The sequence below is a fragment of the Palaemon carinicauda genome, chromosome 1 (assembly GCF_036898095.1).
Source record: "Palaemon carinicauda isolate YSFRI2023 chromosome 1, ASM3689809v2, whole genome shotgun sequence".
NCBI classification, from domain to species: Eukaryota; Metazoa; Arthropoda; class Malacostraca; order Decapoda; family Palaemonidae; genus Palaemon; species Palaemon carinicauda.
Window position 1 is genome coordinate 109,432,078 of NC_090725.1, and position 138,875 is coordinate 109,570,952.

General features: G+C 43.8%; 1 protein-coding gene across 1 annotated transcript; it reads right to left on the reverse strand.

Moving 5' to 3' along the window:
- Positions 1 to 6,689: 6,689 nt before the first annotated feature.
- LOC137653733 (asparaginyl-tRNA synthetase-like) lies at positions 6,690 to 121,126 on the reverse strand. Its single transcript, XM_068387386.1, has 10 exons — positions 121,044 to 121,126; positions 119,020 to 119,141; positions 118,673 to 118,842; positions 44,143 to 44,268; positions 41,477 to 41,608; positions 21,501 to 21,611; positions 21,088 to 21,197; positions 17,376 to 17,613; positions 9,097 to 9,336; positions 6,690 to 7,034 (listed from the first exon to the last, which is right to left on the reverse strand). The coding sequence occupies exons 1-10, from the start codon at positions 121,124 to 121,126 to the stop codon at positions 6,762 to 6,764; spliced, it is 1,605 nt and encodes a 534-aa protein (XP_068243487.1). The 3' UTR covers positions 6,690 to 6,761.
- Between the last annotated feature and the right edge of the window lie 17,749 nt (positions 121,127 to 138,875).

A 138,875-nucleotide genomic window follows, 5' to 3' on the forward strand; every position in this document is an offset into this window, starting at 1 on the left:
ATGACCTTCTTGAAACTTGTCCAGATCGTTCCACCACTGAAGGTAACTTCTTATGGATTCCGTAATGGGAATGCACATCGTCTCTAAATCTTTCTCCTTGTTCCAATGATGATTGAGGTGGAATTGGAGAGGACGAAGATTCAGCTTTCCTAGGGAAACAAACTGTTCCAACAAGGAGAGGGTTCCCAAACGACTCATCCACTTCCTCACAGAATACTTCTGCTTCTTTAGAAAAGTTTGCAGTTTCAAGATGGCTTGCTCCGTCCTTAAGGGAGACGGGAAAGCCCGAAAAACTCGACTCTGAATCACCATCCCCAAATAAAGTATCTTTTGTGATAGTGTCAGAAGAGATTTGTCCCTGTTGACAAGAAGACCCAATTCTTCTGTTAGTCTCAAAGTAATCTGAAGATCCTTCAGGCAGCGATCGTAGGTATGAGCTCTGAGAAGCCAATCGTCTAGATACAGGGAGGCTCTGATGCCTCTGGAGTGCAGTATTCTTGCTAAATTGAGCATTAGTTTCGTAAATATTTGAGGGGCGGTGCTGAGACCAAAACACAGGGCTCGAAACTGAAACACTTCCTCCTTGAAAACGAACCTCAGATAATGCTTGAAGCTCGGATGAATGGGGATGTGAAAGTAAGCGTCCTGGAGGTCTAATGAGACCATCCAGTGGCCCGTCTTACTGCTGCAAGGACTGACTTTGATGTCTCCATAGAGAACTTCGTCTTCTGGACAAACGTGTTGAGTGCACTTACGCCCAGGACTGGACGCCATCCCCCCCGAGTTCTTGGGAACCAGGAACAATTGGTTGTAGAAGCCTGGTGACTGTAAGTCCCGCACCCTCTCTATGGCCCCCTTCTCCAACAAGAGAGACACTTGGAGTTGTAAAGCCTGCCTCTTTGACTCCTCTCTGTATCTGAGAGAGAGATCTAATGGAGCTAAAACTAAAGGAGGTTTCCCTATAAAAGGGATTTTGTAACCCTCCTTCAGAAGTTGTACTGACCAAAGGTCTGCTCCTCTCCTCTCCCAAGCTCGACAGAAGTTGTGTAGTCTGGCTCCTACTGCCTGAAGGCGAAAGCAGTCAGACTCTGCTTCGCCCTGTTCTGAATCCTCTCCTCTTTGCTCTCCTTCCATCGGGCCTGGAGCTACTCCTGCTGGAAGTCTTCCCTCGAAAGGGCTGAGAAAAGTTAGGGAATGGCATTTCTTCCTTTGGTTTGCGGCTAGAGAAGGAGGATGGTAAAACCTTTCCTGCCGTCTTTGAAACCAAATCTTGAGTGGCCTTCTGGGTTAACGCAGATGAAATCTCTCAAATCAATTCCTGTGGAAACAGAGAGGAAGATAGAGGTGCATATAGCAATTCTGATTTCTGAAAAGGAGTAACCCAAATAGACAGAAACAAACACATCTGAGCTCTTTTCTTAAGGATCCCTGCTGAGAAAAGCGCTGCCAACTCATTAGAACCGTCTCATAACGCTTTATACATACAGGACATGATGTGGATTAGACTAGCAGTGTCACCATCTTTAAGGGCAGAAACCTTCTTCCCCAAGGCTCCCAGAGTCCAGTCGAGGAAATTAAATACTGTACCTCGAAGGCTCTAAAGACGCCTTTGAGAAGATGATCCAATTCCAAAGTAGACCAGAGAATCTTGGTCTTCCTCATGGCCGACGGACGGGGAGCGTCTACAAGACTTGAAAAATCTCCTTGGGCAGAGGCAGGAACTCCCAAGCTGAGAACTTCTCCCATCTCATACCAGATAATAGATCTAGATGCCAGTCTAGTCGGCGGAAAAGCGAAAGCTGCCTTTCCTTCGTCCTTTTTAGACTCCATCCAGTCTCCCATCATCCTTAGAGCTCTCTTTGATGACCGTGACAGAACCATCTTGGTAAACAGAGACTTCTTCGAAGCCTTCCCAAGTGTGAATTCTGAGGGCGGCAAACGTGGAGCACCGGGCACAAAAGAATCTGGAAACTCGTCGTTAAAAACTTTCATGAGTATTTTAAGATCCACTGAAGGATGAAAAGACTTAGAATCTTCTCCTTCTGATAACTCCTCAAATAATTCCACAGGGGAAAGGTGATCATCGACATCTTCCTCTGACAAAGCCCTAACGGAAGTAACGACGTTGTGCTTATCAGGATACATATCATAAAGGTCCTGACTTCTGGCATCAAGAGACCCCAGATCATCGTGTCTGTCGCCTTGTTGATCTAACGCTTGACGCTCGATAAAACGCTCACGATCAAAACGATCGGAATTAAGGCGTTCTTGATCTCGACATCCAATTTGACTAGTCCTCACGAAGTCCGAGGCTCTCATGTTCAATGTCATTCACTTCTTGACTCCCGGCATCACGTAAAGTTGATCGACACTCGATGTCACGCTCTGTAAGACGCTCGACGTCGTGTCCTGCTTGACGCTCGACGCCGCATACCGCTTGACGCTCGACGCCGCATACCGCTTGACGCTCGACGCCGCATACCGCTTGACGCTCGACATCACGTCTGGCTATTTGCCGCTCGACGTCGCGGCCTGAAGGACACTCGACATCACGTCTTGCTGGACGCTCGACGTCACGTCTCGCTAGATGTCCGACGTCACGTCTTGGTGGACGCTCAACATCACGTCTAGCTGGAAGCTCGACATCACGCTTTGCTGCACGCTCGAGATCACGTCCTGCAGGACGCTCGGCGCCTCGCTCTGTAGGACGCTCGACGTCACATCTAGCTGGACGATCAACATCACGTTTTGCTGGACGCTCGAGATCACGTCCTGCAGGACGTTCAACGTCACGTTTAGTAGGACGCTCTGCGCCTCACTCTGTTGAACGCTCGACGTCACTTTTGGTTGCTTGACATTCGGGGTCAAGATTATGTCCGCTTTCCTTATGAGGAACAGTCTCATGACATTTAACGGGAGAGATGTAAAGGCATTCGTCGCCAAGAACCTCTCGACTAATAGCCTTACGCCGCTTGGTGTCCAGAAGAGAAGCTTCCTAACGTTCAGGATCCAGGCATGCTACTCTCTTATTGTCTGTAGATTGATACGTTTGCATGAACGAAGAGAGTCTCTGTTGCATCTCTTGTAGCATATTAAAATTCGGGTCAACTCGTTGTGATACAGGAGCAGAGTGTCCAGAGGGCGATAACCAGTCTGACGGCGGAGGAGGAGCATGAACCGAGGTCATGCCCGGTTCAGACAACTTACCACCAACTGTAAGAGCTGGACGTTTCTTGACAGAAACCGATGTCCTTGAAGGACATTTGGCAGGAGAGCTCTCTTTGGAAGAAGGAAAACGCCCCGGACTGCTCCAATGGCTACAACCACGAGCTTGTGGTGTCATAGTAGGACGCTGGTCGACTTTGTCCATCTTCCTCTTAAGAGGTCTGGAAGCTTGACGCCAGCCTCTTTTAGGTACTGCATCATGCGTGGATGATGAAATCACTGATACCTCACCTTTCCCATGATGAGGGCAAGCGTCCTGGGAAACGTCAACAGGCACGCTCAAGGGGACGTCTGCTCGGGAGCTAAAGCCTCTCGTTTCCTTTCGTCGTTCGACATTCCTTCTCCCAGGGGTTGGGGAGCTTGGAAGATGTCTAAGACTAGGAAAACGACAGGCCTAAGCAGGCGCACCCTCCACGGCACTAAATATATTCACTGCACTTTCAGCACTGTCACATTTTAACTGTTTCACATCGGACATCAATTGCATTCTGTCCGCAGCTAGCGATTCAACCCTCGCCCCCAGAGCTTGAATAGCCACCATCATATCCTTTAGCGTAGGCTCATTAGCAGTAACAGTAGTGGGATCTGAAACTACCACTACAGGGGAAGGATTAGGTTCGGTGACACGGGAAGAGGAAAAGTCTCTGGAAGAACGAGAAGAACTTCATCTCAGCCTATCTCTCTCTAGTTTACGAGTATAGCGGTCAAACTCTAGCCACTCACTCTCAGATAAAAGAATGCATTCATCACAACGATCACCCAACTCACATACTTTACCTCTGCATTTAACGCAGATCGAGTGGGGATCAATAGAGGCCTTAACCAGTCGGGTCTTACACCCACTCAAACACAATCTAAAAGTTAAAGGAGGGGTGGCCATTTTGAATATTATAAGAGAGATCAACAAGCAAGGGTCAAAATATCAAAATCCAAAAGTAATTCAAGAGTATCCAAAAGAAAATCCAAACAAGCGAGAGTCAAAACCAAATTATTGTACATCACCAAAGTAAACTGCAATAAATCAGGTAAATAGCGAGTGGAAAATATCCAACGATGTCGCTAGTTGCGGCGGCAGGGAAGATAGGAGAAATCATGGAATGGTTCCGGGTACCTCGCAGGAGGGCGCGCAGGTGGTACACCTGGCTACCCAATCGGCGATTGGAGCGAGTTTTGAAATTTCTGCCGTGACGTCAGGGACGTAAGCTATATATATAACTACCGGGTAAGTTATACGTTTCAAAAATAATTTGTTCTCTCTCTCTCCCTTATTCCTCTGTTTGGAAGGCTGGCTGGCACCTGGTCTCCCTTTACTTTCAGGGAGGGGAATTCTGAGTCTACCAATGATGCAAAAATAGCTTTACTCAGTACTGCATATAAGTCAAGTCATACGAGACCTCTATAGCTCTTTTAAATCTCTTTCAATCACAAAGAGGGAAGAGGATGGAAAATATGTGACTAACAGGTAAATATTGAAATAAAATATTTCATTATTAAAATTCTGTTTATTTGAAACTGAGAACTCTGTCTCTGTACAATGCACAGAACACAAGAGCCCTTGAAAATAAAGACAAGGGATCTCTTCCTGTTGTATAGAAGAGTAACCCCAAAGCTTGGATTACAGTAGTCATTTTTCCAGTCTGGTTATCACACTGTTTTATCCTATAAGTACAAAATATCACCTGGATAAGAGCACCTATTTAATATTCTTTTGCTGCTGGACAATGTTTCTACCCCTAAACACTATATCATTCACCCAGCCTATGGACCAGGGAGTAATAGCGGCATTAAAAAATAATTATTGATGTCGCACCTTTCACAGCAGGCAGTGAAGGGAACTGACGATGGAGAAACAACCTTATAGGAGTTATGGAAAGATTACAATATTTACAAGGACCGGCTGTCAAGAACTGATTTTGCGCGGCATGAAGTTATGTCAGTCAACATAAGTGGGGTCTGGAAGAAAGCATACCTGCTGTTGATACACAATATTGGATGGTTCAGAAAGACAGTAGAAATAAAAAGTGGTCTTTATTAACTCAGTGAACCTAAGGAAAATGCTGGAACTTGATCTTCAAGATATGTACTTTGTGGAAGTCATTGATTTGCATCACAAGTAGCTTACTAATGATGACCTCATTGAATTGGAAACTCTTAAGAAATGAGGAAGGGAAAAAAGTTATTGAAGAACCAAAGTGATTCCAGACAAAGTTATTTTCCCTGTTGGAGCTGCTGGGCTTATAGCATCCTGCTTTTCCAACTAGAGTTGTAGCTTAGCAAGTAATAATAATAATAAAATGGGTTTTCCTTAACTAGGAACCTTTGTCTAGTTTCCTTAACTAGGAACTTCTGTCTATTTTTTAACCACATAGCCCAAATGTTGAACAGTACATGAAGACCCCAGCAGACCTTCATGGTGCAATCCAGTGCTATTTACAATGAAAGAAATAACCCCTACCTAGTCAACACTGGATCAAATCTTCACTCTTTTAAGAAACCTGACAAATTCCATCTACAATTGGTGTTAGTTCAGTTTCATCATTGCCTCCCAGCTGCTCTACCTCACAACATAAAATTACTATTTACTTTTTTTTTAAACTGGTGTTAAAAATTGTTTTTACTTCTAGCTACTTTTTTTTTAAATGAGCCCTAAATACTTTCTTTGATCTTTCTTGGTAATTAGGTTAGCTTGATAACTTATGTATCAAGAATATATGACAATGCAAAAAACCCTTTATTTATGGTTGTTAAAAGCCAAAAAAACAGAAAACCAATAATTATAAATAAAGGTTTTATTTACATTTTATTATATGCATATAGCTGTAGGAATCCTTTATTCACCTTTTACATTTATAAGCTAGCTCTTTGATAGTTAACTTGATGTAGCATAATCTGTTGACTGAAAACAGGAAAAAAATTTAGTTTGTGGTCAGTAAAATACGGGGAAAATTAATGCCGTGTATAAAATAAAAATGAAGAAAGTTTTAAGAGTATGAATTCTTATATACATAGCCTAATTAGCAGTAGCTGGTGAGTTATTTGCAAGATATGAATAGTCAAACTATGTTGGAATAGCAAACTTTCCAGCACGTGAACCCACTCTTGGAATGCATCCTCTTTACATTACTATTATTATTACTAGTAAAGCTACAATCCTAGTTGGAAAAGCAGGATGCTATAAGCACAAGGCCTTCAACAAGAAAAAATAACCAAGTGAAGAAAGAAAATGAAGAAATAAATAGATTATAAGAGAATTAATGAAAAATTATAAAATATCTTAAGAACAGTAACATCAAAATAAATCTTTCATATATAAACTATATAGACTTATGTGAGCCTGTTCAACATAAACTACATTCGTTGCAACTCTGAACTTTTTTAAGTATTCTTGGGAATTACTAATGATAAGATATAAAGAATACTATCAGCATAATACTGAAAAATATTTTTTATGTATAGTAAACATCTTGGAACTTCACACTTTATTCACAATTTTTACAATAAATACAGCCATAAATATACCTTACCGAAGTTCTTCATCAACATGGACAGTGCTTGGTCCACCGGGGAAAGGGTATCACATCTTTTATGTTGTGAATCCCAAGCAAAAACAAGAGATACCTTTCAAAACCCAGGCCAAAACCCCCAGAAGGAACTCTTCCGTTGAATTTACGAAGATCTAAATACCAATCCAAGCTTTTTGTTAACTTATGTTCCCGCAATCGACTTTGTAGTGCGAAGAAATCATGTTCCCTCAAGCCTCCTCCGGCAACTTCGCCAACATTCGGAAACAGAAGATCTAATCCGTACACCTAAAAATGAATCAACAGATCAAATATGTTTCCCTTTATAAATAGCAGCAGAAACACAAAAAGATTACATGAATATTTTCTCAAGTAAAGCAAATAACTGTAGACGATCAATCAATTTACAATTAATCTTAATAAATGTAAAATAAGTAAATTGAAACAATTAAGTTCAAGAAATATAAACATCTTATTTATGCTAATACAATTACTTAAAAAAAAATTGACTTTAGTCTGTCAGTTTGGATAATGTTTCTTTCCCCTTTTGGATCTAAAAAATTAACCTTAATACTGACCCTTTCTTTATCTTCCATGTCAATGATAATATATTTCTGACTGCTCCTATTAGGGTATTTGTTGCTATTACTATCTAGATTGTTCTCCCAGTAACTATGTCTGTCTACAAAACACTTAGATGTATGGCCTCTTTATATGGACAATAAGTGTTTTTCCAAATAATTTTTGCATATTACTTTTCCTCTACTCCTTTGATGGTACATAATGGGCTATTTCAGGTTTTATACCTACCTACATTGATATTGTTTGACACCTATGCCACAAGAGGAATTTTAATAATCAATTTTACTACATTATACTCCCCTGATGTTCATAATGCTTCTACCTCAAAAGCTGGTTTTATATAGATATACAGAACGTCCTCAACATACAAACATAATTGGTCCAAGAAGCTGTCTGAAGGTTGAATTGTTTTCAAGTTGAATTTTGTTAAAGTTTGGCATAGGTTAGGCCTAACCTGACACCCATTCCTATGATTTCCAGCTACAAAAGTCAACAAATAGTCAGGTTTCATAAGAAATAGACATCAGGTTAATACAAATGTTGTTTTGCTTAGTGTATGAAATGATATAATATTGTTTTCTTACAGAATTTCTTTATCTTATCTTTGTTATTTTCAGTTGGATTTGTGTTTGTATCTCCGTATGTTTGTAGGTTGAGGATCTTCTGTATACCATAAAACTAAAAATCTTCTGTTTTCTTTCCCTTGAATAGGCTTAGGACTCTCATACAGATTTGAGATACTCTGGCAGTTAATGGCAATACCCCAGGCTTTGGTACGATGCAGCCCCTTTGACCTATGACCTATTCTCTTGACCTCACCAGCCAGTGGGGAAGAGAGTGGCCCTGTATATTTTAATGAAACTCCACTGATGACATAATGCTTTCTCTATTATAATCTTTCATGGCCAAAAAAGTATAAGTCTCCCAAGATGTATTGTCTTTCTTTCTCTAAATGCTAAAGTGGAAATAAATATTCAGATGTCTACATCCAGTTAGGTACTTTAAGGAATAATTGACGAGATCAGCTCCCTTAAATAAAAATTCTGAACCCTTGTCAAAGAAAACTATGTCCTTTTTCATGAAGTTTTTAATCATAGATGCTAGCCATATCTTAGAAGAATCTAATCTAACCCCCTGTCAAGGAACACTATGTCCTTTTTCATGAAGTTTTTAATCAGAGATGCTAACCATATCTTAGAAGAATTTACTTTAATCCCCTGTCGAAGAACACTATGCCCTTTTACATGAAGTTTTTAATCAGAGATGCTAACCATATCTTAGAAGAATCTTCTTTAATCCCCTGTCGAAGAACACTATGCCCTTTTACATGAAGTTTTTAATCAGAGATGCTAACCATATTTTAGAAGAGTGTACTCTACTACTCTACCGTCCCTTAAAGTTAGAATGCATAACATTAGTGGAATAGCTACATAGCTTAATTGCATGAAAAACCTTTCCATGGAAAACTAATAACTCCTGGACAATGGAGGTATAATTCTTGGTGTTACAGTTAATAATAAGATACAGTACTTTCAACCTATTTTTTTAATGCTAAAATTTACAGGAAAATTTCAATAAATTTTGAAAAGCAATAATTCAAATATGATGCTTTGAAACTAACTTATAGTGTGCATAATTAAGTAACTTACAGTATACAAATGAAGAAATAAAAATGTGTTGTGGGAAAAAGTTAACATAGTATGATTGCAAAATTTAACAATGCACAGAAATAATTCAAAATATTTGCTAGAAATAGTAAAATACAAACCAAATTTGGATCCTCTTCTTTTGAGCACATATAGAAAGCTTTAATCTTTTTTGGCCAATCTGTTACAAAAACAGGTATGTTACCCATATGTTTGGTCAAAAAGAGTTCATGTTCTTTTCCCAGATTTTCCCCATCCACAGGTTGTGTTTTAAAATTGTCGCTATTTGCCTTCAAAATCCGAATGGCTTCACTATAAGGGAGATGACCGAAATCCTTCTCTAGAGAAGATCGCACAAGTGTCTGAAAAAGGAAGAAATATTAGTTTTATTCTCATGAGTTGATTTTATTGAATGTCATTAAACAAATTTACAGGATAAAAGAAAAATTAAATTTTTTTCACAGAAATTAAAATCACTCAAAAAATTTTATGAATGGTATTGAATATGCTTTTAGTAAACAATAGAAAAATACATATTACAGGTGAGAAATACAGTATACAGGTACACTAATTTTCAACCGGATACTTCAACTTCTTGAAACTTTCACTATATGTGCTGCAAAAGTTCCCATTTTACAAACAACAAACAATGGTACAAGAAAAGTGGAAAACTCCAGTGTAGCTTTGAAAGATGATTACATCTTGATGGTATAGTGGTTTCTTGCAAGGTATTTTAGGACTTGTTAAGGGTGTGTCCACAGAGGCGGTGATTCAGCAGATAAAGGAAAACACACGCTGAAACTTAAATTGGAAATACACTGATTGAAATGAGACTGTTCTAGACAGTATTTTAAGCTCTTTGTGTGAAGTCTCATTGGAATAAGTGTATCCAGCCCATTCATGCCTACATCTGCCAGATCGCTGCCTTTGTGAAAGCAGCCTATGGAAAGTAATTTGATTGTCATCGCACAAAAACCTTAACCAAACCACCAACTTGAAAATCTTGACTCTTATATGGTTAGCCCTAGGTAAGGTCAGAAGTGATGGACAATATGGATGTGCCAATAGGTGTCTTTGAGATCTAAAGCACAGGGCAAAGCCCCTAGTAATTGACGAACATGTTACACGGTCATTATTTTGAAAAGGTAGCATATGATATGCTTGTTGAGGAGAGACAGGTCAAGGATGACTCTTCCCTCCAGGGAGTCTTCCTTTGATACTCTGAATAATCTGCCCTGGAACTTTAAGAACTGGAACCTTTCTATGACTTTTCTGCAACATCTTGCTCATGGAGTCCACTTTCCGGGTCCTTAGTTAATGAAGACTGGCGTGAAGGAGGTTGTGTTATTCACAACCAATCGAGACCCAGGGAGGCTATACTCTGCGCCCACTGAGATACAGTCCCCAGCATTCTTGGAGACTACACAGCACCTCCACAAAGATTAGTCTTTCCTTCATCAAAACTCCTTTCTCACCACCCAACACCATTTCTCTTTTACAATTCATAAACCAAGGTATAGGCATCATAGCGATTTTCAAGTGTTACTATTTACAGCATACCTTACGTGAGGCCATTGACACTACTTTGGCAGAGGAAGGGATGAAATTTGAAGTATTAAAATGGATACGATATTTAACAAGCAGTATCAAATATAAGTACTTCTTTGGCCGAAATGACTCAAACAGCGATGAGAAGTGTATGGAAAAGAATAAACCCTAAATTTAAAAGCTTTGAATATCCAGTCAAGGACATATCGAGGAAATTATTATCACTTAGTAACGAACTTGAGATGGAGTCGAAAGATTTTGAACAGTTGATTGGGGCTTACCGGCAACCACTGACAAACAAAGAATTGTTGGAGTTATTGGAACAACAGAAAATTGAAGAAAGTTTCCCTGATCCAGACTCCAGAACTTTCAAGCTTAAAGAAATGAAGCAGGCTTTTATCATTTATCTATGCGTTTGTCAATCTTCAAGTCCCAGTATCCTTTGCTAAAATTACTAATGGTGTTGAAGATTCATACTTGTCTTATGGGACAAATTTCTACAACAAAAGAAGGAACACTATCCAGCAAACATTAGACCAGTTCCTAGTAAGAGTGAAAAAAAGAAAGGCTACAAAACCATCACCTGATCTTGATGCCAAAGAACCACTGCCATCGACGTTAAGTTTGACAAGAAAGCCTAATGTAGTACAGTAACTGCACATGTGTTCAAAACTTTACATTAGCTATACTTTACATGAAGGCTTATTTATGTATGTATGTGGTTTCTATAAAATGATAGTAGATTGTATGTACTTTTTCAATTTTATTACCTGCATAGAAAGTGTCTTTTTAAAACTGAGAAGCAATATCTATTGAAAACCTTTTGATCACCCTCAATATACATGATTAGAAATACTGTCATAATCTTTCAAAATACCCAAATAAATAATTTTACTACAGTTAGCCTACCTATACCTATCATAAATATGTCTCCCTATTTATCTACCAAGGCACTTCCCCCAATTTTGGGGGTAGTCAACATAAAAAAAAAGAACAAAAGAGGAGTTTCCTTCTCTTCGCTCCTCCCAGCCCGACGACGGATTCAGCCAAATTTGGTTAGTACTGCTAGGGTGACACAGCCTTCCATCCCCCATCATCCACTACAAATGAAGCTTCATATGCTAAATCCCCTACCTCAACAGTCACCTAAGCGACAGGAGGAAGCAGCAGGGCCTATAAGAACTGTGCCACAATCACTCGCCATTCAGTCCTATATCTAGCAGGCTCTTTTGCCTCTCATACATCTATCCTCCTATCACCTAGAGCTTTCTTCACTCCATCCATCCACCAAAACCTTGGCCTTCCTCTTGTACTTCTCCCATCAACTCTTGCATTCATCATCATCTTCAGCAGATGGCTATTTTCCATTCTCTCTAAATGGCCAACCACTTCAACACATTCATATCCACTTTAACGCTAATTCCTTTCTTACACCCATTCTCACCCTCACTAATTTGTTCCTAACCCTTTCTAAATGAGATACACCAGCCATACTCCTCAAACTCTTCATGTCAAACACATTCAAACACATCCAATTTCTATCTCTCCGTCACTTTCATTCCCCACAACTCTGACCCATACATCATAGTTATTACATTCACTTTCTAATACAGGGCTCTTACTTTCATTCCTGACCCTCTATTCTTCATCACTCTCTTCACTGCCCCCAACAGTTTAAAACCTTCATTGACTATGATGTACATCTGTTTCCATTCCACCATTTGCAGCAACAACAGACTCCAAGCACTTAAACTGATCTACTTCCTAAAGTAACTCTCCATTCAACATGACATTCAACCTAGCACCACCTTCCCTTCTCATGCATCTCATAACCTTACTCTTACCCACATAAAGTCTAAACTTCCTTTCCTCACATACCCTTCCAAACTCTGTCACAAGTCGACCCAACTTCTTCTCTGCGTCGGCAACTAATACAGTATCATCCGCAAACAACAAATGATTCACCTCCCACTCATGATCACTCATTTATAATTCTCAATCCTTGACCATGCCGTTAAGCATTCACCTCTCTCACAACTCCATCAACAAACAAATTGAACAGTCATGAGGACATCACACATCCCCGTCTCAGTCCCAATCTCACTGGAAACTACTCACTCGTTTCATTTTCTATCCCAACACACGCTTTACTGCCTATGTAGAAACTCTTCACTGCTTACAACAACCTTCCACTAATTTCTTATAACCTCATAGTAGCATTCCTCATCGCTCCTCTATCAACTCTATCAAAAGCTATCTCCAGATCCATAAATGCAATATACACCTCCTTACCTTTTGCTAAATATTTCTTGCATATCTGCCTAACTGTAAAAATCGGATCTGCTTGGTAAGTAAATGCTTGCACTAAATCTTCCACTAGCCATAATGAGCCACTTAAATGGGTCTCTCTTTTTAGGCTCCTGCCTGATCGTTTATAAATTATAGCAACAGTTAACCTAGAAAGATCAAGTGCAACTTTAAATGGTAAAATTAAATGGGATAAGCTTTGGAATTACTAAAAAGTTACGAAACTTTTACTATAAGATTAGCAAAAGGTAAAATTTCACTAATATACCACCATTCTCCCATACATAACCTGTCTTTGGTTAGGCAAGTTTTATCTCCTGCCTTTAATAAAGGCTGTCTATTAGCTTGGTAAGATTAGGCAAAGTCCTGTCTCAAAATGATACCCTTTGAGTCGTGACTGAGAACGCAATAGCCAACTAGATCTTGTCGAAGTTGGTATCCAGAAATTGGATCATAAGCTCACTGCTTTTAGTCTTTACCAAGATCATTCTAGTTATTAAAGTATTATCCTAATCTCTTGCATTAAATATTCAGAAACTAAGATTTTCTCACAACCTTATTCCTAACCAAAGAAATACAGAAGGTCCTCAAATAGGTTCCAAGAAGCTATTTGGAAGTCTTTCAACTATTAGCTTAGGGTAGTCCTAACCTGAATCCCATGCCTATGATTTCCAACTGCAAAAGTCAACAAATAGTTGGGTTTCATATGAAATAAATATCAGGTTATTACAAATGTAGTTTTGCTTACTGTATTAAGGGATATAATATTGTTTTATTACAGTATTTCTTTATCTTATCTTTGTTATTTTCAGTTGTATGTTTGTATCTCCCAATGTTTGTAAGTCGAATGTTTGAAAGTTGGGGACCTTCTGTACTAGCAACTAGGCACCTTTATAATCAGACTTACAATTGCTAGAGTTCTAGCTTACATTAGGAGTAACACGAGTCCAACCCCAAACCATCAAAACAAAAACTTTTGCTTACCGATTCCAGAAACAAGTTTGGAATGGAACTCACAGGGTGGCTGGCCATAAAGGTTTAATATATGCTACATTATCCATTATTATACATAAATAATGATCATGTGTACTTTGCTCAGAATCAAAAGGAAATGTAAACTGACGTGTTCCTATGCCATTTTTCTATCTGTCTCAGGTATAATTTGATAATCGGGATTCAGGGAAGCCATAGCATAAACAATATAAGATGTTGAGCCAAAAAAAGAAATCAAGGTTGTGAGTTCAGTTCTCTAATGAGCTGACAAGCATCATCAATAAGATAAAGTATATTGTACTAGTAATTTAATACCTCTAAGCCCTTTGTTTGAATATGTTGGACTAGGGTCTACCGTAGCATGCGTTAGGCTGGTAGATGTCCAAGTAGCAATATCACTAACACTTAACCATACCGTATTTGAGGAAACAGGAACAGCTGATTTCATGAAATTGGATAACTGTTCCTTAAATTCTATAAATTCCCCATAGCTTACTCAGGATAACCTATGCATACTGAATATCCACACTTCAAATCAAATTGTTAGCTTCTTCATGCAATCCAAAAGTGACTGATGATCTTGACAGTTTTAAAGGTTTAAAGGCTACTCATGAATGGCAGAAGCAAGGAACAGTGACATTGCCCTACCAAGCAGGACAATGCCCTAGAGACTGACCCTATATACATATGATCATCGCTCAAGCCCCCTCTCCACCCAAGCTAGGACCAAGGAGGGCCAAGCAATGGCTACTGATGACTCAGCAGATAGACCTTATAGGCTTTCCAAAACACCCCATCCTTAGCTCACAAGGATGGTGAAACTGCAGCTACCAAAGCAACTAACGAGTTTGAGCTAGAATCGAACCCCAGTCTGGCTTTGACCAGTCAGGGACGTTACCACATCGCCCACCACAACCCTTACTCTAACATCAGCCCATTCACTGAACATTTAGTCCATAAACAAGACAAGTTGTCCTCATTTGTTGGAGTCCACAAGATATTCTGAACCTAAAGAAGACATACCTTGATAATCCTAACTACCTCCTAAATAAAACTATGAAATTAGCCTCCAATCTGTTTAGATACTGTTTGATATCCTAAATCCAGTGAAATTTCATATACCTATTTTAATATACTTTAATTTGTGGTCTGCTTATCTGACACAATCACATCTATAAATGCCTTCCACTGAGTAACACAATTCATTTTTAATTACAAAAAATAAATATACAGTAATCATAAATGCTGTTCTAGATCAAAAATATTTGTGGCCACAAGACAATCAGCATCATCAGTAAATAATCATATGTTCTGTATTATTATTATTATTATTATCATTATTATTATTATTATTATTATTATCATTACTTGCTAAGATACAACCCAAGTTGGAAAAGCAGGATGCTATAAGCCTAGGGGCTCCAACAGGGAAAATAGCTCAGTGAGGAAAGGAAACAAAGAAAAAGAAAATATTTCAAGAGCAACATCATTAAAATATCTCCTATATAAATTATAAAAACTATAGCAAACAAGAGGAAGAGAAATAAGATAGAATAATGTGCCCGAGTGTACCCTCAAGCTAGAGAACTCTAACCTAAGGGAGTAAAAGCCCTATAGTGCAGAGGCTGTGGCACTAACCAAGATTAGAGCACAAAAGTTTGATTTTGGAGTGTCCTTCTCCTAGAAGAGCTGCTTACCATAACTAAAGAGTCTCTTCTACCCTTAAAAAGAGGAAAGTGGCCACTGAACAATTACAGTGTAGTAAGAAGAATTGTTTGGTTATCTCTATCGTCAGGTGTATGAGGACAGAGGAGAATATACAAAGACTAGGCCAGACTATTTGGTGTGTAGTGTGTGTGTAGGCAAAGGGAAACTGAACCGTAACCAGAGAGAAAGATCCAATGTAACACTGTCTGGCCAGTCAAAAGACCCCATAATTCTCTAGCGGTAGTATCTCAACGGGTGGCTGGTGATACTTCTGTAGAGTACATAATTCTATGTTATCATAACCATGAGGAATAATAATTCCTAAACTTCATATTTGGAACTCAAGATCACATTGAGCTGCCATTTGTTTATGAAAACTACTGATACAAGATATACTAAAATCTACCACCTTACTCTCATAAAAGACAAACTGTTTAGAGTAACAGAAAAAATAAAGATCTTAAATAACTAGAAAATTACACTTTTTAAGCAGGCAAGACTTAAAAGCACACAAATGATTCATAAACAGGAGAAAACCAATTTGATTCTCTACCCATTGCTAAGAATACTCCTAATATGTAAACACTATAACAGTTGTCTAGAAGTAACACTAATTACATTATGTAAAACATTATCTTAATTTACCTTACATCACATATAGTACAATTTAGTAAAATGACCTGAACTTACACATCCATTATGATAAGATAAACTAGATTTAACTTAACTTATAACAAAAAATAGTTTCTCTAACTTCTACCGTGATGCAATCGTCTGCAGTATGACTCAACAAGTAGGTATTCAAAGGTATAATTCCAAATTCATTACTTACAAAAATATTTGAACCTCAGACTAATTATAAGCTTGTCCCAGATATTCCAAGTTAATCTGCTTACAGTATCATAAAAATCTACCTTTCTTTCTTGAAATTCCTCTAACCCTTAACTCTTCATTATGATAGCCTAATGGGACCCGTTTTTAAATTAACTTTTTATAAAAAAAAAAGAAGGCTAAACTTATAGTAGGAGGAATCAGGCAACAATCTTTTATCTTTAGTCAGGCAACAATCTTTTATCTTTAGTCATTTTTATACACATATGTGCTGATTACAGTAATTCTAAACATTAGATTAATAAAATAAGGAAATTTTGACTTACTCAGCTACATTACAAAATGACCATGCAGTCTATGACAGCTGAATAGTGGGTCTTCCTCTTACCCCAAGTCACTTTCTTATATTACCAACTCAACCAGTCCTATTCTGCCACATGTTTACCGAAACAATTTGGCAAAAGCCCATATTCAAAACAAGATGAAGAAACCTTTTTAATCCAGCTAAAATTCTAACAAATTACCAGCATTTTCAGATACTAAATCTAGCTGAGCTGGAGAGGCCAATTCCAACGTGGTCCGCGACAAAGATTAAATGAAGTACTGATAACAAATAGGCATAAGGTTGGTGTTCCTCCCTTGGGGACATCTATCGTCATGATTGAACGTCACAAGGTTTAAATGCCGCTCATGAATGACAGACAAGGGACAGTGACAATGCCCTAGAGACTGACCATATATACATATGATCAGCACCTAAGGCCAAATCTCCACCCAAGCCTGGCAATGGCTGCTGATGACTCAGACACTACATGGAACTCTTGAGCTTGAGCAGGACTCTGACCCTGGTCTATCAATCACTAGGCATGGAGTTTCCAATAAGTCTCCACAGAGAGGGGAACAGAAAGGGAGATACATACGGTAAACAATTCGTGTTTTAATCAGAGATATCAAAGCATGATGACTACAAGGTAAGATTCATTGAAATACTTAAAAAAAAAAAAAAAAATATTACCTCAGTGTCCTGATTCTGTTTCCAGTAGTAAAATATGTCTTCTTCTTGTCTGTCAAGGAGATATTGTGTTGTAGATTTAATAAGACTTTCAACTCTTTCTGTTAAACACTCAAAACCCTCTGATCCTTTGAGAAAAGCCTCCTCGGCTTCAACCATCCAAAACTCAGAGAGGTGCCTCCGGGACAGGGAATTCTCAGCGCGGAAAGCTGGGCTGAAGTTGTATACTTTACAAAGACCACTGAAAAATAAAATTAATTCAATAAGATTCTATATTTTACTCCATGAAATAATCTCTGATAAAGCTCTAAACATAAAACTATAATAAAATTCTAATTTGTGGAACTATTTAGAATGATTGATTTAAATGTAATACTGGAAATTCTACAATTATTTTCATGAATTCAGGAAAAATCCAACCAGGTTTTGGGAAAGTTGTATTTCTATTCCTAAAATATTAATATCTAAAATTGCTAGACATAAATCCTGGGACTCAAGTATACTCAAAGTCAATGAACATTACAAATATATTTGGGAGTGTTCCATTCGCATGATTTTACAAGATAGGGAACCAAATTCCTCCCCATTTATTTGCGTGGGGTGTCTATGACCATAGACAATCTCAGATCCTTTTTTCTTATGATGTATTATTCCTTTTGAATCAAAAGTGAATTTAGGCATCCCTCACTTATGGCAGCTGCAAGAGGGGGCTACTGATTTTAGCATCCTCTTACTCCCTTCTTGCCTTTACTGTCCTTCCTGAACTGGCCAGGTTAGGCGTGAAAGGATGGAGCATTGTCTGCCCTTTTGGAGGCAGCCAGAGCTTTCTTCATAGCTGATATGGAAGGTGTGGCAGAGTCTCGCCGCAGCTGCCTCCAAATGGCCTGGACCCTTGAAGGTAACTGGACAATGGATAAAAGAGTATTGGCTAGCCTTCTTCCACTTTTCCATCTTTGCCTCTACATCCATTTGAGGAAAGAGGGACATAGCATTCAGCACAGGGGTGATCCTCAAAGCTGACGTCGCCTCTTGCACAACTTGCCAGGGGAATCGGAAAATGGTCGCATCCCTTTTCTTCAGGACCCAGTTGGCCCATTGGTTTGCTGAATGGTGCACCATGAAGGTCGCCATCTTTGCACCGGACAGGATCAATTTTCTATACTGTACTTTGCCAATGTCTCAGGATTTGACAAATCATAAGTAATTGTGAAGTAAACAACTATACCAGACCACTGGTTGATCCAGGAAGCCTTCTGGAGGCTAGCCAGGGGAGAGGATTCCATGGCTGCGCACCCAAGAGCACAGAAGACTGTAACCTGAGCCTTGAGTCTTTCAACAGTTGAGCTTTCCATTAATGCAGATACTGAGGTATAGATGGGAAGAAGTATAGGACACACCCTCTGGCATATAGACTCTTCTCTGTCAAGAGTGCAGGAGATACTGTAAGGTCTTACTCAACCAGCTAGACAGTAGAAAATTCTCAGGCCCATAGATCTGCGAATTCACTCTGTCCAAAGCACTGTGAGAAACTCAAGGTAAGTTTTGATCCTTGAGGGGTGTCAAAATGACAATCAATGACAATCAAACACCCTTTCACCTTTCACATGAGTCACATTAGCCTATCCAAGTTTAATGCACTCACGGATGAGTACAAGAACATCAGCGAATGAACATTCAGTTTCAGGATTCTCCATCTGCGCCAGCGCAAAATGAAATCTGGAGGCGTTTGAGGTGACGAAACCCCAGGACGTCTCCTTCCTTGCAAGGGAAGAGGTATCGACTGCTTTTCAGAAGATGTATGTGTACACAAGCTGCACCAAAACGAGCCAGGAGTGTACCCTGAAAAGGTTGAAGGGAGTGCTGATTGAAGATTGGAATCCCCTTCATAAACAGATCTGCCTTTGTCCCATGCATCCCCAGAGTCTGCCAAAGTAACCTGTATTTTAGCCTCTGAGCATTGCAACAGTGAGCACAATCTCAGAAGGCACGCAAGAGTATCGTGTATCGGTCACTTGGAGGTGAAGAACCTTGCTGCCAATCCCGAGCACGCGACGGGACATCTCAATGCTAGTAAGTGTGTGGAGAGCAGTCTTTGGTAGTCAGGGTTCCTGTTCCCAATCGGGCGAGTGCAAGAAAATTTCCTGGCGAGTGGAAAGGTAACATAGGGAAGGAGCAGTGCAGGAGAGCAGCCATGGTCATGAAGAGAAAGATCACATGGTAACCAATTACCTAGGAGTGAAAGATCTCGTGGTGGACGATCATGATAGAAAAGATCACGCGATGACCAAGAATCTTCTTGACATAAGGAAATGTTTCATTGCTCGTAAGAGCAAATATATTGATTTTAGGTTACTATCACTTCACCACGAGCCAATTCTCTCCTCTCGGAACAGAAGTATCCTTACGGAGAGAAATCAAGGTGAACATCGATTGCTCTATCTCTGGGCCAACATACTCATGCTCAATCACTTTGAGAACAAGCACCTGTAGTAGTAGCATGAACACCTGTACTGTGTACAATACACTTTACCATGCTGGGTTGCTTCTCAGTAATGCACCGCCTCTCTCATGCATAGGGAAGATCGGTCGGAGTCTCAAGATACTTCTGCAGATAGGTATTCCTGGACTTCATTGACATCTTTGGGACAGATGCAGTAAAATCCAAAAGAACTGCCGAAGACAAGGAAGAGGAGGAGGAAGAACTAGAAGAGGAAGAAAGGTGCATACGTTTTTCTCCTTGCTAGTCTTCGAGGTCAAGGTCTTGAAGGCCAACAACGAAGATTCTATGGAGGAAGAAGCCACAGGGGCCTTTTTAACAGCACACAAGACCATAACAATTAGTGCCTCCACAGGGGGGAAAGAAGCAGCAAGGAAAGACTCAGTCATGGCAAAGGCAGAGGAGTATTACTTTCCCTAGGGCAAGGTGATACTCCTGCTTTTCTTAAAAAACCTCTGAAGTTCAAAACTAGGTCTTCCCCCCTGACAAATTTCTACAGAGGACCCAGCCCTAGAGGAATTATAGTGAGAAACATCAAGTTGAAATGTGACAATAGAAAAGGAGCTGTAGTTTCTTTGGTTTAAGATTTGACATTTCCACCTCTAATACAAAAGAATTTCCCTTAAACTTATTCTTCCTAATGAACTCCAATCACTGCTGAGGTGGCCACAACTGGCACTCGTCACAAGGGGATCACTACACACACATGCCCTCGGCAAAAGGCGAAAAGCATTTGGATATCAATAAAAGGTTTCAACATAAACTAGTCAGTTTTTCCAGCTTTACTCGGACCCTGTCGCATCTCACTGTACTTTTCCATCCACTGTAAAGAAACAGAAAAAGACTAATCCAGCCAAGAATGGGGAGCCAACAAAAGAATGTCTACAGCTTGTGGCTCAGGTAAAAAGTGGGTTTTAATAGAAGTCAAAAGTGGGTGTTTAGCTGAAGTCAAAAGTGGGTTTTAGCTTTAGTTAAAAGTGGGTGTTTAGCTCAAGTCAAAAGTGGGTATTTAACTGACCATCAAGAGGGTGGTGCCTACCCTCCTCCTGGCATTCCAGTTTTGCTGAAGCATGTGCCTTGTAAAGAACAATAGTTTGCATTAGAGTAGGAACCAAATAAGCAATTGATGCTTTAGCATAAATTCTTAAAACCAGAAAGTATCCTACAGTAAATGTACATAAATTTAAAACAAAATGGGACTTGAAAAATCAATCTCACCTGACCATGGTCTCCAGATGTAATTGTCCTGAGACTGTGAGATATATAGGATGATTAAAAAACATTCCATCTGAGGATGACTGGGAATTTTTCTCCTCACTTTTCAATGCCTGTAATAGCAAAGCAAATATAGTACTGTTGAAATTCCAATAAAATGAAAGCAAATATCCATTGCCAAACTCAGACAGGGACTGTTCTTGTGATACTGTATAGTCAATCAAAAAATTTTCTTATATGCAATACAGTATCTCGTAAAAAAGATACTGAATGACAAACGAATAACCTTTTGAACTTGAATAATAATTTCTAGTAATAATCTAGGATGACCTCACAAAATAAGAATGCATGGTATGTTAAAAATGGCAAACAACATGATAAAACTTCAAAAGAAACTACATCAGTTCTGGACATACCTCGACCAAAAAAACTTCTCCCGCTCCTTCACAGTCATTGCTAGTAAGTATAGGGGTGTCTATGTTTATGAATTCTTCACTGGTAAAATAATTGTGAATAGCCAACTTTGCCTGGAATAAAAATTCAAAGATCTGAGTGTATCAATTAATATTTGCATTGTAGAGCAAAACAAGAAAATAAAATGCTCAACAGTAGTAAATACATTAGGTCAATATCTTCATTTTTTGGATCAGGCCATGTCGTCCTGAAGGAAGGTTCCTATAAGTAGCTTCCAAAGGGATATTTGACTACAGTGATATTCCCAGAAAATTTACCTTTAGGTCTCCAGAATTTTAACTCCTGGCACGAATATCCTTAAAATTTTTCTTAAGGATATCGCATAAATCAGGGGACATATATCTTGATACGACACATGGCAATCTTCACCCCGAATAGCGTTTTTGCTTTGAGGGGGAAAGTGGCAAAAATAGAAGGGGAGCCATTATCAAGGTACCCTTCCTCCCGTACTACTACTGAGTATCTAGATGGCGCTGTATGTCAACCCAGCGCGCTATTCCTATAGTTGTAGCTGTCTCGCACGGTGATTTTCCCTGTTGCTCTTTCATTACGCTCTGGATTTTTTAGATTTATCATGCAATCTCCAGCCTCTTCTGCCTCTGGAAAGTTGAGTATTTGATCTTTACAGTGTATAAATTTTAGCTCCTGCCTCACAGTGAAATTAGATTAATTCTAAGAGTTGGAGCTTCGCCTTCACCGGAGGCACCATGGGCACTGTCGTTCATAACGCATGTGTTATTTAGTTAGCCTGAATGACTTTCTCGGTTTTAATAGCATGAATATTCACGAAGCTATTCAATTATAATATTCTAGTAAGTTATATATTATGCCGATTGTATTCTTTAGGGTTTTGGCGATTTAGGTAACCGAACCTTGCCCGCGCTAGGCTTCCTAGCCTACGCGCTTTAGTTTACCTTCATGCATGATATAGAACGACATTCCTAGTTATAATAGCATTTGAATATGAAGCTATTTAGGCAATTTATACTTAAAAGATATATTGATTGCATATATTTCCTCTTCCTCATCGATCGTATACGAAAGAGTTTCGGCGATTAAGGTAACCGAATCTCGCCTGGCACTAGGCTACTAGCCTAGGTGCTTAAGTATACTTTCATACATGTTCCCGGTTTACCCTCATGTATCGCTTTATAAATTCAGGCAGAGATAGATATATCCTAGAATTATTATATAAATTGATACTCGTCTCCAGTGGAGATTTAAGGGTAATCCCTACTTCCCTCTGAGTGCAGCCATAGGCTACAACCCTATCTTGGTCTTGCCATTGCGTAGACACTCCGGCTTGACTAGGCTAGTGTTTTCTGTCTCTTTCCCTGGCCGGCAGATAGCCGACTTTGGGTTTTTGACAAAACCTCAGAGTATTCAGTCTTTTGCCAGTTCTGGCAGGGTGAGTAGTCACTCCCCTGCCGGCCTCAGCCGCCGGCATAAGGAGGCTAGACCTCCCTAGGTCGCATTTGAAGTGGTTGTATGATGCCGCCACCTTCTTCCCTGCGGTCTAGAAGACTAGTCCTGTGCTGGCAGACCCTAGGCTAAAGAACAGACATTCTTCTGCCGCCTAGGATGGCGCCGGCACTGAAACGATTTTTCTCCCATGTTGAGAAGGGGCGGTAAGCCTGCCACCTCCCCTTTAACTCTATTGGCAGACCCTAGGTTGAAGAATGGATATTCTTCTGCCGCCTAGGACGGCAGAAGAGTTTCTTCGTTGTGTGGTAGGACCGGCAACCCTGCCGCCTCCTTCCACACTTCATACAGGACCCTTTTCCCTACCCCCTCTGTCCTTTAGCGATGGCCTAGCCATCGCAACCCTTTGGCTGTCGTCCTACAATCTTGCCGTTTGCCGGCGGGTTGTGGGGCTGGCCGGGGCTCCTACATAGCAGCTGTTTAGTCGCTCAGCATTCTCTTATGGACGCAAGGCTCTGGGAAAAGCTGTGCCGGCTGAGCCGGCTGCCGTTGGGAGACCCCTATTCTGTAGAGTGTTCTTCAGTCCTCTCTTGGACTGCCATCCACATACCAGCGGCCAAGATTAAGTACTTACACCCTTATTTATTGTAACAAACATTTAATAAGGTACCCTTCACTCCATGCTTTCTCTCTCTCTGTCAGCTAGTGCCACCAGGTACTAACCCAGCCGGCAGATACCGGCCGGGCCAGTGCCGCCGGGCACTCTCGCCGCTGGATCGTGCCGCCAGGTGCTAGCCTAGCTGGCAACATGTCGGCTAAAACTACAGTATATGATTATACAGTAGCCAGTATATTTGCAGTATAGATAATACTGCAGACAGAAAACTATAGCATATATTATACAGTAGTTATTTTCCAACATACCCAGTGTTTCCTTGCACAGTCTATTGTTGAGACCAGTTTTATATTGAAGGAAAAGATTTCTTTCAACAGACTGATAGATGATCAGTTACAATTTACCCACATTATTAACCCTTTTACCCCCAGGCTCTTTGGAAATTTCCAACGCTTAACCCCCAAGGTGTTATTTTTTTCCCAGCACATTTTGCAGTATAATTTTTTTAAATTGCTCTAACAGCCTTAATTTTTGTCAAAGAGAGGTCAGGTTGGTCTCATTCTCTTGGAAAATGCCTGAATTTTTTCAAAAAATTATCAAAAATATGCAAAAAAAAAATTTTTATAGCATTTTTTTGCAAGGACGTACCGGTACGTCCATGGGGGTAAAGGGATGGGTTTTGTGAAACGTACCAGTACGTCCTTTGGGGGTAAAAGGGTTAAAACCTTGGGAAAAGGAAGTGCTAAGTTACACTTATCTATCCTTAGAGGTTAGAATCCTTCCCTTGGGTTTCCTGAATAGGAAAACTCTAGGTTTTAATTTTGAGGGAGGTCGCAGCAATTGGCTGGACAGAAAACACAAGTATGTGTCTTTCCTAATTCCTTTCTAGCTTGTCCATCCTAAGCTATAATGCTAATATATTAATGATAATATTTTATATAGTTTATCAGGTGAGATAAATTACCGCATACTCATTTAATTTTCCTCTCTTTACAGGAGGACCATCCTAAGTGCCTTCAAGTCTTCTTTAACGTTAGGAGCAGGGACTTCTGTTGCCATGAGGAGTGCAGGGCTCATGCTCCCTGCGCCATTTCCAAGGGATCTCTCAGGTACTGGGACCCTCAGGACTGCAAGATTTGAAAGGCCTTGGTGACCGAGGCTTTTGATGACTCCAAGACAGTGGAGTCAAGGGATGCAGCACGAGGGAAGCTGCGCAGATAGGTTTGTGGCTTTCAGAAGAACGCCACGGGACCTTACCTTCCTAGTGAACGGATGCACTCCTTGCTGTTCCCAAAAGCGGGTGTGGAAGCTGTCATACCCGAGCCACGACCTGAGATCCCTTGCGTTCAGATTTCCGTAGATACGGAAGTCTCCGACGCAATGCAGGACATCCACCTAGACGAGAGGATGTTGGAAGTGTCTGAGGACATCGAGAAGGACCTTCTAGCAGAAGGTCTCGAAGAGGGGTCCACCTTGGCTCCTGGAGAAGAAGAGGATGATGTCGAATCGTAGTTCGTTTCGTCAGTTCTGGCCCCAGAGCCGTTACCTTCTATGTCTTCTGCTTCTCCATCAGATGACATGAGACAGGCAATGGCCAGTCTCATGGCAATGATGGAGAGTCTTCGTAAACAAAACGAAGAAAGGGACGCTGAATGGCAAAGAAGAATGGACCATCTCACAGCATCCCGTGGGTCTCATAAGAGACTCAATGTTAAAGATCTTCCACCTTGCTCTGATGTTAATCCCTGGAGGTATGCAGAATACATGCCTATTACCAGCGGCAAGATCTTCATATCAGAGAAGTTGGGGACTGTCCTTATTGAGGAAGTCGAATTCTGGCCCAGCTTTTAGTCTTACCCAGACTGCTTCGTCCGTCTGAAGACGGAACCAACATCCAAGGAGGACACAGAACAGAAGGAGGTCATAGTACTTGATCACAAGAAAGCTTAGGGTCTTTTATCAAGTAGCCTGAAGCAGAACGCGAAAGTGCCAGCCCTTAGCAAGAAACACCCAACCTTTCTTGCTCCATCTTCGTTAGCCTTTCCCTTTACATCAAAGGGTCTTAAGGCAGTCATGAAGGCAATAGAGGCAGGCAAACCTGACCCTACAGTCGATGAGTGTAGACCTTTATCTTTAGCCCTGCCCATGGAAGAAAAAGACTGGAAGGAAGACCACCTTACCTTCTCAGTTGGGAGATATTGCTGGACGTCAGTTCAGCGAAAATCTCCCTAAACTGTCTGACTTTCTCTTGCGTAGGAAGCAAGAGACAAGGAAAGAATTGCCGCATCTCTATCTCTACAGATTTGTCTAGAGACGACGGAAAGCAATAGTAGAACCCCGGATATGAACATGGTCGTGGCCAAAATGCATTTGGCTACTGTGGTCAAGGACCTGTATGGCTTTGTCAAAGCCAGACATGCATGTACGGAGTTCGTGTTTGCTTCTGCTTCAGTAAAGCATGAACCCAGGAAGCTGATAGCTTCCAATATCTGGGGAAAGGACCTCTTCCCGAGTGAAGTGGTCAAGGAAGTCGTAGACAAGGCCGCCACAGAGAATAGAAACCTTCTCTAGAAGTGGGGCATGTCAGCAAAGAGGAAGTCTTCCCCGGATGAGGGTCCCCAGCCTAATAGGAAGACTAAAAGACCCAGGTTGCCCTCTCGCCCTGCCAGACAGCAGCAGCAGCAACAACTTCCCACAGTTGCCATGACCGCAGTGCCCCAGATGGTGGCTCAACCCCCAACCAACTTATCAGATGGTACCTCAGCAGCTGGTTGCCCAGACACCAGCGTTCAACCCTGCATTCGAGAGGAAGACCACTACCTTTTGTCCCAAGGGTAGAGGGTCTAAACGGGGATCCTCTAAATACCCCCCCAAGAGGTAAAGGGGGTAAGGGAGGATGTGGTCAAGGAGGTAAATCCTCCGGAAACCAGAAGCAATGAGTTGCTTCGGGTAGGAGGAAGACTCCAACAATTTCAGGGTCGTTGGACCTTCGATCCTCGGGCCCACAGCCTAATTAAGAACGGACTCGGATGGAGCTGGAGGGAGGCTCCAGACCATTTCCTCAATTCTTCCAACACTCCACCCCCACACTGGAAGAATACACCATAGAACTTTTGAGCAAGTGGGTGATAAGGAGGGCAAAGTCCATCAAATTCCAAGGAAGGCTGTTTTGTGTTCCCAAGAAGGACTCGGACAAACTCAGAGTCATTCTGGACTTGTCGCCACTCAACAAGTTCATAGAAAACAACAAGTTCATAGAAAACAACAAGTTCAGGATGTTAACCCTTCAACACATAAGGACCCTGTTACCAAAAGGGGCGTACACAGTCTCGATAGACCTGGCAGATGCTTACTGGCATATTCCAATCAACCGCCCTCTCTCCTCCTACCTAGAATTCAGGCTACAGAAGAAGAAATACGTCTTCAGAGCCATGCCCTTTGGACTAAACATAGCTCCAAGGATTTTTACAAAGCTTGCAGATGCAGTCGTTCAACAACTACACGTAGAAGGTGTCCAGGTAGTAGCGTACCTGGACGACTGGCTGGTGTGGGCAGCATCCAGGACGGAGTGTATGCAAGCATCCAAGAAAGTGATCCATTTCTTGGAACATCTGGGATTCAAGATCAACGTCAAGAAGTCTTGATTATCTCCAGCTCAAGAGTTTCAATGGCTCGGAATGCATTGGAACTTAAAGTCACACCATCTCTCCATTCCCCCAAGGAAGAGGAAAGAAATAGCAGGATCTGTCAAGAGACTACTGAAATCCGACAGGATCTCAAGACACCAACAGGAAAGGGTACTGAGCTCTCTCCAGTTTGCATCAGTGATAGACCCAGTGCTAAGAGCACAGCTAAAAGATGCGTCAGGAGTCTGGAGAAGAAACGCATCGAACGCTCGAAGAGATCTAAGAAGACAGATACCGACCCGACTACGATCACTTCTCAAGCCATGGTCGAAGGCCAAGAACCTAAAGAGGACCATACCCTTGTAACCTCCTCTACCTTCAGTCATCATCCATACGAATGCCTCGAAGGAAGGATGGGGAGGTCACTCCCATCAATGTTAAGTCCAAGGGACTTGGTCTTCTCTATTCAAAACCTTCCACATCAACACTTTGGAGGCCATGGCAGTCTTTCTGACGCTAAAGAAACTGTCCCCTCGCAAATCAGCCCACATAAGACTGATCCTGGACAGCGAGGTGATAGTGAGATGTCTGAATCATCAAGGCTCGAGATCGCCCCAAATCAACCGAGTGATTTTGTCCATCTTCCGCCTGGCGGAAAAGAAGAGATGGCATTCATCAGCAGTTCACCCTCAAGGGTTCCGTAATGTGACGGCGGACGCTCTATCCAGGCTCATGCCGATAGAGTCAGAATGGTCCCTAGACGCAGGATCATTCTCCTTCATCTTACATCAAGTCCCAAAACTGCAGATCGACCTCTTCGCGACGAGCGACAACAAGAAGCTACCTCGTTATGTGGCCCCATACGAGAACCCTCTTGCAGAAGCAATAGACGCCATGTCCCTCGACTGGAACAGATGGAACTGGATCTACCTGTTCCCTCCAACCAATATCTTAATGAAGGTCCTCAACAAGCTGAGATCCTCTCGGGGAATGGCAGCTCTACTGGCTCCCAAGTGGCCAAAGAGCAACTGGTTCCCTCTAGTATTGGAACTGAAGCTGAGGCTGGTCCCTCTGTTGGACCCAGTACTGTCTCAACAGGTACAGAAGTCGACCGTCTTCGCTTCATCACAAAAAACCCAAAGCCTTCATCTCGTGATTTTCTCTCCTTAGCAGTAAAGAAAAGATTTGGGATCTCGAAAGGCAGTATAGACTTCTTAGAAGAATATAAGTCTAAGTCAACCAGAAGACAATATGAATCATTTTGGAAAAAGTGGGTTGCTTTCGTCAAAGCAAAAGGACCAAAAGAAATCTCAATGGACTTCTGTTTGTCCTTCTTTATCCACCTTCATAAACAAGGTCTGGCTGCCAATACGATAACCGCGTGTAAATCGCCTCTGACTAGACCTCTGCTATACGCCTTCCAAGTAGACTTGTCAAACGAAATCTTTAACAAGGTCCCTAAGGCTTGTGCTAGACTTAGGCCTGCAGCCCCTACAAAGCCTATTTCATGGACCTTGGACAAGGTCCTACTCTTTGCTTCAACAGTGAACAATGAGGATTGCTCTCTGAAAGACTTGACTCAAAAGGTAATTTTTTTGTTTGCTATAGCCTCGAGGGCCAGAGTTAGTGAAATAGTGGCCTTATCCAGAGATGAGGGCCATACAGTGGTACCTCTACATACGAATGTCCCAACATACAAATTTTCCAACATACGAAGTAAAATTCGACCAAATTTCTGCCTTGACATCCGAAGTGTTGCTCCAACATACGAAGTAAACATTACGCCATTGAGCGTCGAGTGCTCAGTTCTCTGTTCTTGTGTGTATCGTGTGGTTGTCCTCTGTTTGGTCTGTTATTAACAGTGCTTATTTTCTTCCTTTTCTCACATTTCCTTTTTGATTTTACCTATAATCATGGTGCCTAAGAAGCTAAGTTTCAGTACACGAAGAAGGCAATTCTTTCATTAGAATTCAAGCAAGAAATTATAGAAAAACATGAGAGCAGTGTGCATGTGAGTGATACTGTATGGCTAAATAATATGGCCGGAATAGGCCTATGATCTCGAGGATCATCAAGCTGAAGGCAGCCATTAAAGCAAATAACCACCGAAGGGGATCACCATTATTACACGACATCGTAGCAATACCCTGGAAGCGATAGAACGCCTTTTGTTGATAGGGATAAAGGACAAAGAGATTGTTGGCAACGATCATTTGTGAGAAGGGCCAGCGTGATGAACAGAAAGAAAGAAAAAAGTGAAGCAAAGAAAACCAAGATAGCATTAACAAGCTCTTTTAATTAAGACTTCTCTCTTTTTCTGTTTCTCTCTAAACATAGCATTAACATGTTCTTTAAATAAAATCTCTCTCTCTCTCTCTCTCTCTCTCTCTCTCTCTCTCTCTCTCTCTCTCTCTCTCTTGTTCTTCTTCGCTGTTATAGTGTTATATATGTCTATTATTTTTTTTTTTGAGAGAGAGATAGATTAAACAAAAATGTGGTTAGAGTACATATGATTTTTAACAGCGTCAATGAGTTGAAAAACAATTAAATGTAACTAAGAAAGTAATAACAGCTAATCTGAATTCCTTTATTAACTAAAACAAATATTGATACAAACACACTCGTGTGCGTATGCACAAACACACACACACAGGTGCAAGAATTGCTACGCAGTAAGAGAAACGGTCGGGGAGGAGGTAGAGATGGTGACTGCGATAACATACCGTAACTCGTCACTGAAAGTGATGAAAATAAAAAATCAAAAGAAAAAAAAATGTAAAAAATATGAAATATAAAAAAAAAAAAAAAATAATAAGCTAAGTTAGATTAAAATTTCCGTAGTGTAAGTTACGGTATGTTATCGCAGTCACCATCTCTACCTCTTCGCCGATCATGTCTCCTCGTGCGTGTGTGTGTGTTTGCGCATACGCACTCGAGTGTGTTTGTATCAATATTTGTTTTAGTTAATAAAGGAATTCAGATTCACTGATATTGTTTTTTTAGTTACATTTAACTGTCTTTCAACTCGTTAACGCTGTTAAAAATCATATGTACACAACACATTTTTGTTTAATCTCTCATTTTTGTTTAATCTCTCTCTCTCTCTCTCTCTCTCAGAAAAATTAATAGACATCTCTAACACTAACAGTGAAGAAGAACAGAGAGAGAGAGAGAGAGAGAGAGAGAGAGAGAGAGAGAGAGAGAGAGAGAGAGAGAGAGAGAGAGAGAGAGAGAGAGAGAGAGAGAGAGTATTTATTTAAAGAAAATGTTAACACCATGTCTACCTTCTCGCCGATCGTCCGTCTCCTCCTGGCATAGCAAATCCTACACCTGCGTTGGCCTGTCTCTAAGGTAAAGTGGCAATAAAAAGGGATTTTGACGAAGGAAAAGTGTATTTCTGGGCGAGAGACCTGTGCCGCCCAGTGAAATGCTCCCTAAGCACTATTTCCAAGCTATATAACTACTATATATTACCAGAGAAAAATTGCATAGGAATGCCAGGTTGAACCCAGCTCGCTCACCTATATAAGGTGTCGGTATATTACTGGGGCGAGATAAATCATAACCAGAGGCCTCGCACCAATTAGAGATTTCCTCTTCAAAATCCCTGAAACAGCGAGGTGCCGTTCAACATCTATGCTGCGTAAGCTACTACTACCAACCCAACCCACCCTAGTGAACTCACTCCCTATAGCACCCCAAGTTTGGGGCCCAAGCAGGGAGGGATTTCGAGGGTGGGTTCACTGGGCGGCACAGGTCTCTCGCCCAGAAATAGATTTTTCCTTCGTCAAAATCCCTTTTCTGGGCTCAACCTGTGCCGCCCAGTGAAATATTACAAGAGAAATGGTCCCAAACTTGGAAATAACCTGAGAGGAAAACAATTAAAGACATGGTAACATCAAATGGTTTACTCAATAAATGTATATAAGAATAGAGGTATATCCTCTCTAATATTAAAAAGTAATAAAGATAACATGAAATCACTCTCTTAAGGTGAGTGAAAACAACAAAATCAATTCGTGGCATAAGAGCAATTGATATAATAAAATGTTACACTGTACTAGTAAAGCTCAGGTAAAACAAAACCAAAAACCAAGGTAGGAACTGTAAGTAAGGCAGGTAAGAGGAAGAAGATAGCAAGACATGGTTAGTTAAGACTCAGCATGTTCAGGTGGAACCACATTCCCCTCTGCTACTGTAGCAAATTTAAGGGCTTCCAGAGGCTTTAAATAGTGTCACTTAAATACTGTTGGGGACTTCCAGCCTGTATATTTAGTAAGTTCAGTGAAATTCATGTAGAAATTCATGTAATGAAAGTAGTTAACTGAGGTAGCTACAGCTTGTATATCATGGACATGGGGGAATGAATCAGGATTAGCCTGTTTAATGAAATATAAAATTTGTTGCCTGATCCCTTTGATGGTAATGGTACCACCATGTTCTCTGATGAATAAGGGCCCTGAGGACTTATAGGAAGTTCTATTTAAGCAGGATTTCAGGGTGCTTACGGGACACAGTGATGGGTCCGGAGGAAGCGGAACACTCTTCCAGAAGGACCACCTATCCTGGGGATTCTCACCTCCGGCCAAGAAAACTTTGTCAGGAGAGAGGAGAACTTCCCCTGACGAGAGAAATTCAATATGGCCAGGGTCCCTAGTCAAGGCTGCAAGTTCTGATATTCTGGCGCCAGAAGCTAGGCTCATAAGGAATAAGGTCTTCCTTAGCAAGGGTATATAATCACATGAGTCATTGAGGGTCTCAGATGCCAACTTGAGGACACCATTAAAAAACCAGGAAACCGAGCTAGGGCGAATAGATGGTTTCAATCTGGCGCAGGCGTTTGGGATTGATGAGAATAGTGGATCTGTTAGGTGTATGTTAAACCCAATATGGAAAATCTTCTTTAGAGCAGATTTAAGCGTGGTAATAGTGTTGGCTGCCAGACCTGACTCAAAAAGGGATCTGAAGAAAGTTACAGTCAGATTCATAGTCATTAATTCGACCTTGAATCTTTCAAAAATTTTGCAAGCTTCCTAACCGCTGAATCGTATTGGCGAAGGGTGGAATCCCTTTTGTCAGACTCCAAAAATAAAGTATTTTGCGGATCGATGTCTGCACCTTTTTGGGCTGCAAATTTCATGAAGTCCATAAAGCTAGGGCACTCTGAATGTTTGAGGAAGCGAACACAGTGCAAGTTTGTACTATTTGCATCAGAATTGGGTTGGGTATCTGATGGGGATGGAGACCCAATTCCAGCATCAGAGGAAACCAATTGCTCTTGGGCCAATTGGGAGCCACGAGAGCCACTTGTCCCCTGAAAGTCCGGAGTTTGTCCAGCACCTTCATCAGCAGATTTACTGGTGGGAACAAGTAAATCTTCTCCCAAGTGTTCCAGTCTAGGGACATTGCGCTCCATAGATCTTACAGATACCTACTATCACGTTCCGGTAGCAAGGCACTTCAGTCCATTCCTAGGATTCAAACTAGGCAACCAGGCCTACACATTCAAAGTAATGCCATTCGGGCTCAATATTGCTCCCAGAATTTTCACAAAGTTGGCAGAAACAGTAATCCAGGTGTTACAAATCCAAGGAATTCAGGTAGCTGCATACCTAGACGACTGGCTCATTTGGTCTGACAACGTCGAAGACTAAGGAGAGGAATCTTAGCCCGAGACCCACCTGCCTTACCTACCTCCCTACCTGGTTCTGGCTCATCAAGAGCCATAGGTTCCACGTCCCGGTTCATAGCGGCGACGTCGTCAGTGATAGGGTCGTTGGAAGGTCCTAAATCTGTAGGGAGGCCGATCATTGCGTTAATGTCGGCGATGATGGGGGCCGCAACATCCCTGGAAACTGCTGCCGATGGTTTAGCATTCGGGTATACTAGGTTGCAATACTCCTCCGATAGTACATAAGGCTACTTTGCCTTTACGTTTCGAGCAAAGCCACCTACCCAGACTTTCAGGGTTGCCCGGGCTGAAGTCTTAGCAGACTGAGAGATCCGGAGGAGTAAGGATATAGTTATTATCAAGGAATGAATCGACCAAAATTGTAAGAAAACAGACATGGAAATAAAGGTTAAACCATGCATAAGATTGCATCGAAACCGAGAGAAACTCACCGAATCCGAGGAGAGGGTGGAGATCAACGCATAGCATATGAAGCAGTTGTCCGGGTGCCAAACCACCATGCCGTCCATCTGGACACCACAGTCGGCATGGGACCTACACACTTCGTGGCCGCAGGGTTGCTAGAGAACGGCCGCGCAGGCTGTCATTTGGCAACGGGCCATCTGTAATAGGAATGATCCATGAGTACCCCATAATAGATATCTTACAAAGGAACCCGGGGGGTCCAGGTATTAAAATTAAATCAGCATGCACTTCGGCATATAGGATCATGGTATGTAAGCTTAAGATATCTCAGAGGGACCCGGTGGGACCGGGTAAGATAAGTCAGGGTACACTTGAATATAAGCTATGAGAATATTTTTAACAGTTAAGATATCTCAGAGAGGTCCCGGGGGGGCCGGATATTAAACTTAAGTCAGGATGCACTTAAATGTAGAATAAGGATATGTAACAGTAATCCTAGAAAATAAACCTCTGAGAAAAAAATTTTTAGTTCCGTATTATGATCATTTCAAAGTGAATTGTCCATGGCAAAAGATAGTTTCCCGTCCATAATGTAAAAGAGTAGAGTCGTAATATCAAAATCAGTCCCGTCAGACCCGGGAAGCAGTTGCGGGGGGGGTCGGAGGCCTAGCAATCTGTCGTAAGACACTCTCATTAAATTCAAACTTTCATAGCAAGATTCCCCAGTAACGGGAGAAAACAGGACAGTTCCGTGACACACGGGACGGACGGGAAAACTGGTAGCACAAAGCACTAAATGTAAAACTGGTAAGAATTAATCATAAAGGAAGTTCCGTAGGTTGCGGAACATACTTGTATCCTAACAAACACAATAACTCTCCATATCCAGGGTGTAATTTAAAATACTGTAATACGGATTCCGTCGAGTACGGAAATAATAAAATTGCAACCCGGCCGAGCCTAGTTCTCTCTCCCCGCCGCTGATGGCCAATCAGGGCGGCGGGGAAGAAAACGGGAACGACCAGGTACATGTGTACTGGATGAAAACCCCGGGGGAAAGACTTGCCACCCACTAGTGAGTCGTAATAAATCCCCGTACGGATGAGGGGGAGGGGAAGGTGGTGGGAGAACTGAGGTACGAGAAGACTCGGCCGTAGAGTTAAACCACACACACAATGAACAGTAGGAGAGGGACCCCTGGGTTGGGGTGAGATAGTGGGGAAGCGAGAACAAGTCCATGAGGGGGAACAAGGAGATCACGTGATAATATGAGACAGGAATACCAACCTGTCCGATATAACTAAGTACTGTACATAAAAGCCTGGTTTGTAATCGGATACGGAACAAACGGAGATCATAACAGAACAGTAATAATGATCAACTAAATATCAAGTAATGTAAGCATTGAACTGGAATAAGCATGCGTAAAACAAATCAGTAAGAGAGGGACGCAGGAGATGGCAGGGGGGGGGGTATGACGGGGAGCCTGTAGAGAGGGTGAGACGCTCTGATCAGGGGTACCAACTGAATCTACTGCGGATAGATGTCGACAGTAAGATGCTAATAACTGCCTCTCGTAATAAAATATCCGTGTCTCGAGAGTCCCACTCGAACTAAATAATGATACTAGATGGTAATCGTAGCGTAAACAATGATGAATATTGAAACTGACAATAAATAAGGCATCAGCGAAACCAACTAGACTAAGCCCGAAGGCAGGCATGCCAACCGAGAACAAGCTATGATGAATAGATGATCTAAAAATTAAACTGGATCTAATAGACTCACAATAAAAATAGGTGTAATGGTGAAATAACTCCAAATAATGTTCGAAACGGATAACGATCAGTAATGAAACTCATTGTGAAACGTGACGAGCAAGGGAGGGGAGCACGCCAAAAGAACTCGGACGGTCGGAACATCGAGACAATAACACTCGAATAATTAACAATAAAAGGCAATGCTACCTCCCAAAGCTCAAAACTCATAGATCTGGTACTTAACACTGATGGGGAGACCTGAGAGTCCGACATCAGAGCGAAAAGCAGAGAAAACACCAAAGAAACACCAGACAAAAAAACGTGAGACATATCCAGTACGGGTGCTATAATAGAAGTGAGTTCACTAGCGTGGGTTGGGTTGGTAGTAGTAGCTTACGCAGCATAGATGTTGAACGGCACCTCGCTGTTTCAGGGATTTTCAAGAGGAAATCTCTAATTGGTGCTGAGGAACGAATTAAATGAATTACCATGTATTCTTAAGGGAAAATTCGTTTCTACATCCGAACATTTTCTACATCCGAAGTCGGTTGTGGAACGAATTAAATTCGTATGTAGAGGTACCACTGTATTCAGTTTACAGAAGTGGGAGAACCGAATCTTTTTCCTAATCCAACATTTCTTGCTAAGAATGAGCTGCCCACCAAAAGATGGGGTCCCTGGAGAATCTGCCCTCTGAAGGAAGATGTCTCGCTGTGTCCAGTGGAGTGTCTAAAGGTCTATCTTCGAAGAACTTCAGACTTCAGGGGAGGACAGCTCTTTAAAGGAGAAACCTCAGGATCAAACCTATCCCTAAAACAACTATGGGCAAAAATCACCTATTTCATTCGCAGAGCGGATCCTGACAGTACACCCGCAGGTCATGATCCAAGAAAAATCGCTTCATCACTGAACTTTTTTTCAGTATATGGATTTTGAGCGTCTGCGCTCATGCACCGGATGGAAGTCATCCAGAGTGTTCTACAAGCATTATGCGAAGCAAGTGCATGAACTCAAGCGATACGTGGTGGCGGCAGGTAGTGCACTAAAACTTGTCGTCTAGTGCTGCGATGAACAGTGAATTGATTGGGACCATCAATAAAACGGGTGAACGTGTTGACACCTCTCAGTGCAATACTTGAAATAAATGTCACCAAGGTGACATTAAGGACTGTTTTATTTAGTTGAGGTGAAGAAACATATAGATAACAATTGTGCCGTGTGTACTAACAGTGTGAAATAGACATTCAATATCACAGAAATGCATACTAGAAAATTAAGCAAATTTTCAGATTTACAGTGGCATATCTTTTCCCTTTCAGGTGAAAAAAAATATTTTCTGTGCTTTGATTGTTGGATATGTTTTTTATTGCATTCATTAACATTTAAGTTATACATGTTACTTCATGTTGGTCAATTATTACCAATAAATTATCAGTGTGTATTTGCGTCTTATTTCGCCCTACAATTGATTTTCAATAAAAATATATCAGAGTTTTATTACCCTTTAATACATACATACATATACCAAAGGAACTTCCCCAAAATTTGGGGGGTAGCCGACATCAACAAATGAAACAAAACAAAAAAGGGGACCTCTACTCTCTATGTTCCTCCAGCCTAACCAGGGACTCAACAGAGTTCAGCTGGTTCTGCTAGGGTGCCACAGCCCAACCTCCCACATTATCCACCACAGATGAAGCTTCATAATGCTGAATCCCCTACTGCTGCTACCTCCACGGTCATCTAAGGAGCCCAGAGGAAGCAGCAGGGCCTACCGGAACTGCGTCACAATCACTCGCCATTCATTCCTATTTCTAGCACGCTCTCTTGTCTCTCTCACATCTATCCTCCTATCACCCAGAGCTTTCTTCACTCCATCCATCCACCCAAACCTTGGCCTTCCTCTTGTGCTTCTCCCATCAACTCTTGCATTCATCACCTTCTTTAGCAGACAGCCATCTTCCATTCTCTCAACATGGCCAAACCACCTCAACACATTCATATCCCCTCTAGCCGCTAACTCATTTCTTACACCCGTTCTCTCCCTCACCACTTCGTTCCTAACCCTATCTACTCGAGATACACCAGCCATACTCCTTAGACACTTCATCTCAAACACATTCAATTTCTGTCTCTCCGTCACTTTCATTCCCCACAACTCCGATCCATACATCACAGTTGGTACAATCACTTTTTCATATAGAACTCTCTTTACATTCATGCCCAACCCTCTATTTTTTACTACTCCCTTAACTGCCCCTAACACTTTGCAACCTTCATTCACACTCTGACGTACATCTGCTTCCACTCCACCATTTGCTGCAACAACAGACCCCAAGTACTTAAACTGATCCACCTCCTCAAGTAACTCTCCATTCAACATGACATTCAACCTTGCACCACCTTCCCTTCTCGTACATCTCATAAGCTTACTCTTACCCACATTAACTCTCAACTAACTTCTCTCACACACCCTTCCAAATTCTGTCACTAGTCGGTCAAGTTTCTCTTCTGTGTCTGCTACCAGTACAGTATCATCCGCAAACAACAACTGATTTACCTCCCATTCATGGTCATTCTCACCTACCAGTTTTAATCCTCGTCCAAGCACTCAAGCATTCACCTCTCTCACCACTCCATCAACATACAAGTTAAACAACCACGGCGACATCACACATCCCTGTCTCAGCCCCACTCTCACCGGAAACCAATCTATCACTTCATTTCCTATTCTAACACATGCTTTACTACCTTTGTAGAAACTTTTCACTGCTTGCAACAACCTTCCACCAACTCCATATAACCTGATCATATTCCACATTGCTTCCCTATCAACTCTATCATATGCTTTCTCCAGATCCATAAACGCAACATACACCTCCTTACCTTTTGCTAAATATTTCTCGCATATCTGCCTAACTGTAAAAATCTGATTCATACAACCCCTACCTCTTCTAAAAACCACCCTGTACTTCCAAGATTGCATTCTCTGTTTTATCCTTAATCCTATTAATCATTACTCTACCATACACTTTTCCAACTACACTCAACAAACTAATACCTCTTGAATTACAACACTCGTGCACATCTCCCTTACCCTTATATAGTGGTACAATACATGCACAAACCCAATCTACTGGTACCATTGACAACACAAAACACATATTAAACAATCTCACCAACCATTCAAGTACAGTCACACCCCCTTCCTTCAACATCTCAGCTTTCACACCATCCATACCAGATGCTTTTCCTACTCTTGTTTCATCTAGTGCTCTCCTCATTTCCTCTATTGTAATCTCTCTCTCATTCTCATCTCCCATCACTGGCACCACAATACCTGGAACAGCAATTATATCTGCCTCCCTATTATCCTCAACATTCAGCAAACTTTCAAAATATTCCGCCCACCTTCTTGCCTCCTCTCCTTTTAACAACCTTCCATTTCCATCTTTCACTGTCTCTTCAATTATTGCACCAGCCTTCCTTACTCTCTTCACTTCTTTCCAAAACTTTTTATTCTCTTCATATGACTGACCCAATCCCTGACCCCACCTCAGGTCAGCTGCCCTCTTTGCCTCACGTACCTTGCGCTTTACTTCCACATTTTTCTCTCTATATTTTTCATACTTCTCTATACTGTTACTCTGCAGCCATTCTTCAAAAGCCCTCTTTTTCTCTTCCACTTTTACCTTCACTCCTTCATTCCAACATTCACTGCCCTTCCTCATGCTGCCTCCAACAACCTTCTTGCCACATACATCACTTGCAATCCCAACAAAATTTTCTTTTACTAACTTCCACTCCTTCTCTAAATTACCAGTTTCTCTTACTCTCACCTCGTCATATGCCATTTTCAACCTTTCCTGATATTTACTTTTTACCCCCGGTTTTATTAGCTCTTCAACCCTCACGAGCTCCCTTTTACATCCACCTACTCTATTCCCCCACTCTTTTACTACAACTAATTTTCCTTCCACCAAAAAATGATCAGACATACCGTTAGCCATACCCCTAAACACGTGCACGTCTTTCAATCTTCCAAACATTCTTTTAGTTATCAACACATAATCCATTAATGCCCTTTCTACTACTCTTCCATTTGCCACTCTTACCCATGTATACTTATTTTTATCTTTCTTTTTAAAAAAGCTAGCACTTATTACCATCTCTTGTTCAACGCACACATCTACCAGTCTCTCACCACTCTCATTTTCACCTGGTACGCCATACTTCCCAATGACACCTTCTACCTCTCCAGCGCCCACTCTAGCATTTAAGTCACCCATGACAACTACATAATTCCTTCTACCCAGTCCTTCTACACACCTAGTTAATTCATTCCAGAACTCATTCCGCTCTTCTTCACTTTTCTCACTACCTGGCCCATACGCACTGACAAACGCCCAACATTCCCTACTCAACCTAACCCTTACCCACATTAACCTAGATGATATCTCCTTCCATTCCACTACTTTACCTGTCATCCATTCACTCAGCAATAAAGCCACACCCTCTCTCGCTCTTCCCCTTTCAATCCCAGACACTCTACCAGACATTTCACCAAACATCACTTCACCCTTTCCTTTCATCTTTGTCTCACACAAGGCCAATACATCCATCCTTCTACTTCTAAACATACTTCCAATCTCACATCTTTTACTCTCTATCGTACTACATCCACGCACATTCAGACACCCCAAAACTAGAGTGCGGGGAGCTGTCACTTTCCCCCCAGCTCCATCTCTTTGTTGATGCCTCGTAGGATTTTTATACAGGAGAGGGGGTTCCCAGCCCCCTCGTCCCGTCCCTTTTAGTCGCCTCTTACGACACGCAGGAATAACGTTGGCGCTATTCTAATTGCTTTTATGCCCCCGCGGCCATAAACTGCATATATTTTCTTATGAACAATATGTATAGCTAATACCTTTTGTTCTCATACGGATACAAACATTTTCTGGCAATGCTCGTTCCATGCGTTATACATACAGCGAGAACTGTATGTAGTTAATGCTATGTTTGTTTATATGTTATATGCAAACATTGAGACTCCTTTCCTACGTCTAGTATGACTCTTCCCTGCAGGGGGGCAGGAAGCACTAACATGGTTTATGTTTAGCAGTAATGACGTATAACAGTAACGTCATGTCTCAATGATCTGGATGACCAAAGGGAAAAAACTGTCCCAAGGTTAAGGGATTTTAAAAATCCACAGATACAGTACTTTCTAGTAATTCTCTGGTAAACTTCCATCAGGACAACATGGCCTGAGCCCAAAAAATGGATTTTGAGCAACGCGAAAAATCTATTTTTGGGTGAGATAGCCATGTCGTCCTGATGGACCCGCCCTCCTTATCTACACGAAAAGGCCTTGGAAGGATCCCTCCCAAAATTACTATATCTGTAGCACCATGCTCAACACTACAAGGAATAGCGCGCTAGGTTGACATACAGCGCCATCTAGATACTCAGTAGTAGTACGGGAGGAAGGGTACCTTGATAACGGCTCCCCTTCTATTTTTGCCCCTTTCCCCCTCGAAGCAAAAACGCTATTCGGGGTGAAGATTGCTATGTGTCGTATCAAGATATACGTCCAATGATTTATGCGATATCCTTAAGAAAAATTTTAAGGATATTCGCGCCAGGAGTTAGAATTCTGGAGACCTAAAGGTAAATTCTCTGGGAATATCACTGTAGTCAAATATCCGTTTTATAATACCCCATTTTCTTCCTTAGCCATGTTAAGTCTGCTTGGTATCCCTTTCTTATTTTATGTATACCTTGATATTGCTGTCGGATTCGTCCGGATATTTACAGACCTTTGAATTAACAAAATTAATATCTACTTTGGCTTAACATAATTAATAGTTACTTTTACGAAGGACAAAAGTGCAACCTTTTGGAAAAAATTATCTTTTCACAAAATGGCCTTATCTAAAGAACGTAAAAGTGCATGATCATTTAGACTAAAGGAGCTATTACTTTGTTCCTTTAATTTCTATTGTAATCTACTTCTCAGCTGAAAACTTCCAACAATAAGCTATACCACAAAAGATTTTCACCAAAATCAATCTAAATCTACGGTTCTACAATCATATGGAACCATGATACCACCTGTATTTTTATTTCTTTACCAATACTCACATTGGAAAATATCTACTCTTGCAAATACTGTAGGATCTAAAGAATATTAGAACTAATTATAAGACAAAATTAATTGGGTAATCATACATATTTTTCTCATCTAAATATGCCATAACTTTTCCCCAAGAAAAACCAAACACGCTGGCCACCATACATATTTTTCTCATCCAAATACTTCATTACCTTTTTACACAATAAAACAAAGCAAATGGTAACACCTTTTTTAATAACCATAGAATTAAAAGCAAAGTACCTGTGACCTGACCCGAAGTAATGAACTGAAGTTTGTGCGTCCTCTAAGATGGAGGAATTGGCGAACGTAGTCTGGGGTTGACTTGGTTCTTGCTTTGAATGGGTAATTTTCTAGATTATTTTCTCCTATGACCTGAAAGAAAATGATATTTAAACCATATGCAAAAATTATATTTTAACTATATATATGCAAAAATCATATTTTATATTCCTAGCATTCCATGCATTTTTTCTCTGGTATATTTAGCAGTATTTATACCTTTGAAATGGTGCTTTAAGGAGCAATTCACGGAGCGACACAGGTTCCTCACCCAGAAATAGATTTTTCCTTCGTCAAAATCCCTTTTTAACTATACAAAAAAATTATATTTTAGCTATTTGCAAGCAAGATGGAAACTACTGTATATTTTGAGTATTGGGCTGCATGTATCAACATCAACTGCAAAACTAGTTAAAATAAAAATTTAATAATCAAATATCCTATTTCTATATTCTTCTGATGTTTATGTTGCTTCTTCTGTTAAACTTTAAAATTCAAATATTTTCCTTTTTGCTTTCCCTTAAACACATGCTCTTAGTAAAGGAAAGAACATTGTAGCTGTAAGTGATAACTGACACGCCAGTCTCTTTGTCTCTTCAGTTTTTGAACTAGAAATTATCCCTACCCTCTTGATACCAAAAGGCACTGGGGAGGATGGTCAGTATAGAAATACGACCTCTTATTTCTGAGCCTCGCTTGATGCTCATATTGCTGACTTTCACACTCTACTGGAGGTGGGATACCAGTGAGGGAAAGAAATAGAATAAATCTAATTGGAAGAAATATACCATAGTTAAGATTTACTGTACTAACCTTGTCTAGATTACTTTTAAAAAACCACATCAAAATACAGCACTCCAGATTGCTTTATAAAGTTATTCAAAATACTGGACTATGGCTCGTCTCTAAATGGTATATCTTGATGTACCTAATAATTTTGATTGTCACCAAATCAATTACAGTGATACCTCTTGATATGAATGTATTTGCATATGAATTTTAAATGATGCGAAACGAGATGCAAAGATTTTTTCGCCTCATATTGCGAAAATTTTTTCTTGATTCTGGTAGATCCTGAGTAGTTTCAATAGACCTCACTTTACCATTTTAGGAGTTAGGTTAGGGTTTGAAATAGGGTAGGAACACTATGTAATTAAGACCACTAGACCCAATTATGGAACTTAGGCTAGTGTAAGGAACTCGGCAGGCAAGTCAAGACTTCCCCATTAAAATTCTCCCATGACTGCAGATACTACCGCTAGAGAGTTATTGGGTCCTTTGACTGCCCAGACAGTACTACAGTGGATCCCTCTTTCTGGTTACAGCTCATTTTGCCTTTGCCAACACATACACATATTCTTTACACATTTTCCTCTTTCCTTATACACTTGACAACACGGAAATTTCCAAACAATTTTTCTTCTCTCAATAGGTTAACTACTGCACTATAATTGTTCAAGGGCTACTTTCCTCTTGGTAAGGGTGGAAGAGACTCTTTAGCTATGGTAAGGAGCTTGTATAGGAGAAGGGCATTCCAAAATCAAACTATTGTCCTCTAGTCTTGGGTAGTGCCATTGCCTCTGTACCATGTTCTTTCACTGTCTTGGTTTAGAGACCTCTCGCTTGAAGGTACACTCAGCACACTATTCTATCTTGTTTCTCTTCCTCTTGTTATTTTGAAGATTTTATCCTCTTGTTACCTTCAAGTTTTTAAAGTTTATACATGAAAGATTTATTTTTATGTTATTATTGTTCTTAAAGTTCTCTTGTAGTTTTTCCTTATTTCCTTTCCTCACTGGGATATTTTCCTTGTTGGAGCCCTTGAGCTTATAGCATCCTGGTTTCCCAACTAGGGTTGTAGCTTAGCAAGTAAAAATAATAATAATAATAATAATAATAATAATAATAATAATAATAATAATAAAAATAATGATAATAATAATAATAATAATAATAATAATAATAATAATAATAGTGAGGAGTGGTTTCAAGGTTTACCAGTAAAATACCACCCTAATGGTCATTAAGGGTTAACAGAGGCATATTACCTTCCAACAACACTGAATAAGTCTTCTCAACCCCTTCTGCAAGAGTTAAACATGCAAGGGAAATAAACACTCCTGGTTCCTTCTAAAGGAACAAAAGGATTAATCTTCAAGTGACAATAAAATGACAATTTGCAAAAGCACTCAATACAAATACTGCAAAAAAAAAAAAAGCATCACTGGAGATGTTTTTATCAAAAAAAGTTGAATAAAAATGAGATATACTGACAAATGAGTGAGTGGGTACTCTCCCTCATTCCGACTTTAGTCTACTATACCTTATCAACTAATTATAAAAACAAAACCCCAATGTGCCAGAAATTACTCCAATTTAAAAGGTTTCTATATTTTTAAGTGAATTTTCCCTTCTGTAAGCGTTGCAATATTGTAGCGTCTTTGAAGTAGGTGCATGTAGTATTGTAGCCAGTAATTTTAGCGTTCTGGAAACGTATACGTTGAAGAGACTATGCAGTTAGTACATGGGTATTGTAGCCAGTGATTTTAGCCTTCTGGAAGTGTTATAGACAAAACAAATAACAAATTGTACATCTAAATTCATAACATTATTTAAAAATAACATACCTGAATTTCATCAGCAAGAAATTCTATATCTTGTCCCTTGTGGGAACAAGTACGTAAAACACCTGACGAGAAAAGTGACGAGTGATAACTGAGGGAATCTGGTTTCTTTTCTGCGGGGACGACAACCTGAAAAATGATATTTTAATTATAAAATAAATTTTTGAATATACTTACCCGGTGAATATATAATAGCTGCAACTCTGTTGCTCGACAGACAAATACATAAAAAACTCGCAAGCGATCGCTATGCAGGTTGCGGGTGTGCCCACCAGCGCCAACTGTCGGCCAGATACCACTCTCGGATGTAAACAAAACCTTCAATTTCTTCTCATCCCACTGCGTCTCTATTGGGGAGGAAGGGAGGGTCATTTAATTTATATATTCACCGGGTAAGTATATTCAAAAATTTATTTTATAATTAAAATATCATTTTTAAATATTTAACTTAGCCGGTGAATATATAATAGCTGATTCACACCCAAGGAGGTGGGTAGAGACCAGAGTTAATTATGTTTACAGCGTATAAGCTAAGAGTTTTTTCATTTTGGCAGTTATCAATATAACAAAACCAAAATAAATAGGTACCTGGAGAGGAAGTTGACTTAGACGATTACTCTGCCTTGTAAGTCTGTCTTCCTCACGGAGCCCAGCGATCCTCTTAGGATGCTGACAGACTCCCAGGAGCTGAAGTATCAAGGGCTGCAACCCATACAACAGGACCTCATCAAACCCCTAATCTGGGCGCTCCCAAGAAATGACTTTGACCACCCGCCAAATCAATCAGGATGCGAAAGTCTTCTTAGCCTTCTGAACAACCCATAAAACAATATTAAAAACATTTCAAGAGACAGATTAAAAGGATATTGGAATTAGGGAAGTGTAGTGGTAGAACCCTCACCCACTACTGCACTCGCTGCAACGAATGGACCCAGTGTGTAGCAGTCCTCGTAAAGAGTCTGGACATCTTTTAAGTAAAATGACGCGAACACTGACTTGTTTCTCCAAGAAGTCGCGTCCATAATACTTTGCAGATTTATTTTGCTTGAAGGCCACGGAGGTTGCTATATCTCTAACTTCGTGCGTCTTAACCTTGAGCAAACATCGGTCTTTCTCACTCAAGTGAGAATGAGCTTCTCGTATTAAAAAAATCTGATAAAATATGACAAAGAATTCTTTGACATAGGCAATGAAGGTTTCTTAACTGAGCACCATAATGCCTCAGATTTCCCTCGTAATGACTTAGTACGAGCTAAATCGAACTTAAGAGCTCTAACAGGACATAATACTCTTTCCAGTTCGTTGCCTACGATCTCTGATAAGCAAGGAATATCAAAAGATTTAGGCCAAGGACGAGAAGGCAGTTCATTTTTGGCCAGGAAACCAAGTTGAAGTGAACAAGTGGCTTTTTTTTTTTTTTTTTTTTTTTGTAGAAAAGCCGATGTTCTTACTGAAGGCATGAAGTTCACTGACCCTTTTAGCCGAAGCCAAGCACACTAGGAAAAGTGTCTTGAGGGTGAGATCCTTCAGGGAGGCTGAATGTAATGGCTCAAACCTGTCTGACATGAGGAACCTTAGGACCACGTCTAAGTTCCATCCAGGAGTTGCCAAACGACATTCCTTAGAGGTCTCGAAAGACTTAAGGAGGTCCTGTAGATCTTTATTGTTGGAAAGATCTAAGCCTCTATGTCGAAAGACCGAAGCCAACATGCTCCTGTAGCCCTTAATCGTGGGAGCTGAAAGGGAGCGAACCTTTCTCAGATGTAAAAGAAAATCTGCGATTTGGGCTACAGAGGTACTGGACGAGGACACAGATGCTGACTTGCACCAGTCTCGAAAGACTTCCCACTTCGACTGGTATACTCTAATGGTAGAAGCTCTCCTAGCTCTTGCAATCGCACTGACTGCCTCCTTTGAAAAACCTCTAGCTCTTGAGAGTCTTTCGATAGTGTGAAGGAAGTCAGACGAAGAGCGGGGAGGCTTTGATGGACATTCTTTACGTGGGGCTGACGTAACAGATCTACCCTTAGAGGAAGACTTCTTGGAAAGTCTACCAGCCATTGAAGTACCTCGGTGAACCACTCTCTCGCGGGCCAGAGGGTAGCAACCAACGTCAACCTTGTCCCTCCGTGAGAGGCGAACTTCTGCAGTACCTTGTTGACTATCTTGAATGGTGGGAATGCATATAAGTCCATAAAAGACCAATCCAGTAGAAACGCGTCTATGTAGATTGCTTCTGTATCTAGGACTGGAGAGCAAAAGATTGGTAACCTTTTGGTCAACGAGGAGGCAAAGAGGTCTATGGTTGGTTGACCCCAAGAAGCCCAAAGACTCTTGCCCACGTCCTTGTGGAGGGTCCATTCCGTGGGTATCACCTGACCCCTCCGACTGAGACAGTCTGCCAAGACGTTCAAGTCCCCCTGGATGAATCTCGTCAACAGGGAGATGCCTCGAATTCTAGACCATAAGAGAAGGTCCCTTGCGATCTCGAGCAGCGGGAAGGAGTGTGTGCCTCCTTGCTTGGAGATGTACGCCAAAGTTGTGGTGTTGTCTGAGTTGACCTCTACCACTTAGTTTCGAGGACGCTTCCTAATATCATCAAGGCCAAGTGGACTGCTAATAGCTCCTTGCCATTGATGTGCATGCTCTTCTGACTTAAGGTCCACAGACCAGCGCATTCCCGACCGTCCAGGGTCGCACCCAACCCAAACCCGACGCGTCTGAGGACAACACGTGGTTGGGTTCTTGACTGCTAGGGATAGTCCCTCTCTCAGACTGATATTGCTGTCCCACCATTTCAGGCATGCCTTTATTGGTTCGGAGACTGGGAATGATACCGTCTCTAATGTCTTGTCCTAGTTCCAGTGAGAGGCTAGATGGAACCGGAGAGGCAGAAGGGGTAGTCTCCCTAGTGAGACAAACTGCTCCAGGGATGAGAGAGTCCCTACGAGACTGTTCCAACTCCTGACTGAATAAACGTTTTCTTTTCAGCATTAGTTGGACTTCGAGCAGGGCTTGACTGCGAATCTCCATCCCCAAAAATAGAATAATCTGGGATGGGATCAGTTGGGACTTTTAGGTTGACCACAAGTCCCAACTCCCTGGCCAGACTCAACGTCCAATGTAGATCCTGCAGACAGTGAAGGCTGGACGATGCTCTGAGAAGCCAGTCGTCCAAGTACAGGGAGGCTCGGATCCCCGATAGCTCGAAACTGGTACCCCACATTCCTGTAAACAACCCTCAGAAACGGTTGGGAATCCGGGTGTATAGGAATGTGGAAGTATGCCTCCTGAAGGTCGAGAGAGACCATCCAGTCGCCTTCCATAAATGCTGTCAAGACAGCCTGGAAGACTTCATCGTGAAGTTTGTCTTGACAATGAACACATTGAGCGCACTTGCCTCTTACGTACTCCTGCAGTGAACATGGCTGCCCAATCATGGAGCCATCCCTGAGGGACTTGTTCCTGCAGAGAACGTGGCTGTCAGATCATTGGAGCCATCCCTGAAAGCCTTGTTTATGCATGACATAATTGTACAGCAAAACTTCAAAGGCTCGAAAACAGCTGTGAAGTTGACCTGTAAAATCTTGGAGCGTCTCATGGCCAGGCGCCAGGGAGAGTCTATGAGGTTTGAGAAGTCTATCTGGGCAGAGGCAGGAACTCCCAAGCCGAGAACTTCTCTTGTGTCATATCAGACTCTCGCTCTATAAGCCAGTTTAAAAGAAGGGAAAGCAAAGGCTGTATCCCCCAAACTCCTCCTGGTGATAAACCAGTCGCCTAGCAAACGTAAAGCTCTCTAGGAGAGCGAGAGAGCACTAGCTTATAAAACAACGGCTTCGAAGTAGCTAGGCCTAGTGTAAGTTCTGACGTTTAGGCGAACGAGGAGCAGCAGTTACAAAAAGATCCGGACAAAGATCCTTAAAAATCAGCATGATTTATTTAAAGTCCATAGAGGGCTAAGCAGCTTTAGGCTCCTCTCCGTCTGACAGAGTCCTCAAGGGAATATCAGTAGGAGGGGGAACAGCAACTTCCTCATCTGAAGGAACCTTGTCCGATAATAGCTGAGTCTCAAGCAAGGGAGAGACCTACCGTGGTGGCAATGCTTTACAAGCAGAGTCCACACGCATTGGTGCATTAGTAGCGGACCAGGACGCAACGTCATGTAACTGCTTGACAGTCTGTGAACTGTCAACAACAACAGGTGCGAGAGACCAGGACGCAACGTCATGTAACTGCTTGACAGTCTGTGAACTGTCAACAACAACAGGTGCGTGAGGACGCACAGCGTCCACTCGAGACTGCTTTGACCGCCTAGACTGAGCAGTCAAAACAACTCTAGAATGCGGAGGTTGACGCTCAGCGTCAAAACAAGTCAACTCCGATTGTTAGCGAACGTCCTGAACGTCAACAGGAGCATCAGCAAGTGGCCTAACGTCCAAATGTGGCTGAAAATCCACACGAGACCGCATCGAGTGTGGTTCTAAACAACCTGACTGACGTGACTTAGCTACGCCAACGTCAACAGGACGCACAAAGGAACGTTAGGGTGGCTGAAAGCCAGGATCTCGATGAGATAAACGGCTAGGCTCAACGGACTTATCGGCAGAATAGTCTTCCATAAGGGAGGCAAGCTTATTCTGCATGTCTTGCCGTACAACCCATTTAGGATCAACGGAAATGGTTGCGGTAAGAGACGAGGGTAACGTCTGTGACCGCAAAACCTTGCCAACAAAAAGACTCTCGGAGTCTGTGTTACGCTTTTGTTAGGCGGCGAGCAGTCTTCCGATGACTGCATAGGGTCAGAGCTGTCCTAATGGCTACAACCAGGACGCTGGACCTGTCCTGAAAGGACTGACTTTCGCTTAAGGGCCTCGAAACCTTGTTTCAGGTTTCTTATGCGAAAAGCCTTCGGATGACGAGGAGAAAATCGTCTCTCTCGCCTTATGGTAGGGGTGATCTTGGTAAGATACACCCGATACCATAGAGGGAACATCTGTTCGCTGATCAAGGCCTCTCGAACCCATAAGTCGTACGACATTACTTCTCCCCTGGGCTTGGGAGCTTGCAAGAGGTCCCGGACTAGGCGAACGACAGGCACGAACAGACGAACCCTCGGTCGCAACACTGATAACACTTTGCGCAATATCACTTTATCACTATGATTTTCTGTTTTGCACTTATTTCACTGAAATCGAAACTTTTACTGATTTCTACCTGAAGCACGCAATTCTACCCTCATCAAAAGGTAGTAATTGCGAAATCAGTCGTATAATGCAAGCACATTAATACCAGCAAAAAACAGTAAACATATTTTAAGATAAAAAATTCAGTGGTTGGGGAAGAGACTAAACACTAGTTCATTCAAAACTACGTTTTCAATCTCTCACCGTACATTGCCTGGGGACGAGAATAAAAAACTAAAAACGTTTTATCCTTTCTCCCCGTACAGAGACTAGGGACGAGAGTAACTCGAGAACAACGTTACCCGCTTGAACGGAACGTTTTCTCTCCTCTCTCTCCCTCCGTCTCTATCTTTCTCTCTCTCTCTCTCTTGATTTCGCACCTAAGAGAAGAGCCCACTTACGTTTCGTCAAAAAAACATGTTATTTGACCAAAGGAAAAAAATGAAAGGTTTTTCAATTAAAAAGTTCCTTTAAAATAGAATTTAAAACATTTAAGCTTTGAAAGAAGAATGAACAAAACGTCAGAATCGATTTACTCTTTCTGCAAAGTGAAACCGTGATACTCTCTCTCTCTATCGTAACGATAGAGCGCAAACTGCGTAGCATAAATAAACTAAACGTTAGTTCATCTTTGAAACATGATATTTTAATTATAAAATAAATTTTTGAATATACTTACCCGGTGAATATATAGCTGCAACTCTGTTGCTCGACAGACAAAAAACTGTACAAAAAAACTCGCTAGCGATCGCTATACAGGTTGCGGGTGTGCTCATCAGCGCCAACTGTCGGCCAGATACCAAACTCTATGTAAACAAAGACTCAATTTTCTCCTCATCCCACTGCGTCTCTATTGGGGAGGAAGGGAGGGCCGTTTAATTTATATTCACCGGGTAAGTATATTCAAAAATTTATTTTATAATTAAAAAGGGATTTTGACGTAGGAAAAATCTATTTCTGGGCGAGGGACCTGTGCCGCCCAGTGAATAAGCTCCATTTAGCACTTATTCTTAGGTAATTTACTGCTAAATATACCAGAGAAAAAATGTAAAGGAGTGCTAGGTTAACTAGCTCGCTCACCTATTGGTGTCGGTATAAAATTGGGCGTATAATCCAGAGGTCCCGCACTATTTAGATTCATCCACGACAAAGATCCCAATAGAGGAGAGCCGTTCAACCTCACTCGGCACCACCAACTCTGCATCCGCTCAGAACCCAACTCCTTAGCACCCAAAGTTTGGGGACTCCAAGGGAGAGGAGCTGGGAGGGTTCACTGGGCGGCACAGGTCCCTCGCCCAGAAATAGATTTTTCCTACGTCAAAATCCCTTTTCTGGGCTCGAACCTGTGCCGCCCAGTGAATCTATACAAGAGAAATGTCACCAAACTTGCAAAATAAAGGAAAAAACATAAGCGTGAGGGAAATACAGGATGCTTTAATCAGAGATGAGTGCCACAAAACAATTATAAGGGTATCTTAAAAGGAACATAATCCACTTGGTGGAACAACTGACAAATAAGGTAAGGTATAATAATGCCGTGAGTGATGATATATACAGATACTCAGGAGTCAAAAATTAACAAATATAATAATAGTAATCAGGTGCGAAACCAACGAATACAAATAGGGTATAAATGAGGCAGGTATGGGGGAGAGATAAAATAACAAGGAATTAACATATGAGTTACCTGGGGGTAACTACGCTCCCTGCAGCTACTGTAGGAAATTTAAGGGCTTCCAAATGTTTAAGGTAGTGTTTCTTGAACACTGAGGGTGACTTCCACCCTGTATACCTGGAAAGATCCGTAAAATTCATGTGGTGAAAAAAGTTCACCGAAGTAGCAACCGCTCTGATATCATGTGCAAGAGGAAAAGAGTCAGGGCTAGCTTGTTTAATAAAATACAAAATTTGTTGCCTGATCCCTTTAATGGTAATGGTACCGCCTTGTTCTCTAACGAATAGAGGCCCCGAGGAGTTAGAGGAGGTCCGGGATAAATAAGACCTAAGAGTAGTAACAGGGCACAGAGACGGATCTTGCGTGAGGGGAACAATTTTCCAGGAGGACCATCTGTTCTGAGGGTCTTCGTTCTTAGCTAAAAAGAATTTGTTAGGTGAAAGAAGGACCTCTCCCGAAGGAAGGAACTCAATATGACCCGGGTCTCTTGACAAAGCTGCCAGTTCAGAAATTCTTGCCCCGGAAGCCAAACTCACCAGGAAAAGTGTTTTCCTGAGAAGGGGAATGTAATCACAAGAACTGTTAATGGTATCAGAAGCCAATTTGAGTACATCATTAAGGAACCAGGTAACCGGGGTAGGACGAGTAACCGGTTTCAGTCTGGCACAGGCTTTCAGAATAGAAGCTAACACCGAGTCGGTTAAGTCTATGTTAAAACCCACTAGGAATATCTTTTTCAAGGCAGATTTAATAGTGGTGATAGTATTGGCTGCCAGACCTGATTCTAATAAAGTTCTAAAGAAAGTGACTGTAAGGTTCAAGTTCATACAGTGTACGTCTGAGTCTATCAAAAATTTAGCCAACTTTTTAACCGCAGAATCATATTGGCGGATGGTGGAATCCCGTTTATCTGATTCTAGGAACGGTGTTTTGAGGATCGATATTGGCCCCATGCATGGCCGCAAACTTCATGAAGTCCATAAAGTTAGGGCGCTCTGAATGTTTGAGAAAGCGTACACAACGCGTGTTTGTACTATCTGAGACAGAACCGGATTGGGTATCGGGTGAGGATGTAGTCTCAACTCTCGCAGGAGAGGATACCAATTGCTCTTGGGCCAGTTGGGTGCGACCAAGGCTACTCGACCCTTGAAGGATCTCAGCTTGTCTAGGACTTTCAGTAAAAGATTCACCGGGGGAAAGAGATAAATCCTTTCCCAGATGTCCCAATTCTGTGACATAGCGTCTGTGGCGTAGGCCTGAGGGTCTAGATTGAGAGCCACATATACTCTCAACTTGTGGTTGGACTCCGTGGCGAAGAGATCCACTTGGAGACCCGTAACCCGAGAGAGAATCCACCGGAATTACTTTAGATCGAGTGACCATTCCGATTCTACAGGGGAGGTCCGGGACAGGGCGTCCGCCACTACGTTCCGGACTCCCGCCAGGTGGACGGCTGAAAGATGCCAACGGTTCGAGGCTGCTAGGGAGAATATGGCTACTAGAACATGGTTCAGAGGCCCTGATTTTGATCCGCCTCTGTTGAGGCAGCGGACCACCACTTCGCTGTCGAGAACCAGGCGAAGGTGTTGTCTCTTGGGTGGAGAGAGACGTTTCAGGGTTAGAAGAACTGCCATGGCCTCCAGCACATTGATGTGAAGTTGGCGGAATAAGGGAGACCAAAGACCTTGAACTTTCCTGAGCTGAGAATAGCCTCCCCAACCTGATAGGGATGCGTCCGTGTGAATGATTAACTTCGGAGGCGGAAATCGAAGGGGAACTGACTTTGACAGATTGTTGGCCCTTGTCCAAGGTAGAAGTCTTTCCCGGAGAATGGGAGGAAGGCGGACTTTCCTGTCCCGGAGCTTCCGGTTCGCCCTCGAACGCCAGACACGATTGATATCTTTCAATTTTGCCTTCAGAAGTAGATCCGTCACTGAAGCAAATTGAAGGGACCCTAGGATCCTCTCTTGGAGTCGTCTGGAACTTACTTTGTCTTTGAGAAAGCGTTTGGTGTTTATTGCAATCTCTAACCTCTTGGGTTTGGGAAGACACAGAGTATGAGATATAAGATCCCATTGCAGGCCGAGCCATTGGAACTTTGATTTCGGAAGAAGACGGGACTTCTTGAAGTTGATCTGGAAGCCTAGAGATTGAAGGTACTGGATGACTCTGTGAGTGGGTTTTAGGCAATTTTGGGAGGTGTCTGACCAAATGAGCCGCTCACTAAACAAGACTGAGGCACAGTCCGCTGATAGCTTGCCAGAGGTAAAAGTGGTATGGACGTTGTCCCAACACTCAATGCCAGAAGGAAGAAGGAGGGAGATCGGATCCACCTCTCGGAAGGAGGGAGATCGGATCCACCTCTCGGATGGGAGGCAAGGGCTTCTCCTCCAGAGCATATTGGAAAGCAAGCTCTGCTACCTTATTGACACATGGAGTCACGGTGTTTTTATCCATTAAAAACATTGTGAAGGAACTCTTATACGGCGTTAACATGGTGTTGGTGCAACCGATGTCGTTCAAGAACCTAGCCCAAACAGATTGGGCTTGCTCTTTTGGGAAGATGACGGTCTCTTTGGGGACCTTATCTAGCCGAACCAGAGCTTCCTCGGTAAGCCTGGCATAACCATGAAATGGAAATGCCAGACCAGGAGGAAAGAATTCAAAGTCCTCTAGAGGACGAGTGCCAAGACCTTCCAAAGTTAACATTCCGTCTGAGAACGGAGAATGAAGAGCCATGCGCCAAGGATTATTCTTGGTAAACGGCGGGAGCTTAGAGGCATCCGGGATGAGAGAGCTTTGGACTCGCTCCGGAGCCCCTTGCTCTAATGCTCCAAGTCTCTGACCGATGTTAGAGAACATCGTGTCCATCTTGGCCTGCATTTACGACACCAACTTAGCTTGCATCTCCGACACAATACGAAGCATGGCTGATTCGGAAAGGCCCGGGCTAGGAGCAGGAGTGGCGGATTGTACTCCTGGGTCGTGAGACTTAGAGGAGGAGCCGGAAGCCTTAGATGACGGGTTTGTATTCAGCTTAGAACTATGGGAAGCCTTGTGAGGCTTACGAGCTTTAGGTAAGGTTCTAGATGTAGACTTATCCTTGGGGGGAACCGGGTGTGATCGTTGAGACGAATCACGGTCCCCAGAAAAACCATGAAAGGAAGAGCGATCAGAAGAAGAAGAAAGAGCGGGGCTGAGGATAGGAATCTCAGCGCCGGTAACACCTGCCTCACTTACCACCCTACCTGCGTCCGGATCATCCAATAACATGGGTTCGACGTCCAGGTTCATGGAAGCCACATTGTCTTCCAGATCTCCGGGGGCATCCGACGGATCTTGATCTTGATCAATAAACCCCGTTATGGTGGCATCAATGTGGGCAATGATGGGAGCTGCAACATGCCTAGCCACAGCGGCTGAAGACTTGGCGTTAGGATAGACCATGGCACAATAGTCTTCGGATAGGACGTAAGGCTGCTTGGATTTCACGTTCCGGGCAAAACCACCAACCCACACTTTCAGTGTGGCCCGAGCCGCAGACTTTTGCTCCGGGGATGCCTAAAATAATAGTGGGAATTATAAAAAGGCAGACTCATAGTGGTCCTTCAAGACCATAGAAATCTTACTAAATAGTGTATGTATACCAAAAAAGGTAAGATAAATAAAAAGACAACATAGCCAACAGGACTCACCGAGTCAGATCCAAGGGTGGTGATGAGGTCAAAACAGACCATGCAGTTGTCAGGGTGCCAGACCACGATGTCCTCCAGCTGAACCCCGCAGAGGGCGTGAGACCGACATACGGTGTGCCCACAAGGCTGATGCAGAACAGCCGCACAGGCCGTCGTCTGACAATGCACCATCTATAAAAAGAATAGTATATGAGAAACTGTAATTCTCTTAAGTAGGGGCGCGGGCCTAACATAAGTCTAACTTAAGACTAGAGCTTAATTGTAATACTCTTAAGTAGGGGCGGGTCCGGAGGACCCGGGCCTAACATAAGTCTAACTGAAGACTAGAGCTTAATTGTAATACTCTTAAGTAGGGGCAGGTCCGGAGGACCCGGGCCTAAACATAAGTCTAACTTAAGACTAGAGTATAGCTATCCATTCCGGTCGAGCCGGGAGTATAAAATGCAACAAAGAATTAAGACACATAGTGTCTGATTTCCCGGAGCGAGGTTAAGCCCCGGGCCGGGAAATAAAAGTATATCCATAAACCAATTCATATAGGAACTCCGAGATAGTAATCTGTCATATATAATCATATATAATCATAGGAACTGTTATAAATTAATAGGGGGGCGGAACTGTAGATAAGAACCGCCAACCGAACCCGGAGGGTTTCGTATAACATAATAAAAGTGTGATAAGTGAATATAAAACAGGGTGCACCGGGATCCAACTCTGTTGACCGGTGGCCAACCCGTCTAGACAGAGACGAACCCGCCGGGACACCCGGAGGACAAAGTCCATACACACTGAACTACCCCCTCTAAAGGAGGGAAGGCCACGGTCCCCTAGGGGAGGGGGGAGAGAAGCCTAGCCGCCCACCTAGCGAGAGGGGGAGCTTGGGGGAGGATCACGTGATACGGAGCAGCAGGGCTACCAACTGACGATCCCCAACCAGACAGATCAAACGGAGTAATAGCACAAATATTCATTATAATAGTAATAGCGTTGAAAACTTATATAAATATACACATAAAAATTTTAGGGCAAGGCATGCAACATAATAAATATATCACAAAGGACACACCTGATGACTTATAAAATAAATTTGCCGCCTAGTAACGAAGGTCGGCAAGCCATAACGATACGTAACTGATATCGGCCCTAAAAATGAACCACGAGGGTTCTAAACGCTAAATAATGAATATTCACAAAAACAAATAACATTTAATTAATAATAAAAATAATACACATAGTAACACCGCGAGTGAAACTAAAAGCTCTCAAAACAGGAGTACCAACTGTAAGCGGAATCAAGCAAGATCGAAATGAACGAAGAGAATAAACTCCTATAATTTAAATATTAAACGATCTAGATTGCTCAAAACACAGCAAAACATAGCTTGGTACTTAACTTAGACGGTGTCTCCTGGGAAACCGACGAAGAAGCCATAATCCAGTGGAAAATAAGCGAAATACGAGAGCACAACAAAAAAGCGGGTTACAACACAGGCGTGCTAAAAGGAGTTTGGGTTCTGAGCGGATGCAGAGTTGGTGGTGCCGAGTGAGGTTGAACGGCTCTCCTCTATTGGGATCTTTGTTGTGGATGAATCTAAATAGTGCGGGACCTCTGGATTATACGCCCAATTTTATACCGACACCAATAGGTGAGCGAGCTAGTTAACCTAGCACTCCTTTACATTTTTTCTCTGGTATATTTAGCAGTAAATTACCTAAGAATAAGTGCTAAATGGAGCTTATTCACTGGGCGGCACAGGTTCGAGCCCAGATATATCATTTTTAAATATTTAACTTAGCCGGTGAATATATAGCTGATTCACACCCAGGGTGGTGGGTAGAGACCAGTTAAAAATGTTTACATCTTATGAGCTAAGAGTTTTTATTTCATTTTAGAAGTTATCAAAATAACAAAAACAAAATAAATAGATACCTGGTAAGGAAGTCGACTTGAACAATTACTCTGCCTTTTAAGTACGTCTTCCTTACAGAGCCTCGCGATCCTCTTAGGATGCTGACAGACCCCTAGGAGCTGAAGTATCAAGGGCTGCAACCCATACAACAGGACCTCCTCAAACCCCTAATCTGGGCGCTCTCAAGAAATGACTTTGACCACCCGCCAAATCAACCAGGATGCGAAAGGCTTCTTAGCCTTCCGGACAACCCATAAAAAAACAACATTTCAAGAGACAGATTAAAAGGATATGGAATTAGGGAATTGTAGTGGTTGAGCCCTCACCCACTACTGCACTCGCTGCTACGAATGGTCCCAGTGTGTAGCAGTTCTCGTAAAGAGACTGGACATCTTTCAAGTAAAATGACGCGAACACTGACTTGCTTCTCCAATAGGTTGCATCCATTATACTTTGCAGAGATATATTTTGCTTAAAGGCCACGGAAGTTGTTACAGCTCTAACTTCGTGCGTCTTCACCTTAAGCAAAGTTCGGTCTTCCTCACTCAGATGTGAATGAGCTTCTCTTATTAACAATCTGATAAAGTCTGACCAAGCATTCTTTGACATAGGCAAGGATGGTTTCTTAACTGAACACCATAAAGCTTCAGATTGGCCTCGTAAAGGTTTAGTACGCTTTAAATAGAACTTAAGAGCTCTAACAGGGCATAAGACTCTTTCTAGTTCATTGCCTACGATCTCCGATAAGCTGGGAATATCGAAAGATTTAGGCCAAGGCCGAGAAGGCAGCTCATTTTTGGCTAGAAAACCAAGTTGCAGCGAACAAGTGGCTTTTTCCGACGAAAATCCGATGTTCTTGCTGAAGGCATGAATCTCACTGACTCTTTTAGCCGAGGCTAAGCATACCAGGAAAAGAGTCTTACGAGTGAGATCTTTCAGGGAGGCTGATTGTAACGGCTCCAACCTGTCTGACATGAGGAATCTTAGTACCACATCTAAATTCCATCCAGGGGTAGCCAAACGACGCTCCTTGGTGGTCTCAAAAGACTTAAGGAGGTCTTGCAGATCTTTATGTTGGAAAGATCTAAGCCTCTATGCCGGAAGACCGATGCCAACATGCTTCTGTAGCCCTTGATAGTGGGAGCTGAAAGGGATCGTCCTTTTCTCAGGTATAAGAGAAAAACAGCTATTTGAGCTACAGAGGTACTGGTCGAGGATACAGAAACTGACTTGCACCAGTCTCGGAAGACTTCCCACTTCGATTGGTAGACTCTAATGGAAGACGCTCTCCTTGCTCTAGCAATCGCACTGGCTGCCTCCTTCGAAAAGCCTCTAGCTCTCGAGAGTCTTTCGATAGTCTGAAGGCAGTCAGACGAAGAGCGTGGAGGCTTTGGAGTACCTTCTTTACGTGTGGCTGACGTAGAAGGTCTACCCTTAGAGGAAGACTTCTGGGAACGTCTACTAACCATCGAAGTATCTCGGTGAACCATTCTCTCGCGGGCCAGAGGGAAGCAACTAACGTCAACCTTGTCCCTTCGTGAGAGGCGAACTTCTGCAGTACCTTGTTGACAATCTTGAACGGTGGGAATGCGTAGAGATCCAGATGTGACCAATCTAGGAGGAAAGCATCTATATGTATTGCTGCTGGGTCCGGGACTGGAGAGCAATAGATTGGAAGCCTCTTGGTCAGCGAGGTTGCAAAGAGATCTATGGATGGTTTACCCCAAGTGGCCCAAAGTCTCTTGCACACATCCTTGTGGAGGGTCCATTCGGTTGGAATTACTTGCCCTTTCCGACTGAGACAATCTGCTATGACGTTCAAGTCGCCTTGGATGAACCTCGTTACTAGGGAGATGTCTTGACCTTTTGACCAGATGAGCAGGTCCCTTGCGATCTCGTACAACGTCAGTGAGTGGGTACCTCCTTGTTTGGAGATGTACGCCAAGGCCGTGGTGTTGTCCGAGTTTACTTCCACCACTTTGCCTCGAAGGAGATACTCGAAGCTTTTCAAGGCCAGATGAACTGCCAACAGCTCCTTGCAGTTGATATGCATGCTCCTCTGACTCGAGTTCCACAGACCTGAGCATTCCCGACCGTCCAGTGACGCGCCCCAGCCCAAGTCCGATGCGTCCGAGAAGAGAACGTGGTGGGGAGTCTGAACAGCCAGGGGAAGACCCTCTCTTAGGTTGATATTGTCCTTCCACCAAGTCAGACAAGACTTTATCTTTCCGGAAATCGGGATCGAGACCGCTTCTAGCGTCTTGTCCTTTTTCCAGTGAAAAGCCAGATGGTATTGAAGAGGACGGAGGTGTAGTCTTCCTAGTGATACAAACTGTTCCAAGGATGACAGCGTCCCCACCAGACTCATCCACAGCCTGACTGAGCTGCGTTCCTTCTTCAGCATCTTCTGGATGGATAGCAGGGCTTGATCTATTCTGGGGGCTGATCGTCTTGTTGATCAGCAACGTCCTCATCAGATAGTTCCTCATCCGAAAACTGATGGGGAAACGGCAACGGAGTGGGTAACGTCTGGCTCGCTGAGTCCGGTCGCACTGGTGCATGCGTGACGGAGCCGGACGCAACGTCATGGAATTGCTGCACAGTCTGTGAACTGTCAACAACCATGGGTGCGCGAGGAAGCACAGCGTCCACCCGAGACTGTCTAGACCGTCTGGGTTGTGCAGTCAACACCATACCGGGTTGCTGAGGTTGACGCACCGCGTCAAAACAAGTCACCTCCGATGGTTGTTGAACGTCCTGAACGTCAACAACCACCTCCGAGCGTCGCTTAACGTCAACGTGCGGCTGGCAACCCACACTGGGTCGCATCGGTGGAGGAACCACCTCAACTGGTAGACGCGAGAAGGTTACCTCAGCGTCAACAGGACGCACAACCGACCGGTTGGAAGGTTGTTGGCCAGAAGGTTCAGCAGAAACCTTCTCCGCATTAAAGTCCTCTATCAAGGACGCAAGCTTGGACTGCATGTATTGCAGCAAAGCCCATTTAGGGTCTACGGGAGCAGGTGCGGCAACAGACGGGGTTAGCGACTGAGGCGGTACCGCTTTCCATCCCTGAAAGCCTTGTTTATGCATGACATAATTGTACAGCAAAACTTCAAAGGCTCGAAAACAGCTGTGAAGTTGACCTGTAAAAAACTTGGAGCGTCTCATGGCCAGGCGCCAGGGAGAGTCTACGAGATTTGAGAAGTCTATCTGGGCAGAGGCAGGAACTCCCAAGCCGAGAACTTCTCTCGTGTCATATCAGACTCTCGCTCTATAAACCAGTTTAAAAGAAGGGAAAGCAAAGGCTGTATCCCTAAAACTCCTCCTGGTGATAAACCAGTCGCCTAGCAGACGTAAAGCGCTCTAGGAGAGCGAGAGAGCACTAGCTTATAAACAACGGCTTCGAAGTAGCTAGGCCTAGTGTAAGTTCTGACGTTTAGGCGAACGAGGAGCAGCAGTTACAAAAAGATCCGGACAAAGATCCTTAAAAATCAGCATGATTTAATTAAAGTCCATAGAGGGCTAAGCAGCTTTAGGCTCCTCTCCGTCTGACAGAGTCCTCAAGGGAATATCAGTAGGAGGGGGAACAGCAACTTCCTCATCTAAAGGAACCTTGTCCGATAAAAGCTGAGTCTCAAGCAAGGGAGAGACCTACCGTGGTGGCAATGCTTTACAAGCAGAGTCCACACACACTGGTGCATTAGTAGCGGACCAGGACGCAACGTCATGTAACTGCTTGACAGTCTGTGAACTGTCAACAACTGAACTGTCAACGACAACAACAGGTGCGTGAGGACGCACAGCGTCCACTCGAGACTGCTTTGACTGTCTAGACTGAGCAGTCAAAACAACTCTAGAATGCGGAGGTTGACGCACAGCGTCAAAACAAGTCAACTCCGATTGTTAGCGAACGTCCTGAACGTCAGCAGGAGCATCAGCAAGTGGCCTAACGTCCAAATGTGGCTGAAAATCCACACGAGACCGCATCGAGTGTGGTTCTAAACAACCTGACTGACGTGACTTAGCTACGCCAACGTCAACAGGATGCACAAAGGAACGTTAGGTTGGCTGAAAGCCAGGATATCGATGAGATAAACGGCTAGACTCAACGGACTAATAGGCAGAATAGTCTTCCATAAGGGAGGCAAGCATATTCTGCATGTCTTGCCGTACAACCCATTAAGGATCCACGGAAATGGTTGCGGTAAGAGACGAGGGTAACGTCTGTGACCGCAACACTTTGCCAACAAAAAAGACTCTCGGAGTCTGTGTTACGCTTTTGTTAGGCGGCGAGCAGTTTTCCGATGACTGCATAGGGTCAGAGCTGTCCTAATGGCTGCAACCAGGACGCTGGACCTGTCCTGAAAGGACTGACTTTCGCTTAAGGGTCTCGAAACCTTGTTACAGGTTTCTTATGCGAAAAGCCTTCGGATGACGAGGAGAAAAACGTCTCTCTCGCCTTATGGTAGGGGAGATCTTGGTAAGATACACCCGATACCATAGAGGGAAACGTCTGTTCGTTGATCAAGGCCTCTCGAACCCATAAGTCGTATGACATTACTTCTCCCCTGGGCTTGGGAGCTTGCAAGAGGTCCCGGACTAGGTGAACGACAGGCACGAACAGACGAACCCTCGGACGCAACACTGTAACACTTTGCGCAATATCACTTTATCACTACGATTTTCTGTTTTGCACTTTTTACACTGAAATCGAACCTTTTACTGATTTCTACCTGAAGCACGCAATTCTACCCTCATCAAAAGGTAGTAAATGCGAAAACAGGCGTATAATGCAAGCATATTACTACCAGCACAAAAAACAGTAAACATCTTTTAAGATAAAAAAAATCAGTGGTTGGGGAAGAGAATAAACACTAGTTCATTCAAAACTATGTTTTCAATCTCTCACCGTACATTGCCTGGGGACGAGAATAAAACTAAAAACGTTTTATCCTTTCTCCCCGTACAGAGACTAGGAACGAGAGTAACTCGAGAACAACGTTACCCGCTTGAACGGAACGTTTTCTCTCCTCTCTCTCCCTCCGTCTCTATATCTCTCTCTCTCTCTCTCTTGATTTCGCACCTAAGAGAAGAGCCCAATTACGTTTCGTCAAAAAAACATGTTATTTGACCAAAGGAAAAAACTGAAAGGTTTTTCAATTAAAGTTCCTTTAAAATAGAATTTAAAACATTTAAGCTTTGAAAGAATGAACAAAACGTCAGAATCGATTTACTCTTTCTGCAAAGTGAAACCATGATACACTCTCTCTCTATCGTAACGATAGAGCGCAAACTGCGTAGCATAAATAAACTAAACGTTAGTTCATCTTTGAAAACAGTACGAAGACTATTCAAAGAAATTCTTTCATAAAATATTTCATTTAAAAAGTTTTAAATCCTTAGCTCTTTAAAAGCTATTTACGATTTAAAGGGCTCAACGTTGATTAACTTCGGTTTCCAAGTTAGGACCGCCTACTCTCAGGAAAGGTCGCATATAAACAAAACATTAAAATTTATTCTTTATGTTTATTATAAATGGAAAGTTAATCGAAGAGGAAAATCTATAATTAATTTATAACGTGATAAGATAATTACTAAAAGCCTAAACACACTTCCGTCTAAGGGAAGGGTCGGCCATTTAAAAGTCAAAGAAAGTCCATACTCTCTTTGTCACCAAAAATTAAATCTATCCAAAACGAGTTCAAGATTTAAGATGAAGATAAAACACCTGCACTGCGAAAGCTCAAACCAGAATATAGTACTTCACCAAAGATGATGGGAAAAACTCCAGGTTTCAACAGCGAGTAAAGTACGTCTTGTCGACACGTCGACAGAGAGAAAATTGAGTCTTTGTTTACATAGAGTTTGGTATCTGGCCGACAGTTGGCGCTGATGAGCACACCCCCAACCTGTATAGCGATCGCTAGCGAGTTTTTTTGTACAGTTTTTTGTCTGTCGAGCAACAGAGTTGCAGCTATATATTCACCGGCAAAGTTAAATATTTTAAAAGTACGAAGACTATTCAAAGAAAATCTTTCATAAAATATCTATTAAAAAATATTCATTTAAAAAGTTTTAAATCATTAGCTCTTTAAAAGCTATTTACGATTGAAAGGGCTCAACGTTGTTTAACTTCGGTTTCCAAGTTAGGACCGCCTACTCTCAGGAAAGGTCGCATATAAACAAATCATTAAAATTTATTTTTATGTTTATTATAAATGGAAAGTTAATCGAAGAGGCCTAATAAAGGCGGTGAGATATAAAATATATAGAGGAAAATCTATAATTAATTTATAACGTGATAATTGCTAAAAGCCTAAACACACTTCCGTCTAAGGTAAGGGTCGGCCATTTAAAAGTCAAAGAAAGTCCATACTCTCTTTGTCATCAAAAATTAAATCTATCCAAAAACGAGTTCAAGGATTTATTTGAAGAAAAACACCTGTACTGCGAAAGCTCAAACCAAATTAAAGTACTTCACCAAATATGATGGGAAAAACTCCAGGTTCAACAGCGAGTAAAAGTACGTCTTGTCGACACGTCGACAGAGAAGAAATTGAAGGTTTTGTTTACATCCGAGAGTGGTATCTGGCCGACAGTTGGCGCTGGTGGGCACACCCGCAACCTGCATAGCGATCGCTCGCGAGTTTTTTATGTATGTGTCTGTCGAGCAACAGAGTTGCAGCTATTATATATTCACCGGCTAAGTTAAATATTTAAAATAAGATAATAGTTAAGGAAAAAAAGGAAGTTCTTAATTTCATGCCAACCTAGCAATAACCTCACAAACAAAAAATAAGACGGGAATGGCATAAAACACAGTAAATCATCACTGAATCAATTTTCACTCTTATGTATCTTTAGCTAATAATGGGATGCAAAGATATAAACACTCATACATAAACTTTAGCTCAAACCATTCAAGTGGGAGGGAGAGGCAGAAGTAGGTAGAGAATCAGATGTTGAGATAAGGTGATGTTTGATCTGGAGAGAAGAGGTTTAGTGGAAGAGGATGCCATTGATAGAAGGCATTGGAGAGGGTGCATCAGGCAACCAACCCCTTAATGTAGGGAAAACAGTGGGAAAGAAGATTCAAGTGGTAGCTAATTCAACTGAATTGAATATGAATTCCAGTGGCAGCTAATTCAACTAAATTGGATATGTATTCTTGTGGCAGCTCATTTAAGTGAAGCCAATAACCAATCTGGTGTAACCTTGTCCAAGTTAATTCAATAATCATAAATAATCCTCATACTTTGACCTCATACAGGGTTTCATTGGTATCTTATTTATAATAGGTAGTAGGTTGGCACCCACCACCCGTCGAGATACTACCGCTAGAGTGTTATTGGGTCCTTTGACTAGCCAGAAAGTACTACATTGGATCCTTCTCTCTGGTTACATCTCATTTTCCTTTTGCCTACACATACACCAAATAGTCTGGCCTATTCTTTACATATTCTCCTCTGTCCTCGTACACCTGACAACACTAAGATTACCAAACAATTCTCCTTCACCCAAGAGGTTAACTACTGCAATGTAATTGTACAGTGGCTACTTTCCTCTTGGTGAGGGTAAAAGAGACTCTTTCGCTATAGTAAGCAGCTCTTCTAGGAGAACACCACTCCAAAATCAAACCATTGTTCTCTAGTCTTGACAAGTGCCATAGCCTCTGTACTGTAGTTTTCCACTGTCTTGGGTTAGAGTTCTCTTGCTTGAGGGTACACTTGGGCACACTATTCTATCTAATTTCTCTTCCTCTTGTTTTGTTAAAATTTTTATAGTTTATATAGGAATTATTTATTTCAATGTTGTTACTGTTCTTAAAATATTTTTTTCCTTGTTTCCTTTCCTCATTGAGCTATTTTCCCTGTTGGGGCCCCTGGCCTTATAGCATCCTCCTTTTCCAACTGGGGTTGTAGCTTAGCAAGTAATAATAATAATAATAATAATAATAATAATAATATTATGAATACCAAACTTTCTATTTTTCAGTCAGTAATTAAATTCTAAGAGTCAGACCATTTACATTTTGGATTATCTCCTGTTTTAGAAAATGGAACAAACAAGTCTTCCTGTATTAATTTCTCTTTGATTCTATCATAGGTATCATGTAGAAAGTTTCCTTCTATAATGCTAAAACCCCACATTTCTTGTGATAACAGATATCTGCCAGTCCGCCACATATCCCATGCTTGCCTGAGGCTAAAACCCCACATGTTTCTTGTGATATCTGTCAGTCCTCCACATATCTTAGTCTACCTGTGTGTCACTTTCTCACCTTAAAAATGGGTGACCCCTACAGAAACAAGACATAAAACAGCCTTATCATTTTTACATGTTGAAATCTATTAATCTTATTCTAAAATCGATAAATAGTTTTCATCTTGCATGACGGTACGCTCGGACATGCTATTCTTTTTTGTTTCTCTTTCCCTGGTTTTTTAAGCTTTTATATTTTATATATAAAAGATCCAATTTAATCTTGTTGCTGTTCTTAAAATATTTCATTTTGATTGTTCATTACTGCTCTTGTTATCTATTTCCTTGTTTCCTTTCCTCACTGGGCTATTTTTCCATTTGGAGCCCTTGGGCTTATAGCATCCTGCTTTTCCAACTAGGCTCATAGCTTAGCAAGTACTGTAATATGTTATTTTTATAATAAAATAAATTTTTTAATATACTTACCCGGTGATTATATAAGCTGCAACTCTGTTGCTCGACAGAAAACTCTACGTTAAAAATCCGCCAGCGATCGCAATGCAGGTAGGGGGTGTACTTCAACAGCGCCATCTGTCGTGCAGGTACTCAGTACTCAATGTAAACACAGAACTCAATTTTCTCCTCGGTCCACTGGGTCTCTATTGGGGAGGAAGGGAGGGTCCTTTAATATATAATCACCGGGTAAGTATATTCAAAAATTTATTTTATTATAAAAATAACATTTTTCAATATTAAACTTAGCCGGTGATTATATAAGCTGATTCACACCCAGGGGGGTGGGTAGAGACCAGCAATAATTGTTTACATTATTATGAGCTAAGGATTTTTTATTTCATTTTAGCAGTTATTCAAAATAACAAACATAAAAATGTTATTTTCATTAGTAAAATAAATTTTTGAATATACTTACCCGGTGATCATATAGCTGTCAGCTCTGCTGCCCGACAGAAAAACCTAAGGACAAAATACGCCAGCGATCGCTATACAGGTGGGGGTGTACATCAACAGCGCCATCTGTCGAGCAGGTACTCAAGTACTCCGTGTCAACACAGAACCAATTTTCTCCTCTGCCCACTTGGTCTCTATTGGGGAGGAAGGGAGGGTCCTTTAATTTATGATCACCGGGTAAGTATATTCAAAAATTTATATTACTAATGAAAATAACATTTTTCAATATTAAACTTAGCCGGTGATCATATAGCTGATTCACACCCAGGGGGGTGGGTAGAGACCAGCATTATGTGTTACATTAAGAGCTAAGTATTTTGTATTTCATTTTAGCAGTTATTCAAAATAACAAACATAAAATCAATAAGTACCTGGTAAGGAAGTCGACTTGAACAATTACTCTGCCTTTTTAAGTACGTCTTCCTTACTGAGCCTCGCGATCCTCATAGGATGCTGAGCGACTCCTAGGAGCTGAAGTATGAAGGGTTGCAACCCATACTAAAGGACCTCATCAAAACCTCTAATCTAGGCGCTTCTCAAGAAATGACTTTGACCACCCGCCAAATCAAGTAGGATGCGAAAGGCTTCTTAGCCTTCCGGACAACCCAAAAACAATAATAAAACATTTCAAGAGAAAGATTAAAAAGGTTATGGAATTAGGGAATTGTAGTGGTTGAGCCCTCACCCACTACTGCACTCGTTGCTACGAATGGTCCCAGAGTGTAGCAGTTCTCGTAAAGAGACTGGACATTCTTAAGATAAAAAGACGCGAACACTGATTTGCTTTTCCAATAGGTTGCGTCGATTATACTTTGCAGAGATCTATTTTGTTTAAAGGCCACGGAAGTTGCGACAGCTCTACTTCGTGTGTCCTTACCTTCAGCAAAGCTTGGTCTTCCTCATTCAGATGGGAATGAGCTTCTCGTAATAACAGTCTGATAAAATAGGATAAAGCATTCTTTGACATAGGCAAAGATGGATTCTTAACTGAACACCATAAAGCTTCAGACGGGCCTCGTAAAGGTTTTTAAATAGAACTCAAGAGCTCTTACAGGACATAAGACTCTTTCTAGTTCATTTCCAACCATGCGATAAGTTTGGAATATCGAACGATATTGGTCAAGACCGAGAAGGCAGCTCGTGTTTGGCTAGAAAACCAAGTTGTAGAACATGTAGCCGCTTCGGATGAGAATCCGATGTTCCTGCTGAAGGCATGAATCTCACTGACTCTTTTAGCTGTGGCTAAGCATATCAGGAAAAGAGTCTTTAAGGTGAGATCTTTCAGGGAGGCTGATTGTTGCGGTTCGAACCTGTCTGACATAAGGAATCTTAGTACCACGTCTAAATTCCAACCAGGTGTAACCAAACGACGCTCCTTCGTGGTCTCAAAAGACTTAAGGAGGTCCTGTAGATCTTTATTGTTGGAAAGATCTAAGCCTCTGTGACGGAAGACTGATGCCAACATGCTTCTGTAACCCTTGATAGTGGGAGCTGAAAGAGATCGTTCTTTCCTCAGATATAAGAGAAAGTCAGCTATTTGAGTTACAGAGGTACTGGTCGAGGATACGGATACTGACTTGCACCAGTTTCGGAAGATTTCCCACTTCGATTGGTAGACTCTAAGGGTGGATGTTCTCCTTGCTCTAGCAATCGCTCTGGCTGCCTCCTTCGAAAAGTCTTTAGCTCTCGAGAGTCTTTCGATAGTCTGAAGGCAGTCAGACGAAGAGCGTGGAGGCCTTGGTGTACCTTCTTCACGCGTGGCTGACGTAGAAGGTCCACCCTTAGGGGAAGAGTTCTGGGAACGTCTACTAGCCATCGAAGTACCTCGGTGAGCCATTCTCTCGCGGGCCAGAGGGAAGCAACTAGCGTCAACCTTGTCCCTTCGTGAGAGGCGAACTTCTGCAGTACCTTGTTGACAATCTTGAACGGAGGGAATGCATATAGATCTAGATGTGACCAATCTAGTAGAAAGGCATCTATATGAACTGCTGCTGGGTCCGGGATTGCTGAGCAAAATATTGGGAGCCTCTTGGTCATCGAGGTTGCGAAGAGATCTATGGTTGGCTGGCCCCAGGTGGCCCAAAGTCTCTTGCATACATCCTTGTGGAGGGTCCTTTCTGTTGGAATTATTTGTCCCTTCCGACTGAGACAATCTGCCATGACATTCAAGTTGCCTTGGATGAACCTCGTTACTATTGAAATGTCTAGACCTTTTGACCAGGTGAGGAGGTCCCTTGCGATCTCGTACAATGTCAGAGAGTAGGTCCCTCCTTGCTTGGAGATGTACGCCAAAGCCGTGGTGTTGTCCGAGTTCACCTCCACCACTTTGCCTTGAAGGAGAGACCTGAAGCTTTTCCAGGTCAGACGTACTGCCAGTAGCTCCTTGCAGTTGAAATGCATTGTCCTTTGACTCGAGTTCCATAATCCCGAGCATTCCCTATCGTCTAATGTCGCACCCCAGCCTACGTCCGATGCGTCCGAGAAGAGAACGTGGTTGGTAGTCTGAACAGTCAGGGGAAGACCCTCTCTAAGGTTAATATAGTCCTTTCACCAAGTCAGACAAGACTTTAACTTTCCGGAAACCGGGATCGAGACCGCTTCTAGCGTCTTGTTCTTTTTCCAGTGAAAAGCTAGATGGTATAGAAGAGGACGGAGGTGTAGTCTTCCTAGTGACACAAATTGATCCACGGATGACAGTGTCCCTACCAGACTCATCCACAGCCTGACTGGGCAGCGTTCCTTCTCCAGCATCTTCTGGATGGATAGCAGGGCTGGGGGCTGATCGTCTTGTTCAGCAACGTCCTCATCAGAGGGTTCCTCATCCGAAACTGATGAGGAAACGGCAACGGAGTGGGCAACGTCTGACTCGCTGAATCCGGTCGCACTGGTGGATGCGTGACGGAGCCGGACACAATATCATGGCACTGCTGCACAGTCTGTGAACTGTCAACAACCATGGGTGCGCGAGGAAGTACAGCGTCAACCCGAAACTGTCTAGACTGCTGGGTTGTGCAGTCAACACCCTACCGGGTTGCTGAGGTTGACGCACTGCGTCACAACAAGTCACCTCTGCTGGTTGTTGAACGTCTTCCTAGTGACACACTGAAAGTCAACAACCACCTCCGAGCGTCGCTTAACGTCAACGTGCGACTGGCAACCCACACTGGGTCGCATCGGTGGAGGAACCACCTCAACTGGCAGACGCGAGTAGGATACCTCAGCGCAACAGGGCGCACAACCAACCGGTTGGAAGGTTGTTGGCCAGAAGGTTCTTCTCCGCATTTAAGTCCTCTATCAAGGACACAAGCTTGGACTGCATGTCTTGCAGCAAAGCCCATTAAGGGTCTACGGGAGCAGGTGTGGCAACAGATGGGGTTAGCGACTGAGGCGGAACCATTTACCATCCCTGGAAGCCTTGTTATGTGTGACATAATAGTACTGCAAAACTTCAAAGGCTCGACAAAAGTTGAGAAGTTGACCTGTAAACAACTTGGAGCGTCTCCTGGCTAGGCGCCAGGGCGAGTCTACCAGAATTGAGAAGTCTATTTGGGCAGAGGCATGAACTTCCAAGCCGAGAACTTCTCTCGTGTCCTATCAGACTCTCGCTCTATAAGCCAGTTTAAAAGAAGGGAAATCAAAGGCTGTATCCCTAAAACTCCTCCTGGTGCAAAAACCAGTCGCCTAGCCAACGTAACGCTCTCTAGGAGAGCGAGAGAGCACTAGCTTAACAACAACGGCTTCGAAGTAGCTAGGCCTAGTGTAAGTTCTGACGTTTAGGCGAACGAGGAGCAGCAGTTACAAGATCCGGACGAAGATCCTTAAAAAATCATCATGATTTAATTAAAGTCCATAGGAGGCTAAGCAGCTTAAGGCTCCTCTCCAAATGACAGAGTCCTCAAAGGAATATCAGTAGGAGGGAGAACAGCACTTTCTCATCTACAGGAACCTTGTCCGATAAAAGCTAGGTTATCTCAGTGAGTCTCTCACTGGTGCATTAGTAGCAGACCAGAAGGCAACGTCATGTAACTGCTTGACAGTCTGTGAACTGTCAACAACTGAACTGTCAACCACAACAGGTGCGTGAGGACATACAGCACTGGTGCATTAGTAGCAGACCAGAAGGCAACGTCATGTAACTGCTTGATAGACTGTGAACTGTCAACAACTGAACTGTCAACCACAACAGGTGCGTGAGGACATAGAGTGTTCACTCGAGACTGCTTTGACTGTCTATACTGAGCAGTCAAAACAACTCTAGACTGCGGAGGTTGACGCACAGCGTCAAAACAAAGCAACTTAACTCCACCCTCCTGTTGTGGTAACTCGCGAACGTCAACGGAGGGTAGCGTGCGTCTGTGAACGTCAACGTGCGGCTGGCAGGGTACACTGCGCATGGGTGGTGGAACTCTCACAGGCGGAGTGCGGGAGCAGGTAGCGTCAGCGTCTACTGTACGCACAACCTTGGTTGGTTGTAGGCTAACGGGTGCAGCGTCAACCTTCTCCGCACGATACTCCTGCATAAAAGATGCTAACTGTGTCTGCATAGACTGTAGCAAAGACCACTTAGGGTCTACAGTAGCAGGTGCAGCAACAGACGGTGTTACTGCCTGTTGCGGTACCGCTTTGCCTCTCTTAGGAGGTGAGCAGTCGTCGGAAGACTGCAGCGAGTCCGAACTGATACAGTGGCTACAACTGGGCCGTTGGACTTGCGCGGAAGGGACCGACTTGCGCTTAATAAGCTGCGAGACCTTGGTCCATGGTTTCTTACGAGAAACCTCTTCCGCAGACGAGAAGTAAATGGGCTCTCTCGTCTTAGTGTGGGTGGGGCGATCTTGGGTAGATACGCCCGAAACCACGGAGGGAAACGTCTGTTCGTTGATCAAGGCCTGACGAACCCATAAGTCGTTCGACATTACTTCTCCCCTGGGCTTGGGAGCTTGCAAGAGGTCCCGGACTAGGTGAACGACAGGCACGAACAGACGAACCCTCGGACGCAACACTGTAACACTTTGCGCATATCACTTTATCACTTCGATTTTCTGTTTTGCACTTATTTCACTGAAATCGAAACTTTTACTGATTTCTACCTGAAACACGCAATTCTACCCTAATTTAAAAGGTAGTAATTGCGAAAACAGTCGTATAATGCAGCTCATTAATACTAGCAAAAACAGAAAACATATAAAGATAAAGAATTCAGTGGCTGGGAAAGAGACTAAACACTAGTTCAAATAAACTACGTTTACAATCTCTCACCGCACATAGCCTGGGGACAAGAATAAAACCCTAGAAACGTTTTACCTTCTTCCCCGTACAGCGACTAGGGAGGAGAGTAACACGAGAACAACGTTACCCGCTTGAACGGAACGTTTTTTCTCCTCTCTCTCCCTCCGTCTCTATCTCTCTCTCTCTTTCTCTCTTGATTTCGCACCTGAGAGAAGAGCCCAATTATATATCGTCAAAAAAAAATGTTATTTGGCTAAAGGAAAAAACTGAATGGTTTTCCAAATAAAAAGTTCCTTTAATTTAGAATTTAAACCATTTAAGTTAAGAAAGAATGAACGAAACGTCAGAATCGATTTACTCTTACTGCAAAGTGAAACCGTGATACTCTCTCTCTATCGTAACGATAGAGCGCATGTTGAACGTCCTGAACGTCAACAACTGCGTAGTCTAAAAAAAAAAACTAAACGTTAGTTCATCTTTGAAAACAGTACGAAGACTATCAAAGAAATTCTTTCATAAAACATTAAAATTAAAAAGTTTTAAATTCTTTAAAGGCTAAATACGATATAACGGGCTCAACGTTGATTAACTTCGGTTCCAAGTTATTACCGCCTACTATCAGGAAAGGTCGAATATAAACAAATCATAAAAAATTATTTTTATATGTTTATAATAAATGGAAAGTTAATCGAAGAGGCCTAATAAAGGCGGAGAGATATAAAATATATAGATCTATAACGTGTTAAGCAAAATTACTAAAAACCTAAACACACTTCCGTCTAAGGGAAGGGTCGGCCATTTAAAAGTGAAAGAGAGTCCATACTCTCTTTGTCACCATAATTAAATCTATCCAAAACGAGTTCAAGTTTTGAGATGAAGATAAAACCCCTGCATAGCGAAAGCTCAAAACTAGAATAGTGTACTTCACCAAATAGTTGTGAAAACAAATCCAGTTAGTAACAGCGTATTTAGTAGGTCTTGCCAGTGGCACGACAAGAGAGAAAATTGGTTCTGTGTTGACATGGAGTACTTGAGTACCTGCTCGACAGATGGCGCTGTTGATGTACACCCCCACCTGTATAGCGATCGCTGGCGTATTTTGTCCTTAGGTTTTTCTGTCGGGCAGCAGAGCTGACAGCTATATGATCACCGGCTAAGTTTAATATTGAAAATAAATAAGTACCTGGTAAGGAAGTCGACTTGAACAATTACTCTGCCTTTTTAAGTACGTCTTCCTTACGGAGCCTCGCGATCCTCTTAGGATGCTGAGCGACCCCTAGGATCTGAAGTATCAAGGGTTGCAACCCATACAAAAGGACCTCATCAAAACCTCTAATCTAGGCGCTTCTCAAGAAATGACTTTGACCACCCGCCAAATTAAGTAGGATGCGAAAAGCTTCTTAGCCTTCCGGACAACCCAAAAACAATAATAAAACATTTCAAGAGAAAGATTAAAAAGGTTATGGAATTAGGGAATTGTAGTGGTTGAGCCCTCACCCACTACTGCACTCGTTGCTACGAATGGTCCCAGAGTGTAGCAGTTCTCGTAAAGAGACTGGACATTCTTAAGATAAAAAGACGCGAACACTGACTTGCTTTTCCAATAGGTTGCGTCGATTATACTTTGCAGAGATCTATTTTGTTTAAAGGCCACGGAAGTTGCGACAGCTCTACTTCGTGTGTCCTTACCTTCAGCAAAGCTTGGTCTTCCTCATTCAGATGGGAATGAGCTTCTCGTATTAACAGTCTGATAAAATAGGATAAAGCATTCTTTGACATAGGCAAAGATGGTTTCTTAACTGAACACCATAAAGCTTCAGACGGGCCTCGTAAAGGTTTAGTTCGTTTTAAATAGAACTTAAGAGCTCTTACAGGACATAAGACTCTTTCTAGTTCATTTCCAACCATACGATAAGTTTGGAATATCGAACGATATTGGCCAAGGCCGAGAAGGCAGCTCGTTTTTGGCTAGAAAACCAAGTTGTAGAACATGTAGCCGTTTCTGATGAGAATCCGATGTTCTTGCTGAAGGCATGAATCTCACTGACTCTTTTAGCTGTGGCTAAGCATACCAGGAAAAGAGTCTTTAAGGTGAGATCTTTCAGGGAGGCTGATTGTAGCGGTTCGAACCTGTCTGACATAAGGAATCTTAGTACCACGTCTAAATTCCAACCAGGTGTAACCAAACGACGCTCCTTCGTGGTCTCAAAAGACTTAAGGAGGTCCTGTAGATCTTTATTGTTGGAAAGATCTAAGTCTCTGTGACGGAAGACTGATGCCAACATGCTTCTGTAACCCTTGATAGTGGGAGCTGAAAGAGATCGTTCTTTCCTCAGATATAAGAGGAAGTGAGCTATTTGAGTTACAGGGGTACTGGTCGAGGATACGGATACTGACTTGCACCAGTTTCGGAAGATTTCCCACTTCGATTGGTAGACTCTAAGGGTGGATGTTCTCCTTGCTCTAGCAATCGCTCTGGCTGCCTCCTTCGAAAAGCCTCTAGCTCTTGAGAGTCTTTCGATAGTCTGAAGGCAGTCAGACGAAGAGCGTGGAGGCCTTGGTGTACCTTCTTCACGCGTGGCTGACGTAGAAGGTCCACCCTTAGGGGAAGTGTTCTGGGAACGTCTACTAGCCATCGAAGTACCTCGGTGAACCATTCTCTCGCGGGCCAGAGGGAAGCAACTAGCGTCAACCTTGTCCCTTCGTGAGAGGCGAACTTTTGCAGTACCTTGTTGACAATCTTGAACGGAGGGAATGCATATAGATCTAGATGTGACCAATCTAGTAGAAAGGCATCTATATGAACTGCTGCTGGGTCCGGGATTGCTGAGCAAAATATTGGGAGCCTCTTGGTCATCGAGGTTGCGAAGAGATCTATGGTTGGCTGGCCCCAGGTGGCCCAAAGTCTCTTGCATACATCCTTGTGGAGGGTCCATTCTGTTGGAATTATTTGTCCCTTCCGACTGAGACAATCTGCCATGACATTCAAGTTGCCTTGGATGAACCTCGTTACTAGTGATATGTCTAGACCTTTTGACCAGGTGAGGAGGTCCCTTGCGATCTCGTACAACGTCAGAGAGTAGGTCCCTCCTTGCTTGGAGATGTACGCCAAAGCCGTGGTGTTGTCCGAGATCACCTCCACCACTTTGCCTTGAAGGAGAGACCTGAAGCTTTTCCAGGTCAGACTTACTGCCAGTAGCTCCTTGCAGTTGAAATGCATTGTCCTTTGACTCGAGTTCCATAATCCCGAGCATTCCCGACCGTCTAATGTCGCACCCCAGCCTACGTCCGATGCGTCCGAGAAGAGAACGTGGTTGGGAGTCTGAACAGTCAGGGGAAGACCCTCTCTAAGGTTGATATAGTCCTTTCACCAAGTCAGACAAGACTTTATCTTTCCGGAAACCGGGATCGAGACCGCTTCTAGCGTCTTGTCCTTTATCCAGTGAAAAGCTAGATGGTATAGAAGAGGACGGAGGTGTAGTCTTCCTAGTGACACAAATTGATCCACGGATGACAATGTCCCTACCAGACTCATCCACAGCCTGACTGAGCAGCGTTCCTTCTTCAGCATCTTCTGGATGGATAGCAGGGCTGGGGGCTGATCGTCTTGTTCAGCAACGTCCTCATCAGAGGGTTCCTCATCCGAAACTGATGAGGAAACGGCAACGGAGTGGGCAACGTCTGACTCGCTGAATCCGGTCGCACTGGTGGATGCGTGACGGAGCCGGACGCAATATCATGGAACTGCTGCACAGTCTGTGAACTGTCAACAACCACGGGTGCGCGAGGAAGTACAGCGTCAACCCGAAACTGTCTAGACCGTCTGGGTTGTGCAGTCAACACCCTACCGGGTTGCTGAGGTTGACGCACTGCGTCACAACAAGTCACCTCTGCTGGTTGTTGAACGTCCTGAACGTCAACAACCACCTCCGAGCGTCGCTTAACGTCAACGTGCGACTGGCAACCAACACTGGGTCGCATCGGTGGAGGAACCACCTCAACTGGCAGACGCGAGTAGGTTACCTCAGCGTCAACAGGGCGCACAACCGACCGGTTGGAAGGTTGTTGGCCAGAAGGAGGAACCACCTCAACTGGCAGACGCGAGTAGGTTACCTCAGCGTCAATAGGGCGCACAACCGACCGGTTGGAAGGTTGTTGGCCAGAAGGAGGAACCACCTCAACTGGCAGACGCGAGTAGGTTACCTCAGCGTCAACAGGGCGCACAACCGACTGGTTGGAAGGTTGTTGGCCAGAAGGTTCTTCTCCGCATTTAAGTCCTCTATCAAGGACGCAAGCTTGGACTGCATGGCTTGCAGCAAAGCCCATTTAGGGTCTACGGGAGCAGGTGTGGCAACAGACGGGGTTAGCGACTGAGGCGGAACCGTTTACCATCCCTGAAAGCCTTGTTATGTGTGACATAATAGTACAGCAAAACTTCAAAGGCTTGACAAAAGCTGAGAAGTTGACCTGTAAACAACTTGGAGCGTCTCCTGGCTAGGCGCCAGGGCGAGTCTACCAGAATTGAGAAGTCTATCTGGGCAGAGGCATGAACTCCCAAGCCGAGAACTTCTCTCGTGTCATATCAGACGCTCGCTCTATAAGCCAGTTTAAAAGAAGGGAAATCAAAGGCTGTATCCCTAAAAACTCCTCCTGGTGCAAAAACCAGTCGCCTAGCCAACGTAACGCTCTCTAGGAGAGCGAGAGAGCACTAGCTTAAAAACAACGGCTTTGAAGTAGCTAGGCCTAGTGTAAGTTCTGACGTTTAGGCGAACGAGGAGCAGCAGTTACAAGATCCGGACGAAGATCCTTAAAAAAAAATCATCATGATTTAATTAAAGTCCATAGGAGGCTAAGCAGCTTAAGGCTCCTCTCCATCTGACAGAGTCCTCAAGGGAATATCAGTAGGAGGGAGAACAGCAACTTCCTCATCTACAGGAACCTTGTCCGATAAAAGCTAGGTTACCTCAGTGAGTCTCTCACTGGAGCATTAGTAGCAGACCAGAAGGTAACGTCATGTAACTGCTTGACAGTCTGTGAACTGTCAACAACTGAACTGTCAACCACAACAGGTGTGTGAGGACGTACAGTGTCCACTCGAGACTGCTTTGACTGTCTAGACTGAGCAGTCAAAACAACTCTAGAATGCGGAGGTTGACGCACCGCGTCAAAACAAAACAATTTAGACTGTTGTTGTACCTCGCGAACGTCAACGGAAGGTTCCGTGCGTCGCTGAACGTCAACATGCGGCTGGCAGGGTACACTGGAACGCATGGGTGGCGGGACTCTCTCAGCTGGAGTGCGGCAGAAGGTCGCCTCAGCGTCCACAGGACGCACAACCGTGGTTGGTTGTAGGCTAGAGGTTGGTGTCAACCTTCTCCGCACGAAAGTCCTGCATCAATGACGTTAACTGAGACTGCATGGTCTGCAGCAAAGACCACTTAGGGTCTACAAGAGCAGGTGCGGCAACAGACGGTGTGACTGCCTGATGCGGTACCGCTTTGCCTCTCTTAGGAGGTGAGCAGTCGTCGGAAGACTGCAGCGAGTCCGAACTGACCTAGTGGCTACAACTGGGCCGTTGGACTTGCGCGGAAGGGACCGACTTGCGCTTAATAAGCCGCGAGACCTTGGTCCATGGTTTCTTACGAGAAACCTCTTCCGCAGACGAGAAATAAATGGGCTCTCTCGTCTTTGTGTGGGTGGGGCGATCTTGGGTAGATACGCCCGAAACCACGGAGGGAAAAAACGTCTGTTCGTTGATCAAGGCCTCTCGAACCCATAAGTCGTTCGACATTACTTCTCCCCTGGGCTTGGGAGCTTGCAAGAGGTCCCGGACTAGGTGAACGACAGGCACGAACAGACGAACCCTCGGACGCAACACTGTAACACTTTGCGCATATCACTTTATCGATTTTCTGTTTTGCACTTATTTCACTGAAATCGAAACTTTTACTGATTTCTACCTGAAACACGCAATTCTACCCTTCATCAAAAGGTAGTAATTGCGAAATCAGTCGTATAATGCAGCTCATTAATACTAGCAAAAAACAGAAAACATATATAAAGATAAAAAATTCAGTGGCTGGGAAAGAGACTAAACACTAGTTCAAATAAACTACGTTTACAATCTCTCACCGCACATAGCCTGGGGACAAGAATAAAACCCTAGAAACGTTTTACCTTCCTCCCCGTACAGAGACTAGGGACGAGAGCAACACGAGAACAACGTTACCCGCTTGAACGGAACGTTTTCTCTCCTCTCTCTCCCTCCTTCTCTATCTCTCTCTCTCTTTCTCTCTTGATTTCGCACCTAAGAGAAGAGCCCAATTATATATCGTCAAAAAAACATGTTATTTGACTAAAGGAAAAAACTGAAAGGTTTTCCAAATAAAAAGTTCCTTTAATTTAGAATTTAAAACATTTAAGCTAAGAAAGAATGAACAAAACGTCAGAATCGATTTACTCTTACTTTTCTCTCCTCTTGCAAAGTGAAACCGTGATACACTCTCTCTCTATCGTAACGATAGAGCGCATGTTGAACGTCCTGAACGTCAACAACTGCGTAGTCTAAAAAACGGATTTTGAGCGAAGCGAAAAATCTATTTTTGGGTGAGATAGCCATGGCGTCCTGATGGAAGGTTCCTTTTTGGTAGCTTCCTTGGGTAAATAACTACTAAGATATTCCCAGAGAATTTAACCACAGGTTATCACAGAATTCTAACTTCTGGAGCGAGTATCCTAAAGGTTTCCCTTTTAAGACATCGTATATCAACAGGGGACGCATGTATTAACGCGCCACATAGCTATCTACACCCCGAACAGAGTTAATGCTTCGGTGTGTAAGGGCTGAGAATAGCTGGGAGCCGTTCCATAGCTAATCTCATTCGTGGCTACTTCTGGTACTCGAGACGTAAACAAACGGGCGCCATTGCTTAAATGACGTCACGACCGTCTTCATCCTGAAGCCAGTTGCTTGCCTATCACCATGATACAGCAGAGCAGGGTGGGACCTAAAAACTGGACGAAGTAGCAGGGAGGGTCCATCAGGACGCCATGGCTATCTCACCCAAAAATAGATTTTTCGCTTCGCTCAAAATCCGTTTTTTGGGCTCAAGCCATGGCGTCCTGATGGAAGCATACCAGAGAATCAATGTATCGTGGTAGATTTTCCCCTATTAGTAAGTGCCAAGGGCATTGACAAAATAGCATAGTAATCTTAGTAAAGAACCGTAGGGAAGAATCTTCCTGCCCCCCTTGGCAGTGAAGTTCCCACGGGCCATGCCGACGTCAAAGTGGTATTGAAGGGCTATTCACCCTGATAGAAGAACTTGAAGAACTTGGAGACGAAGCTGAATGTTTGGCATTCGTATAGGAACATTCTGAAAAGCAGACCAGTGGTGGTTGGACACTGTGTGCTGAGAAAGTTGGATTCATCTCCAGGGTATGAAGAGTAAGTATTCGTATTGGAACATTACATAATCAGAGTGAATATAAATTAAGAGTTAGTATCTTAATTTCTCCAAGAACCATAAGGAAAAGGGGATAATAAAACTATGACAGGCATGTATTTCATAGTAAGTAGGAGCTGATTGAGACGCACAGGTAATAAAATAGAAATTTTATTTCACAAATGCAGAAATTAAATGAATTGCAACAATAAGTAAAGTTCATTTACAGTAATTATAATGTACATAGTAATAAAGACTTGCTCTTGAATCTGAAGAGGAATTTCAAATTTATTAGTAGGCACTCGTTCTCGAGGAACGTTAGTCTTTGATTAAAACACATCATGTTCAGGACATGCGGCACTTGTGTGACAACTATGACATTTCACCTGGGATAAGAACAGTTATAAAAGCACTAAGTGTTTTCGACATCACTATGTATCGCTCGAGGGTCAACATAGGCACCCGAAGAGTTAGAGTCCCAAATAACTCACTGTTCTATGCAGAGTTAGGTGCAGGTTTCATAACACTACCTGCGGCTACCACAAAATGTTTGACTTCGTGCACTTGTTTCGCATAATGTTTAAAGAAAACGCGCGAGGACTTCCAGCCTGTGAAGCTTTTAAGGCTTTCGAAGTCCATACTCTGAAAGAAATTCAGAGATGATGCAACTTTCCTAGGATCATGACCGGCGGGTGTACTGTCAGGATCCGCTCTGCGAATGAAGTAGGTGATTTTCGCTCTTAATTGTTTCAGTGACAGGTCGCTGCCCGATGTTTCTCCTTTGAAGAGTTGGCCTCCACCAAAGTTCGAAGTTCTGCGAAGATACACCTTGAGGCTCTCTACTGGGCATAAAGAGACATCTTCCTTCAGGGGGCATATTCTCCAGGGGCCCCATCTTTTGGTGGGTAATTCATTTTTGGCGAGAAACGTCGGATCAGGGGAGAGGGTAATGTCTCCTGTATCAGTAAACAGGATGTGACCCTCTTCTCTTGATAATGCCACTATTTCTCTGACTCGGGCTCCCGAAGCAAGAGCAAAGAGAAATATAACTTTCTGAGTCAGATCCTTGAGAGGGCATGAATCATTATCCAAGTTGGAGGCGAAATGGAGCACCTTGTCTAATGACCAGGAGATCGGTTTCGGTGGGGGTGCTGGGCGTAGACGAGCACATGCTTTCGGTAGTTTATTGAAGATGTCGCTGGACAGATCAATTTGGAAGGCATACAGAATTGGTCTGGTCAAGGCCGATTTGCAGGTTGAAATCGTATTGGCTGCTAATCCTTGTCCATGAAGGTGAATGAAGAAGGACATGCAGAAATCAATTGTGATTTCTTTAGGATTTTTTGTCTTGACGAAAGAGACCCATTTTCTCCAGGATGATTCGTATTGCCGTCTTGTGGATTCGGTCTTGTATTCCTCTAGGAAGTCTAGACTTTTCTTCGAGATCCCAAACCTCTTCTTTGCGGCTAGGGAGAGAAAATCATGAGATGAAGGTCCTTGATTTTCGATAATGAAGCGAAGACAGTCAACTTCTGTACTTGTTGGGAGAGAACTGGGCCCGGGAGAGGGATCAGCTTGGGCTGCAGCTCCAGGACCAGGGGGTACCAGTTGCTCCGGGGCCACTTGGGAGCCACTAGGGCCGCTGTCCCTTTGAAGGTTCTCAGTTTAGAGAGGACTTTCAGCAGAAGGTTGGTGGGAGGGAACAGGTAGATCTTGGACCATCTGTTCCAGTCCAGTGACATGGCATCCACTGCTTCTGCCTTGGGGTCCTCGTACGGGGCCACATACCGAGGAAGTTGATTGTTGTCGCTCGTTGCGAAGAGATCTATCTGAAGTTCTGGGACTTGGTGAGAGATGAAGGAGAATGATCTTGCGTCTAGAGACCATTCCGACTCTATCGGGTTTGTTCGAGATAGAGCATCCGCTGTCACGTTGCGGAATCCTTGTAGGTGAACTGCAGACAGGTGCCACTTCTTATTCTCAGCCAGACGGAAGATTGAGAGAAGCACCTGATTTATCTGGGGCGATCTTGAGCCTTGGCGATTGAGACATCGAACTACCACCGAGTTGTCTAGGGTTAGACGAATGTGGATCGAGGGAGGCGGGGATAGTTTCTTCAGAGTTAGAAGGACCGCCATGGCCTCCAAGATGTTGATGTGGAACGTCTTGAACAGGGGAGACCAGGTGCCTTGAGCCTGTTTTTGGTGGGAGTGACCTCCCCAACCCTCCAGCGAAGCGTCCGTGTGGATGTTGAGTGATGGAGGTGGGTGTTGAAGAGGGATGGACCTTTTCAGGGCCTTTGCTTCCGACCACGGCTTGAGGAGAAGTCGAAGTCTGTTTGGGAGCCGTCTCTTGAGGTCTCTTCGAGCGATGGATGCAGAACGTCTCCAGACTCCCGCGGCATCCTTTAGCTGTGCACGAAGCACTGGGTTTGTTACTGAGGCGAACTGTAGAGAGCCTAGAACTCGTTCCTGCTGGCGTCTTGAAATCCGTTTGGATTTCAGTAGTCGCTTGACAGACCCTGCTATTTCCTTCCTTTTCTTCTGGGGGATGGAAAGGCGGTGTGACTGAAGGTTCCATTGGATTCCTAACCACTGGAACTTCTGAGCTGGAGAGAGGCGAGATTTCTTCTCGTTTATCTTGAATCCCAGGTGTTCTAGGTACTGGGTGACTTTGTTGCAGGATTTTACACAATCCTCGGGCGATGGAGCCCAAACTAGCCAGTCGTCAAGGTAGGCCATCACCTGGACGTTTCGGAGGCGGAGCTGTTGTACTATGGCGTCCGCCAGCTTTGTGAAGATCCGAGGGGCCACATTGAGGCCGAAGGGCATGGCCCTGAAGGCGTAGCTTTTCCTTTGGAGTCGAAATCCTAGGTAGGAGGAAGCGTGATGGTTCATTGGAACGTGCCAGTAGGCATCCGCCAGGTCTATGGAGACAGTGTAGGAACCTCGAGGCAGAAGGGTCCTTATTTGTTGAAGAGTCAGCATCTTGAACTTGTCGTTCGCTATGAACTTGTTGAGGGGGGATAAGTCCAGAATGACTCTGAGTTTGTCGGAGTCTTTCTTGGGGACACAAAACAGTCTTCCTTGGAACCTGGTGGACTTTACCTTCCTTATCACCTTCTTGTTCAAGAGATCTAGGACATATTCTTCCAGAAGGGGGGTTGATTGTTGGAAGAACTGCTGGAATGTTGGGGGTGGTTGAGTCCAACTCCAGCCTAGACCCTTCTTGACGATGCTGTGTGCCCAGGGATCGAAGGTCCAACGATCCTGGAATTGGCGGAGTCTTCCTCCCACCGGAAGCACTTCATTGCTTCTGGTGTCCCGAGGGCTTGCTGCCTCGGCCGCTAGCTCCCTTTCCTCCTCTGCCTCTGGAGGGACGGCGAGACGCGTCTCTGCCTGCACCTCTGTTTGAGCCTCTACCTTTGGGACGAAAGGTAGTCGTCTGTTGCTCGAAAGCAGGGGTGAAGACCGGTGACTGTGACAACACCGGTTGGGTGACCAGTTGAAAGGTCTGTTGTGGCTGAGCTGCCACTTGGGAGGTAGCGGGTCCCAGAAACTGACGTCTTGGTTGACGTTGCTGGGGTTTCTGTTTCGAAGATTTCCTCTTAGGTTGAGGTCCGTCGTCCTGAGAGGGTTTCCTCTTCTTTGACATGCCCCACTTGTGGAGAAGGTTCCTATTCTCCGTGGCGGCTTTGTCAGTGATCTCCTTCACAAGGTCAGAAGGAAAGAGGTGTTTGCCCCAGATGTTGGAGGAAATCAGCCTCCGGGGTTCGTGTTTCACAGTGGCACCTGCAAACACGAATTCACGACAGGCTCTCCGAGCCTTCATGAAGTGGAACATGTCCTTCACCAGGGTTGCCATGTGGGATTTGGCAAGTACCATGTAGTGGTCTGGTACTCTGGTGTCACAGGCCATGTCAAGTTGGACCTGGTGGGACATAGATGCTGCGAGCCTCTCCTTCGTATCTTTTTCCCGACGAAGGAGGTGATCGTTAAGTTTCGGGAGGTCTTCATTAAACTGACGTCCGGCGACGTCAGGATCTAGCTTTCCCACGACGAAAGTATGCTGGATGTCCTTCCAGTGTCGAGCGTCAGGGGGAGTAACTATGGAGAAGGGTCTGCACTCCTCCAGTGCAGGGCAGGCTTTCCCCTCTTCCACAGCTTTAAGGCACGCAGCGAAGGCCTTTTCCATGAATGGAAGTACCGCATTTTCAGGTGCGACGTAGGTAGGGTGCTTCTTGCTCAGGGCCGGAAGCTTAGAGCAGGTAAAACCCCTACTCTTGAACGTGTTGGCTAGCATAGCCTGGGCCTTCGCGAGATCGAACACTATCTCTTCTTTCGGTTCGGTCTCTTCTTTAGAGGCAGGTTCGGAGCGAAGTCGGACGTAACAGTCCGGGTAGGCCTCGAAGTTTGGGAAGAACTCCACGTCTTCCAGGGGGACCGTGCCGATCTTGTCGCTGACGAAGATCCTGCCGGTCGCGATAACCATATGCTCAGCATACCTCCATGGGTTGGCATGTGAGCAAGCGGGGAGATCCTTAACCGAGATCTTCTTCGGTTCTTTGGATCCCATCATGGACCTGATGAACTCCTGATTCTCCTTTAACCTGTTGTCCATGACGGCTCTAATCAACCGGATCATTTCCTGAGTGGAAGATGAGGGTTCCGGGGTCGTGGAGGTAGACGGGATAGACACTTCCGTCGGTGTAGGAGTAGGGGCGGAGATGGAAGGAGGAGCGACCTCTTGCTCCGACTCGGCGTATTCCACCTGGTCTTCGTCATCTTCAGCTCCTTGGGCCATGAGGGTCTTCTCCGTACCCTCCGAGACATCCGACATGTGTTCGTCATCATCGGAATCTAGGCGGCAATCGTGCATGGACTGGGCCATGACTACATCAGGTTCCACCGTAATTTGGACAGTGGGGATCAAATCCTTGGGCACCACAGAATCAGGGGAGGCCTTTGGGAACAGAAGTGACCTCAATTCTTCAGTGGCCAGGTACGGTCCGGTGGCATTCTTCTGGAAGCCACGCACCCATTTGCGTAGCTTCTCTCGAGCAATGTCCCTGATCTCCGCTGAGGGAGAGTTATGGAAGCCATCAGCTATGTGAGCCTGGCAGACCGTACAGTTCAGCGGGTCCCAGAATTTCAAATCCCCTTTCTTGTTAGCACAAGGGGCGTGAGTCCTGCAAGCCGTATGCCCGTAGAAGTGCGGGCGTTTCACAGCGCAGAAGTCGAAGTCACACTTCATCTGCTCCTCCTGTGGAAGAAAGAGAAAATGAGTATGGGGGGAGTCATAAGAATGGCTCTTAATCTAAGTTAATATTAATCAATAATTTTAACTTAATGAAGGGTGTGATGCATAGAGATTGAAGTAGTAAAGAAAACATACTCCATGCATCCCGCCCGGCTGGCTACCGCAAGCTTTATCCTTGGATAATCCGAGATGGCCGAAGGCACAGGATAGCATTTCTTAGAAGTCCATAGGGCAATGGAATTCCATGGAAAATGCCAAGGATAAGTTTGGGACCGAGGCTACTCAGTCCCAAATTAGGGGGCTAACAGGTCCCTTAGGGTAACTGCTTCCGGCAACCAGCCGCGCTAAGATACACGCAGCATGCTGGAATTTTGAAGAATGCAAAGGGACAGCATGATTACTAATAGAACAGTACCAAGGCACTGATCTAATAGCGTAAACAGGCCATCTGTTTGCAGTGTAGGGCTATCAGTATTCATATGATAGCTAGTAGAAGGGGGTGCAAGTAGTCTTGACGCCTCCGGGGGGTTCCGGCAGACCTCCGGCACGCCGGAGGCCGCTCCAGCAGAGTTTCTGGCATTAGAACAGACAATATATAAGTCAAGAGTAATACCAGGGTGGCGGCCGCCGGCACAACGGCGGCACGCCGGCAGAGGAGCGGCGGCTCCGGCAGTCGGAGGATGCCGGATTGGTGACTGGGACAAGGATGGTTATAGCGGAACCAGGTTGCCGGCAATGGATGCCGGCACTCCGGTGGCCGACCAGCAGGCAGACGGCGAAGCTAGGAGGAGGAGGAGAGCCATCGGCGGTCGGCAGTCCCCCGCCACGCGGGGGGCTGGCGGCATGAGGGTAAGGGGAGAGTCACCAAGGTAGGAGGCGGGTATCGCCGACAGTGGAGGCGGCAAGGGACCGGCACCCGGATAGTGAGAGAGACAGGGGGAGGGATGTAAGAAGTCCAGTCATGGACTCCCAGACATCCCCCCCTGAGAGGGTGTACCCATGATAGAGGCTGGCTCTATCCCCCAGAAGCAGGGGTCTCAGAGGACCGGGAGCTAGGGTAGCCCAAGGGAGGGCTAGGGGACACCCAAGAGGGGGAGACCTCTACATACAGAACACATCCAGTGGCTAACCCCATAGGACACTATGAAGGGTATATGTACCAGAGCGGACTGCACATAGAAGCTCAAGGTAGCCCTATCACTCCACCCTAAGGAGGAGTTGTAGGACAGGGGACAGATGGGTATAGACTAACCTAAGTGTAGGCTAGGCTATACAAGAGATAGGTGGGGAGGGGAGAAGAGAAGAGTCTTCCATGGAAGGGGTTCTGTACCAGAGCAGCCACTAGGGAAAGAGAGGACACTCCCTAACCTAAGATAAGGCAGCCTGGCTGAAACGGTGCATGGGTACAGTTTCAGCAGGGGACAGAAAGAACCTTTCCAAAACCTAACCTAGAGCAGGGCTAAAAGCCCTGAACTAGGAAAGATAGAAGACATATCGCTATCGCAGGACAGTCATAGACTAGTCCTAGCCATAGAGGAAGGGCTAGCCGTTCCTCACTCTCGGACGCAACCTTAAGGGGGGTTCATTCCCTTAGGGAGGACTGAGAGGCGATAATATACTCCGTTAGGCGCTTGATCCCTTTACTTAGTAAGGGAATCAAGGCTAAACAGAGGGAATGCCAAGGGCAGGGGGATGAATGAAGCATATAGGGGTCCTACAAGTAGGTTAGGTTAGGAAGGGACACTAACTAACCTATCCCCTATATGGTCCCTGAAGGCGAAAAACACTTGCATCACAGTCGAAAGTATTGTAAAATAATGCCACTATCTTCATAACTTAGCCTAGGATCACTAATAAAATCATGCATGAACGCTGATATATAGGCGCTCTGGCCTGGGGGCTATAGTAGCCTACTGGTAAGAGGTCAATCGATGACCGATAAAAAGCGTCAAAACATGATATAAAAGTTCCTAGCTATGAAGACTAAATAACGGATTTTGAGCGAAGCGAAAAATCTATTTTTGGGTAAGATGGCCATGTCGTCCTGATGGAAGTTCCTTAAAGGTAGCTTCCTAGGGTATATTACAACTACGGCGATATTCCCAGAGAATTTACCTTAAGGTACCCAGAATTCTAACTCCTGGAGCGAGTATCCCTAAAAAAGACCTTAGGGATATCGTAAATATCAGTGGACGTATTCTTGACACGCCTCATAGCAATCTATACCCCGAATAGAGTTAACACTTCGTAGGGGTCAAATGGCAAGAAAACGAAAACGAGAAAGAAAAAGGGGGAGAGCCGTTCGTAAGGCCCTCTCTTCTCCCGTTTCGTAAGCGTGCCCTGCGCCGATTCTGGCGCCATCTGCATTCCTTGTAGCGAAACACGAGGTGCTACAGATGCTGTATGTAGGGAGGGATCCTACGGCCCTTTCATTGAAAGGGAAGGGCGGGTCCATCAGGACGACATGGCCATCTTACCCAAAATAGATTTTTCGCTTCGCTCAAAATCCGTTTTTTGGGCTCAAGCCATGTCGTCCTGATGGAAGTATACCAGAGCATTACTGTATCTGTGGATTCTCAAAATGTGCCGTACTCCTCAGAAATATTTCCCCCAGTCGACGCGACCTAGAGACCTAAGATGTTACCGTCATACATCTTTTCAACTAATCATAAACCATGATAGAGCTTCCTGCCCCCAACAGGGAAGAGTCTTACTAGACTCTGGGAAAGTCTCGAAGAATACATATATGTAAGTATGAACCCCAGGCAAGCGAGTATAGTGGTCTCACCCCATACTGGGTAAAGCGAAGTTCGAAAAGAATCACTGTGTCAATATGAAATATCGACCAGTCCTCCACTCAAAACACGTATTGGACAAAGGTTCATATCCGCTTAGGAGGAAACTCGTAAATCCGCCACCATCCCTTTATGGGATGGAGTCCTCCAGCTAAGGGGAAGCATAAACCAATGCAATATTAGCTTGCATAAGGGAACATTCTATTAGAATTATCCCCGGGTAAATATACATAGAATGAATGCTCACAGGTGAAGGAGACGCAAGGTTCTCAAGAACCAGTTTATTGACAGACAATAAACAAACAGGTTAACCACACTCATATATATATATATATATATATATATATATATATATATATATCTATATATAAGAGGAGGATAACTAAAACTTTAAGCATAAGTATGATAGTAAACAGCAACTTGTTTATCTGAAAGTAAAACATTGGAGCCACTTTTAAGATACCAAAGTATCAAAGTCAAAAGTCTGTTTTACTAATCAGTCACATTAGCGTTAGAAACGCTCGGCACGCATGTTTGCACTTATGCTGGGTTCACCTTTGAAAGTGGAACAGTCAACGTGGGTCACCCAGTACCCTCACATAGTATGTAGTACAACATGTGACTACATACTCACCCTGGAATTAATTGTCCCAATTATGTTACTGTTCCTCGCAGAGTTAAACAGCAGGGTTAACGACGCAACCCACTGCCACCACAGAACCTCTTAGTTGCTGCACTTGCTTCGCATAGTGACGAAAGAACACTCTGGAAGACTTCCAGCCAGTGTACGAACTAAGATGTCCAAAATCCCTACAACTAAAGAAGTTTAAGGATGAAGCAACTTTCCTCGGATCGTGACCTGTGGGTGAACAGTCAGGATCCGCTCTGCGAATAAGATATGTGATTTTCGCCCTGAGTTATTTCAGTAATAAATTTTGAGCCTGACGTTTCTCCCCTGGCCAGATGGCCATCCTTGAAGTCTGAAGTTCTACGAAAATAGACCTTTAGGCATTCTACTGGACATAGAGATGCATCTTCTTTCAGAGGGCAGATTCTTCAGGGACCCCACCTGATGGTGGGTAACTCGTTCTTGGTGAGAAACGTAGGATCCGGAAATAGGTTCAGTTCGCCCATCCAGGGACTGAACACGACCTTCCTCTCTCGAGAGGGGTATGATCTCACTAACCCTGGCCCCGGACGCGAGTGCAAAAAGGAGGATAACTTATGGGTCAAATCCTTTAACACACACTCCTTATTGTTCAACAGTGAAGCAACATGAAGAACTTTTCTAAAGACCATGAATTGGGCTTTGGAGGTGCTAAAGGTCTGAGCCTAGCTCAGGCTTTCGGAACTTTATAAAAGATCTCGTTAGCGAGGTCGACCTGGAAGGCATATAGAATGGGTCTTGTCAAAGTAGGCCTACATGATAAAATCGTGTTAGTTACCGATCCATAACCATGGAGATGGATGAAGAAAGACAAGCAGAAGTCCGTCGTGATCTCCTGCGGAATCTTCGTCTGACAAGGGCTACCCATTCTCTCCAAGATGACTCATATTGCCTTATAAAAGGTTTGCACTTATAATCCTCTAGGAAGTCCGTGCTGGCTTTCGAAATCCCGAAACACTTTCTCACCTGATTAAGGAAAGAAATCATGAGCTGCTGGGTCCGGATTTTCTGTGATGAAGCGCAGACAATTGATTTCTGGACTCACTGGGTCAGAACTGGATCTGGAGGCGGACAAAACTCCAATCGTAGTTCCAATGCCAGAGGGAACCCCACACTGTTCGGTCATTTGTGGGCCACTACTGCCGCTACTCCCTTAAATGATCTCAGTATGTTGAGGACCCTCAACAGAAGATTGTAAGGAGGGAACAGATAAATCCTGAACCATCTGTTCCAGTCGAGGGACATCGCGTCCACTGCTTCCGCCAAGGGGTCCTCGTACGGGGACACATACAGGGGCAACTTCTTGTTGTCTTTCATCGCAAAGAGGTCTAGCCGCAGTTCTGGGACTTGACTCAGAATGAAGGAGAATGGTCCTGCGTCTAGGGACCATTCCGACTCTATCGGTGTGAACCTGGATAGAGCGTCCGCTGTCACATTGCGGACTCCTTAAAGGTGAACTGCTGACAGGTACCATTTCTTCTTCCCCCAAATCGGAAGATGGCCAACATCACCTGGTTGAAAGGTGGCGACCTTGATCCTTGTCGATTCAAGTATCTCACAACTCCCCCGCTGTCCAGCACCAACTTAGTGTGGATCGAGCGATGCGGGGAGACTTTCTTGAAGGAAAGAAGGACTGTCATAGTCTCTCGAAAATGACTGTGAGAGGTCTTGAATAGACTGGACCAAGACCCTTGGGCCTATTTCTGATGAGAGTGAACTCCCCCTCCCTCCTTCGAGGCGTCTGGGTGACTCGTCACCGACGGGGGAGGTGGATGAAGAAGAACCGACTTCCTAAGGAGTCTGGCTTGGGACCAAGGCCTGAGAAGAGTATTTCGATGAAGCGGAACTGGTCTTCTCAGATCTCTTCGCGCATCTGATGCATAACTACTCCAATCTCCGGTTGCATCCTTTAGCTGTGCTCTTAGCACCGGGTCTGTCACCGAAGTAAACTGGAGAGACCCCAGTACACTCTCCAGTTCGCATCTGATATCCATACGGAATCTAGAAGTCTCTTGACAGAACCAGCTATCTCCTTTCTTTTCTCCGCCATGACGGAGAAAACGGTGTGACATTAGGTCCCAGTGGATTCACACCCACCGGAACTTAGAGATGGAGGAAGTTGAGACTTTTCCTGTTGATCTTGAAGCCTAGATAATCTAGGAAATGGATCACATACAGGGAAGCTTGCAAGCATTCTGTCCTGGGTGCTGCCCACCCCAGCCAAAAATCCAGGTAGGTTACTACCTGAATTCCCTTTAGGCGTAATTGACTGAGAACTACGTTCGCAAGCATCGTGAAAATCCTTGGGGTTATTTTAAGCCCGAGAGGCATGGCTTTGAAGACGCATAGTCTTCGTTGTAGCCTTAACCTTAGGTAGGAGGGGAATCGACAATAGATTGGAACGTGCCGATAGGCGTCTGACAAAACTATGGAGGCGGTAAATGCCCTCTTGGGCAGTAAGGTCCTTATGTGTTGTATTGTTAGCATCTTGAACCTGTAGTTCGCTATGAACCTGTTAAGTGGCGACAAGTCCAGAATGACTCCGAGATTTTCGAGTCTTTCTTGGGAACACAAAACAGCCTCCCTTGGAATTAGATGGACTTTACCCTTCGGATCACTTTTCCTCTAACAGTTCATGAATGAACTCCTCCAGAACGGGGGTGGAGTATCGGAAAAACGCCGAGGGTATGGGGATGGAGTGCTGTACCAGCTCCAGCCCAGTCCCTTCTTGAGTAGGCTGTGGACCCAGGGATCGAAGGTCCACCGATCCCAAAACCGTTGGAGACTCCCTTCTACCAATATCATCTCGTTCAGACTGTTGTCCTGAGGTCTTGCCTCTCTGACCTCGACCACCCATGAAACCCCTTCTCCTTGAGGGGCGCCTAGACGAAATTCTGGCTGCTCCTCTAGGCCTGTTCGACAGGCAGTTGACTGACCTTCGAACGATGGGTTGAATGCCGGAGACTGTGTCGACACGAATTGGGGAACCCACTGAAGTGTGGTCGGGGATTTTTGCCACCATCTGGGGCACTGAGGGCATCAGCAAATGCCGTTGCTGCTGATGTCTACTTGACTTAGCTGGCCGAGAAAGTATCCTAATCCTTTTAGTCTTCCTCCAAGGTTGGGGACCCCCTCCGGGGAAGAATTTCTCTTGGTACACAGGCCCCACTCCCGGAGAAGATTTCTATCGTACGTGGCGGCCCTATCAACCTTTTTGACCGACTCACTAGGGAAAAGGTCTTTGTCCCAACTATTGGAGGAGATTAGTTTCCTTGGCTCGTGCCTCATCGTAGCCCGGGCGAACACGAATTCCCTACAGGTTCTCTTCGCCCTGACGGAGCTGTAGAGATCCTTCGTCACAGTGGCCAGATGAGTCTTGATCACAACCATGAACGTTTCATGGACCTTGGGATCACTTGTCATCATCTCAACGTGGACTGAAGAGACAAAGAGGCAGCCAGTCTTTCTTTTGTCTAGAGTTCTCTCCGCAAAAGAAAACCAGACAGGTTAGAGAGGATCTCGCCGAACCGGCATCCGGCAAAATCCGCCTCCCACATCTGGACTGAGAAGGTAAGATGGACGTCCTTCCAGTCCTTGTTTTGCTTACTAAATCTTCCTTTCTAAAGGCCAGCAACAAGGGTTTACACTCCACCAGGGAGGGGAAAGGCTTGCCAGCCTCGACTGTTTTCAAAACCGCCGCAAACCCTTTCAGCGAAAAAAGGGGGAGGGCTGTGGCAGGAGAGGACACAAAGGAAGGGAGCCTCTTACTCAAATACAGCTACCTTTGAGTTCATGAAGCCCCTCTCTTTCATCGAAGAAGAAAGCAAGGCATGAGCCTAGCATGGTCTATCACTACGACCTCCTTCGGCTCTGTCTCTTCCTTTGAAGCTGGTACCTCTTTCCACCGGACCTCGCAGTCCGGATGTGCCCCTGCAGTTACGATGCAGCTGCCTTCCCATTCTTCTCCCTCTGCCTTTGTTGGATCAAGCCAACAATGGAGGGAGGGCCTGCTCTACTGCGAGAGCAGATGATGTTGAGGGAGCAGGTTCAAGGGCCTGAACCGGAGCAGCCGACCTCTCTCGGCCTCTTCCGCTACCTTGTCCGGAGCTCGAACTTCATCCTGGCCTTCTGCCAGGAGGTCTTCCTTCAGACGTTCGGACACGTCTGGCATCCTGTCGTCCAACTGGATGCTAAGCAAGGCGACCGTGACTTCAGCATCCACGGGATCTGAATTAAGGGGACCTCCTCTTGGGGTTGGGGAATCACTGTAACAGTTGATGCCCTAGGAAAAGAAAGCCCTCATCTTCTCATTTGGAAGATAAGGTCCAGAGGTAATTTTCTGAAAGCCCCTCACCCAGGTACGAAGCTTCTCCCTAGCTATATCCCTTGAATCCACCGTTGTAGGGGAGACGAAAACGGATTTTGAGCGAAGCGAAAAGAAAAAACCTCAATAGATAGGTTAGTGCATATGAAACATACCTGGGGAACCCAATACCGGAGAACATCCGTGGAGACAGCGCATGCCACCGCCTCCTTCAGAACCATGTCCGCAGAAGCCCTACTGCGGACGTTGCAGAAATACATCCGCACTACGGATGGTCCTCCTGTAAAGAGAAGAAATTTCCATGAGTATCAAGTGAACTACGTATCACTGGATATGCACAGTAACATAACAAAACGGAAAGACACATCCTGGTATTTCCCGCACACCCAATTGTTGTAGCCTTCCAATTCATAAAATCGTATAGTTAATCTATGCCAGATTAACCAATGGAAAATTTCCAAAGGAAGAAGGTGTAGCCCCCCCTAAGGAATGATTTTAAAATACCGGATAGTAGACAAGAAAGAACTCACTTTCTTATCTGTAAGGCCAACAACAACGGGTCGTGCAAGACCACAAAGAATAAGGAAAAGACACATACTTGTGAATCCCCCACAATCACCTGTGGAAGCCCACCAGCCATTAAAATCAAATGTTTAGTCTTTGCTAGAATAACCAAAGATCATATTTCCCGAGGGAAATTAGGTGTAGCTCACACCTAAGGTAAGATTTTACCATTCTGGCTAAAGATGAAAAGAGTTCTCTTTTCATCCCTGTAAGGCAACACCAAGTGACTGCACAAGGCAACACAAGTAAGTTAGAAAAGACAGTGTTGTAACCTACTATATCATGTTCTCCCCTGGTAGAAGACACTAAACAGGGAAGAACTGATACAGTACATGAGGGTGGTGTGCCGGCCGGCTCTTGCCAGTCAGCACCCCCACCCCCTTTTCCAAAGGTAGGTCTCAAGTATGCAACTTAGGATCACCCAGACGGGGGAGAACTCCAGTTCCTATGCCTGAACCGGTCGGTAGTGGTTGCCGGTCCATAGCTACCCGGTTGGCACCCAGCTGCCGGCCATCACTCTTAGTGGCCGGCCAACCGAGTGAAGTAGCAGGCCGGCCCGGCAGCGGTGAGTAAACCCTGCCGGCTGGCATCCACTCCAGGTAGCGTCCGGCTGCCGGCCGCCACTCAAAACGGCCGGCAGGTGAGCAAGGAGACCGGCCAGCAAAGGCATAAGACCACCGCCGACCGACAGCAAGAGAACTAGCGAACACCCCCCTACCGACGGCCGGCCACTAGGACGGCAGACGGCAAGGACAACACAAGAGAAGACAACAGAATGGGTGCCGGGCCAAGAGGCTATGTACCTCCGCGCCCGACACCCGAAAGAGTGCCGAGAGGAAGGGGAGACACTAAGTCAAGCTTCCTAACCACTGCTTACTGAAACACAGACGGCAGCGGTTGAGGGACCAAGGAAGGACCGGGCAGCACTCAAAGGATAGGGCCTCTGCCGGTCGGCACTCTCTGCCGGCCGACAGGGGACCACGTCAGCTCCCCATCCCAACCTATGCTAGGTACGGATGTGAGACGACTGACACAAAGGAAACGGAAAATAGAAGGGAAGGACAGAGGGTCCTGTCCAACCTTGCCTTGGTTAAGGATCATTCCAAACTAAGAAAGCTCATCTCAGCCAGAGAGATCCAGGGAGGGAGGCCGGCACTACTGGCTGCCTCCCTAAAACCAAGGCAAGGAAGGAATTGCTATTCCGGAAAGGGAACATATCCCGAACCCGGAACAGCAAAGAGGACAAGTCTGAGGGGTCACCGAGCGAAGGAATCATAATTACCGAAACCTTCCAAGGTGAATCAAGGAGGATAAACCTCCTATGCCTGTGTCAGGCAGCAAGGGAGCCTCTGCCCCACGCTAGACCAACACGGACTCAGACTAATACACTGCTGTACTGTCCCCCTCTGAACCAATTCAGTTGGAGCAGGAAGGTACAGTACTACTCCAGCATAGTTATATTTGAAAATTAATTCAAACAAACCACTAGAGTTAAGCCTAAGGCTTAAACAGAGGGAAAGGGTTTGCCCCTTCCCCGAAGAGAAGGGAGCAAACGGGGAAAAGATAATATTATCAAGACCTAAGACAACCTAGCCTAGGCACTAAGAGAATCGATTACCTAAATCACCGAAACTCACTCCAATACTATCTTGGAAATTACTCGAAAAGGGCTGTATGTATAACGTTGCCTAACGCTTTAAGCAATATAAAATCACACTTGGAAGACTAAATATCATGCAGGAAGTACAAGGACCAATAACTAGGCTACGAAGACTAGTGTTGGTCAGCCTAGGCAAAGCTTTCGCCAGGCGCACTACTAACGCATCATAACAGAATTCCTAATTAGGCTAAGCAGCTAATTATTAAAGCGCAGGGGGCTGGGAACGTCGCTCTTGCTAACAAATAAATCCTATTCTAGCGAGCGACAGCGTCCATGACGCCTCCAGCAGGCAACAGCTCTTGTATCAAAGATAACTCTTATAAATACTTTAATTTTAAACAAGAGCCTACATTTATACATAAAAGAAATAGTACTCAACTTATCCGAAGCAGAAGAAGTTGGAGAAAGCATAATATGAGAGTAAATCCAAGATTTTGGTAGAAACACAGGAAAACACACCGAGTTGTAAAGCTACGCAAAAAGGAATGCAGATGGCGCCAGAATCGGCGCAGGGCACGCTTACGTAACGGGAGAAGAGAGGGCCTTACGAACGGCTCTCCCCCTTTTTCTTTCTCGTTTTCGTTTTCTTGCCATTTGACCCCTACGAAGTGTTAACTCTATTCGGGGTATAGATTGCTATGAGGCGTGTCAAGAATACGTCCACTGATATTTACGATATCCCTAAGGTCTTTTTTAGGGATACTCGCTCCAGGAGTTAGAATTCTGGGTACCTTAAGGTAAATTCTCTGGGAATATCGCCGTAGTTGTAATATACCCTAGGAAGCTGCCTTTAAGGAACTTCCATCAGGACGACATGGCTTGAGCCCAAAAAAACTAATGTTATCGATTAGTAAATAAGGCCGGAAGCGTTGTTGTGGCTAACTAAATAAGGCATGCATAACAACAACGACGCCATAAAATGGCGGGTCCGGTAGAGGCACAGCTCTGCCACAAAACAACAATTATCTCGGAAAGTAATATTTACTTTACGGTCAGAGCTTAACTAAACAATACTGGAACCTTGTACTCAACTTTCCAGAAGAAGGCGAGGCCGAAGGTAGCGACATAACGTAGATGCAAAGCGATAAGTAAGGCACAGGGAAAATCCGTCTAAGTAGGGCAAGCTACTGAACAAAGGATGAAGACGGTCGTGACGTCATTTAAGCAATGGCGCCCGTTTGTTTACGTCTCGAGTACCAGAAGTAGCCACGAATGAGATTAGCTATGGAACGGCTCCCAGCTATTCTCAGCCCTTACACACCGAAGCATTAACTCTGTTCGGGGTGTAGATAGCTATGTGGCGCGTTAATACATGCATCCCCTGTTGATATACGATGTCTTAAAAGGGAAACCTTTAGGATACTCGCTCCAGAAGTTAGAATTCTGTGATAACCTGTGGTTAATTTCTCTGGGAATATCTTAGTAGTTATTTACCCAAGGAAGCTACCAAAAAGGAACCTTCCATCAGGACGCCATGGCTTGAGCCCAAAAAACTAAACGTTAGTTCATCTTTGAAAACAGTACGAAGACTATCAAAGAAATTCTTTCATAAAACATTAAATCTAAAAAGTTTTAAATTCTTTAAAGGCTAAATACGAAATAACGGGCTCAACGTTGATTAACTTCGGTTCCAAGTTAGGACCGCCTACTATCAGGAAAGGTCGCATATAAACAAAACATAAAAATTTATTTTTATATGTTTATAATAAAAGGAAAGTTAATCGAAGAGGCCTAATAAAGGCGGAGAGATATAAAATATATAGATCTATAACGTGTTAAGCAAAATTACTAAAAACCTAAACACACTTCCGTAAGGGAAGGGTCGGCCATTTAAAAGTGAAAGAGAGTCCATACTCTCTTTGTCACCATAATTAAATCTATCCAAAACGAGTTCAAGTTTTGAGATGAAGATAAAACACCTGCATAGCGAAAGCTCAAAACTAGAATAGTGTACTTCACCAAATAGTTGTGAAAACAAATCCAGTTAGTAACAGCGAATTAGTAGGTCTTGCCGGTAGCCCGACAGAGAGAAAATTGAGTTCTGTGTTTACATTGAGTACTGAGTACCTGCACGACAGATGGCGCTGTTGAAGTACACCCCCTACCTGCATTGCGATCGCTGGCGGATTTTTAACGTAGAGTTTTCTGTCGAGCAACAGAGTTGCAGCTTATATAATCACCGGCTAAGTTTAATATTGAAAAACTAATATTAATGATAATATTCATCATCATCAACATTAAGTCTTCTGAAAATCTAACAATACCAATTTAACTCTGTTGATACTTTTTCAGCTAAAAATTCAGTACTTAAACCAACTACTGTGGATGATAGCAACTGCTTAGTTGCCTACTGGCTTTAAATAGTTAACCTAGAATGTTTCATAGCCTGAATGTTCATCAGCATCTGGCTTTCATCATGTTTACTAGAATTTAATCTTTCTATAGAAATAACTTTCAATGTTCATGTTGTTGAGTTTATCTACCCAATAAAATGGAAGAGATGATAAAATCTCATTTAGCTTAAGAAAGGTGGCAATTTAAAGTACTGTATTCTTAATAAAGTAGTATTGAAGAAAACTGATACCATAATTGCTGATAACAAAGTACAGAAAACTGGTGAGGTGATCTATTTTGTGCTTGGTTTCTGTGTTTACCAGTGTGGATAAAAGATACCAGAATGTTTTATGAAATTTACTGTATTGTAAAAGGTTGGATGAAGGGGATTTCACAGGCATAGTCCACTAGGCTAGCAACTCCACTGATATTTCTGTGACTAATTACCACACCTCCCAAAATGCCTGTGTCTTATTCAAGAAATTTTATACACCATATTAGTGTTCAAGAACTATTTTAAATGACGCTTAATAACACTTACTGAAGACTACCTTCTTCTTCTTCTTCTTCTTTGTCTACATCTTTTCCCACTTCTATGTGGGGTCGATGTTTCTGGTCAGCTTTCTCCATCTACCTCTGTCCCACACCTCATCACCGGTTAATCCCTTTGATCGAAGGTCATCCTTGATACAGTACACCCACCTTCGCTTTGGTCTCCCTCTCCTTCTCGTTCCCTGTACCTCCATTTCCATCACTCTCCTCTCAATATACTGTTCATCTCTTCTCACGACATGACCATACCACCTCAGTCTACTTTTTTGGATCTTACCTGATAGTTTTCTAACTCCTGTGGTACCCCTAATTATCTCATTCAGAATGAAACTGAAGACCACCTATAACTACAATATCGAAATATACCTAGGCACTTCCTTTCTACCACATCCTTTACATATTCTAAAGAAAGATTTTATTTTACAAATAAAACCCACTGATTTAAAAAGCCCTGTGCTTTAGTTTGACAGCTTGTCTACATTTACTTAAGGAAAAAATCTTCAATTCACTAGATCGTAAGGCTCCAGTTTTAAGGTTATATAGTCTTTTGTGATTGGCAACAGTCTTGCTGCAGCACCTTCAAAGAGCCTGGAACCTTGAGGGTAACCGCACAACGGATGAGGAGTTATGGATATCCATTCTCCTCTCCACCGTTGCTTCTACATCCTTCAAAGGAAAGAGACATAAGCTCCAGCATATGTTCCCTTGTCCAACTTGTCCGAAGAATCAGAAAACACTCGTATCCTTCCTCTTCAGAACTCGGCTAGCACAGTGGTTAGCCGAGTCTGCAAAATCACAAATTTTTCATAGTATTTAGTACATACATACATATACCAAGGCACTTCCCCAATTTTGGAGGGTATCCAACATCAAAACAAATGAAAAAAAGGAGACCTTCTCTCTCTACGTTCCTCCCAGCCTGACGAGGGACTCAACCGAGTTCGGCTGGTACTGCTAAGGTGCCAACGCCCACCCTCCCACGTTATCCACCACAGATGAAGCTTCATAATGCTGAATTTAGTATTTTTCCTAATAATAAAAGCCTGAGCTCTTTAATAAGAGTATGATTTCAGCAAAGCTGGCATAGCCATTAAACTATTAACAAGGTAACCATAGCTGCCTGTTGGATGATGGGTACGTCCCACCCATCGGACAGGTGGTATAACCCTCACTTTGACCTTTAACCTATGACTTGTACGGTGGTTGAGGCATGAAGTTTAACTTAAAAGACTCATGTTTGTACACAGTAGTTAGGAATTATGACAAATTTGAAAACAATTTGTATTTTTCCTAACTATACAAACCTTGAGCTCTTTACTATGGATATATATTTCTGCAAAAGCTGAAACTTGCCATGAAACGTTTTGGTGAGGATAATAACCTGTCCCTAATTAGTGGGGAATAGAGGGGGAGGGTAGACTAGCCACCCCACTCACACTCACAAACCGAGCAGAGTTTTTCCTCCCTGAGATATAACAAGAACTCCGCTATCACTGGGATATTAGCATCGAGAGGAGCGATACTACTTCCACGACACCCTTCACAAAAGACTGATCACTTTGCCTGGTAGACAGTGGAAGAAAACTCCCAGAGGTATGCAGACATCCTTTTCGTCACTATCTGCAAAAAGACTACCTTTGTGCTGGATAATCTCCAGGTGTGAAGACGGAGCAAAGCCACAAAACTGTGGTAAATCTGTGAGTGTAGTCCTATGAGTAGATTTGGAAGTAAAGGGAGATCCCTCAGCACCTCTTTGAGCAGATGTAGGTGGTCTGAAAACCATTCTGCATGTTGCCACATCGGAGCTATGAGGGTAATCGACAGATCTTGTGATGCTCTTACTTTGTTCAGAAGCCTCAATACTAGGCAGAAGGGAAGGAACACAAAGACATCTAGATTGTCCCAAATACTGTTACAAAAGTCATAGTAGCCTTTCCATGGTCACTGCACTCCCAAATGTGTGTAAGAACATTGACAAAGGGAAACTCAGTCTTGGAATTTACCTCCAGTGGTGTCAAACCGAAGTCAGGCCTCATTTGGGTGTTGATAATCCGAGACGCCTCCCTCGCAAGGCAGATCTCAACAATCCCATTAGATGACAGTTCTTTCCTTAAAGGCCAAGCAGGATCTTGACAAAGAGAAGAACCAGGAGCCGGTTTTAAAGATTTGAAAATTTCAAGGCTTCAAGTTTTATTTATTTCTTTTAATTTTTCCCCAGGCCATTCTGGCCAAAAAATGGATCTTGTATAAAAAGCACCTTTAAGATGGGCCCGTGTCGGAAATCTGTTCCCCCTTCAGTAACAAAACTGCCTTCAGCACTAACACCCCTAGAGACTGACGAAACAGCGTACATTAGTTTCTGTGATGCCTGTTGGTAAGCATGAGATTGGACGAAGTGCAGGCATGTCTCATTCACACTGGTCACCATGTAGTTAAGAACCTTACTGCAAATCATGCGTACATGATGATACATTTTTCTACTAGTAAGAGCACCAAAAAATGTCCTGGGTGGTCAGCTTGGGACAGTTTACAAATACCAAGAAATCAAAAATAGAATGATAACAGTGACCAATTATGTTACCAATAAAGCACTGATGGATCCTGAGGAGACTAAGAATTGCAATTCGAATAATGCTTACATCAGGGAGTGTAAATGTGGATGAAGGGTTGACCCCTTCATCCTAACCGACAGTGCGCATGCTCTGTCCGTAAAGCAATTGTAAAAACGGATTTTGAGCGAAGCGAAAAATCTATTTTTGGGTGAGGTAGCCATGTCGTCCTGATGGAAGTTCCTTCATTAGTAGCTTCCTAGGTATATTTGACTACAGTGATATATCCCAGAGAATTTACCAAAGGTATCCAGAATTCTAACTCCTGGAGCGAATATCCCTTAAAATTTAAAAAGGGATATCGCGTAATATCAGAGGACGTATTCTTGACACGTCTCATAGCTATCTACACCCCTAATAGCGCTTTCGCTTCGAGGGGAAAAAGTGGCAAGAATATAGGAGAGTCGTTAAAAAGGCGACGCTCCTACCGTACTGTAAATAGTGCGCCAAATCGCCACCGCGCGGCGCCACCAAGCCATTCTTTGTAGCTTTGTAGGTGTTGCAGATACAATACCATAGGGAGGGATTCATTATCCTTTTGTCAAAAAGAGGGTGGGTCCATCAGGACGACATGGCTACCTCACCCAAAAATAGATTTTTCGCTAAGGTATATAACTGCTATATATTACCAGAGAAAAAATTGCATAGGGATGCCAGGTTGAACCCAGCTCGCTCACCTATATAAGGTGTCGATATAATACTGGGGCGTGATAAATCACAACCAGAGGCCTCGCACCATTTAGATATCTCCTGTCAAAATCCCCGAACAGCGAGGTGCCGTTCAACATCCCACCACTACTAGCAATCCCACGACAGTGACGTCACTCCTTATTTAGCACGCAATTTGATAGCCGTATTTTACCTTGTGTGTGAATTTCACTGGTTTTTTTCTGGATTTACCTCAAGATGTCTGACTCCACTGTCCCTCCATCTAAGTTAAGTACCAGATCTATGAGTTTTGAGATTTTGGAGGGGGCCTTGCCCCTTTTTGTTTATATTATTCAGCTTTATTATTCACGACCTTGCGTGGGTTTTTATGATAACAGTTATTACATATACGTGTGCGTATTTTTGGTAGGTTGGCATGCCTGATCGCCTTCGGCGTTCTATTTCACATATTATTACTTGGATTATTTACGTTCGCACGCCACAGACTTGCTTATCATTTTAACGTCATTCCTTTGCTTGCATTAGCTCGAGGGGCTTTCATGAGTTAGATATTACATATTAGTTTTCATTTTGTTAGCACTTCACTGACCCTATGTTATGTTGGTAGCCCTGCCTACTCCCAGCAGCCCTATGTTATGTTGGTAGCCCTGCCTACTCCCAGCGCCGTCAGGCTTGATTTCTCTTGTCTCGTGTTCGCTCCCTCGTTTGTTTTACGATTGATGTATAACTATGTTATTATTATTATCATCCAGCATGCCGTCCTATCTTATTTTACCCTACGTTATGTTTATTATAGTGTTATTAGTCCTTCCGAGTGATCATATCAATCGTGGGTCTGGCAGGTTGGTATACCTGCTATCGCCCCACTCCTAGCCTCCTCCCGCCGTTACCCCACCCCAGGGTTCCCTCCCTCTCTCTCTCCCAATCGAGTTTGAGTCACTTTATAGCGCTATGTACCCCTCCCGGGGGCATCCGCTTTGCACGGGCGGTTCCCGTTGATCTGTGAGGCATACTATTATTATACATTCACGTACATTACTTACTCTTTCTACTACTCTACCGGGTCGTAGTCGTTTTCTTTCTGTCGCTCGTTTGGCCAACGATCGGCGGGAAGTTTTCGGCTCGTTCCTTGGTACCTTGTTATGTTATATTATTTATTAAGTTTTGTACGCGCTACTCCCCCAGTCCCGCACGTCACGGACCCGTTAAAGATCCCTTTCCCCCTCTAGTGTCACGCACCTCACAGACCTTATATAGATATATATATATATATTTAAGATTTCATTACTGGATCCCCGGAAGTAGCTTTTATACATTACCATCCAGTCGAGTTGTTTAGTTGCGACTCTGGAGCCAACGTTACTCTTTCTTACTTGGATTAACTTTATATTAGTCACATATATATTTTATATATACGATCCTTGTTCTCGACCTTCCCTTCCCTCTTTTGATATGATCACGGTTGCGGTCTGACTTGATTTCAATTCCTTTTACAATCAAATAGTTATTTTGGTATTGATATTTAAGCAATCCGGACACCCCGGGTCCCGATTTGCTTACATTCAATATACTTTATGGCTATATATAAAAGATTTATATCATTATTTTGGTATTGATATTTAAGCAATCCGGACCCCCCGGGTCCCGATTTTCTTACATTCAATATACTTTATGGCTATATATAAAAGATTTATATCATTATTTTGATATTGATATTTAAGCAATCCGGACCCCCCGGGTCCCGATTTTCTTACATTCAATATACTTTATGGCTATATATAAAAGATTTATATCATTATTTTGATATTGATATTTAAGCAATCCGGACCCCCCGGGTCCCGATTTGCTTACATTCAATATACTTTATGGCTATATATAAAAGATTTATATCATTATTTTGGTATTGATATTTAAGCAATCCGGACGCCCCGGGTCCCGATTTGCTTACATTCAATATACTTTATGGCTATATATAAAAGATTTATATCATTATTTTGGTATTGATATTTAAGCAATCCGGACGCCCCGGGTCCCGATTTGCTTACATTCAATATACTTTATGGCTATATATAAAAGATTTATATCATTATTTTGGTATTGATATTTAAGCAATCCGGACCCCCCGGGTCCCGATTTGCTTACATTCAATATACTTTATGGCTATATATAAAAGATTTATATCATTATTTTGATATTGATATTTAAGCAATCCGGACCCCCCGGGTCCCGATTTGCTTACATTCAATATACTTTATGGCTATATATAAAAGATTTATATCATTATTTTGGTATTGATATTTAAGCAATCCGGACGCCCCGGGTCCCGATTTGCTTACATTCAATATACTTTATGGCTATATATAAAAGATTTATATCATTATTTTGGTATTGATATTTAAGCAATCCGGACCCCCCGGGACCCGATTTGCTTACATTCAATATACTTTATGGCTATATATAAAAGATTTATATCATGATATTGACATATATATACGTAGATATTTAAATCCCTAATTGGCTTTCATTTAAGATACTCATGTATCTTTTGTCTTACAGACTGTACGTATATAATACATTGTTATCATGATATTGATATATAAATCTTCTATCAGATATTGATATCACTTAAGCACCCGGGGCCCCCGAGCCCCTATTTGCTTTCCTTCAGGATTCCTAATGTATATATAGAAAACATTTTTATCATGATATTGATAGATAAATCTTTTATCATGATCTTGATATCATTCAAGCACCCGGGGCCCCCGAGCCCCTGTTTGCTTTCATTCAGGACTCCTGATGTATATATATACAAAACATTTTTATCATCAGGATTCCTGATGAATATATATAAAACATTTTTCCCTTTCATTCAGGACTCCTGATTTATATACAGTATATATATATAAAACATTTTTATCAGGATATTGATATGTAAATTTTTTAGCATGATATTGGTATAATTTAAGAATCCGGGGCCCCCGAGCCCCTATTTGCTTTCATTCAGGATTCCTGATGAATATATATAAAACATTTTTATCATGATAGAGATATATATATATATATATATATTCTAAGCACCGGGGCCTCCAGGCCCCTAATTTGCTTTCCTTTAAGATACTCATGTATCTTTTATTTTACAGACTGTATGCTGTGCATTGACGGCATGTGCCGCTGTCATCTATCAACCCTGCGGCCATGACATGTGTCATTCACACGCCCACTGTTCTGTCCGAGTGGATGACTTAGCTGTATGGCATCCAGACGCTTGTGTAGTCTGCTACACAATGACCTCCACTCTAATATCTGACTCGGTGAGTACATTTTCATTGATACAGACTTGTAGGGAGTTACCATTAATTTTAAACATTAATTTTAAGGCCACTAGTCCTCTGGACTTCCCGCATGCCTTTCACGTAGTGTCTACGAAGTCCTTGGACTTCTTCACTTTTCTTTGGCAAATATCCCTCGCTAAAAGTCTGTTCTCTTTCAGTGTCCCAACTTGAGAAAGATACAGCTCAGGCTACCCTCAAGATCTGGATTGACGGGTTCGCCCGCAACGTGAAGGCCACACAGCCTTATATCCTCTCTGAGGAATGGTGTTCCCGTCTCTACCCCCATGCTAAAACTTCAACTGCGGTCCCCAAAGAATTGGCGGATCCTTTCATCGAGAGGTTCGAATCCCTTCTTCCAGCCCTGGACCAAGAAGAGACGGGCGGCACCCTAACTGAAGACGTCTCTACCCTCAACCTCGATGTGGAATCCATGGCTCTTGACGATCCTGACACAGGTAGGGACGTAGGTGATTCAGGTGGTTCCCGGGCTAAGATTCCTATCCCTAGCCCGGCTTTCTCTTCTCCTTCAGAACACTCTTCTTTTCGAGGTTTTCCGGGGACAACCGGGACTGGTCTCAATCCCCGGCCTGTTATCCCCAAGGTGAAGGCTCATCGTAAGAATTTATATACGACCCACAAGTCTTCCAAGGACCACAGGTCTTCGAAATCATCAGCTTCGAAGGCTAAATCTTCCTCCACCAGAGTCTCTCAAGACCCATTTGCTGTGCCTTCAACCTCTCACGGAGTAGTCTCCGTTCCGGCACCTGTTTCCCCCCCGGCTGAATCATCTGGCCTGGTGGATTTTTCCGAGATGTTTGCTCGTTTTGAGTCGATACTATCGTCTCATACGCGACAATCACAAGAGAGAATAGCTTCTATGGAGAGCCTAGTTAAGGGACTCATGCGCTCGGGGCTGCCACCGCCACAGCAGCAATACCCCACCCCGATGCCTCCAAGCTTCCTCCTTTCAATAAGAATAACCCTTGGAGGTTGGCATTGCATGCCCCCTTCTCGGAGGGTATGTTGTCAATCGGAGATTTCGGTACCCGGCCTTTTGCGGATTATGAATTCTACCCGCAGGGTCTTGAATTCCCCTTCCCGGGCTACGCTCGCCTCAAGGAAGAGGCTCTGATTTGATTGGATAAGGGCCCAAAGGAAACTGTTAATTTTCCTAAAGAACAGGCACAGTCTGTCTTGGTCCGCGTGTTCAATGAGTGGGATTGCTTGAACACTATGATTACGGCCTACAAAAGTTCATATACTATGTTTGTGGCCGACGACCAGACCCCTACCCCATGTGCGACCAAGATCATAGAGACGGTCTTTCAGGCTATCAAGGAAGAGAAGCCTTTACCTCACCTCAGGGAGACCGACTTACCCTCCCTTCTCTTTCCGGGAGACGGTGAATGTTGGCGGAACGCCCCAGCTACCTTCTCGGTAGGTAAGTTGAGCCCGGACTGTGCCTCGACGCAGTTCAGCGAACGGCTTCCCAACTTCCCGGAGTCTCTCATTAAATTGGAATATGAATCGAGGTGTAGATTCAGCAGATCCCTTAATTCAGTTGCCCTTTTGGAATTGACTGTCGCCACTTACAACGAGGAGGACCTCCTTAAGGTCCTCACTAAGTCACTTTTGCAAAACTTTATGGCTGACGCTTATGATTTTGCAAATGCCAGGACCCATTGTCGACAACACGTTCTATCCGAAGCCACGATTAGGCACGAACCTAATAGGCTCATCAAAGCTCCAGTCTGGGGCCAGGATCTTTTCCCAGGGGACTTAGTTAACTCGGTCCTTAGCGAGGCAGCTAGAGCCAACCAAAACCTCAAGGTTAGGTGGGGCCTGATTTCAAAGAGGAGATATGAGCCTACTAGTACCCCAATTCAAGGTAGGATGAGATTGAGGCCCTTCCAATCTTCCCAATTCAGGCAACCTCTGCAAGTGGTTCAACCGGTCTCAGTCCACGGAAGAACTACGTTCCTTCACAAAAGATCTGCTACTAAAGAATGCAATCCAAAGTATACGTCGCTTAAGATTTCACGGACGCTTGTTCAGCGTGCCAAAGAAAGGCTCAGACAAACGGAGAGTAATCCGGGACCTGTCTCGTCTAAATTCCTTCATTCGTTGCGACAAATTCCATATGCTTACAGTCTCGCAGGTGTGGACCTTACTTCCCCGTGGGGCCGTCACCACCTCCATCGATCTTACAGATGCCTACTATCACGTTCCAATAGCAAGGCATTTTCGTCCTTTTCTGGGCTTCAAGCTAGGCAAACAAGCCTATGCATTCAAAGTGATGCTATTGGGGCTCAACATACCACCCAGAATCTTCACCAAATTAGCAGAGACAGTAATTCAAGAGCTTCGGACTCAGGGGATACAGGTAGTGGCCTATCTAGACGGTTGGCTAATCTGGTCAGACAATGCCCAGATTTCCCGCGTAGCAACGAACAAAGTCCTCACCTTCCTTCGGCAACTGGGATTCCAAGTCAACCTCGGGAAATCCCGCCTGGTCCCGGAGACCAAGTTTCAATGGCTGGGACTACAAGGGGACCTGTGCTCCCATACGCTGTGCCTCCCCAAAGCCAAAAGGAAGGTGATAGCGAGGAATACAAAACAATTTCTCAGGGGAAAGTTGACCTTCCGAAGGAGCCGAGAGTGGATCCTAGGTTCTTTACACTTCGCCTCCGTGACAGACATCGTCCTGAGGTCCAAACTCAGGGACATAAACAGAGTGTGGCGCTCCAGAGCAACCGCAATACGCCGAGAGAGACGTGCTCGCCTTTCCCCAACCCTGAGAAAAAGTCTGCAGACTTGGACGAAGATCAAGAATCTTTCCAAGTCGGTTCCTTTACAACACAAGAAAGTCCAAGGGTTATGGTCACCGGTCTTCCAACAAATGCACGTCAACGTCCTAGAGGCCATGGCAGTCTTCCTCACTTTAAAATGTCTCAATCCAGCCAGGAATCTCCATATCAGACTGGTTCTCGACAGTGCAGTCATAGTACACTGCCTCAACAGAGAGGGCTCCTGATCAGCCCAAATAAACCACATTATGTTGAAGTTTTTCCCCATGGCGGCAATGCACAAGTGGCACCTGTCACCTGGACCCTCAGGCTTATGCCACGGACTCTATGCTTCTAGATTGGAATACCTGGAAGACGATTTATCTGTTTCCTCCGGTGAATCTCCTGCTGAAAGTTCTGCACAAACTCAGATCCGTCAAAGGTCAAGTGGCTCTCGTAGCCCCCAACTGGCCCAAGAGCAATTGGTTCCCCTTGTTGCTAGAACTAGGTCTCCACCCCCAGCGGATTCCCAATCCGGTGTTAACAAATACAGTGCAAACTCGCAATGTGTTCGCTTCCTCAAGGATTCTGAACGCCTTAACTTTATGGACTTCTTGAAGTTCGCAGCCCAACGTGGTGCAAACATCGATACTTTGAATACTATTTTCCTGGAATCTGACAAAAGGGACTCTACTCTCCGTCAATATGACTCAGCTGTCAAGAAATTAGCTAAGTTCTTGAAAGATTCCCAAGTTGAGACAATGACGATGAACCTAACTGTGACATTCTTCAGGACTCTCTTCGAATCTGGCCTGGCAGCCAATACCATTACTACAATCAAGTCAGACTTGAAAAAGATCTTCCATATTGGTTTTGACATTGATCTAACGGATTCATATTTCTCATCCATTCCGAGAGCTTGTGCCAGGCTAAAACCTTCAACTCGCCCTAGCGCAGTTTCCTGGTTTTTGAACGATGTTCTTAAGCTAGCCTCTGACACCCCAAATGAATCCTGTGACTATATGGCATTATTAAGAAAGACACTTTTTCTTTTGAGCCTTGCCTCGGGCTTCAGAATCTCAGAATTGTCAGCCTTATCTAGAGACCCTGGTCATATAGAATTTCTCTCTTCGGGTGAGGTTCTTCTCTCTCCTAACAAAGTTCTCCTGGCTAAAAATGAAGACCCCCAAAACAGGTGGTCTCCCAGGAAGATTGTTCCACTTCCTCGGGATCCATCCCTGTTTCCAGTTACCACCCTGAAAGCCTCCTTAGGTAGAACTTCCACTACAACCACAGGGCCCTTATTTATTAGAGAACACGGAGGAACTATTACCCTTAAGGGAATCAGACAACAAATTCTTTATTTTATTTAACAAGCTAATCCTGCATCATTCCCACATGTCCATGATATTAGAGCTGTGGCTACCTCAATCATTTTTTTTTTCCACCATATGAAATTTGATGAGCTCTCAAAATATACGGGTTGGAAGTCCCCTAAAGTTTTCAAGCGCCACTACCTAAAACCTTTAGAAGCTCTTAGATTTGCCACAGTAGCTGCAGGGAATATAGTTCCTCCTGAAGGTACCGAGTCCTAATCACAACGTCTTGCTCTGTCCTCTTTCCCTCCTGCCTGGCTTACCTGTTGTTCCTACCTGTTTTGTTACTATACACCCTTATGGTGTATTATTTTATTATTCAATTGTTCAATTTCACGAAGTTTTCATTTCACTTGTTCTTAATCCCCGAGCTGATTTTATTTTGCATTTTTGATTACCAAGCTGGATTTCCACTATTCATATCTGTTGCATTCTACCTACGGGTTTCATTATTGATTATTTCCCATGTCTTTTTATCACTGTCATATACATGTTGATCTATTTTTACGGGTTTCCACATCCCTCTTTTTTTATATTAAACTCATCAGCTCTGTTATTTTGTGTTATTCCCTATTCAGGTAGTTAGCCATATTGGGTCCCCATTCTCTGGTACGATTTCACTGGGCGACACAGGTCGAAGCCCAGAAAAGGGATTTTGACGAAGGAAAAATCTATTTCTGGGCGAGAGACCCGTGTCGCCCAGTGAACCCACCCGTCCCTCCCTAATTGGGCCCCAATCTGGGGTGCTATAAGGAGTGACGTCACTGGCGTGGGATTGCTAGTAGTGGTGGGATGTTGAACGGCACCTCGCTGTTCGGGGATTTTGACAGGAGATATCTAAATGGTGCGAGGCCTCTGGTTGTGATTTATCACGCCCCAGTATTATATCGACACCTTATATAGGTGAGCGAGCTGGGTTCAACCTGGCATCCCTATGCAATTTTTTCTCTGGTAATATATAGCAGTTATATACCTTAGAAATGGTGCTAAAGGAGCATTTCACTGAGCGACACGGGTCTCTCGCCCAGAAATAGATTTTTCCTTCGTCAAAATCCCTTTTTTCGCTTCGCTCAAAATCTGTTTTTTGGGCTTAGGCCTTATCGTCCTGATGGAAGTTTACCAGAGCATTAATGTATCTGTGGATTTTCAATAGTGCTGTTTATCTCGAGATAAATTTTTCCTTTTTTGGTCTTCTGGACCTAGAGACACTTGATGTTACCGTTATACATCAATCAACTGATCATAAAATATGTCAGTGCTTCCTGCCCCCTGCAGGAAAGAGTCTGGGTAGACTCTAGGAAAAAACCCGAGGATTGTGAGTTCAAGGAAAAATCTAGCAAACAGTTTGTATATTAGTGTCATCATATACGTAAAGCATTGTTTGTACTTAGATGATAATAATCTGTGTGGTTTACTGATACCTCCCAAGTCTGGTTGTTAAAGAGACAGACAGGTTTATTTACATGTAGGAAACCTTAAATCAGTAAGATGAACAGTTTAGTACAATCAGTTCTTACCTATTTGCTTGGAACAGTAGTAACCTTAGTTCCCAATATTTTCTTAAATATCAATAGAATCAAGGACGCTCTGACTTTATTCTTAATCTAGAATATTTGAGGCGAAAGAGACGCAAAGATTCCTTCTGTTGTTTATTACAATAAAAATAGAAATCATAGTTGTATTCAATTACATATTACGCTGAACAATTCTGCATAAAAGCATAAACAGTAATAACAGAAATAAAATAAGTTTCACCTGAAAAGGAAAACACCAGCCACTCTAAGGGAAATGTAAAAATTTCACTATGTATTCTGTTGTTACAAGGAACACTGTGCATATAAGTATGCCTGGCACTTGTGTTAGTCTATTATGCTTAATGTCACCTGTGTAGATAGAACAGTCTACAGTGTCATCACTAAACACAATACTCAACATGATATGCCTTGAGAGTCTATCATGCACACCCTTCACTAAAAGTCCCAAATAGTGCACTGTTCTTCGCAGTAATCAAGTGACAGGTTTTATTACACTGCCTGCTGCCACCACACGAAATTTTATTTCCTGTAATTGCTTCTCGTAGTGTTTGAAGAATACTCTGGATGACTTCCATCCAGTATAAGCACGAAGGCTTTCAAACGACATCGTCTGAAAGAAATTCAGAGACGAGGAAACTTTTCTCGGATCATGACCTGCGGGTGTACTGTCTGGATCCACTCTGTGTATAAAATAGGGGATTTTTGCCATTATCTGTTTCAAGGATAACGTTGAACCAGAAGTCTCTCCCCTGAAAAGCTGACCTCCCTTAAAATCTGAAGTTCTACGAAGGCATTCCACTGGGCAGAGGGATGCTTCTTCCTTCAGAGGGCAGATTCTCCAGGGACCCCATCTCTTAGTGGGCAGCTCGTTCTTGGCGAGAAACGTCGGGTCTGGAAAGAGGTGCAGTTCTCCGCAGTCTGTGAACTGAATGTGGCCATCATCCCTCGAGAGGGCCGCTATTTCGCTAACTCTGGCTCCTGAGGCTAGTGCAAATAAGAATATCACCTTTTGAGTCAAGTCTTTCAGCGAGCAATCTTCATTGTTCAGAGTTGATGCTAAGTGAAGAACTTTATCCAAAGACCATGAAATGGGATTTGGAGGAGCTGCAGGCTGAAGTTTAGCGTAGGCTTTAGGAATCTTGTTGAAGATTTCATTAGAAAAGTCTACCTGGAAGGCGTAAAGCATTGGTCTGGCTAGGGCAGATTTACATGTAGTAATCGTATTGGCTGCTAAACCTTTGTCATGTAGATGGATGAAGAAGGACAAACAGAAATCCGTAGAAATCTCCTTAGGTTTCTTCGCCTTGACAAAGGCCACCCATTTCTTCCAGGAAGACTCATATTGTCTTCTTGTTGACTTTGACTTGTATTCTTCTAAGAAGTTAATACTGTCCCTAGAAATCCCGAACCGTTTCTTGACCGCTAAGGCGAGAAAATCATGAGATGAAGGTTCTGGGTTTTTCTGATGAAGCTGAGACAGTCAATTTCTGCACTTGTTGAGTCAGAACTGGGTCCGGCAACGGGATCAGGTTTAGGCGTAGTTCCATTACCAGAGGGAACCAAACACTGTTGGGCCACTTGTGGGCCACTATTGCTGCTGTCCCTTGAAAGGATCTGTTTGTCAAGGACTTTCAGCAGAAGGTTAGTTGGAGGGAATAGGTAGATCTTGGACCATCTGTTCCAATCTATGGACATTGCATCCATCGCTTCCGCTAGAGGATTCTCGTACGGGGCAACGTACCGGTGTAGCTTCTTGTTGTCGCTCGTTGCGAAGAGGTCTATCTGCAGTCCTGGGACTTTGCGTAATATGAAAGAGAATGATCTTGCGTCTAGGGACCATTCTGACTCTATCGGGTTAAACCTGGATAGAGCGTCCGCTGTCACATTGCGGAACCCTTGAAGGTGGACTGCTGACAAGTGCCATCTCTTTTTCTCCGCTAGTCGGAGGATGGCCAGTATCACTTGATTTATGTGAGGCGATCTCGAGCCTTGTCAGTTTAGGCATCTTATTATTACGATTTTGCTGTCTAGAACCAGACAGATGTGGATTGAGCAGCGAAGTTTCAGTTTCTTCAGAGAGAAAAACTGCCATGGCTTTCAGAAAATTGATGTGGAAGGTTTTGAAGAGGGGAGACCAGGTTCCTTGGACTTTCCGATGATGAGAGTGACCTCCCCACCCCTCTTTTGAGGCATCCATGTGAACGGTGACTGACGGTGGAGGTGGTTGCAAAGGTACCTTGCTCTTTAGGTTCTTGGCCTCCGACCATGGCTTGAGTAGTGATCGTAGACGATTTGGTATCGGTCTTTGTAGATCCCTTCGAGCGTTTGATGCGTATTTTCTCCAAACTCCTGATGCATCTTTTAATTGTGCTCTCAATACTGGATCTGTCACTGAGGCAAACTGGAGGGACCCCAACACTCTCTCCCGTTGCCTTCTTGATATCCTGGCGGATTGAAGGAGTCTTTTGACAGATCCTGTTATCTCTTTCCTCTTCTTTGATGGAATGGAAAGGCAGTGTGACTGCAAGTCCATGGACGCCCAGCCACTGGAACTTTTGAGCTGGAGATAGTCGAGATTTTTTCAAGTTGATCTTGAATCCTAAGTGTTCCAGGAACTGGATCACTTCCTTGGAGGCTTGCATGCACTCTTCCTTGGATGCTGCCCACACCAGCCAGTCGTCCATGTAGGCTACCACCTGAATTCTCTTTAGGCGTAGTTGATGAATGACTGCATTTGCAAGCTTGGTGAATACCCTTGGAGCTATGTTTAGACCGAAGGGCATGGCTCTGAAAACGTACTTTCTTTTCTGTAGTTTGATTCCTAGGTAGGGGGAAACTTGACGGCTGATTTGAACGTGCCAGTACACATCCGTCAGGTCTATGGAGACTGTGTATGCCCGTTTGGGCAAAAGGGTCCTTATGTGTTGAAGCGTCACCATTTTGAACTTGTAGTTCACTATGAACTTGTTGAGTGGTGATAAGTCCAGAATGACTCTGAGCTTTTCCGAGTCCTTCTTCGGAACACAAAATAGCCTTCTTTGGAATCTGATGGACTTCGCCTTCCTTATAACTCTTTTTTTCAGGAGTTCCTGAATATATTCTTCCAGTATGGGGGTTGAGTGTTGGAAGAATTGAGGGAAGTTTGGTGGAGTTGAGCTCCAACTCCACCCTAGTCCGTTCTTGATTAGGCTGCGGGCCCAGGGATCGAAGGTCCAACGATCCCGGAAGAGGAGAAGTCTCCCTCCTACCGGTAGCATCTCACTTAGAGTGCTGGTTGGAGGATTTACCTCCTTGGCCACGTCCACCTTTGTTGCCCCTACCTCTGAAGGAGCGTCTAGAGGATCCTCAAAAGGATCCTCAAGACTTTGGCCTAAAGGTTGTTGACTGCCTTTCGAAGACTGGGGTGAACACAAGCAATTGGGTCGCCAGTGTTTGGGGCACCAGTTGGAAGGTGGTGGTTGGTTGTGCCACCGTCTGGGGCACTGTGGCCATGGGAAGCTGTTGCTGTTGTTTTGGCCAAGAGGGTGCTCTTGGTCGTTTCAATTTATTCTTTGGCTGGGGACCCTTATCAGCTGAAGATTTTCTTTTAGAGGACAAGCCCCACATGGAGAGGAGATTCCTGTTCTCCGTTGCGGCTTTGTCCACGACCTCTTTGACAACTTCGCTTAGGAAGAGGTCTTTTCCCCAGATATTGGAGGCTATCAGCATCCTTGGTTCGTGCCTCACCGCAGCCGAGGTGAACACGAACTCTCTACAAGCCCTTCGGGCTTTAATAAAATTGTACAGGTCCTTGGTGACTGTCGCCAAATGAGATTTGGCGAAGACCATGTACATATCTGGGGTGTCCGGGATGCTTGCCATAGTCTCTAGGCCAGTCTGCAGAGACATGGAAGCAACAAGACGTTCTTTTGTCTCCTGTTCCCTGCACAGGAGAAAGTCTGACAACTTCGGGAGGTCTTCGCCGAACTGTCGGCTGGCAATATCTGCCTCCAGCTTCCCGACTGTGAAGGTGTTGTGGACATCCTTCCAGTATGCATTGTTTGATGGAAGGGCGAGGGAAAAGGGTCTACACTCTTCCAGTGTAGGGCAAGGTTTCCCTGCCTCGACTGCCTTAAACCCTTTGTCCATAAAGAGGAAGGCACGTTTGGAGTCAGCAATAAAGGAGGGGTGCTTTTTGCTGAGAGCAGGCACCTTGGAGCTAGTAAAGGCCCTCTCCTTCAAGGTGGTTGTATATAAGGCCTGGGCCTTAGAGAGTTCGAGGACAATGGTCTCCTTTGGCTCTGTCTCCTCTTTGGATGCAGGTTCCGTCCTAAGACGGACATAGCAATCTGGATAGGCCCCCTTGCTGGGCCAAAACTCAATTTCCTCCACTGGGACAGTGCCCAGTTTCTCCGAGAGGAAGATCTCCCCCCCCCCCCGGACATTGGCATATGCTCTGCATATCTCCAGGGGTTGACGTCAGAGAAAGCAAGGAGATCCTTGACGTTCAGCTTCTTCGGGGCTAAACGTGTTGCAACCAGCTGATGCATTTCCGTCCGAAAAGAAGCCTCTTTCTTGGACGATTTCTTCTGAATGTCCTGCACCATAGAAAGCAGCAAGTGCAACGTACTCGTGATGGAATCTAACTGGGGTGCAGTGGAAGAAGTCGAAGGCACCGGCTCAGTCACCGCGGCTGATGATACCGAAATCGTTTCGGTTTTTTCGACTTCAGCCTCAGGAGGTACGTCATCCTCCTGATCCAGTTCCTCCACTAGGAGATTGTTCTCAGTCTCCTCCGAGACAACTGACATGTTGTCCTCCAATTGGATGCCCTGCAAGGCGTCCGATACGTCAGGTTCTACCGGAATCTGAACTAGGGGAATCTCAGGTTGAGCCTGGGGAATGATTGCATCCAAAGATGCCCTAGGGAAAAGACAAGCCCTCAGCCTGTCATTAGGAAGGTATGGGCCAGAGGTGTTCTTCTGAAAACCCCTGACCCATTTTTGCAGCGTCTCCCTTGCTGCATCCCTTGACTCAGTAGACTTTTGGTCATCAAAAGCCTCTTTCACCAGTTTATCAAAAACGGTACATACCTGTGGGTCCCAGTACTTGAGAGACCCCTTGGTGACTGCGCAGCGAGCATGGGCCCTGCACATGTCATGGCCGTAGAAGTTCTTACTACGGACCCTACAAAAGTTGTTCCCGCACTCGGGATGCTCCTCCTGTAAAGAAAGAAAAGCATATAAGTATTCGGTGAAATTTTCAGATTTCAGCATACATATTTTAAATAATATTAGCTTGGATAGAGTAAGCTAGAAAATAGGAAAGACACCTACTTGTGTTTCCTGTCCAGCCCATTGCTATGACCTCCTCCGATATTGAACACTAAATTCTTAACGAATTTTAGGGGAAGATGATATCCTCTGATATAAAGTGTCTTCTTAACACAATCTTCTAGGTTCAATATTGGGGATTAAAATAATGGTTGACAACCATTAAATGGTAGAGAGAATCGCTCTCTTATATGTGATGGTCTCACAATAGGCTGCCCATGAAGCACCTTGTAGGTTGGAAAAAACTTTTGGGCTACAGCACTGACTGTCGGCGGAATGCCACCAGTCCTGCCGGGCCTGCCGGAACATGTCGGGCCTGCCGACATATGCCGGCCTATTCTGGGCTATTGAAGGCAGTTACTGTCTTCAGAGTAATGGGCGGCAGGTCGCCAGCAGCGGCTTTGCCGGCCGGCAGCCGAAGGATCCCTCTATCAAGTAGGACCCGGCGGCAGCCAGCGGCAAATGTTTAGACTTTGGGTGGCCGGCTGCCGGCCGACAACTTAGTTGCCGGCAGCCGGTCATAGTATGTCTACTGTCGTTGGGTCGTCGATCAGCGACACCCATGGCAAGTGGCGGCAGAGCAACTGCCGGCCGACAGACAACGAACATGGCCGCTGGCAGTTACTAGCTGCCGGCGGCCGGCCAAGAAAAGGCAGAGAAAAAGAGAGGATGGAGGAAGAGCCTTTCCTTGCCGGCCTACATCCAGAATGAGGGTTCAAGTAGAAGGGGGAATTATATTCGGGCTTCCACCCAACCATATCTCATCCATATGGGCTATGGAAGGCAGTCCAAGAGAGGACTGAAGAACAGTCTAAAGAATATGAGGGTACCTGTCGGCAGCCGGCTCAGCCAGCGGCAGACAGGGAACCTCAGGCCAGTTCTTCAGATTACCCATATGGTCAAATGTAGAAAGACGGCCAGGGAGGGTGATGGCTCATCCAACACAAAAGAGACAGAGGGGAGGGGGTAAGTGTCCTATAAGTAAGGTAACACCCGAAGGCACTACCTAACTTGAAAGATTCTGATCTCATAAAGTAACCTCAAGTAGGGGAAATCATTTCCCCAGGTTGGGTTAGTCAAGTGAGAAAGCGGCACACAGGACACAATCTCACAAGAGAACAGAATCTCGTACCAGAGATCTTAGGCAAGGAAGAAATCATTTCTTTGGTCTAAGATCTACCAGCACAGGACTGTCTGCTAGACCAAGGAAGGAGGAATTGTCATACAAAAACCTCCACGTATGGTCTAGGGAGGTCTAGCCTCCTGTAAAGACAACTTAACCTGACTTGGGAAATCATTTCACCAAGACAGTAAGATGCCTAACACAAACTTATTACTCTGATGTCCCGTTCTAAGCTCAAAAACCGACTCGGTGGTTAAGAGAAAGAAACGAAACACCCCAGTAAAACTTTGCCAGAACTCAGTTCACAGCAAAGCTAACTGAGGATAGCCTAGGCTAATCAGAGGGAAGGGGGATTGCTCTTAAATCTCGCCAGGAGATTAGTATCGACTTAAAAGGTATAGGAGGTGTCAGTCTACCCTTAAAAGACAATACAAGAGCAATGGGGACATGTATGAAAGTATACTAAAGCCCCTAGGCTAGCAGCCTAGGAGCATTGAGAATCGTTCACCGAGACTCTCTTGTATACTATCTTGGAAGAGGAAAATTTTATGCAGTAATATCTTAATTGTATAAAATATTGCCTGAGCTTCAATAAAACTTTACCAGGAAGGTTAAATCATGCATGAAGTGTGTAGGTCCCTAGGCTAGGAAGCCTAGCACTCGTGAGGCTCGATCATAAATAGCCAAATCCATGACAACAATGACGTAATATAAAAATCCCTAGCTAAATTTCTAAATAGCTAAAGTTATTAAAGCAAATAATGCGGGGAAGTCGTTCTGGCTAACTAAATGTACAAGAAAGAACGACTGCGTCCATGACGCCATCCGGCTGGCAACAGCTCTTGTTCCGTTAATTACGATCTCAAACGAAGAGCAAAACTGGCAAGAGCTTACATTTACACAATTCAAAGATATTACTTAACTTTCCAGAAGCAGATGAGGCTGGTGAAGACATCATAGCGACAAATAAACTCCAAAATAGCCAAAGATAACACGGGATAACACCGGTCAAAAAAGTTACGGCAGAAAGAAATGGCTTGGTGGCGCCGCGCGGTGGCGATTTGGTGCACTATTTACAGTACGGTAGGAGCGTCTCCTTTTTAACGACTCTCCTATATTCTTGCCACTTTTTCCCCTCGAAGCGAAAGCGCTATTAGGGGTGTAGATAGCTATGAGACGTGTCAAGAATACGTCCTCTGATATTACGCGATATCCCTTTTTAAATTTTAAGGGATATTCGCTCCAGGAGTTAGAATTCTGGATACCTATGGTAAATTCTCTGGGATATATCACTGTAGTCAAATATACCTAGGAAGCTACTAATGAAGGAACTTCCATCAGGAAAACATGGCCTAAGCCCAAAAATGATATTTTCATAATAAAATAAATTTTTGAAAATACTTACCCGCTTGTTATATAAGAATGGCTATAGTCCCTGGACGCTCCGGCAGAAATTCAAAACTCGTGGCAATCGCAGATATGCCAGGTGTACACTAGCGCCCTGGCAGTAGACAGGCCGAACCATTCCAACCAATTCAGACCTTCCATGCCCCTTGGTCTCTAAAGGGGAGGAGGGTGGGATTATAACTTATATAACCAGCAGGTAAGTATGTTCAAAAATTTATTTTATTATGAAAATATCATTTTTAGACATAAAACTTACCCGCTGGTTATATAAGAATGGCTGATTGACACCCTTGGTGGTGGGTCAAAGACAGCAACATAATTGGAAATTCACTTAAGAGTTAAATATAACAACTTAAGAGGCTCGTACATGCTAAGAAGCTGACTTCAATGGTTCTCTGTCTCATTCTGCCTGCTATCCTTACGAGATCCAGCGGTCCACCCAGGGGGCTGAAGATCTCTAGGAGCTGTCAAACGGTGCAATAACCTATAACTTGACAGGACCTCAACTAATACCCTTGTTCCGGGCGCTCTTAAGGAACAAAATGACCACCTGACTAAATCAAAGATTGCGGAAGATTGTCGACCAATCTTCACGTACAATCATAAAAACATATATAAAAGTTCCAAGAGGAGAACAGGGGTACTAGGGATTTAGGGAAATGTAGTGGTGGATGTTTCACCTACTACTGCACTCGTTGCTACGAATGATCCCAAAGTGTAGCAGTCCTCACAAAGAGTCTGCCTACTGTATAAGTAATGCAAGGTGAATACAGGATTACTCCTTCAAAAGGCTGTATGCACGATGCTTTGCAGAGAACATTTTTGTTTAAAAGCTACAGAAGTTGCCACAGCTCTAACTTCATGAGTCTTTACTCTTTAGACAGCTTAAGGTCTGCCTCACCACAGTGTGAGTGAGCCTTTCTAATTAAGGTCTATAAGAAAAGAAAGGGCGTTTTAGACATAAGGTAGCGCAGGCTTCTTGACTGCGCACCAAAGAGCCTCTGAATAGTCTCTTAACTCCTTTAGTCCTGTCCTGATAAAACTTCATCGCTTTAACCGGACAAAAACTCTCTTCAACTCTTCACAAACCAAATCCGAGAGAATAGTGATTTCGAAAGATTTAGGCCATGGATGAGAAGAACGTTTGTTTATGACCAAGAATCCAAGTTGCAAGGAGCATATGGCTTATCCGTTTCTGAAGCCCATGTTCTTGCTAAAAGAGTGAACTTCAAAGACTCTCAGCTGTTGCCAAACTTACTAAGAAAAAGTCTTCAAAGTCAGATCTTAAAAGAGAAGCCGAGTGTAAAGGCTCGAATCCGTCACTGCGCGGAATTTTAAAACAACCTCTAAATTCCAGGCTGCGAATCTTGCTGACGCTTCTTAGTCATCTCAAACGATCTGAGAAGATCTAGAAGGGCTTTATTTGATAGATCCAATTTCCTGCGTCTGAAGACAGCTGCCAGCACACTCCTGTACCCCTTGATGGTCGAGGAGGAAAAATTGTGCTTTCTTATAAGGTCAAAAATAAACAAAACTCTTCCAACGCTGATAAGAAAAATAATAGTAAATCCAGCACTCACACTATTGCCTCTTGCTGCAGTCAAATAAAAAAAGCATTCGCTCCGAAACAATTACCATTCTCCTAACCTAGCTAAAAGTAAACAAACAACCTCATTTATACCAAGTCTTTCTCACAACAAACAATCGATACACTAACTACACACACACACACACACACACACACACACACACACACACTCACTCTCTCTCTCTCTCTCTCTCTCTCTCTCTCTCTCTCTCTCTCTCTCTCTGGCAAACAAAATATAAATAAAAATAAAACAAAAATTAATCCTCCACATTCCTCCCTCCCTTACTTTGCCAAATCCTTCTCACACAACACTTACTTTATTTTTTTCATTACCCAGTCGCAGTCAGGAACGGGACCTCTACTCCGAGTAACTGGGCCTCCATATACTCTCTCATTCCCTTCTTCCTTATCACAGTCATTCGCTACATTAAAACTATTCCTATCTAAATCCCTATCATCTAATATATCATGTACAATCATATCTACCTTGCTCTCATCTGGCCCTAAAATTACACTCATTTCTGTAATCAGTTCATCCATTTCAACAAAAACATTCTCAACTTTAGCAAAAGATTCATTCATGCTACTTATCATTCTCCTATCTCTCATTCTTGCATTCGTCATCCTTTCTTTTACATCATCTAACGAAAAGCCACACACACTATAAGTATCACTCATACTCAGCCACGTTTCATCAGTATTAATACATTTATCTTCCACACTCACTTGTACATTTACACCCTTGTCATGCCTATTCTGGTTCCTACCTATGCCTATAACTTTCCCTTGCACTTTATCCTCACTGAAAATTTTTCAAAAGCTTCTTTTTCCTATATTCAACTAAGACTAATTGCTTATTTGCTAATCCTAACTTCTCATGCATACTAGGTTCATACTTACTCATTTCCAACCAATTATTCATCCCATTCTCACGAAAATTGATCCTATTCCTTCTACATACACAGGAGGACTCACCCAGGTGAACCCTCCTACACTCTAGTTTCCCGAACATCCTAGCTGACTTAATCCCTTCTTCCTACATACTCTAGCTACATGCCCATCTGCACCACATTCAGCACACTTACCCCGCGGCTCCTTGCACATTCTAGCATAATGACCATCCTTACCACAATTACCACAAATCATATTCATACGATTACTACGACATCCACTCGCTATGTGCCCAGTCATACCACACCGATAACATTTTACCCCTTTCTCTTTCTTGCACTCGCTAATTCTATGCCCTACCTCACCACATCCAAAACAAGCACTTAGAGCCCATCTACATTTATTCTTCTTATGTCCTACTTTCCCACATCTATAACACTTCTCTTCATGGATACAACTACCTGACCTACCTTGCTTCGCACTAGCACTCCTATCCCTCCAAACCTGATTCCCTTGCCTAAACCCTTCATTTGTCCTTACAGGTATTCCCACATTACTCGCCCTAACACTCCTATCTACTACACTATCAGCTACCCTCATCGGTCCTCTCATAACAGCATCTCTAAAACTAACAAATTCTGGCACACTTTCCTTCATTCCAGTTCTTACACTCACAGATTTGCTTTCTTTCATACACCTATCCAACTCGTAATCCTCAACTATCTCTAAAATATCATCCCATTTCAGTCTTTCTTTCGTCCACCTCATTTTCCCCTTCCATTTCAAATTAATAAACTCAGCAACATTCTCAGCTACAGTAGCCAAAAACTTCTTCATTAACTCCTTATTCTCATTTATGCCTTCATCCCCATACTTCTTCCTAGCTAACGTTTCCAACCTACATACATACATCGATATCGCTTCTCCTACATTCATCCATGCCTCATCAAAATCATTCTTACGCTTATACCTAACACTCCCTTTCATACGTTTTACCTGCTCAATTATTCTCTTTTTCACACTTTCATAATCAACGTCACCTACACTCATTATCACACCATACATCGTCAACAAATACCCAGTCAAATATTCTCCTAACTCCCTAGCCCAAACTCTCTTACTTTCACCATACTTATCCTGACAATACCTCTCATACTCCTTGAAAAATTCATATACATCCCTACTACTATGCTCATTGAACCTTTCACACCTCAGTACCTCTCTCATAAACACTGTCTTACAAACTTCAACTTCATTCTCACTATCTTCACTGCCTACTCCCTTGTTACCTTCTTCCTCATTTGAATATAATGAATCCACTTCAACACTTAAATTCCTATCCTTAACCATTCCCTTCTTACCCTTTTTCTTACTTACTACTTTCACCCATTCACGATCATCCTTGCTATCATCCTGACACTTTTTCTTCTCTTTCTTCATATCACTTTTACATTTCTTCTCATTCTTCCTATCACATTTCTGTTCATCCTTACTATGCTTAATTCCCTTATCTTCAATCTCACTATCACTATTACTATTACTATCACTACCACTTCCTTTCCTATTATCTCCTACCTTAACCTTCTCTTCCACTAGCAACCCTTTACCCGTAGCAGAGGCCACTCCTCCGACTGCTCCTTCACCCATGAAAGTTTTCATCATTCCCATTACTTGCCCCATCATAGCTTCCATTCGTTTCTCCATTCGTTCTTCATTCTCTCGCATCCTCATCTCAACACCCTCTTCCACTCTCTCTACAGTTCCTTGAATTTCCCTCAGTTTCCTATGCATCTCTTCATTCTCGCCCCTTAACCACTTATTCTCTTGCAACAATTTCTCCTCACACTCCTTACTCAAATGCAATTCCTCCGTTAATACCTTTAATTGCTCTTCCATTTTTCATCAACCTTAATCCTAATTCCGTCCTTCGTCCAACAATCCAGCTTCCTATCCCACCTCAGCAGTCCCTGTTCGGGCGCCAAAATAATGTTGCGGGATGTTGCAATAACAACCCCCACACCCTTGATCACACTAACTGACAATTGTCTCTACAAAACAAACTTTCCCCTTACGTTATCATAAACTGGACTCTTAGACAAAAGGACAAAAAAACAAAACATGACCTTAATACTATATTACTTACAAACTAAAACAATTAAAAAAATTTTTCAAATAACCAAAAAATGTCAATCACGAAACCTTAATACTAAAAGAAAGACAAACAAATCCCCAAACCTAAATCTTCAAAAACAAAATACAGTAAATACATGTTAGAGCACAGACACCGTCGCCAATACTCAAAAATACCCTCACAAACCCGACATGACACAGTTCGTAAACAGTACAAAAAAAAACACAAACTAAAATAATAATCACAGCCAAGTTTGCAATATTTATACAGTATGTATAATTGTGTGTGGACACCGTTGTCCATACAAGGCCCAAGAGACCTTCACAGCCCACTGCCACAACTTATTGGCAAACGATAGTACCCCGAGTCAAACTACCACACTCACTTTCTATATCGGGACTAATTAATCATAGTCATCATCATCATCACAATCTTTATCAGTGATCCAAACGGAAAATCCTTCAAACGGGCTGGGTCATTATGGCATCAATATCAATAAAATCGTTAGGAGCAATCAAATCATAATCATAATCGTAGTCCAGGTCGTCAACAAGTAAATAAATCTGAGCAGTCGTATCAAGTTCTGTTACAGGCCAAGTCGTCAACAATCAAGTAAACATTCAAGGGAACTCTCTCCAAAGGAGGAATTACAGCCTGCAAAAAAAAAAGAAAAACACTTACGAACACTCCTAACTAACTAATCTATCGCACTATAATCAAGATAAATAATAAATTGTTCCTATCATTCACAATCACGACAAGCAAAGATAAACAAAACTGTACTTACTCAAAAATAAACAAAACTCTTCCAACGCTGGTAAGGAAAATAATAGTAAATCCAGCACTCACACTATTGCCTCTTGCTGCAGTCAAATAAAAAAAGCATTCGCTCCTAAACAATTACCATTCTCCTAACCTAGCTAAAAGTAAACAAACAACCTCATTTATACCAACAGTCTTTCTCACAACAAACAATCGATACACTAACTACTCTCTCTCTCTCTCTCTCTCTCTCTCTCTCTCTCTCTCTCTCTCTCTCTCTCTCTCTCTCTCTCTCTGGATTTGGCAAACAAAAAATAAATAAAAATAAAACAAAAATTAATCCTCCACAAAGCTAGGCTTGTTGATAAGTAGCATCAACAAAGCGTACCTCATGCTGTGAGGTTAAGACCTGATCGCGTGTAACCAGCGAGTGTTCAACATACTTTATGCCAATGGCTTGACGCGAGGGAGCGTTAGCTGCGCGGCCAGAGTCGCGAAGGAGAGACAACAATCTGTCTATACTGCTGTAAGAAAAAGACTTGACTGTATGGGGCTAGCATGCGACCAGATTGCCGCATGCGTTTGCATTGCCGTATGGTGTCAGCGTGCTGTTTGTGTTCACCTTGCCGTGAGGTTACAGCGCGCTGTCTGCGTCCCGCCTGTTGCAAATCTACAGCGTGCCGCGAGCAGGCGACAGAATCGCGTCTGGTCAGTGGCGCAAATAAGCAACTGATTGTCTATCATGACGCGGGGAAAAAACCTGACTGACCTTATCCAGCATATGTCTAGGCTGACACATGCGTCTAGGTTGCAGTGGGATTTCAGATTGATCAGTTTGCCGAGAGCTGTCCGCGTGTAGCATGCGTCCGCATAAGCGATAGTCGCGTGTCCCGCAGAATGCGAAGGTGAGACAACTTGTTGAAAGGATCAACTTTGACTGTTAGAGTCTAGCATACGACCAGACTGGCGTCTGTGTCTGCGTGAGGGAGAGACCAGACTGGCGTCTGCGTCTGCCGTGAGGGAGAGACCAGACTGCAACATGCGTCTGCCGTGAGGGAGAGACCAGACTGCAACATGCGTCCGCTCTAACGCTTGCCGTAACGCGAGCTGATCACTGCGAGGAAGCGTTGCTGAGTATCGGAGAACTACGCTGTTTGATACTATCGGAAGACCGTTTTCTTGGTCTATAGCTGTCCTTAGATTCTTTTAGGTGAAATTTTTCTGCTCGAGAATCGTAAGCGCCAAAAAGAGATGAAATTGACCTCTTTAGCTTAGACATAACATACACTCGCGGGGCACCGTGTGCGCTAACTCAGGCGTGAGCGATCGCTGTGAGAGATCATCAACCGTAGTCCCGTGAGCGACATGGGAAAGTCATTATGACATTTCCAGCGCGCCTTGTGCGCGACCTGAACGTACCTAATGCTGCGAGATATCGTCAACAGTAGTCGGATGGCCCCCAGAGGACAGTACTAGACATTCCCCCAATCTGGGGGAGGAGAAGAAGCGTGAACAGAAGTAAACTGAGCACCTTTTCCCCCTACGCAATTTTTGGTGCTGACACGTCGCCGCCTTCCGAAAAGAAAACCTCCGGCGAACATCAGTTACTGCAGGATAGATTATTCGGAGACATACGACTCATGAAAGGTCTTGAACGTATTGGTTGGTGTCAACCAAGTCTAGGTTTTGCGTCCTTCGACGAGGACGAACGCTTTCTTCCTGGAAAGTGCATAAGATTCCAGAGGAAGAGTTAGGTTTGTATGCGACTTGTCTGACTTCCGCCTCTCTCGTCGAAGAAAACACGCTCGATTGCTTCCAGCTTAAGCATCGCGACACGCCTGCTGCGAGGGTAAGTCCTGTTCGCGTGCGTTTATGACGAGTAACTTCCTAGTCTAGCAGAAAGGGAAAACGTAAAACGCCATCCTCGTCAGGGAACTGCGTCCTATTATGCAGAAAAATGTCACAAGATCCGTAATGCCATAGCGATGATGAACTGATCGCTTCAAGACCATCAAATTTCGCTCTGCTTAAGAGATTACGTCACATGGTTGTGACATCATAGTTCGTCAATCGAAGGCGAAGAAAACACCTATACTTCGTCATTCCAAAGCCGAGAGCGAACGTCTTGGAATGCATCGACAGGATCGCTCGGTGGAACATACGTTTAGCGCACAAGGTCCGCGATATACCTTACCCTTCCAACATTCCTTCTCCCAGGGGTTGGGAAGTAAGAGGTGTCGGGCTAGGAGTAAGTCGGACACGAACGAATACATCCTCCAGTGCACTGTGTTATGTTTACGAGCCAATGAACATTTGCGTTTTTAACTACTGTATATTACATTAAATCATAAAAGATCTGCCCATTGTGGGAGATATACTCTTACGCTATATTTTCATAAAGGCCTTAATGCACTTTCTGCTGTTGCAGCTGCAGGCGCTGCTGCATCAACCTCTACAGTTAGGTTCGTTATGCTGCATTGAGGACGCGTTATTGCACTGACCTATCAGCACTGTCTCTTTGCACTGTTACTCTTCTGAGAACGATTTAATGTTAATTTATTTATTTTCTTATTTCCTCACTGAGCCATCTTTCCCTACTGGAGCCCTTTGGCTTAAAGCATCTTGCTTACTCAACTAGGGTTGTAGCCTGGCTAGTAATAATAATAAAATAAACAGAGACACCTTCGACGCACCTAGCGAAAAACTCTCAAGTCGGAACGAGGAGCAGCAGGTACAAAATAAAAGGGAAGCTCTTCAGAAAAAACTCATGAGTTTCTGAAAGTCACTCCCTTCCTCCTACAAGTCTCTATCCTAGGTAGAGAAGTCTTTATTCCTAGGAGTCAACTCCTTAGGATTCTGAATTCTGACCTCAATGCTTAGAGGTTTTAATTCTAGCTCTCCCAACCAAGAATTAGCCCAGCAGGCCTTGGTCCGAGAACATATCTTTCTAGTTAAGATTTATTTCTTAATATAGCGCCTGGCGCAACAATGATCCAACGCTAGACGTTCATGGTCATGTAGACATCAAAGTCTATTGTCATGGGTAGCATAGTGTCTGACTGACGCTGCCGCTACCGCTTCGCCCCGTTACCGCTCCGCCCTGCTACCACGTCTGACTGAGACTGACGCTGCCGCTCCGCCCCACTACCACGTCTGACTGAGACTGACGCTGCCGCTCCGCCCCACTACCGCGTCTGACTGACGTTGCTGTCTGTCATGCCGCTTGGTGGCATGCTCTGCTGCCTGGCGATCGTCGGAGCGCCTGGATAGACTGACACTCGGCGCTATGAGTGGTCAGTTGACGTTGAGAAGCAGGTACTCGAAGCGATGCATCCACCTTCTCCCGCCGTTGAACATTGCGGCTGGTAGGCCTTGTGCGACAACGAGTCATCACCGGAATAGGCAGGTCGCCTGTGCGACAACGCGTCAAAACCGGAATCGTGACACCCAACCGCATTGTCAACAGCAGACTGATAAGACTGCATAAACGAAGATAGTTGCTGTTTCATTTCTAACAGCAAAGACCAATTAGGATCAATCTTTGGCGACACGCGTGCAGCATTTTCAAACACGAACCCGCCTTCTTCGTCGTTTCCATAGCGCTCCCCACTTTCGGGAGACGAACACCCTTCTGGTGGAAGTGGCGGCACCACGTCCGCGCTGCATGAATTGTAACACACGAAGAATGATTCTAATTTTGTTTTCAGCTTCGCGCCTGATGCGCGTCATCGCTTTATGTTAGAAAACACTTTTACCTCGCTTTACCTATAGCGAGGGTGAGCGTTCTGGGGATCGACAGAAAACGCTCGAGGGGACTTCTGTCCGGGTCTTACAAGACGGTAAACGCCAGGCTACGCCTCTCGATTCTTTTCGCCACACGACGCAACTTCTCCCCTGGGTCCGGGAGCTTGAAAGAGGTCTAAGGCTAGGATAACGACAGGTCCGAACAGAAGCACCCTCCACTAAATTGAATAAAATTCACTGCACTAATTTAGTACTAAAAATTTGCATTTTACTTTGGTAAAAATTATATTTTCATAATTGTTTAAAAACCAAAGAATACACGCTCTCAAACAAAATGACCCCCGTAGAGAGAGACTTACTATTCTGTTAATTGTTTGAATAGGAATGCAAAAGTCACTGAATCCCATATAAATGCAACAAAATATTAAACATAAAATATTAACATATACCTTAATAGATATAAGAAAAGAATATATCTATAAATCAAAATTAACCCTTATATTAAGGGGTTCCAATAAAAGGCGAATTATCACCTGTAACAATTGGAACATCTACAATTATTATACGAACAATTTTAGTATTACAAAAACCAACAAGTAAACAATGATACACAGAATCGTGAGCTACATTGATTGTCAAGAATACTACGTCGTATATACATTAACTGAACCATAACTTCCTTTAATCTTTGACTAAAGAAAAATACTAAAAGGACCAATTAACTGCAAAATAACATGTTCCTTTTATCTACTACAACTTAAAAACTTGAGTTTGTAAGAAGAATGCACTATTCATAAAAATCGATACAAAGAGAAATCGTAATATCGTAACGATAAGATTGAAAACTGCGTAGCATAAATAAACTGAACACTAGTTACTCTTTGAAAACAGATCGAAGATTATCCAAAGAAAACCTATTAAAAGGACAAAAATTTCCTTAAAATAACAAAATCCTTTAAATTACAACTTAATATTTCGTAAGAAAGTACAGTACAGTGAGCCCTCGCTACTTCGCGGTTCGACCATCGCGGATTCACCACTTCACAGGTTTTTTTCATAACCCATATATATATACATATCGCGGATTTTCCGGAAATTTTGAAAATACCGCGATATCTGAAGACCCCAAATACGATATTTCGTTATCTGTAATTCCATTAATACTGTAATTAGTAATATCTGCTCTTACTGATTGTTCATTGCATTACATATGACATATAATTCAGCACAGAAAGAAATAAAACACGAAAAGAGAATGTGATCATACGATAATTCAGTACAGTACTGTATACAGTACGTAGTAAAATTAAATCGAACATAAAACGCAAATCAGATGCAGTCATACCATATTAGAATGGTGTAAGGCTGCTGATGGCTACTACTGTACTACAAATGTAATGGATGTGCTTCTTTTCCATGAATCTTTTGTATGTATACGTACGTAGTACTGCATCCAATAATATTCTTTGTTGTAAAAATCACATCTCGAATAAGCGTACGAGAGTACGAGAGAGAGAGAGAGAGAGAGAGAGAGAGAGAGAGAGAGAGAGATAGAGAGAGAGAGAGAGAGAGAGAGAGAGAGAGAGTGAGACACATCCTACAACAAAACAAGCGTAAAATAGCGTACGTAAAGCTGTATTATTATCATTATTATTATTATTATTGTTGTTGTTGTTATTAAAATTATTATTGTTATTATTATTATTATTATTATTATTATTATTATCTATTATTATTATTATCATTATTATTATTATTATTATTATTACTGTATACGTAGGGTACCTTGTACTTTGAATTGGTAACCTACGTAGCATATAAGACGGATTGTGATTGGTTCAAGCGCTGATAGATGACGAATCAGAACCCAAGTTTTGTAATCTAGCCTGTGATTGGTGTTTTGACCGCTTCTCCAACCCGCAGCATCTTTTCGCGGTCACTTTCTCTCCCGCCGTATCGCTGTGTAGACGTTGTTAAGTTATTGTGAACTTTAATCTGTGCTGTGCGTGACTGTTTTAAGTTGAACTTTTTGTTAAACTTTCTGTTAAACCCTACTGTACAATGGCTCCCAAGCGTTCTGCTTCTACTAAGGCTGGTAGTGAGCCTAAACACCACCGAAAGATGATGATGATTGCTGAGAAGGTGACGCTCTTCAATATGTTGAAAGAAGGCAGAAGTTACGCGGCCGCAGACCTTGAAGACCTGACGAAATCGGCCAGTGAAGAAGACAGTGAAACACAGGAAGAGATCCAAGAAATTGTCGAAGAAACGGGCTTAACATTAGAACGGCTTGCCAAGCTCTGCAACCTTGCGAAGGAGGTGAAAGAAATGTTGCAAGAGTGGGACGAGGATATGGTTCGGTCTATGCAATTCTGCAACAAAATCGATGAACACATGACTCCCTACAGGATGCTCTTCAAGCGAAAAAAGAAGCAGCGGCAGCAACTTCCGATCACAATGTTTTTCCAGCCTCGCAAAAAAGAGCCAGTTCCTCCTGCTACTATGCCCTCGGAAGAAATTGAAGAAGTGTCCCAGGAAGAAGTTGAAGAGGTGTCCCAGGAAAAGACACCTCCGTCTGAAGAGACGTAAAATACTATCATTGGTTGCACAGTAGAAGACATCATCAGCTTCATCATCATCATTTCTACTGTGCAGCAAATTCATCGCCATCATCATTCAAGTTTTTCTTGAACTTCTTTCGTGGTGAGTAAAGTAACAATCTTTATCTTTTACTTTAATATTCTAACATTTTAATATTTGTGCCTGTTTTAGTTTAGTACTGTATGCATTAAGTTAAAGGGAAGGTTTTAAAAGTCTGAAGAGTATACATGTTGTAACCTATCATATTTTTTTTGTTTAAAATTTACATTTATGTACGTAAAACAATCTCTCTCTCTCTCTCTCTCTCTCTCTCTCTCTCTCTCTCTCTCTCTCTCTCTCTCTCTCTCTCTCTCTCTCTCTCTCTCTCTCTCTCTCTCGTAAATTGTTTTCCTGCTTTGCTACGTACAGTATGTACTGTATGATTTTATATAGATACGGTAAATAATATTTGTAATAACATATTTTCTAAAAGCTTTTACTGTAAATATCATTTTTGGGCTCAAACCATGTCGTCCTGATGGAAGTTCCTCTAAGGTAGCTTCCTAGGGTATATTACAACTACGGCGATATTCCCAGAGAATTTACCTTAAGGTACCCAGAATTCTAACTCCTGGAGCGAATATCCCTAATAAAAGAGCCAGGGATATCGTATAAATCAGAGGACGTATTCTTGACACGCCACATGGCAATCTGTACCCCGAACAGAGTTAACACTTCGTAGGGGTCAAATGGCAAGAAAACGAAAACGAGAAAGAAAAGGGGAGAGCCGTTCGTAAGGCCCTCTCTTCTCCCGTTTCGTAAGCGTGCCCTGCGCCGATTCTGGCGCCATCTCCATTCCTTTTTGCGTAGCTTTACAACTCGGTGTTTTTTCCTGTGTTTCTACCAAAATCTTGGATTTTCTCTCATATTATGCTTTCTCCAACTTCTTCTGCTTCGGATAAGTTGAGTACTATTTCTTTTATGTATAAATGTAGGCTCTTGTTTAAAATTAAAGTAATCAAAAGAGTTATCTTTGATACAAGAGCTGTTGGCTGCTGGAGGCGTCATGGACGCTGTCGCTCGCTAGAATAGGATTTATTTGTTAGCAAGAGCGACGTTCCCAGCCCCCTGCGCTTTAATAATTAGCTGCTTAGCTTAATTAGGAATTCTGTTATGATGCGATAGTAGTGCGCCTGGCGAAAGATTTGCCTAGGCTGACCAACACTAGTCTTCGTAGCCTAGTTGTTGGTCCTTGTACTTCCTGCATGATAATTAGTCTTCCAAGGGTGATTTTATATTGCTTAAAGCGTTAGGCAACGTTATACATATAAGCCCTTTTCGAGTAATTTCCAAGATAGTATTGGAGTGAGTTTCGGTGATTTAGGTAATCGATTCTCTTAGTGCCTAGGCTAGGTTGTCTTAGGTCTTTATAATATTATCTGTTTCCCCGTTTGCTCCCTTCTCTTCGGGGAAGGGGCAAACCCTTTCCCTCTGTTTAAGCCTTAGGCTTAACTCTAGTGGTTTGTTTGAATTAATTTTCAAATATAACTATGCTGGAGTAGTACTGTACCTTCCTGCTCCAACTGAATTGGTTCAGAGGGGGACAGTACAGCAGTGTATTAGTCTGAGTCCGTGTTGGTCTAGCGTGGGGCAGAGTCTCCCTTGCTGCCTGACACGGGCATAGGAGGTTTATCCTCCTTGAATCACCTTGGAAGGTTACGGTAATTATGATCCCTTCGCTCGGTGACCCCTTAGACTTGTCCTCTTTGCTGTTCCGGGTTCGGGATATGTTCCCTTTCCGGAATAGCAATTCCTTCCTTGCCTTGGTTTTAGGGAGGCAGCCAGTAGTGCCGGCCTCCCTCCCTGGATCTCTCTGGCTGAGATGAGCTTTCTTAGTTTGGAATGATCCTTAACCAAGGCAAGGTTGGACAGGACCCTCTGTCCTTCCCTTCTATTTTTCCGTTTCCTTTGTGTCAGTCGTCTCACATCCGTACCTAGCATAGGTTGGGATGGGGAGCTGACGTGGTCCCCTGTCGGCCGGCAGAGTGTGCCGACCGGCAGAGGCCCTATCCTTTGAGTGCTGCCCGGTCCTTCCTTGGTCCCTCAACCGCTGCCGTCTGTAGTTTCAGTAAGCAGTGGTTAGGAAGCCTGACTTAGTGTCTCCCCTTCCTCTCGGCACTCTTTCGGGTGTCGGGCGCGGAGGTACATAGCCTCTTGGCCCGGCACCCATTCTGTTGTCTTCTCTTGTGTTGTCCTTGCCGTCTGCCGGCCTAGTGGCCGGCCGTCGGTAGGGGGGTGTTCGCTAGTTCTCTTGCTGTCGGTCGGCGGTGGTTTTATGCCTTTGCTGGCCGGTCTCCTTGCTCACCTGCCGGCCGCTATGAGTGGCGGCCGGCAGCCGGGCGCTACCTGGTGTGGATGCCAGCCGGCAGGGTTTACTCACCGCTGCCGGGCCGGCCTGCTACATCACTCGGTTGGCCGGCCACTATGAGTGATGGCCGGCAGCTGGGTGCCAACCGGGTAGCTACGGACCGGCAACCACTACCGGCCGGTTCAGGCATAGGAACTGGAGTTCTCCCCCGTCTGGGTGATCCTAAGTTGCATACTTGAGACCTACCTTTGGAAAAGGGGGGGGGGGGTACTGACCGGCAAGAGCCGGCCGGCACACCACCCTCATGTACTGTATCAGTTCTTCCCTGTATAGTGTTTTCTATCAGGGGAGACCATGATATAGTAGGTTACAACACTGTCTTTTCTAACTTACTTGTGTTGCCTTGTGCAATCACTTGGTGTTGCCTTACAGGGATGAAAAGAGAATTCTTTTCATCTTTAGCCAGAATGGTAAAATCTTACCTTAGGTGTGAGCTACACCTAATTTCCCTCGGGAAATATGATCTTTGGTTATTCTAGCAAAGACTAACCATTTGATTTTAATGGCTGGTGGGCTTCCACAGGTGATTGTGGGGGATTCACAAGTATGTGTCTTTTACTTATTCTTTGTGGTCTTGCACGACCCGTTGCTGTTGGCCTTACAGATAAGAAAGTGAGTTCTTTCTTGTCTACTATCCGGTATTTTAAAATCATTCCTTAGGCGGGGGCTACACCTATTTCCTTTGGAAATTTTCCATTGGTTAATCTGGCATAGATTAACTATACGATTTTATTATCTGGAAGGCTACAACAATTGGGTGTGCGGGAAATACAAGGATGTGTCTTTCCTTTCCTTTCCGTTTTGTTATGCTACTGTGCATATCCAGTGATACGTAGTTCACTTGATACTCATGGAAATTTCTTCTCTTTACAGGAGGACCATCCGTAGTGCGGATGTATTTTCTGCAACGTCCGCAGTAGGACTTCTGCGGACATGGTTCTCAAGGAGGCGTGTGGCATGCGCTGTCTCCACGGATGTTCTCCGGTATTGGGTCCCCCAGGTATGTTTCATATGCACTAACCTATCTATTGAGGCTTTTTCTTTTCGCTTCGCTCAAAATCCGTTTTTGTCTCCCCTACAACGGTGGATTCAAGGGATATAGCTAGGGAGAGGCTTCGTACCTGGGTGAGGGGCTTTCAGAAGATCACCTCTGGACCTTATCTTCCAAATGAGAAGATGAGGGCTTTCCTTTTCCCTAGGGCATCAACTGTTACAGTGATTCCCCAACCTCAAGAGGAGGTCCCCTTAAGTCAGATCCCGTGGATGCTGAAGTCGCGGTCGCCTTGCTTAGCATCCAGTTGGACGACAGGATGCCAGACGTGTCCGAACGTCTGGAGGAAGACCTCCTGGCAGAAGGCCAGGATGAAGTTCGAGCTCCGGACAAGGTAGCGGAAGAGGCCGAGAGAGGTCGGCTGCTCCGGTTCATGTCCTTGAACCTGCTCCCTCAACATCGTCTGCTCTCGCAGTAGAGCAGGCCCTCCCTCCATTGTTGGCTTGATCCAACAAAGGCAGAGGGAGAAGAATGGGAAGGCAGCTGCATGGTAACTGCAGGGGCATATCCGGACTGCTATGTCCGGTTGAAGGAGGTACCAGCTTCAAAGGAAGAGACAGAGCCGGAGGAGGTCGTAGTGATAGACCATGCTAGGCTCATGGCTTGCTTTCATCTTCGATGAAAGAGAGGGGCTTCATGAACTCAAAGGTAGCTGTATTTGAGTAAGAGGCTCCCTTCCTTTGTGTCCTCTCCTGCCACAGCCTTCCCCCTTTTCGCTGAAAGGGTTTGCGGCGGTTTTGAAAACAGTCGAGGCTGGCAAGCCTTTCCCCTCCCTGGTGGAGTGTAAACCCTTGTTGCTGGCCTTTAGAAAGGAAGATTTAATAAGCAAAACAAGGACTGGAAGGACGTCCATCCTACCTTCTCAGTCCAGATGTGGGAGGCGGATTTTGCCGGATGCCGGTTCGGCGAGATCCTCTCTAAGCTGTCTGGCTTTCTTTTGCGGAGAGAACTCGAGACAAAAGAAAAACAGGCTGCCTCTTTGTCTCTTCAGTCCACTTTTGAGACGATGACAAGTGATCCCAAGGTCCATGAAACGTTCATGGTTGTGATCAAGACTTATCTGGCCACTGTGACGAAGGATCTCTACAGCTCCGTCAGGGCGAAGAGAATCTGTAGGGAATTCGTGTTCGCCCGGGCTACGATGAGGCACGAGCCAAGGAAACTAATCTCCTCCAACAGTTGGGACAAAGACTTTTCCCTAGTGAATCGGTCAAAAAGGTTGATAGGGCCGCCACGGACGATAGAAATCTTCTCCAGGAGTGGGGCCTGTCTACCAAGAGAAATTCTTCCCCGGATGGGGTCCCCAACCTTGGAGGAAGACTAAAAGGATTAGGATACTTTCTCGGCCAGCTAAGTCAAGTAGACAACAGCAGCAACGGCATTTGCTGATGCCCTCAGTGCCCCAGATGGTGGCAAAAACCCCGACCACACTTCAGTGGGTTCCCCAATTCGTGTCGACACAGTCTCCGGCATTCAACCCATCGTTCGAAGGTCAGTCAACTGCCTGTCGAACAAGCCTAGAGGAGCAGCCAGAAGTTCGTCTAGGCGCCCCTCAAGGAGAAGGGGTTTCATGGGTGGTCGCGGTCAGAGAGGCAAGACCTCAGGACAACAGTCCGAGCGAGATGATATTGGTAGAAGGGAGTCTCCAACGCTTTTGGGATCGGTGGACCTTCGATCCCTGGGTCCACAGCCTACTCAAGAAGGGACTGGGCTGGAGCTGGTACAGCACTCCATCCCCATACCCTCGGCGTTTTTCCGATACTCCACCCCCGTTCTGGAGGAGTTCATTCAAGAACTGTTAGAGGAAAAGTAATCCGAAGGGTAAAGTCCATCTAATTCCAAGGGAGGCTGTTTTTGTGTTCCCAAGAAAGACTCGGAAAACTCGGAGTCATTCTGGACTTGTCGCCACTTAACAAGTTCATAGCGAACTACAGGTTCAAGATGCTAACAATGCAACACATAAGGACCTTACTGCCCAAGAGGGCATTTACCGCCTCCATAGTTTTGTCAGACGCCTATCGGCACGTTCCAATCTATTGTCGATTCTCCTCCTACCTAAGGTTAAGGCTACAACGAAGACTATACGTCTTCAAAGCCATGCCTCTCGGGCTTAAAATAGCCCCAAGGATTTTCACGATGCTTGCGAACGTAGTTCTCAGTCAATTACGCCTAAAGGGAATTCAGTTAGTAGCCTACCTGGATTTTTGGCTGGTGTGGGCAGCACCCAGGACAGAATGCTTGCAAGCTTCCCTGTATGTGATCCATTTCCTAGATTATCAAGGCTTCAAGATCAACAGGAAAAGTCTCAACTTCCTCCATCTCTAAGTTCCGGTGGGTGTGAATCCACTGGGACCTAATGTCACACCGTTTTCTCCGTCATGGCGGAGAAAAGAAAGGAGATAGCTGGTTCTGTCAAGAGACTTCTAAATTCCGTATGGATATCAGATGCGAACTGGAGAGTGTACTGGGGTCTCTCCAGTTTACTTCGGTGACAGACCCGGTGCTAAGAGCACAGCTAAATGATGCAACCGGAGATTGGAGTAGTTATGCATCAGATGCGCGAAGAGATCTGAGAAGACCAGTTCCGCTTCGTCGAAATACTCTTCTCAGGCCTTAGTCCCAAGCCAGACTCCTTAGGAAGTCGGTTCTTCTTCATCCACCTCCCCCGTCGGTGACGAGTCACTCAGACGCCTCGAAGGAGGGATGGGGATTTCACTCTCATCAGAAAAAGGCCCAAGGGTCTTGGTCCAGTCTATTCAAGACCTCTCACAGTCATTTTCAAGAGACTATGACAGTCCTTCTTTCCTTAAAGAAAGTCTCCCCGCATCGCTCGATCCACATTAGGTTGGTGCTGGACAGCGGGGGAGTTGTGAGATGCTTGAATCGACAAGGATCAAGGTCACCACCTCTCAACCAGGTGATGTTGGCCATCTTCCGATTTGGGGGAAGAAGAAATGGTACCTGTCAGCAGTTCACCTTCAAGGAGTCCGCAATGTGACAGCGGACGCTCTATCCAGGTTCACACCGATAGAGTCGGAATGGTCCCTAGACGCAGGACCATTCTCCTTCATTCTGAGTCAAGTCCCAGAACTGCGGCTAGACCTCTTTGCGACGAAAGACAACAAGAAGTTGCCCCTGTATGTGTCCCCGTACGAGGACCCCTTGGCGGAAGCAGTGGAAGCGATGTCCCTCGACTGGAACAGATGGTTCAGGATTTATCTGTTCCCTCCTTACAACCTTCTGTTGAGGGTCCTCAACAAACTGAGATCATTTAAGGGAGTAGCAGCAGTAGTGGCCCACAAGTGGCCGAACAGTGTGGGGTTCCCTCTGGCATGGGAACTACGATTGGAGTTTCGACCGCTACCAGATCCAGTTCTGACCCAGTGAGTCCAGAAGTCAATTGTCTGCGCTTCATTACAGAAAACCCGGACCCAGCAGCTCATGATTTTCTTTCCTTAACAGGTGAGAAAGTGTTTCGGGATTTCGAAAGCCAGCATGGACTTCCTAGAGGATTATAAGTGCAAACCTTTTAAAAGGCAATATGAGTCATCTTGGAGAGAATGGGTAGCCCTTGTCAGACGAAGATTCCGCAGGAGATCACGACGGACTTCTGCTTATCTTTCTTCATCCATCTCCATGGTTATGGATCGGTAACTAACACGATTTTAACATGTAGGTCTGCTTTGACAAGACCCATTCTATATGCCTTCCAGGTCGACCTCGCTAACGAGATCTTTTATAAAAGTTCCGAAAGCCTGCGCTAGGCTCAGACCTTTAGCACCTCCAAAGCCCAATTCATGGTCTTTAGAAAAGTTCTTCATTTTGCTTCGCTGTTGAACAATAAGGAGTGTGCGTTAAAGGATTTGACCCATAAGTTATCCTCCTTTTTGCACTAGCGTCCGGGACCAGGGTTAGTGAGATCATACCCCTCTCGAGAGAGGAAGGTCGTGTTCAGTTCCTGGATGGGTGAACTGAACCTATTTCCGGATCCTACGTTTCTCACCAAGAACGAGTTACCCACCATCAGGTGGGGTCCCTGAAGAATCTGCCCTCTGAAAGAAGATGCATCTCTATGTCCAGTAGAATGCCTAAAGGTCTATCTTCGTAGAACTTCAGACTTCAAGGGTGGCCATCTGGCCAGGGGAGAAACGTCAGGCTCAAAATTTATTACTGAAACAACTCAGGGCGAAAATCACATATCTTATTCGCAGAGCGGATCCTGACTGTTCACCCACAGGTCAAGATCCGAGGAAAGTTGCTTCATCCTTAAACTTCTTTAGTTGTAGGGATTTTGGACATCTTCGTTCGTACACTGGCTGGAAGTCTTCCAGAGTGTTCTTTCGTCACTATGCGAAGCAAGTGCAGCAACTAAGAGGTTCTGTGGTAGCAGTGGGTTGCGTCGTTAACCCTGCTGTTTAACTCTGCGAGGAACAGTAGCTTAATTGGGACAATTAATTCCAGGGTGAGTATGTAGTCACATGTTGTACTACAAACTATGTGAGGGTACTGGGTGACCCACGTTGACTGTTCCACTTTCAAAGGTAAACCCAGCATAAGTGCAAACATGCGTGCCGAGCGTTTCTAACGCTAATGTGACTGATTAGTAAAACAGACTTTTGACTTTGATACTTTGGTATCTTAAAAGTGGCTCCAATGTTTTTTCTTTCAGACAAACAAGTTTCTGTTTACTATCATACTTATGCTTAAAGTTTTAGTTATCCTCCTCTTATATATAGATATATATATATATATATATATAGATATATATATATATATAGATATATATATATATATATATATATATATATATATATATATATATATATATATATATATATATATATATATATATATATATATATATATATATATATATATATATATATGAGTGTGGTTAACCTGTTTGTTGTCTGTCAATAAACTGGTTCTTGAGAACCTTGCGTCTCCTTCACCTGTGAGCATTCATTCTATGTATATTTACCCGGGGATAATTCTAATAGAATGTTCCCTTATGCAAGCTAATATTGCATTGGTTTATGCTTTCCCTTAGCTGGAGGACTCCATCCCATAAAGGGATGGTGGCGGATTTACGAGTTTCCTCCTAAGCGGATATAAACCTTTGTCCAATACGTGTTTTGAGCGGAGGACTGGTCGATATTTCATATTGACACAGTGATTCTTTTCGAACTTCGCTTTACCCAGTATGGGGTGAGACCACTATACTCGCTTGCCTGGGGTTCATACTTAGATATATGTACTCTTCGAGACTTTCCCAGAGTCTAGTAAGACTCTTCCCTGTTGGGGGCAGGAAGCTCTATCATGGTTTATGATTAGTTGAAAAGATGTATGACGGTAACATCTTAGGTCTCTAGGTCGCGTCGACTGGGGGAAATACTTCTGAGGAGTACGGCACATTTTGAGAATCCACAGATACAGTAATGCTCTGGTATACTTCCATCAGGACGACATGGCTTGAGCCCAAAAAACGGATTTTGAGCGAAGCGAAAAATCTATTTTTGGGTAAGATGGCCATGTCGTCCTGATGGACCCGCCCTTCCCTTTCAATGAAAGGGCCGTAGGACCCCTCCCTACATACAGTATCTGTAGCACCTCGTGTTTCGCTACAAGGAATGCAGATGGCGCCAGAATCGGCGCAGGGCACGCTTACGAAACGGGAGAAGAGAGGGCCTTACGAACGGCTCTCCCCTTTTCTTTCTCGTTTTCGTTTTCTTGCCATTTGACCCCTACGAAGTGTTAACTCTGTTCGGGGTACAGATTGCCATGTGGCGTGTCAAGAATACGTCCTCTGATTTATACGATATCCCTGGCTCTTTTATTAAGGATATTCGCTCCAGGAGTTAGAATTCTGGGTACCTTAAGGTAACTTCTCTGGGAATATCGACGTAGTTGTAATATACCCTAGGAAGCTACCTTAGAGGAACTTCCATCAGGACGACATGGCCATCTTACCCAAAAATAGATTTTTCGCTTCGCTCAAAATCCGTTTATTTATCACTTTCATCATGCGCGTTAAATGCCTTCTTTGTTTACTGAGCGTGGTTGTTTACTGAGCGTACTTTATGACGCCGTCGTTTCAGGCGGCGTCATAAAGAAAAACATTTCATTTGGAAGTCCTAAGAAAAATTAAGTAAAACATTGGTAATAACAAAATCAACATACTGTATAATCAATATAATCGATGCAAAAACTAACCTATACACAGATGTGTACACTAAATGCGTTTGTATCTTCATTATGATCAGAGAAACGTAAACAAAACATTGGTTGCCATTTTTTATCGTGTTTTTTGGCGTGTTTAGGAAATGCATGATATAAAATCGCCTTTAATATTTGTGACTGTTTTAGTTTATGGGGTACTGTAGTACATGCATTAAGTGTTCTGTACATTGAAGGGTAGTTTGTTAACAGTACTACGTACAAGGGAAGGTTTTAAAAGTCTGAATATACATGTTAAATGGATAGGTAAATATGGTGTCACCTACTTCGCGGATTTTCACCTTCGCGGTCGGGTCTGGAACCTATCTACCGCGATAACGAGGGTTCACTGTATTCACTTATCATTCTTTATAAAAGGCAAGTCAGACTTTCAGCTTACGTCATAAGGCTGTGACGTCATCAATGGGCGAGATGTTTACATATCGCCATCATGCTTTCGTTAGCTATTAAAATAGGTTGAAAAATTTCTAATCCTAACCTTTTAAGGTGATGGAACACGTGATCACAGATCAAACAAACAAATAAAACCGAATGCCAGAACCCGAAAATAGGAAGTTACATCACCAAAATACTGCTAAAATCCAGGTTAATCACGAGTGAGTGTCCCAATAGTTGTGCTCGCCTGAGAAGAGCGGCAGAGAAGGTCTGAATTGGTTGGAATAGTTCGGCCTGTCTACCACAAGGGCGCCCTAGCGTACACATGGCATATCTG

What these genes read in the sequence shown, in the direction of transcription:
- LOC137653733 (XM_068387386.1), bottom strand. Translation starts at nt 121,126, where the DNA reads ATGGAAGAGCAATTAAAGGTATTAACGGAGGAATTGCATTTGAGTAAG. An exon ending in TTCTTGCTGATGAAATTCAG is followed by an intron (nt 41,609 to 44,142) that starts GTATGTTATTTT and finishes ATTTTCTTTCAG; the next exon opens with GTCATAGGAGAAAATAATCT. An exon ending in CATCTGGAGACCATGGTCAG is followed by an intron (nt 17,614 to 21,087) that starts GTGAGATTGATT and finishes TTTATTTTTCAG; the next exon opens with TGGTCTTTGTAAAGTATACA.